The 144,179-nt window shown below is 45.1% G+C and overlaps 2 protein-coding genes and 1 pseudogene across 2 annotated transcripts; 2 read left to right on the top strand and 1 right to left on the bottom strand.

The window, feature by feature from the left end:
* The first annotated feature begins 3,592 nt into the window (after nucleotides 1-3,592).
* LOC115459512 (E3 ubiquitin-protein ligase TRIM39-like) lies at nucleotides 3,593-48,168 on the top strand. Its single transcript, XM_030189329.1, has 8 exons — nucleotides 3,593-4,006; nucleotides 4,915-5,010; nucleotides 8,785-9,015; nucleotides 12,994-13,016; nucleotides 18,547-18,656; nucleotides 41,133-41,138; nucleotides 41,948-41,977; nucleotides 47,335-48,168. Exons 1-8 carry the CDS (start codon nucleotides 3,593-3,595, stop codon nucleotides 47,859-47,861), a joined length of 1,437 nt encoding a protein of 478 aa, XP_030045189.1. The 3' UTR covers nucleotides 47,862-48,168.
* Nucleotides 48,169-79,038: 30,870 nt separating this feature from the next.
* On the bottom strand, nucleotides 79,039-99,420 carry LOC115459507 (E3 ubiquitin-protein ligase TRIM39-like). The gene is made up of 9 exons (XM_030189310.1): nucleotides 98,998-99,420; nucleotides 97,447-97,542; nucleotides 93,953-94,183; nucleotides 91,598-91,665; nucleotides 89,692-89,801; nucleotides 88,342-88,347; nucleotides 85,319-85,324; nucleotides 84,509-84,538; nucleotides 79,039-79,568 (listed from the first exon to the last, which is right to left on the bottom strand). The coding sequence occupies exons 1-9, from the start codon at nucleotides 99,409-99,411 to the stop codon at nucleotides 79,042-79,044; spliced, it is 1,488 nt and encodes a 495-aa protein (XP_030045170.1). The 5' UTR covers nucleotides 99,412-99,420; the 3' UTR covers nucleotides 79,039-79,041.
* Nucleotides 99,421-106,941: 7,521 nt separating this feature from the next.
* On the top strand, nucleotides 106,942-142,033 carry LOC115459510 (annotated as a pseudogene).
* The last annotated feature ends 2,146 nt before the right edge of the window (nucleotides 142,034-144,179 follow it).

The raw sequence follows: 144,179 nt of genomic DNA, 5'->3' as shown, positions 1-144,179 counted from the left end.
TAGATTATAGCCTGGTATGCTTGCATCCCATTCGTGGGAACTGTTGAGCCACGTCTCTGTGGTTGCAACAACATCTAAGTCTGCTTCCACCATCAGGGCTTGAAGGTCATGAACTTTATTGCTTAGACTACGAGCATTTGTGGCCATTGCTTTCCACCTATATTTCTTGGTATGTGTTTTAACATTAGTGATTTGGGGGTGTCTTTTCACTTTGGGTACCTTCATGTCTTTTTGTTCCAACTCTATTGCTTTTTCCTCTGCCTCAGTTCTATTTTCAGGAGCATTACAGTGCTGTAATTGAGCAAAAGAATTCTTTAGTGGCAACACTTGTGCGGGCGGATGCTTCTGTGTCACATGACGAAGTCTGCCTGAGCCTACTGTGAACCATCTGTTCTTATGTGGCTTTATTCTTTGAGGCAGTGGTGAGAAGTTATGATTCTGCACAGTCCTATAAGTTGCTTTAATTGCTTCTAATTCTTGCATTACTTTACAGAGCTCTTGTTTTAAAGTAGATAGCTGAAGACAGATAGGACAAGCTTTAAGTCTCCAGATGATTGGCCTTGAAACTAAAGCACCACAATTATTGCAGAGAATAAAATTCATCCTGATTGGTTGAAATGGGTATGAACAGGTGTACTATGTTGGGTTAACAGTCTGCAAGATTGCCTTTGTATGATTGAGTAAGGTAATGAGGTTTGGTTTGTCTATAAATGAGTGGAATACCCTGGGGTGGTTGGGATGTGGGGAGGGTGGGTGGGTGGGATTATAAGTCCCAGTGTGTCAGCTAACTGCTGTTATCAAGGCAATTCTCTAGATGGGGACCAGAATTGGTACAGTCTAATCAATTGATTTAACTTTCAAAATTGCCCTAGAATATAAAACTTTCCTTCTTGTGATATAAATCTACAGTGGTGGAAATAAGTATTTGATCCCTTGCTGATTTTGTAAGTGTGCCCACTGACAAAGACATGAGCAGCCCATAATTGAAGGGTAGGTTATTGGTAACAGTGAGAGATAGCACATCACAAATTAAATCCGGAAAATCACATTGTGGAAAGTATATGAATTTATTTGCATTCTGCAGAGGGAAATAAGTATTTGATCCCCCACCAACCAGTAAGAGATCTGGCCCCTACAGACCAGGTAGATGCTCCAAATCAACTCGTTACCTGCATGACAGACAGCTGTCGGCAATGGTCACCTGTATGAAAGACACCTGTCCACAGACTCAGTGAATCAGTCAGACTCTAACCTCTACAAAATGGCCAAGAGCAAGGAGCTGTCTAAGGATGTCAGGGACAAGATCATACACCTGCACAAGGCTGGAATGGGCTACAAAACCATCAGTAAGACGCTGGGCGAGAAGGAGACAACTGTTGGTGCCATAGTAAGAAAATGGAAGAAGTACAAAATGACTGTCAATCGACAAAGATCTGGGGCTCCACGCAAAATCTCACCTCGTGGGGTATCCTTGATCATGAGGAAGGTTAGAAATCAGCCTACAACTACAAGGGGGGAACTTGTCAATGATCTCAAGGCAGCTGGGACCACTGTCACCACGAAAACCATTGGTAACACATTACGACATAACGGATTGCAATCCTGCAGTGCCCGCAAGGTCCCCCTGCTCCGGAAGGCACATGTGACGGCCCGTCTGAAGTTTGCCAGTGAACACCTGGATGATGCCGAGAGTGATTGGGAGAAGGTGCTGTGGTCAGATGAGACAAAAATTGAGCTCTTTGGCATGAACTCAACTCGCCGTGTTTGGAGGAAGAGAAATGCTGCCTATGACCCAAAGAACACCGTCCCCACTGTCAAGCATGGAGGTGGAAATGTTATGTTTTGGGGGTGTTTCTCTGCTAAGGGCACAGGACTACTTCACCGCATCAATGGGAGAATGGATGGGGCCATGTACCGTACAATTCTGAGTGACAACCTCCTTCCCTCCGCCAGGGCCTTAAAAATGGGTCGTGGCTGGGTCTTCCAGCACGACAATGACCCAAAACATATAGCCAAGGCAACAAAGGAGTGGCTCAGGAAGAAGCACATTAGGGTCATGGAGTGGCCTAGCCAGTCACCAGACCTTAATCCCATTGAAAACTTATGGAGGGAGCAGAAGCTGCGAGTTGCCAAGCGACAGCCCAGAACTCTTAATGATTTAGAGATGATCTGCAAAGAGGAGTGGACCAAAATTCCTCCTGACATGTGTGCAAACCTCTTCATCAACTACAGAAGACGTCTGACCGCTGTGCTTGCCAACAAGGGTTTTGCCACCAAGTATTAGGTCTTGTTTGCCAGAGGGATTAAATACTTATTTCCCTCTGCAGAATGCAAATAAATTCATATACTTTCCACAATGTGATTTTCCGGATTTAATTTGTGATGTGCTATCTCTCACTGTTACCAATAACCTACCCTTCAATTATGGGCTGCTCATGTCTTTGTCAGTGGGCACACTTACAAAATCAGCAAGGGATCAAATACTTATTTCCACCACTGTAAATATTCCCAATAATTATAATCGCAGTTTCAGCAATGTAAAATGCAACTTCAGAGCCTCAATTGAGTGCTATGCAGGTTTTCATCCCTGGCACTGCCATGTTCAAGCTGGCTCCCTCCCTCCATTCCACCCACATTCAGGCTGGCTGTTTGTTTGTTTGTTTGGTCGCTTTGCTCCCTCCCTCCCTTCTTCAGACCTTCAGGCTGCGTGCCTGCCTGCTTGCTTCCCTCCCTCTCACCTTTAGGTTTTGTCCGTTGTGTGCAGCATCAGCATCAGCGGCCGGAGAGCGAAGGAAGGGTGGCGAGGGGGTTGATGTTGCTGGGGGGGGGGGGGGGTGGCGCGTGTGCACAGCATTTTGGAGCCTGGAAGGGGCATCGCTTCCTTTGTGTCTGTGTGGCTGGAGGGACGGCGTGGGGCAGGCATTGCAGAGCACAGGACGTATTTTTTTCATGACCTGCCCTTGACGTCATGACGTGTACACGCGAGGGCGGGGCTGCAGTGTGATGCGATTCGTTGATTGTCATAGCTCCGCCCTCTACGTCACAACATCGTGATGCGAGGGCGGGGCAGACAGTCCTGGGAGAAAAATCCAAATTTCGATCTACACCACCATGCAAGACCGGAAGTTGCAGCTTCATTTAGAACGTTGAGGTTGCGAATTATGTCCTGAAGGGGCGTGGCTGTGGAGGGGGGTCTCTGACTGAGAGTGAGTGAGTGGTGCATGAGGTGAGTGGTGCTGACAGCCTAGCCTACCAACATTGCAGGGCTTCAGTGTGTCCCTGCCACAGAGTGAGCTTCAGAATGTTCAAGGTGAGAATTATATATATATACATATATATATATATATACTAATGAATATGCTCATATGCTCCGCGCCATCCTTTGCCCCCCCCCCCCCCCAAATGAAACAGTCAAACTACGCCCATGGAACTAGGAGACAAGAAGGAGGGCAGACAGCCTTGACATCTTCAAATTACATAAAGTCCCTGACAAAGGTCCTACCTCAGAGAGACACTCCCTTATTTTCAAAGCAAATACAAGTTACAAAGTGAAACAGGAACTGAATTCTTGCTCTCATTTCCTGTAAGAATCATGGCTGCTGCAACGCCTGCTGAGAGTCTGCGAGATGAAGTTATTTGTTCTATCTGTCTGGATTATTTTACTGATCCGGTGATGACAGACTGTGGACACAACTTCTGTCGCTCCTGTATCACTCAGATCTGGGAGGGGAGAGACACAGACTTCCCCTGTCCCCAGTGCAGGGCAATGTCTCCGCAGAGAAACCTCAGATCTAACAGGCAGCTGGCAAATGTGACAGAAATAGCAAAAAAGCTCAGTCAGACTTCCATGAGACCCAAATACGAGAATCTGTGTGAGAAACATGAAGAGAAACTGAAGCTGTTTTGTGAAGAGGATCTGAGAGCAATCTGTCATATTTGTAGAGAGTCCAGAGATCACAAATCTCACACCGTGATCCCAATAGAGAAGGCTGCGCAGGAATACAAGGTGTGTGTATTTAATAAAATTACTGAAAATAGGAGTTTAATTAACAGAGTTTGAAACATGAGCAGGAAGATCAATCATCAAACTTGAACCCTGGCTGCTGTCTATTCAGGCATCTTCCATATACATTCAGGGGTCAATATTCAGCCTGTGAGTTGTGGCTCCCTGAAGGAATACAGGTATTGCCAACACTCCATGCTATACCCGAGTACAGAAACACGTAATGTTAGGGCACCTTGTTCAGTTTACCTGGTTAGGGGGGAAAGGGAATGGGACGATATACTGCCTTTCTGTGCCTTTTACAACTCCAGTTTCACCCTGACTCTGCCCCTGAATCACCCCTCCACTGCCAATTAAGGGCTGCTGAATATTGGCTCATGGCCAGTTCAGCACAATTTAACCAGGCAGGAACCTACCCTGCCTGGTTATATCACTTTGAATTTGACCCCTCAGAATTCAATTATCTTAAAGAAAGTGGAAGGAAGATCTCATATTTACTGTTGAGTCTGAAATTGTGGTTATAAAAATAATCACATACATAGTAACATAGTAGATGACGGCAGAAAATGACCTGCACGGTCCATCCAGTCTGCCCAACAAGACAAACTCATATGTGCTACTTTTTGTGTATACCCTACTTTGATTTGTACCTGTGCTCTTCAGGGCACAGACCGTATAAGCCTGCCCAGCACTAGCCCCGCCTCCCAACCACCAGCCCTTTGATTTGTATATGTCATTTTCAGGGCTTAGACCTATAAGTATGCCCAGCACTAACCCCGCCTCCCAACCACCAGCCCTGCCTCTGCCATCCAATCTCCAGCACTAACCCCGCCTCCCAACCACCAGCCCCGCCTCTGCCATCCAATCTCCGCTAACACTAATGCTAATCAAGGATGTTTTAATATTCACAGGAAAAGCTTAAAATGCACCTGAAGCCTCTGAAAAAGAATCTGGAAGATCTGGAGAAGTTTAAATCTACTGAAGGGAAGAAAGCTGAAGAGCTGAAGGTGGGTGTCTGTGTCTCCTTCTGAGCCAGTTTCTGCAGGGTTTTTGTTCCTCTCACTACATTAATCCCCTGAATCACCTGAATAAGAGAATAATAGACTTCAATCTGCCTCATTACTTACAGTGTGGAAACTATTTTGGTTCCTTATTGGGTGAAAACAGGCAGATTCTGAATGTGTAACTGGAACAAAGGAAAATTGCAGCATTGTATTTATGGAAGAGAGGTAGTGTGGTGTGGGCTGCAAAATGGGAAAGGAGCACTGGGCTCAAGCTTAATCCAGTCCAGCAGTGTAGAGTGGGGGTCTCTGGGGCTGTTGTGGTGCCAGGAAGGATGGCTGCAGGGCTTTGTTTCATTGGGGCCTGTTAGGTGGCAGGAATTGGAGCAATAGCATGGCTTTCGGTTTCTGCACGTGCCTGAAAGGGTCTCTGGTGTGGGGAAGCAGAGCGAGAAGTAGGCAGGAGCCTGCAAGAGAGAAAGTAGTACGCTCTAGGCCCACTGGGGAAAATATTGTCCCGATTCAGGGCCCTCCCTGCTGGGCTCCAAAGTGTGGCAGCGAAGAAATGCAAAGTGATTCACTTAGGGAGTAGAAATCCACCGGAGACGTATGTGTTAGGTGGTGAGAGTCTGATATGTACAGACATGGAGAAGGATCTTGGGGTGATAGTATCTGAGGATCTAAAGGTGACGAAACAATGTGACAAGGTGGTGGCCGTAGCCAGAAGGTTGCTAGGCTGTATAGAGAGAGGTATGACCAGCAGAAGAAAAGAGGTTTTAATACCCCTGTATAAGATGTTGGTGAGGCCCCACCTGGAGTATTGTGTTCAGTTTTGGAGGCCGTATCTTGCTAAGGATGTAAAAAGAATTGAAGCGGTGCAGAGAAAAGCTACGAGAATGGTATGGGATTTGCGTTACAAGACGTATGAGGAGAGACTTTTTGACCTGAACATGTATACCCTGGAGGAAAGGAGAAACAGGGGTGAGATGATACAGACGTTCAAATATTTGAAAGGTATTAATCCACAAACGAACCTTTTCCAGAGATGGGAAGGTGGTAGAACGAGAGGACATGAAATGAGATTGAAGGGGGCAGACTCAAAAAAGATGTCAGGAAGTATTTTTTCACGGAGAGGGTGGTGGATGCTTGGAATGCCCTCCCGCAGGAGGTGGTGGAGATGAAAACGGTAATGGAATTCAAACATGCGTGGGATATGCATAAAGGAATCCTGTGCAGTAGGAATGGATCCTCAGCAGCTTAGCCGAAATTGGGTGGTGGAGCAGGTGGGGGAAGAGAGGTTGGTGGTTGGGAGGCGAGGATAGTGGAGGGCTGACTTATACGGTCTGTACCAGAGCCGGTGATGGGAGGCGGGACTGGTGGTTGGGAGGCGGGAAATACTGCTGGGCAGACTTGTACGGTCTGTGCCCTGAAAAAGGCAGGTACAAATCAAGGTAAGGTATACACATATGAGTTTATCTTGTTGGGCAGACTGGATGGACCATGCAGGTCTTTTTCTGCCGTCATCTACTATGTTATTATGTTACTATGTTACTTTCTAGCGCCCGTTTCATTAGTTTCAGAAACGGGCCTTTCTTACTAGTATATATATATACTCAAGAAAAATGTCGGGAAGTATTTTTTCATAAAGAGAGTGGTGGATACTTGGAATGCCCTCCCGCGGGAGGTGGTGGAGAAGGCTCTTGTCTAAATGATTTCTCCTCTCTTCCCTGTCCTCCCCTCCATGTCCAGTCATTCTCCTCTGCCCTGCCCTCCCCTCCAATCCATGTCCAGCGATTCTTCTCTGCCCTGCCTTCCCCTCCCATCCATGTCCTGCGATTCTGCCCTCCCCTTCATGTCCAGCAATTCTCCCATCTCATCCAATCCATGCCCAGTGATTCTCCTGTGCTCTGCCCTCCCATCCGTGTTCTGCAAATCTCCCCTTCCCTCCCATCCCATCCATGTCCAGCAATTCTCCCCTCCTCTCCCCTGCCCCCTTCTCCTTCCTGCTGCCCTGCCTTTAAGCCGTTCATATTACCTCAGGTCGCAGCGGCGGCAGGCTTGGCTCGCGTCTCCTCCAGCCTTCCCTTGTCTTCCCTCTCAGTGTCCCGCCCTCCTATGACATCATTTCATCTTTCTACGAGGGCGGGACACTGAGAGGAAAGGGAACACTGGAGGAGAGCTGACGTTAGCTCATTTGCATGCTGTTACGAACCCAGCCAGCCAGCCATCCAGGGAAGCAGAGTGACCAATTATTACATAGATGTGCTTTTGAATCTTTTGGCCCACAGTAGAGTTTTGCCAGGTGTGAAGTTTTCTGACTGTGATATAAAGTACACAGACTTGTTCCTCACCTGTCCCTGCTGTTTTCGGGTCATAGACCATAGAAGGCTGCCTGGCACTGTCCTCACTTCCCAACTGCTAGAGTTGCCATCAAAGCCAACTCCAGCCCATCTAGATCTGTCTTTCCATATTTGGGATACAGACCATAGAAGTCTGCCTAGCACTGGCCTTCCTTCCCTACTACTGGACTTGCTGTCTAAGCACTGCTAAGTTTTGTTTTCATGTCATCCTCCTTCCATGTAGTGATTTCTTCTGTTTATCCCATGTAGTTTTGAATTTCATCACCGTGTCTGTTTCCACCACCTCTCCCAGAAGGTTGCTCCAGGCATCCCCCACCCTCTTTGTGAAAAAGTACTTCTTAACGTTACTCCTAAGTCAATCACCTTGTAACCTCAATTCATGTCGTCTAGGTCTAACACTTCCTTGTCTCTGGAAAAGATTTGTTTGCATATTAATACCTGTCAAGTATTTAAATGGCTGTATTATATCTCCTCTATCTCTCCTTTCCTCTAAGGTAAACTTATTCAGTTCATCAGAACTAGAGTAAATTAATTGAGGTTACAGGGTGTTCGACTTAGGAGTAACATCAGCAAGGGAGGATGTGGAGAAAAAAATGGTAAAAAAGAAACTAAAAAGAGGTGAGTGAGGGTCTCAACCATATCAAATCAATTATAAACACTCAAAATGTAAATAGTCTTTCAGCACTGAGTCACTACTGTAAGCCACATTGTGTATGCGCTTGTGGGAAAATGTGGGATAGAAATGTGCCAAAATAAATAAATAATGAAGTATTTTTCAGTGTCTGTTTCAAGACTCTTCCCTGATGGAGTCTATCAAAACACTGGCCACTCTCTGAAGTTTGTTTGATGCATCTGAATATAGATATAGATAAAAATTCCTTGTTTGGTGTATGGCAAGTATTCTGAGGCTTATTACTTCCTTTTTATCTTGGCGCTATTACATTTTGAGAGGGTATAATTGATAGGCTGCTTGTGGTAAGGGGTAAGAAAGGAGGGAGACCCCGCTTCTGCTCACTTAGAAACAATATGGGGACAACAGTGGTACTGGGATGGGTACAGTTCACATTAGGACAGGGGGAGTTGCTGGGCAGGGGATGGAGGAGATTGTGAAAGGGGGATAAGCTTCTGAGTATGGTGAGAGAGGAAGGCTGGGAAAAGAGTGGGTGGTGAGAGGAGGAAGGCTGTGCTGGAGTCACCACTGGAGGAAGTGCTGTACCAGAGCCACCACTGAGAGGAGGGTAATGGAGCCACTGGATGGGAGAAGGTACATGTCTCAATTAATCTAGGGTGCTCATTACACTTTTACTGGCCCTGCTGACAACAAAAGAGATTTCTTGTTCATTGAACGACTGAATCCAGAGTTCTGGGCAACAAAATCACTCTAGTGTTACTGAGAATTATCTCTGTGTGTTTAATCCAGAGTGAGACAAAAAGGAAAAGACAGATAGTTGAGTCCGAGTTTGAAGAGTTGCACCAGTTTCTGAATAAGGAGAAGCAGATCCTTCTCTCGAGACTGGAGGAGGAAGAGAAGAAGATTCTCCAGATAATCACGGAAAATGTGACCCAGCTAGAAAAGCAAAGTTCCTCCCTCTTGCAGCTGATCACCGAGATAGAGGAGAAGAGTCAGCAGCCGGCCAACGAGTTACTGAAGGTGAGATTTGCAAATATATTTCTAAGGAAGGTACAGATCTGCCAGGAGGAATCATGGAATTTAAGTTGCAGATCAAAATATCTTAAAATAAAAAGGGCTGATTTTTCAAAGCCCTTATTCAGCCAACAGCTTCACTTACCACATCAGAGCTTCTAAAATAATTTCATGGGGCTTAAATGGCCAAATCCTCCTGCTCTGAAGAAGGTGTAAATTGCTGTATGTGCTCTACACATGTTTACACAAAAGTCATATGTTTTTAATGATCTATATTTGGCTCAGTGAGTGAAAAGGTACCAAACGTGGGGTTACAAATGTCCTGGGTAGTTCTGGGTTTGGGGCCTTCGGACCCTCACTGTCCTGGTGCTCGGTTCCTCCACCTGAGAAGATAAGAGTTAGCAGGTGGGATGATCCTCTTCACTCCCAGCAAACCCCAAAAAACAAGTCTACTGTAAAATGTGGAGAACAAGACTGGCTGCGAAATTGGAAATCTTAATAGATGCGTTGTACTCCTTCAAGTTCAACAAGCACTCGGGAGTCAGCAGTTCTTGCAAACTCAACTGTTTATTCTTCAGCTCTGCAAAACAGGAACTTCCAACTGTGTGATCTTTTCAACTTTGAATGGAAGTCTTCTAAAGCCACAATCCTTCTGGTATTCCCCAGGGGAGCTCCTGCACTCTCTTCTCCTGGATTTATTTACAGATGCTCTTCAGCAGGACTATATACACTGTCCATGCTTATGCCTGAGAATAAGAGTCTCAAAGACTGTTCTCCTCTCAGTTGTATAGGTCCAGACCCTATGTGGCCTGACCTAGGGTTACCATATGGCTCCAGAAAAAGGAGGACAGATTGAGCCAGCCGGGTTTTACTTCCATTGCTTTGAAAGCAATGGAAGTAAAACCCGGCTGGCTCAATCCGTCCTCCTTTTTCTGGAGCCATATGGTAACCCTAGCCTGACCTCCCTGCAGGGTGACCATTTGCACTGGCAGCACCCTGATCCTGGGATGGGCAATCTCTGGCTCTCATCCCATGCTCCTGGTCTGGGTCTCTCCACTGCCCACAACTCTCCTTTACAGCTAGTGGTCTAATTCTCTTAATTGAGATTCCTCTTTACTCTTCCAGGTCAGTGGTAGGGGACCATCAGGCAACCAAAGACCCCCCCTAAAGATAAAGACTATCTCCTTCTAATCTCCCCCCCCCCCCCCCCCCCCCCCCCCCGCCATCATTCTTCAGTACAAGAGCATTCTCTCTGCATTTTATTTCAAAACTATTTTCCTTGGGCCGGGCTTCCTTCCACCCAGAGACCTCCCAGTCTCTCCCTCCAGTGACTCTCTACAGGGACTTACTCTCCTAGTAATCCCAAACTAATGGGATTACACTCTCTCCCCAGCCACCAATCCCTTGCCTTCAAATGGTTTCTTTAAGTTTTGTTCTCCCTTTACCTGGAACAACACAAACTCTACATAACATCATTTCATCATCGTCAATCCTCGTAATGAACATCATCTTCGTACAACCCTTTATACACATCAGCCTCTGTCATATGACTTCACACGGGGTTCGTAATCACTCCTCTGTTTTATACCATATAGAGGCAGAGGTAGAGAGAGAGGTAGAGGTAGCTTCAACTATTATAAACAAAGACAGGAAAACAAGAATCAGTATTAACTACAATCTACAATATCTCTAACAGGTCATTAACTAATATAGAAAAGCAAGTTTTAAATAAGGGTCTTTCTTTTATTCCCACACCTCGATACAATGCATTTCAAACAAGAGTTATTCAAATTTATTAGGAAACTAAAGATAATAGATTTTTTTCGCAGGCATGAATAACAATACAATAGATTCATCTATTGTCAAGAAAGACAGTAGATGGATGCCACCAGAGAATCCACATTTTTTAATCAAAGCATTCGAGAGCATGGTACTTAATGATATTACAATTTTAGAAAAACAAGATAATAGAAAGGTTTTTTATAATCTATCAAAAGATGAAAAAGAATGCAGTCAAGGATTTACACAACGATCGGGCATTTGTCTTACATACGGTATCTTCAGTAAAGTGGTTTGGATATTATATTGATCTGCTAGTTTGTTTTCCACATGGAATTTCAATCCATAGTGATTCCAAGAATTGTTTCCTGCAGAATTTTCAATCTATTTGATTCAAGGTTCTCCTTAACATACAATGCTACCCCTCCACCAATTCGATCCACCCTATCATCGCAATATAATTTGTACCCCAGTATGACAGTGTCCCACTGGTTATCCTCCTTTCACCAGGTCTCAGAAATGCCTATTATATCTAATTTTTCATTTGGTGCAATATATTCTAACTCTCCCACCTTATTGCTTAGGCTTCTGGCATTCGCATTTAGACATTTCAAACTATGTTTGTTGTTCCTATTTACATCATGCTCAGTACTTGACAGAATTAATTTGCAATCTTTTGTCTGCTTTTAATTTTAGGGCACCTGATCTACTACAGTCTCTTTTGCAACCTCACTATCAGGATACCCTGTCTTAACTGTTTTGGTGATATCTTTGAAAGATACCTTATCCCGAACCATGTGCTTTTGAACGACTGTCGGCCTTCCCCCAGTCTGTAATTTAAAAGCTGCTCTATCTCCTTTTTAAATGCTGATGCCAGCAGCCTGGTTCCACCCTTGTTAAGGTGGAGCCCATCCTTTCGGAATAGGCTCCCCCTTCCCCAGAATGTTGCCCAAATCTAAAACCCTCCTCCCTGGATCATCATCTCATCCACGCATTGAGACTCCGGAGCTCTGCTTGTCTCTTGGGCCCTGCGCGTGGAACAGGTAGCACTTCAGAAAATGCTACCCTAGAGGTTCTGGATTTGAGCTTTCTACCTAAGAGACTAAATTTGGCTTCCAGAACTTCTCTCCCACATTTTCCTATGTCATTGGTACCCACATGTACCAAGACAGCTGGCTCCTCCGCAGCACTATCTAAAATCCTATCTAGGTGACGCATGAGGGTCTGTAGTGTGTGGGAGGGGGCAGCAATTGCAGCGGTGGGGGTGGGACTGTGATGTGCATGAGGGAGGTGGTGGGAGCAGTGGCTGGGGTTGCCCTGATGATCCTTACTGCCCAGGGGTCCCGACCACTGTCAGTCTGCCCTTCTATTAATTCCAAACTAACAGGGGATTTCATAAATAACAGACAGATGCTCTTTAAACCTTAAAACCCTGATGACATAAATAACAGAAATAAAGTCTATACATGTTTGGAGGATTAAATTGGGCAACTTTCATTTTTGAATGTTTTGTATACTGTATTGTCAGTAGAGAGGGACTATGCAACTTTTTCACAGCATTGATGTTTTTCATGTTCTACAGCCTAAAAACTGTGAGGTATGTGATTTCTGGGGTTAATTACTTTTTTTTTTTTTAATTGAAAAACATTTCTCATTTTTTAAAGATGTAGTTAGACCATTCCTGAGGCTGAAAGTTTGCAGGATTCTACAGTTGATATCCCTCTGCTAGAAATAAGTCACTTACCCCACTTTTGATACCTTTTTACCCAGTGGGTCACATGCAGTCATCACAACTCCACCTCTGCCCAAACCAATCCCTTAAGAATGTCTACATGGAGATCACAGATCAGAGCCACTAAGGAGGTTTCAGTACTGAGCCCCATCCGAAAGTCTGATTGATTGGCATGAAGGACCTGTGTGTTATCTAAATACTTGAAAAGTTGCCCAAGTATCAATTTCTCTACAACTTAGGAGATAAATGTTAGGTTTAAAACAGGCTGATTTACTGGACAACATGATTTTTGTTTCCATAATGAGTTTGGATGTTTCTTATAGATTTTTGGATGCTGATCATAGAAATGGCATCAAAATTTTGTAGCTGTTATGTGATTGAGCAGAGCTTTGAGTAGAGTATCCTAATGTATAATGTGTTCTCATAAACTGTGAAATCTAACTAGAAATATTCTTTGTCTCGTTTCCCTTTAGGATGTGAAGGACGCCCTGAGCAGGTACAAGTTAGTTTTTCTGCCCTTTTCTATGTGCCTGGATGGATTTTGAGTGAGGAAGAAGGGGAATTAATCGACTGGTGAGATTGAGAATGGGAGAGAGGGAGGTGGGATTGAGTGAGGAGACGGTGAGTTAAAGTGTGGAGGGAGGAAGCACTGAGAAATGAAGGGGAAGAGATGGAGGAGAATTACAGACCTACCCTCCCTTCCCCCTGACTCTCCCTTTTTCATCTCTGTACTGACAGAACGTCTCTCCCACCAACCTCCCTGATATCTTCTCTCTTCCTGTCCTCACTTATTTGGCTCTCCCAGAATCCTCTCTTCATTCCCCACCAAACTCCACCCTGTGAATCTTCTTTCCACCTCTACCCTGCTAGTGGTGCTGCCCCTCAACCCTAGTGCAGAAGGAGATGCTGGTGAAAGTCTCTGCTCTGACGCTGTCCGTAACACCTATTGTAGATTAAGAACTGGTTAAAAGATAGAAAACAAACAGAGTAGGGTTGAATGATCAATATTCTCAATTGAGAAGGGTTATTAATGGGGTTCCTCAGGATCTGTGCTGGGACCTCTACTTTTTAACTTAGTCACAACTGATTTAGAAATGGGACTAATGAGTGGGGTGATTAAATTTACTGAGGACATAAAGTTATTCAAAGTTCTTAAAACACAAGAGGATTGTGAAAAATTGCAAGAGGACCTTACATGACTGGGAGACAGAATCCAACTGGCAGATGACATTTAGATCTAGATTCTATAAATCTAAAACATCTAAGTGAAAAACGCACAAAATCAAGCCAATCGGATGAATTTGGGCCAGTATTCTTAGTAGACTGGCCATACAAACATCCCATCAGAGCAGAGGGGCACCCTAGGAGGTCCCAGGTAGACATCTTACCGCTGCCCCATTACCTCGTATAGTGAGTCTTACAAAACCCACCAAAAAACTACTGTACACTACTACAGTAGCCCTTATGGCTGCAGGTCTCACCTATATGTAGGTACAGTAGGCTTTTGGTAAGTTTTGGAGGGCTGACACTTTCCACCACAAGTGTAACAGATAGAGTGAGATATGGGCCTGGTCCATATCTCTGACCACTAGGCTACTCCAGGGACCTGCTTGCTGCTCTAGTAGGACTGTTCATAACATCTGAGACTTTGGGAGGTAGGAGGGTGTCAATGACCACTAGGGGAATACGGGGAAACATCTAATATAGAAACATAGTAACATAGTAGATGACGGCAGAAAAAGACCTGCACGGTCCATCCAGTCTGCCCAACAAGATAAACTAATATGTGCTACTTTTTGTGTATACCCTACCTTGATTTGTACCTGTCCTCTTCAGGGCACAGACCGTATAACTCTGCCCAGCACTATCCCCGCCTCCCAACCACCAGACCCACCTCCCGCCACCGGCTCTGGCACAGACTGTATAAGTCTGCCCAGCATTTTCCCCGCCTCCCAACCACCTAAGTGGCTTCCCTTCTTACACTTACTCTGGTTCCCGTTGTATTGCTTCCAGCACCAGAGACTTCAGGCTGAAACACACACATACACAAAAAAACCCATTTATATTACTGGTCCAATGAAACCATAGACGTACAGCCCATGCCTGACTTTCCACCCCTAGCCCTGAATTCCCAAGTCCTCACGGAGGGACGGCTTACTCCCTGAAAAGAGAAATTATTCCAGGAGCAGGACCTGGAAATCCTTTCCCTTCTCCCTCCAGCCCTCCATTCTTCACCTCCTCAGGGCTAGGTACAGGAAGAGTGGCAAAGAGGAGAAGTCCTCACTCACTTCTCTCGGAGCGCAGCATTCACTTGCTTCCAGTGCTTGGTCAGACGTCTCCTCACCAGCACTGCAGCAAACTGCCAGATCTAAAAACGAAGAGAAAAGAGACAAGGTAGGTGAGAGGAAAGCAGGAATGCAGGCCATGCTCTGAAGGAATAACCATTGAATCCATAGACCCTCTCCTCCTCACACACAGGACCCTCCATTATAGTAGAATAGGAGTGAGGGAGCAAAAAGGTTAACTGGCCCGCAAAGACTGTGTAGTTATTCCTAGCCACACTGCTAAGACCGTATCCCAGTAGGATCACTTGTAAAGTATCTTGCCTTATTCAGGACAGTTTTGGTGGCCTCCCCCTCTGTATACCACCATTTTCAGCAGATGAGCTTACATGACCCCTTATTCAGTTAATATGCAGCATCCCTCCCTTTCCATGTCTACCAATAAAGCTTTGTGAAAAAACTTGGCTTGGAGAAGAGACGGCTGAGGGGAGACACAATAGAGGTATATAAAATAATAAGTGGAGTAGAACAGGTGGATGTGAAGAGTCTGTTCACACTTTCCAAAAATACTAGGACTAGGGGGCATGCGGTGAAACTACAGTGTAGTAAATTTAAAACAAATCGGAGAAAATCTTTCTTCACCCAATGCGTAATTAAACTCTGGAATTCGTTGCCGGAGAACATAGTGAAGGCGGTTAGCTTAGCAGAGTTTAAAAAGGGGTTGGACAGTTTCCTAAAGGACAAGTCCATAGACCGCTACTAAATGGACTTGGGAAAAATCCACAATTCCAGGAATAACATGTATAGAATGTTTGTACGTTTGGGAAGCTTGCCAGGTGACCTTGGCCTGGATTGGCCGCTGTCGTGGACAGGATGCTGGGCTCGATGGACCCTTGGTCTTTTCCCAGTGTGGCATTACTTATGTACTTATGTCCTCTACTTGGCTCACTTTTATTACATAGAGCAGTGATTTAACCTATTGTGATGTCATAGTGGCTCATTCCACCAATAAGAGCCAACCTCATTAGTGATGTCACAATGGCTTGATTGTATAGAATGTCTGTACGTTTGGGAAGCTCGCCAGGTGCCCTTGGCCTGGATTGACCGCTGTCGTGGACAGGATGCTGGGCTCGATGGGCCTTAGGTCTTTTCCCAGTGTGGCATTACTTATGTACTTATAACCCAAAACAGATCGGCCGTTCAATGCAGAGCTGAAACCCAGAGCTCCGAGTCAGCATCAAACCCATTCATAAAGATACTGGGATTCTCCCCTCCTCAAGCACTGAATCGCATTATCAAATGCATTCATACTCATGGCCCCCATTCCCCCCAAAGTCACTAAGGAGGGAATCCTACAACTGGCTGCCTCTAGTTAATTGCCCCGAAACCTTTCTAAAAATGGCCGCTGGGCACCCAGGTGCTGATACAGAAATATTAGCATGGTTTGATATCAATGCATCTAACATTTACCTGCCGTAAGTGTGGGTATTTAAATGCGGTAAGTTAGGTGAAAGAACACACGGAGGATCAAAGATCTGAAATACCATTTGATATCTTGGATTTGAACCTAACACAAACATTAGAAGATGACAATTTAGGCTTAATACCAATGACTTTAATAGTCTCCTTTGTATTACAAACCGGATATAGACTGGATCCTCAAACAGTTTTTCCTCCATAGAGAACAGCTTTTCATGTACTATAAAATAAGAATGTTTCCGGATGTTTCTAAACCAACCCCAAAACGGCAAAAAAAAAAATTCTTAAATTACGCCCAAAGATACAACAATTGGGTGCACTTTTCTGGTTAAATTTCCCATGTAAATGTGTAGTAAAACTAAATTCTGTAAAATACGTATTTTTTGATCCTAAACAATTTAATAATTTTTTGGACTCTAAAATAGCCTTGTTACCTTCAGTACAGTCAAGTCCAATTATTACATCTACTCCGTGAAAAAGTTAGAACTCCCTGCAACACCCCCCCCCCTCCCCGTCTTCAGTTTCCTAAAGGAAATAATGATGTTTTATTCTTTGTAATTCTGCAGATATTGTGATAGGCCTCCCACATTGTGGACTATAGATGAATAATATAATCGAAGCTTAAATAAATTTTCATTTTATATTGTAAAACTTATTACTATAATTCAGATGCTTTTCTTTTATGATATGTTATCTGTCAATACAAGATGGAAAGTGTATAGAATTACATTACTAATTCTTTTTCTTTATAATCATCTTTGCTAAATCAAGATCTACTCTTGAAATTATTGTAAAAATAAAATTTACAAAAAAATGCAGTAAGTTACAGGTGTGAGTCCTGCCCATTTGCACGCTCACTTGTTTTTTTGTTTAATGTTTTTATTAAGGTTTTCAATAATATAACAAACAAAGTGAGAAAAAACAAACAAACAACAACTTATACAAAACAATGCTTTACAGAAAGCTGAGTTCAAACAACAGGCAATACAATTAAGACAGTTGATGTCAAAAAGAGGTCAAGAGATTTCCATTTCTGAGAACCATAATGAGACCCAGGGATAGCAGGCATTGAAAACTGCTCATATAAAACCCAATTCCACCAAAGTATGACATTGACCTGTGAGTTATCCTTCCAATGCGATATTATTAATTTCAACGCAATAGAGACCAAGAAGTCAAAAAGCAGTTTATCTCTCTCTGCAAATAGAAATGGGCTACAAGTTGACTTCCAGATGATACTTTGGCAGAAAAGGGTCCTGAAACCCAAAAATCCTTTGCAATTTATCCCAAACATCCGCCCAGAACAAACAATACCAAATTGGGACACTCAAGCACGCTCACTTGTAAATACATGCTACGTCAATTACAAAGGTATTTGCAGAAGAGCACTTTGCCACTTTCGTGGGTAAGGGTACCCTTGTGTGCCGAGTATGTGTATTTGCGTACATGCAACTGCCTAGCCTAGGGGGTACTCAAACCTGTCCTGAGGATCCACAGGCCAGTCGGGTTTTCAGGATATCCTTAATGACTATGCACGAGAGTGAACGGCATACCTGTCGCCTCCATTACATGCAAATCTCTCTTGTACATATTCATTAGGGGGTATCCTGAAAGCCCAACTGGTCTGTGGAACCCTTTTCAGTACCCTTGGCTTAAGACTAAATTGTAGCCCTGGACATTTTTGTTTTGTTTCATTATGGCAGAAAAGCATTCGAGTGTTAGGAATGCCCAAATCCTGCCCCTAACACACCCCCTTGTGATTTGAATGTAATGCCGATGAACTGCCTAGCAAAATCTTTAAAAATGGGTTTCAAAAATAGAGATTTGGGCCACTTTTTGAATGTTTTTCTGTTTCAAAAATGAGTCCCATAATCACAGAAAACTGAGTATTCATAGTATATTACATTCCTTCCACTGTTTGGCGGAGCAGGTGGGGGAAAGAGGGGGTGGTGGTTGGGAAGCGAGGATAGGGGAGGGCAGACTTATACGGTCTGTAACAGAGCCGGTGATGGGAGGCGGGACTGGTGGTTGGGAGGCGGGAAATACTGCTGGGCAGACTTATATGGTCTGTGCCCTGAAAAGGACAGGTACAAATTCAATTCAAGGTAAGGTATACACATATGAGTTTGTCTTGGGCAGACTGGATGGACCATGCAGGTCTTTTTCTGCCGTCATCTACTATGTTACTATGTTACTATGTTCATATCTTTATCCCCTGGGTGTGAACATCTCCCAGAATAATCCCAGTGACTCTCTAACCCATAGGTGTCAGAAAATGAAATTTCCAGTACCAGAGGCTGTTTCTACTGATCTGAAACTGGGTTTTCAATTGAGTTACCCTCAGCAGCTGAAAAAATGGATTACAAAATTTGGAGGTGAGGAATTGATCGCTTTTAAATTTGGTTTGTCATAAGAACGTAAAAGTAGCCCAGTTTCCTGTTTTCCAAACAGTGGCCAAGCTAGGTCACAAGTACCTGGGAGAAACCCAAATTGTGGCAACACTCCATACTACAAATCCCAGGGCAAGCAGCTGCTTCCCATGTCTGCCACAATAGCTGACTATGGACTTTTCTTCCAGGAATTTGTCCAAACCGTTTTTAAACCCAGATACGCTAACTGCTGTTACCACCTCCTAAGGCAATGAGTTCTAAAGCTTAAGTATTCGTTGAGTGAAAAATTATTTCCTCTTATTTGTTTTAAAAGTATTTCCATGTAACTTCCTCGAGTGTCCCTTAGTCTTTGCACTTTTGGAACAAGTAAAAAATAAATTTACTTCTACTTGTTCTACATCACTCAATCATATCTCCCCTCATCCATCTCTTTTCCAAACTGAAAAGCCCTATCTTCTTTAGCCTTTCCTCATATGAGAGGAGTTCCATTCCCTTTATCATTTTAGTTGCTCTGAACCTTTTCTAATTCCGCTACATCTTTTTTGAGATACGGCGACCAGAACTGAACGCAATACTCAAAAGTGCGGACGCACCATGGAGTAATACAAAGGCATTATAGTATTTTCGGTCTTATTCACATCCCTTTCCTAATGATTCCTAGCATCCTGTTTGCTTTTTGGGCTGCCGCTGATTTCAGTGTATTATTGTCGCGTTCTCGAGGGCCTTGGCATGCTGTCAGGTCCTCGAGGCAGAACCAGGATACGTGAGCCCTTGGACCACTGCCGAGGAGCGGCAGAGGCAGGCAAGACCACCCTGGGACTGGATACATGGAAGAGCAGGACGGGAACTCTGGACTGGAGTAGAATTATGAACGCCCACCTTCTATAACTACCCTAATCACTCTCTTCCTTCTTCTCTCTTCCCTTCTTTTGATCGCTACACATGACTAACTGTATCTGATATCCTGAAATGACAATGTTAACAAATCTATGTAAGCCACATTGAGCCTGCAAATAGGTGGGGGAATGTGGGATACAAATGCAATAAATAAATAAATAAAAATAACTGAGGCAGGCAACTAGAACAGGCAGATCAGGAACAGCTTCACCTGCGCTTGGCCACCGTTCCTCCGGAGTTGAGCTCCGGAGTGCGGGCGGCCAGCAGGACTTGCAGGATAAGGCAGGAACTGAAGATCCAGAGGACCCACCCTGGGTCTGGGAAACACGAGGAAGGCTGGCCACGGAACTAGACTAGGACTGAAAGCTGCACGCAGCCACTAAGCCAGAAACACAAGACAGACTAAGGAGACAAGACATACACCAGGGCTAGGCAGGGACAGGATTCAGGATATACACTCAGGATATACACACTAGCTAGGCAGAGACAGGATTCAGGATATACACTCAGGATTTCACTAGCTAGACAGAGGCAGGAAACAAGGTATACACATAAGCTGGGCAGAAGTACACAGAGAGAATCAGAGTTCAGACTATAGTCAGAAACAGGCAGCAGGCAGAGAATATCCGGGTTCAGGCAATAGTCAGAGAGAGGCAGCAAACAGAGAATATCCGGGTTCAGGCAATAGTCAGAGAGAGGCAGCAAACAGAGAATATCCGGGTTCAGGCAATAGTCAGAGACAGGCAGCAGGCAGAGAATATCCGGGTTCAGGCAATAGTCAGAAACAGGCAGCAGGCAGAGAATATCCGGGTTCAGGCAATAGTCAGAGACAGGCAGCAAACAGAGAATATCCGGGTTCAGGCAATAGTCAGAGACAGGCAGCAGGCAGAGAATATCCGGGTTCAGGCAATAGTCTGAGAGAGGCAGCAGGCAGAGAATATCTGGGTTCAGGCAATAGTCAGAGACAGGCAGCAGGCAGAGAGTAAGCCAGGGATAGCAGAGTCAGGCTGACGCTACAGACTCCCACCACAAACAGAGGGAGAATGGCTGAAGGCTTCAGACTCCAAACACAGAGCAAGGGTGTAGAAGGACAAGCAGTCCACAGACACAGAGTAGCAGGGCAGAGACCCCCCATAGAAGGACTAGCAGACCACAGACACAAAGAGAAGCTGGGCCAGAACCCAGAGAAAGGCTAAGCAGTAGTGCAGCAGAACACTATCTAACCTGACCTGGCCTAAAGGCATAACACCATGCAAAGGCCCCGCATGCCAGCACAGCACTTCCTTATGAAGGCTCTCACTGATGATGTCACCTGCGTAGGACAGGAGCAGGGAACACACTCTCACCAGAGAGAGGCTTGACACACATAGGAAGTGAACACACAGGAAAGACAAGCAGGAGCCATCTTGGAAGCTGGCACAGAGCAAGTGGGAGCCATCTTGGAAGCTGGCTCTTCAGAGAAGCATAGCCCACACAGGTGAGGTCCAGTGAAGCAATCAGCACTCAAAGAAACTAACACAGAGACAGACAGAAGCCAACACAGACGCTGACCCCCAGAAACAAGGTAAGTCTGAGGGTGGTCACGGCCACAGACGTGACAATTATCTACAACGACACCCAGATCTTTTTCTTGAGCGCTGACCGCCAAGGTGGACCATAGTATCAAATGCTCTGGATGATTCCAGTAAAAATGTGCAGAAATAAAAGTATAAATATGAGAAACAGACACCGCAGTAAAATACAGTGTTACACTGTTCAGCCCATATATAGCAAAACAGCGAAGATGACTCAAGAATAAGTGGACGTTGCTCCAGATGATAAAACAGTTTATTAAAAGATGAACCAGACTCGACACAGCTGTGTTTCAGCCGACTATTAAAATAAACATAAAAATAAAAAGAATAATACAAGTATTCAAACCAGCTTAAAACAATTTAAGAATAGTACACAAATAATAGATAAAGGATAAAAGATAAAAACATACTTTGACATATTTTTTGAACTGGACAGTGATAATGTCTTACAAACAAAAACACCTAAAAAATACATAAGGCACTTATCCTATATAATAATTTCTACCTCCAACGTTCTATGACTGGCTGTCTGTCTGGGTTCGTAACATCTGCTGACGTCAGCCAGCCTCCAGCGTTCCATTTCCCCTCACTGTCCCGCCCTCGCGTCAAGACGTAATGACATGAGAGGGCGGAACAGTGAGAGGTAAGGGAATGCTGGAGCCGAGCTGACGTCAGGAGGGATGTTACAAATGGAATGGAAGCCAGCCAGCCAGCCAGAGAACGTTCAGGTACAAATCGAGGGGAGGAGAGAATCACGGGAGATCGAGGGGAGGGGAAGGGGAGGGCAGGGCAGAGGAGAATTGATGGACATGGATGGGATGGGAGGAGAGTAGAGGAGAGAATTGCGGGACACGGATGGGAGGGCAGGGAAAAGGAGAATCGCTGGACATGGAGGGGAGGGGAGAGAAGAGAAGAATCGCTGGACATGGAGGGGAGGGCAGGGGAGAGAGAAAAAAAAAAGCTTACGTGAGAGCCTTCCTAGGGCCTGTTTCATTGTTGAGAAACGGGCTTGGTTCCATTAGTACAGAAATAAAAAGAGCATCTGAATACCTCTTGTATCAAATAAGATCATTCACTTGAAATATCTAATGAGAAGGTATGACAAAAGTCTGATTTGTGAGAGAGTAATTGTCCTAATATATATGGGGTAATTTTCGTAAAGAGGCTCTGAAGTGTCTCATGAACGTAATGACATTTTGTGTACAGGCAAGAGATGAAAGGAAAACAGTATATACTGCATCAATAAAATATAAACCTAAATGAAAATTGGAGTACAAAAACTATTTAAAAAAATTTTTAAATGTGGATTTCGGAACAACCTACTGAAAAAGGTGTGAAGGGACATAAACGAATGTGGGCGCCCATCTCTAAGGGCGTCCATCTGCGAGGACGGCGCCGCAAAGGGGCGGGGCAACCCGTATTATCGAACCGAGATAGGCCGCCATCTTTCGTTTCGATAATACAGTTGGGGACGCCCAAATCTCAACATTTAGGTCAACCTAAATGTTGAGGGCGCCAACCTTAGAGATGGGCGCTCTCGGGTTTCGCCGATAAAGGAAACCGAGAGCGCCCATCTCAGATCTGACCAAATCCAAGGCATTTGGTCTTGGGAGAGGCCAGCATTCATAGTGCACTGGTCCCCCTCACATGCCAGGACACCAACCGGGCACTCTAGGGGCACTACAGTGGACTTCACAAATTGCTCCCAAGTCCATAGCTTCCTTACCTTGGCTGCTGAGCCCCCCAAACCCACTGCCCACAACTGTACACCACTATCATAGCCCTTATAGGTAAAGGGGGGCACCTACATGTGGGTACAATGGGTTTCGGGTGGGTTTTGGAGGGCTCACATTTACCACCACAAGTGTAACAGGTAGGGGGAGGGATGGACCTGGGTCCGCCTGCCTGAAGTCCACTGCACCCACTAAAACTGCTCCAGGGACCTGCCTACTGCTGCGATGGACCGGAGTATGACATTTGAGGCTGGCATAGAGGCTGGCACAAAAAGATTTTAAAGTTGTTTTTTTTAGGGTGGGAGGGGATTAGTGACCACTGGGGGAGTCAGGGGAGGTGATTCCCGATTCCCTCCGGTGGCCATCTGGTCAGATCGGGCACCTTTTTGAGGCTTGGTCGTGAAAAAAAAGGACCAAGTAAAGTGGACCAAATGCTCGTCAGGGCTGTCCTTCTTTTTTCCATTGTTGGCCGAGGCCACCCATCTGTTAAGCACACCTCAGTCCCGCCCTTGGTATGCCTCCAACATGTGCCCGGGAACTTTGGTCGGCCCCATGACAGAAAGCAGTTGAGGGCGGCCAAAAGCGGTTTTCGATTATGCCATTTTGGGTGGCCCTGAGAGAAGAGCGACCATCTCTCGATTTGTGTCGAAAGATGGGCGCCCTTCTCTTTCGAAAATAAGCAAGATAGTGTAAATTTCTAGGAATAACAATGCTTAGTCTGCTTATATAATGTATTATAAATAATTATAAAAAAAATTATAAAGAATATATAAATATACAGTATTATTAAAAAGGCAAAAGGTCTAACTCCGCATTGAGCCCATAATGGGAGACCATATTCAATTTAGTTTAAATCTTTTTTATTGACTGAAAGATCAATGCAAACCAACAAAACTTCAACATGAACATTGTACAAGTACTAGATAACATCTAGCATTCCAGTCAATACAGTTTTTCTTTTATCCCCAGCTCCCCCCCCTCCCTAATCCCTCTACTTTATAGTTCAACATTTTATAGGTGACCATACATTATACTCCATTTTTTTTCCTTTTTTTCCAACACCTCCCATTACCTAGTCAACATTTTTCAATAGCATTCACTTCCACTTATCTAATGCTCCCCAAAAGAACACAAAAAAAAAAAAAAAATCCTTTTTCCTTTTCCCTTCCTCCTTCTCTGCCCTCCTTTTCCCCCGTTCTCCCCTTTCCCTTCTCTTTCTTATTCCTTCATTACAGTTTATTCAGCAGGAAACTGCGGGCTCTAGAGGATAATGATTGTATATACATTTCCCAGATTCCCAAGAACCCCTTTCTTCTCTTTGGGGAGGACCCCACCACCCTTCTTTCCTGCAAGAGCAGGTCATATAGTCTATTTCTCCAATGCCAATAATCTGGAGGTTCTTCTGTCATCCAACCATTCAGAATAAGCTTCTTGCCCAGTATGCTGGCTTTGCGGATGAACTGCCGAGCCCCTTTTTGCGGAACTGCTAATGTTTCATATTGATCTAGCAAGACCCCCAAGGGGGAAAACTGAATTTTATGCTGCAACACCTGTTCCAAGTATTGAGCTATTTGCCTCCAAAAATTTTGTATTTTATGACAGTCCCATAAGTAATGAAACAGCGTGCCCTCTCCCTGCCGACACTTGGAGCACAATGGATCCGGGATCCCTCCCATATGGAACACCTGAGATTTGGTCATGTATGCTCTGTGCAAGATTCTATATTGACATTCTCTCAGATTTGCATTTCCTGACATGGAGGGTATTCGTGACACCAGCTTCCGAAAGTTAATTTGCAGATTAGGCTGTTTCAGATCTCGCGCCCACTTCTGCTGTATTTTATCCGTCTCCTTACCTCCTCCCAGCTCCCATAAGACTTTCTGCAGCCCTGAGACCGATAACCTCTCTCCAGGTACGGAACCATAAAATTCTCTAACTCTTCGTCCATGCCTTCCTCCCAACTGTGCTGAGTCCAAGGAGCGAACGTAGTGAGCAAGCTGACCATATGCAAATGTGTGGCTGTAATCTATACCTACTCCCAAGGCTCCCAATCCCAATAAATATCCCCGAGAATCGAGGACATGCTCTAACCTTGTAATGCCTAATTCTGCCCATCTAAGAAACACTTTATTTTCTGAGCCCGGTTTAAATTGGGGATTACCCTGTAATGGTAAAAGATCTGACGTCTCTGCCCCTAACCCCCAGCTTTTATTTAATTCCTTCCAAATCTCTCTAATGGGTCTTAGCAACACGCTATTGCTCACCTGACTAGGTAGAGCAGTCCCTGGGCATTGCAGCAAATAATATAGATGATATGGCTTAAAGTATTCCTGTTCCAGTCTCCTAGGCGTAAAATCCTGCCTATCTAATAGCCAATCTCCCAAATGTCTCAACAAACAAGCTTGGTTATAGCGCCGGAGGTCCGGAAGACCCAACCCCCCTTCCCTCCACGAGCCCATTAATGTTTTCAAGGGAAGCTTAGGTTTGGAATCCCTCCATACGAATTTCCTTACGTACTTATGGATCCGATTCAAGTCCTTATTCTTTAACTTCAAAGGTAGTACCTGAAAAGAATAGAGCCACCTGGGGAACTCAACCATTCTAAACAGGTGAATCCTCCCATGTAAAGTGATTGGTAAAGCTTTCCACCTCCCTAGTTGCTCTTTCATAGCGTCTACTAGCCTAGTTATGTTGGTCTGATATAAAGCTGTGGTATGCATGGTAATCCGTACTCCTAGGTATCGGAGAGACTCCACTGCCCATTTCAATGGAAATGTGCCTCTCCATATCCCTCTCACACTTTCATTAGTTGCCAACGCCATTGATTTCGAGTAATTGATCTTAAATCCTGAAAAATCACCATACTCCTGGAAGAGCTCCAACAAAGCCTCCAAAGAGCGCTTGGGCTGGGTAAGGTGCACTAAGATATCATCTGCGAAGGCAGAGACTTTAAACTCTTGCGGACCCCACTTTACCCCCGTTACCTCTGGATGGTCTCTCATTTCTCTAATCAGAGGATCTAGAACCAACACAAAGAGCAGAGGCGACAAAGGACACCCCTGTCTGGTTCCTCTCCTAATTGGGAACAAGTCCGACCTCTCTCCATTTATCCACATATAGGCCTGTGGGTTAGAATATAGTGCCCCCACCGCTTTCCCAAATGCCCCCTCTATCCCCATTTTCTTCAAGACCTCAAACATAAAGTTCCATATCACTCGGTCGAAGGCCTTCTCTGCGTCAAAACTGACCAGCACAGAAGGCCTTTTCTGCACCTCCACTGTCTCCAGGGAAGCTAGTAGTGCTCTTATATTACTTGCCACTGACCTGCCTGTTACAAAACCTACCTGAGGGGAGGCTACCAAGTCTGGAAGCACCTTAGCTAACCTATTAGCCAATATCTTCGCATAGATTTTTATATCACAGTTCAACAAAGATATTGGCCTATATGACCCCACTTCCCCTTCGTCTCTTCCGGGTTTTAATAATACTATTACTTTCGCCTCATTTAGCCTATCCGACAAGGTTCCTGATGTTATCATTTCGTTAAAGAGGTTAATCAATGGATTTGTCACTTGTTCCTGTACCAGTTTATAAAAGGCCATACTAAACCCGTCTGGTCCCGGCGCTTTGTGTATTTTACTTTGCTGCAATGCCAACATCAACTCCCCCTCCACTATGGGGTTATTCAATGTTTCCAATTGCTTCTCTGAAACCCTAGGTAGCTCTTGGTTAGCCAAGTATACCTCGCTATCTGGGATTATATCTAACGGTTTTTCATATAATGTTTTATAATAGTCCCGAAATCTACCTATAATCCCTTCAGTCTCCCGGATTGTCTGTCCTCTTCCATCTTTAATTTGTAGGATCCTAGTAGGCCCCTTCTGCCCCTTTACTAACCTACTCAATAAAGTGCCCGCCTTATTCCCATATTGGAAGAGCTGGTGCTGATAGTACAATTGTGATTTCCTAGCCCTCTGGTGTAGTAATTCGTTTAACTCCCTTTGAGATGCTAGTAGTGCTCTTTTCTGTTCTTCCTTTATATTCTCACCGAATCGCACCCTCCTGGCTCTAATCTCGTTTTCCAGGCGGAGGATTTCTTTGTCCCTCATTTTCTTAGCTCGGGCCCTATATGCTATTATCTCCCCCCGCATTACTACTTTTGCTGTTTCCCAATATAAACTTGTTTGCTGTTGATGACTCCTATTATGCTCCTCAAACTCCTTCCACTTTCCCCTTATATATTCTTTAAAATGCGGATCCCGGTATAATTCAAAGGGAAATTTCCAATTACTCCCTCCTCTCCAATTCCTAGATACCTGCAGCTGTATATATATGAGTGAGTGGTCTGATATTTCACATGGTCCTATTTCTGCTGCTGGTGTTTGTGTAAATAGGCCCCTAGAAATTAAGAAGTAATCAATACGAGATTGTGTCAAGTGCGCCCTGGATACATGCGTATAATCTCTGTGTGTTGGGTGGAGTACTCTCCATATGTCAATTAAATCCAGAGTCGAGCACAGAAAGGGCAGGCCTCTATCACTGTTGCTTGATGGAGCAGTCCCGGGACTACACCTATCCATCTGAGTGTTATATACCAAATTAAAGTCTCCTCCAAGTATAATATTGCTCTCCTGAAAGGGGCTCAGCAGCTCTATTAGTGTTTTATAAAATTTATAATCAAAGATATTTGGTGCGTATACATTACAGAAAGTGTACTTGTTACTTCCGCATTCCACTTCCGCCAGCACATATCTACCCTCCTCACTTCTTTTGACTGACTTTATTTGCATCTGCAACTCTTTTCTGAACAGCATTAGTACTCCCCCTTTTTTCCCCTTCGCCGGGGACCCCACCACCTCTCCCACCCAACCTTTCTGGAATTTACTATGTTCCACTGCTGTTAAGTGTGTTTCTTGGAGAAAGACTACGTCCGCCTTATGCCGTTGCATAGCCTGCAGGACTTTGGTTCGTTTAATGGGTGATGAAATCCCCCCCACGTTCCAAGAAACTAATTTGATCGTTCCCATACCGCATTCTTATCGACATTTCTTCGTTCCATATCTCTTGTAAGTGACAATACACCCCCCAGCCCTTGGGTGCCTCCCCCTTCGCCACATCCACCCACTTCCTGCCTCCACCCTCTCAATGTTACCTGTACTGGAAAAAAGATTAAAACAAAAAGAAATTTTATAACCAAAGAATATAAACCCCTTGCTGCCCCCCTCCCCCCTCCCTCCCTTCCCTGTCCCCTTTCCTTCATGCTGCTCCCGAAGGAACAGACTACCGTTCTCGCAAGAGAACAGGTCACGCCCCTATCCCCCCTCATCCCCCACCACCGTCTTCTGTGTTGTGCTGCTGTTCCCCATTACTACAATATTTTATATCTCATTTACTTGTAACAGGTATAACCAACATTTACTTATTACAGATATAATCATCTTGGTACCCGGATTCAGACTTTTAACTCTTTTTTACACTTTACCTAACTTATGACCCTGAGCGCGCAGCATATTATTCTCTAATGTCCCTGCTTGGCTCAGAGTTTTATCTACTATCTTGATGCAAGTCCAAATTCCCTTTGACTCTGGGTATTCCACTGTGTCTCCCATTGCCTTCTTCTTCTATTTTTTTTTTTTTTTTTTTAGCTTTTCTTGGCTAAACTGTTCTCTTCATGGACTTGCAACAGATGTAACCATCATTTACTTATAACATATATAATCAACCTGATTAACAACTTCAAACTTTTAAATGTTCTTTATACTTTACCCAGTTTATAATCCTGAGTACTCAGCATATTATTCTCTAATGTCCCTGCTTGGCTCAGAGTTTTTATCATCTATCTTTGATGTGAGTCCAAGTTCCCTTTGACTTTGGGTATTCCACTGTGTCTCCCACTGTCTTCTTCTTCTATTTTGTTGACCTGTCTTGGCAACTATTCTCTTCATGGACTCCTCTGACCTCTTGCTTGTGTCTGCTCATTCTCTGCTCCCCCGCTTTCCAACATTTGATTAACAAACTGTGAAGCTTCCACATATGAGCTGAAAACATGCCATCTGCCCTCATGCTGTATTCTTAATTTTGCTGGAAACATCAGAGCAAATCTAGCTTTTTTTTCATAGAGGCGTTTGCAAACTTCAGTAAACTGTCGACGCTGGGCTGCAACTGCGGTTGAAAAATCCTGAAAACAGAGCACGCTACTGTTTTCATATAAAATCTTTCCTTTTGATCTCCATTCCCTCAATATTTCTTGTTTGTGCGCATAGTTTAGTATTTTGCAGATTACCACTCTCGGCCGCTCCGCGTTCTGTCCTGCTCTCCCCAGTCTGTGTGCTCTTTCTATTTTCAACACCTTCTCCAGCTGTTGCATATTTAGCACTTTGGGCAGCCATGATTCCAGAAATCCCGCCAAATCCACCTCTCTTATCGACTCTGGCAATCCGATCAGTCTAAGGTTATTTCGCCGCGATCTGTTTTCCAGATCCTCGACTTTTGCTTCCAACTTATCCAGCTTATCTTTCAGTTCTTTTTGCTGGTTTTCGTTTTGCTGACACTGATCCTCTATATCTGACACCCTCTGTTGGAATCCCGTCAAATCGGTGCGCAGGCTTTCCAGTTTATCGTCCATCTGCCCAATTTGATCTGATATTTTCTGAAGCTTTCTGTCTACCGATACCTCCAGCAATGCTGAGACCTCAGCTGCTATCTCTGCTGCCCAGGCTGAGCTTACGGACTCGCCAGTCGCGCTGGCCTCGGCCATTTTGTTTTCTCCCACGCGGCTTCGGGCTCCCTCTTTCCGAGCTGATTTCGCGGCCATTCCGACCGTCTTACCGCTTGGCTTTACTGCAGCTTATTGCGTAAGTATTCCGGTTTCTACTCTTGCTTTTTTGTGGGTTTTATAGCGATTTTGACGGTGCTAGGGGAAGTTGTTACCCGAGGGGACCCGGAGCTCTAACGAGCGGCGTCCTCCCCGTCGCCTAGCATCACGTGACCCATCGACCATATTCAATTTAAAGATAAAGTGTTGTTCTTCCCTAAGCAACATATTCTCCTTATCTCCTCCACTGCACCTGGCTTTGACAGCACATGCCAAAAAGACACTACCACAGGTAACTTTTTCCCGTGCCTGAGACCAACAGCTATTTAAAAATAAATATTCTTTATTGTGAATTCTACAACACCCAGTGTTTCACATCTGCAATACCACAAATTAGCAATATCGATCCATTATGAATATTAAAGGTGAATTTTAAAACAAGATGAATTAAAATAAGCTAAATTGAAAATCATATTGTTATGGTGAATGTTGAAAATCAGTGATAAAGAGTAACTAGAGCACCAGAGTGAATAAAGTGTAAAGAAAGTGATCAAAATTAACTGAAGCGCCAGAGTAATTCATGTGTGGAAAATGAAAAGAAGCCGTCACAAACCTTTAAAAAGAGTAAAAAGAAATCTTGGTGCTATAAACCAAATTAATAATCTAACATAAGACCACACTGGCTTATAAATAATGCAAATTATGAACGAGAGTTGAAAAAAAAAACTCAGAAGGACAACCAACATAAGCATCAATATGAAACAGCTGGACCAAACTTGGTAGAACCGTGATAAAACAACCTCATGCCAGCAAATAATTTAATGAAATAGCTACCGAGTATGCCGAAGAGATTGTACCCCTTCGGGGATGTAGCTCCGTCGCAGCTAAAGACGCGCGTGGGCCTCAAGGAGTTGTGTGAGGGCGTCTTCGGGGAGATGTACAAGCGCAAGCTCTTCGAGAAAGCCAAGAGGCTGCTGTTCATTATTATTATTATTATTAGCATTTGTATAGCGCTACCAGACGCACGCAGCGCTGAACACCTAATACAAAGAGACAGTCCCTGCTCAAAAGAGCTTACAATCTAAATAATACAGACAGACAAGACAGTTACGGGTGAGGGAAGTAATGGGTGAGAAGGGAGGAAGGGACAAGGGGAGGGCAATTGAGTAGTGGCTAGGAGCTAAAAAGCAGCAGTGAAAAGGTGGGTTTTCAGCATAGATTTGAAAACAGGTAGAGATGGATTGCATATGGAGCGGGCATGAGAACGCCAGGCGCTGTGGTGGTGGCGGCTGGTGGCAGCAGCGGACATGGACTCTTGCACGGACAGACTCGCATCGGCCGCGACGGAAGGTTACTGAGGGGCCCGCCCGCTCCCGATGACTCTATTTTACCAGTTGGTGTTTCCAAAGCTTGCAGTTCCTGTATACGATCAGTTGGTGAAAAAGAAGCATGCAATCAGTGGGAAAGATTTGTATGTCAGAACTACAGAAAACTTTGCAGCTGTTCTGTTGATGTGAGTGGTCTTGGTGAGAGTATATTGTGCTACAACTGTTCTATGTATGAAATATGAAAGGATCATCTGGAACCACAACCTGCACTGGACTATGCTAATTCAATGTCCGAGCAGTTCTTTTTAAGTACCATGTTATTTTTATTTTATTTTTGTTACATTTGTACCCCGCACTTTCCCACTCATGGCAGGCTCAATGCGGCTTACATGGGGCAATGGAGGGTTAAGTGACTTGCCCAGAGTCACAAGGAGCTGCCTGTGCCTGAAGTGGGAATTTGAGTCAGTTCCTCAGTTCCCTAGGACCAAAGTCCACCACCCTAACCACTAGGCCACTCCTCCACTGTTGCTACTATTTGAGATTCTACATGGAATGTTGCTATTCCACTAGAAGTCGGCCCTTGCAGATCACCAATGTGGCCGCGCAGGCTTCTGCTTCTGTGAGTCTGACGTCCTGCACGTGGAATAGCAACATTCCATGTAGAATCTCCAATAGTAGCAACATTCCATGTAGAATCTCAAATAGTAGCAACAGTGGAGGAGTGGCCTAGTGGTTAGGGTGGTGGACTTTGGTCCTGAGGAACTGAGTTTGATTTACACTTCAGGCACAGGCAGCTCCTTGTGACTCTGGGCAAGTCACTTAACCCTCCATTGCCCCATGTAAGCCGCATTGAGCCTGCCATGAGTGGGAAAGCGCGGGGTACAAATGTAACAAAAATAAAATAGATACTATTGGAGATTCTACATGGAATGTTGCTACTATTGGAGATTCTACATGGAATGTTGCTATTCCACTAGCAACATTCCATGTAGAAGGCTGCGCAGGCTTCTTTCTGTGAGTCTGATGTCCTGCACGTATGTGCAGGATGTCAGACTCACAGAAGCAGAAGCCTGCGCGGCCATGAGGAACTGAGTTCAATTCCCACTTCAGGCACAGGCAGCTCCTTGTGACTCTGGGCAAGTCACTTAACCCTCCATTGCCCCATGTAAGCCGCATTGAGCCTGCCATGAGTGGGAAAGCGCGGGGTGCAAATGTAACAAAAATAAAATAGATACTATTGGAGATTCTACATGGAATGTTGCTATTCCACTAGAAGTCGGCCCTTGCAGATCACCAATGTGGCCGCGCAGGCTTCTGCTTCTGTGAGTCTGACGTCCTGCACGTGGAATAGCAACATTCCATGTAGAATCTCCAATAGTAGCAACATTCCATGTAGAATCTCAAATAGTAGCAACAGTGGAGGAGTGGCCTAGTGGTTAGGGTGGTGGACTTTGGTCCTGAGGAACTGAGTTTGATTTACACTTCAGGCACAGGCAGCTCCTTGTGACTCTGGGCAAGTCACTTAACCCTCCATTGCCCCATGTAAGCCGCATTGAGCCTGCCATGAGTGGGAAAGCGCGGGGTACAAATGTAACAAAAATAAAATAGATACTATTGGAGATTCTACATGGAATGTTGCTACTATTGGAGATTCTACATGGAATGTTGCTATTCCACTAGAAGTCGGCCCTTGCAGATCACCAATGTGGCCGCGCAGGCTTCTGCTTCTGTGAGTCTGACGTCCTGCACGTGGAATAGCAACATTCCATGTAGAATCTCCAATAGTAGCAACATTCCATGTAGAATCTCAAATAGTAGCAACAGTGGAGGAGTGGCCTAGTGGTTAGGGTGGTGGACTTTGGTCCTGAGGAACTGAGTTTGATTTACACTTCAGGCACAGGCAGCTCCTTGTGACTCTGGGCAAGTCACTTAACCCTCCATTGCCCCATGTAAGCCGCATTGAGCCTGCCATGAGTGGGAAAGCGCGGGGTACAAATGTAACAAAAATAAAATAGATACTATTGGAGATTCTACATGGAATGTTGCTACTATTGGAGATTCTACATGGAATGTTGCTATTCCACTAGCAACATTCCATGTAGAATCTCCAATAGTATCTATTTTATTTTTGTTACATTTGCACCCCGCGCTTTCCCACTCATGGCAGGCTCAATGCGGCTTACATGGGGCAATGGAGGGTTAAGTGACTTGCCCAGAGTCACAAGGAGCTGCCTGTGCCTGAAGTGTAAATCAAACTCAGTTCCTCAGGACCAAAGTCCACCACCCTAACCACTAGGCCACTCCTCCATGTTAAGGCAGTGAAAACTTTGTATATATTAACTTTTTTTATGTTTAGACTTTTTAAACTGTATTGTGAAAGGTTAAAAAAATAAAACTTTTTTTTTTTTTTTTTACAAAAATTTGAACTCTTATTTTTTGATTTCAAGTCTCATGTTGGAAACTTCTTATTGATTGGACAGGAGTATGCCATACAGCCCTTAAGGCAAGAACTGTTTGACACTATTTTTATAGTGCTGCTGGATGTAAGCAGTGGTGTGTATTAATGTATGTGCTCTGCCCCAACAAGTTCAAATTTCAATCAGTTACATGGGGTAGTGAGATTTGCCCAAGGATACAAGGAGTATTGGTGGCAGAAGTGGGAACTGAATGCTGGAGTTCTCTGGTTCTCAGCCCACTAATTACCTGTTATTGTCTCTTGCCTATTGCTGTTTAATTGTTATTTCCTATCTTATTATCAATTTGTATAACTGTTTTTTTTTTTTTCTTGCACTGTAGCCTTACTACAGATTTATGTAAGCCACTTTGAGCCTGCAATCAGTGGGAAAATTTGGGATATAAATGTAAAACTAAATAAATAAAAATAAACAACCAAATCAAACACCACTTGCAAATGGTAAGAATGGTAAAAATTTATAGTACAACCAAAATCAAGGTACGAACTAGAAGATGTCATAAACAACACCTACTCTCCCACCAATAATTAAATGCAAAGAAACATTTATGGAGAACTGTACATGTAATCTATTAAAGGATGTATAGTTTAAGCTAGCTTCAAATGGAAAAAAGACATCAAATGGCGATACAACATGCCTGTTGGATGAAACACTTACACTAGCTCTGTTTGTCTGTGAATTTATACATAAAACAGATTGTGAAAGAGACAAACAGCGGAACCATAATATAAAAAAATGTGAAACACTAAGGCGGATGGACAAAAAAAGCGTCAAATATGTAAAATGAAATGTTGCTAACAAACCATCAAACCAAACAAATAATGGGGTCCTTTTACAAAGGCACTAAAATAATGGCCTGCGGTAGTGTAGACGCGTGTTTTGGGCGCATGCAGAATCATTTTCAGCACATCTATAAAAATGCCTTTTAAAACTTTTTACCGAAAATAGATGTGCAAAATGAAAATTGTCACGCCAGCCATTGACCTAGTGGTAAAGTCTCATGCGATAACTGGGCGATAACTCCATTTTGGCTTGCGTTGGGTGCGCACAGACGCTTACGCAGTTTAGTGAAAGGGCCCAATAGTGCATAGCAGGGTATAACTGAAATCACAAGATTTGCCACATCTATACGAAAATGGTGCTTCAAATAAGACAAATAGTACATCAGATGGAATTAGAAATTACAAATAAAGCATAAATCTAAGCCACTATGCCCAGAATCATACTGATGCACTAAAGTAACATATAACCAAAATCAAAGACTAAGGGTTGTCATGAAATGCTTAGCCACCCGCCTGGGGTTACCCTGCAGCCATTTAGAGGGTCTATTCCCACCACAGCTCAGGTCCGCCTGTACCTGCCGCTTGTGCTCTACACTAGCACCCTCCTCCCACCGACTGGGTCACAACCGCCTCTGGGTGAGTCTCCCACTCTCAAAGTATCCCTAGTGATTTCTAGGTTACTTGGGGCCACACTCCCAGTGGTCCCACAGTTCTCAGAAAGCACTCACAGACCCAACACACAAACCACTAGGATTTTTTTTTTTTATTAGTCTAGACAAACAGGACGAACAAACAATTATGTTTATTCTCTTTAAAATATTGAACAGTGGAACAAAATAGTGCAAATAGCAAACAATAACAGGTAACTGAAATATGGATCAATTATAACACTAACTAAACATTTGTATAGTGCCTAGGACATATAATTCACTGAACCTCAGCAAAGGGACCTGTCTCTCTTTTCTCCTGGGCTAAGACTGAAGCAACAGCCAGCAACAACTTCTGGGTAATTTCAAACTCGAGGCCAATCAGAGCCCAGTCAACAAATGTTAAAAGTATACTGCTGCTTGCTTCCTGCTTGTGTTAAAGAAAAAGAACATTCATTTCCCTATAACAGCTCTACAGCAAAGAAACACCACCTGCTGGCAAAATGGGAGAAATACACTCCAGGACATAATTAAAAAAGGAAAATAGCTAATACTTTTTTCAGGCTTAAAACAGACTTCTTCACAAGGGTATAGTAGGGATCACCATGGTAAACCCCAAATATCAGCATTACCAGCAACTCGTGCTCCCCTGACATACTCTCCTGCCAACACCTGAATTAGAAAAATCAACTGTAAGGCACTGCTGCTGTAAAAAGATGAACAGCATGGATAATGCATAACACTGATGTCACTTCATAGTGCTAATAAGCTAACAAATAGGAAAAATATGCTCAGTGTATATAACAACTTCAATAAAACAACAAGCTGGTGTCTTGCCCACCAATTTGTTCACTGAGTACAAACGATGAATAAGTATAAACTGTGTATAAATAAATACATAGTAACATAGTAGATGACGGCAGAAAAAGACCTGCACGGTCCATCCAGTCTGCCCAACAAGACAAACATATGTGTATACCTTACCTTGATTTGTACCTGCCTTATTCAGGGCACAGACCGTACAAGTCTGCCCAGCAGTAGTTCCCGCCTCCCAACCACTAGTCCCGCCTCCCATCACCGGCTCTGGCACAGACCGTATAAGTCTGCCCTCCACTATCCTCGCCTCCCAACCACCAACCTCTCTTCCCCCACCTGCTCCACCACCCAGTTTTGGCTAAGCTCCTGAGGATCCATTCCTTCTGCACAGGATTCCTTTATGCATATCCCACGCATGTTTGAATTCCGTTACCGTTTTCATCTCCACCACCTCCCGCGGGAGGGCATTCCAAGCATCCACCACTCTCTCTGTGAAAAAATACTTCCTGACATCTTTTTTGAGTCTGCCCCCCTTCAATCTCATTTCATGTCCTCTCGTTCTACCACCTTCCCATCTCCGGAAAAGATTTGTTTGCGGATTAATACCTTTCAAATATTTGAATGTCTGTATCATATCACCCCTGTTCCTCCTTTCCTCCAGGGTATACATGTTCAGGTCAGCAAGTCTCTCCTCATACGTCTTGGAACGCAAATCCCGTACCATTCTCGTAGCTTTTCTTTGCACCGCTTCCATTTTTTTAACATCCTTCGCAAGGTACGGCCTCCAAAACTGAACACAATACTCCAGGTGGGGCCTGACCAACGACTTGTACAGGGGCATCAACACTTCCTTTCTTCTGCTGATCACACCTCTCTCTATACAGCCTAGCAACCTTCTCGTTACAGCCACCGCCTTGTCACACTGTTTCGTCGCCTTCAGATCCTCGGATACTATCACCCCAAGATCCCTCTCCCCCTCAGTACCTATCAGACTCTCACTGCCTAACACATAAGTCTGTCTTGGGTTTCTACTCCCTAAGTGCATCGCTTTGCATTTCTTCGCATTGAATTTTAATTGCCAAACCTTAGACCATTCTTCTAGCTTCCTCAGATCCTTTTTCATGTTTTCCACTCCCTCCCGGGTGTCCACTCTGTTACAGATCTTAGTATCATCCGCAAATAGGCAAACTTTACCTTCTAACCCTACGGCAATGTCACTCACAAATATATTGAACAGAATCGGCCCCAGCACCGATCCCTGAGGCACTCCACTACTCACCCTTCCCTCCTCCGAGCGAACTCCATTCACCACCACCCTCTGTCGTCTGTCCGTCAACCAGTTCCTAATCCAGTTCACCACTTCGGGACCTATCTTCAGCCCATCAAGTTTATTTAAGAGCCTCCTGTGGGGAACCGTGTCAAAAGCTTTGCTAAAATCTAAGTAGATTACATCTATAGCACGTCCATGATTCAATTCTCCGGTCACCCAGTCAAAGAATTCAATTAGATTCGTTTGGCACGATTTACCTTTGGTAAAACCATGTTGTCTCGGATCGTGCAACTTATTGGCTTCTAGGAAATTCACTATATTCTATAGCAAATGCACCACCTGAGCAACATCATTAGTAATATGAACAAAGCCAACAGCTTATAAAAGCTAAACAGACTATTATGTGAACTACATAAAAAGAGGAATGAAAAACAAAATGAAAAATAAATGGGATGTAAAACAATGCAAAAAGAGGAATTAGAAAATAAATGGAATTTTAAACAATCAAAAATTACACCAAGTGCTGAAGTAAAAGTCCCAATTTTACCAGCTATTTGCACACTCACAAAGGAGAATATACTCTTGCTCCAACACTAAAACTTCAAAGGAACATGTGTGAACACTGCTATTTAGAAAAACAATGGACAAATGGGAAAAGAGCAGCACCTGTCACATAATAAATAATGCATAAGGCTGATGTCACATAATGGCGCAAATTGGGCAACTAATTAAAAAAATAGTCAGTGCTTTTTTTTGTACCGGCCCCTTTTTTCCTAGGGCCAGCTCACCTGCCCACCCTTAGCTCCCCAGCCCTGCTTTCCTTTCCTGCCACCCGCGACCTTTTAAATCCTTTTTTTTTTTTAACCTGAAGTCACAGCGCCAGCGTTGGTGAAAGGACCAGGCTCACATCCTCCTGCCTTCCCATCATTCCCTCTCAGTGTCCCGCCCTCGTGGAAACAGGAAACTACATCAGAGGAAGGCGGGACACTGAGAGGGAACGATGGGAAGGCAGGAGGAGGCGAGCCTGGTCCTTTCACTAACGCCGGCGCTGCGGCTTCAGGTAAAAAAAAAAAAGATTTAAACGTGTTGTGGGGTGGGCAGAATGGAAAGCAGGGCTGTCGGGGAGCTAAGGGCAGGCAGGTGGGGCTGGGCTGCTGGAACTTGAGGGGGGGCTTAAAAGGGGGTAGGTGGAGGCTGGGGTGAGTTACTGGACATGGAGGGGTGGATAGGGGCAAAGGAGAATAGCTGGACATGGAAGGCAGGGGAGAGAGGAGAATCGCTGAACATGGTTGGGCGGGGAGGATAGGGGCAAAGGAGAGTCGCTGGACATAGATGGTAGGGGAGGGCAGAGGAGAATATGGACATGGATGGGAAGGGAGGGAAGGGCAGGAGAAATGCTGGACATGGATGGAGAAGACAGGAAAACGCCTATATTGCGACCCAAATCGGGAGATAGACGTTTATCTCACAAAAACGAATAAATCGGTATAAGCCAAAGCCGATTTTGGACGTTTTCAACTGCACTCCGTCGCGGATGCGGACAAAGTTGATGGGGGCGTGTCAGAGGTGTGGCGAAGGCGGACCTGGGGCGTGGTTATCTGCCGAACAAAGATGGGAGCATTTCAGCAATAATGGAAAAAAAGTATGCGTTTGTAGCTAGAATTTAGGGCACTTTTCCTGGACCCTGTTTTTTTCCACGAATAAGGCCCCAAAAAGTGCCCTAAATGACCAGATTACCCCCAGAGGGAATCGGGGATGACCTCCCTTGACTCCCCCAGTGGTCACTAACCCCCTCCCACCACAAAAAATGATATTTCACAACTTTTTATTTTCACCCTCAAATGTCATACCCACCTCCCTGGCAGCAGTATGCAGGTCCCTGGAGCAGTTGTTAGGGGGTGCAGTGGACTTCAGGCAGGTGGACCCAGGCCCATCCCCCCCCCTACCTGTTACAATTGTGCTGCTTAATGCTTAGTCGTCCAACCCCCCCCCAAACCCACTGTACCCACATGTAGGTGCCCCCCTTCACCCCTTAGGGCTATAGTAATGGTGTAGACTTGTGGGCAGTGGGTTTTGAGGGGGATTTGGGGGGCTCAACACACAAGGGAAGGGTGCTAAGCACCTGGGAGCTCTTTTACCTTTTTTTTTTTTTTTTGTAAAAGTGCCCCCTAGGGTGCCCGGTTGGTGTCCTGGCATGTGAGGGGGACCAGTGCACTACAAATCCTGGCCCTCCCACGAACAAATGCCTTGGATTTATTCGTTTTTGAGCTGGGCGCTTTCATTTTCCATTATCGCTGAAAAACAAAAACGCCCAGCTCACACATTGTCGAATAAAACATGGACATCTATTTTTTTTGCGAAAATACGGTTCGGTCCGCCCCTTCACGGACCCGTTCTCGGAGATAAACGCCCATGGAGATAGATGTTTTCATAAGTACATAAGTACATAAGTAGTGCCATACTGGGAAAGACCAAAGGTCCATCTAGCCCAGCATCCTGTCACCGACAGTGGCCAATCCAGGTCAAGGGCACCTGGCACACTCCCTAAACGTAAAAACATTCCAGACAAGTTATACCTAAAAATGCGGAATTTTTCCAAGTCCATTTAATAGCGGTCTATGGACTTGTCCTTTAGGAATCTATCTAACCCCTTTTTAAACTCCGTCAAGCTAACCGCCCGTACCACGTTCTCCGGCAACGAATTCCAGAGTCTAATTACACGTTGGGTGAAGAAAAATTTTCTCCGATTCGTTTTAAATTTACCACACTGTAGCTTCAACTCATGCCCTCTAGTCCTAGTATTTTTGGATAGCGTGAACAGTCGCTTCACATCCACCCGATCCATTCCACTCATTATTTTATACACTTCTATCATATCTCCCCTCAGCCGTCTCTTCTCCAAGCTGAAAAGCCCTTGCCTTCTCAGCCTCTCTTCATAGGAAAGTCGTCCCATCCCCACTATCATTTTCGTCGCCCTTCGCTGTACCTTTTCCAATTCTACTATATCTTTTTTGAGATACGGAGACCAGTACTGAACACAATACTCCAGGTGCGGTCGCACCATGGAGCGATACAACGGCATTATAACATCCGCACACCTGGACTCCATACCCTTCCTAATAACACCCAACATTCTATTCGCTTTCCTAGCCGCAGCAGCACACTGAGCAGAAGGTTTCAGCGTATCATCGACGACGACACCCAGATCCCTTTCTTGATCCGTAACTCCTAACGTTCGATTATGCCCCTCCACACCTCCTCCATTCAAGTCTGCAGAGGGCCCAGCTTTTATCTATGGATGTAGAGCAAGAAATGAAGAAGAAAGGCGGGAAGTAAAGAAATAAATGGAAAGGAAGCCCTGGAAACGGAGTTAAGAGGACAGATAGCAGCAGAATCGGATACTGGGCCAGCATGATCAGAAAAACAAAGTCACCAGACAACAAAGGTAGAAAAAAATCATTTTATTTTCATTTTAGTGTTTGGAAGATGTCCAATTTGAGAATTTACATCTGCTGTCTTATTTTGCACTGGGTATACTGGAGCTGTAACAGCTTATAGAAATTATTTATAATGACAAAAAATCACAAGTTATTTTTTTCTCCTATATTGGTATAGTGTTTTCAATGATACTGCTTCTATGCGCCACAGCTGGTATAAGGGGTGTGGCTACTGAGGGTGTGGCTACTATAGGGGCGGAGCCATAGATGGTGACCCCCACCCATAATGTGTACCGGTTCCTTTTTTCTTATAAAAAAAGCACTGAAAATAGCACATAGCTCATATAAAAAACACTAAAAACTAGCATATTATCCAGTTAATATCACACTAATTATGCAGTCTTCTTCTCATTATTATGGTTGCTTAAAGGGGGGAGTGAAAAAGGGAATGGTTTGGGATGGGAATATGGTTGTTGTTTATATGACTGGATTTATATGTTTTTGTGGATTTTGCATTAAAATTAATAAAAAATGATTTAAGCATAAAACATGCAGACTGCCATGGGCTGAATATGGGCTGGATAATCTCACGTTCTTACTTTATAACAGTTGTACCATCAGTTCTGCCCAAAGCAACAATGACCTTGCGTTCCCTATTGTCACTCCTATTTGAGTATAAGCTGAAGAAGGAATGGGTGATAAGGCAAAGCTTATTTTATTTTGCTGCATTGCACCCTGGAAGTCATGTGTTTGCTTTGTCATAAGCTTATTCCTGGGATAAGCGGCAGAAAATCTGTTTTACTCTTTTGGGATCTTGCCAGGTACTTGTGATCTGGATTCACCACTGTTGGAAACAGGATACTGGGCTTGATGGACCTTCAGTCTTTCCCTGGATGGCAAAGCTTATGTATGAATGTACTTATGAGATCATTGAAGGACATTTTGATATTTCAAAATCTCTAACATTTCTCTCTCTGTTTATTGTTTTTTGGGGGTTTTTTTACAAAATAAAATCACATCCTGCAGTATTTGGTAAGTTTTATTCATTTAGAAACATATGTTTTAGGGGTGGGCAATTAACACATTTTCTCCTTCCTCTGAGCTGTCTCAAACTCCTTCTCTCCCCCTGCATAGTGCAGAAAGTTGGGGAAGGTCTCTAGAGAGTTGAAACCGCTAGACTTCCCCAACTTCCTGCATTGCGTGACTCGTATCTGCTGAGCGCGATCACTGTGCAGGGGAGACAAGGAGTTTGAGGCAACTTTGAACCTGAGCCCTGCTGTCCAAGTAAATGCGGGTTGTGGTGAAAGCTGTTTGAAACCTTATTCTTTAATGCCCAAAATGCATGCTGTGATTAAGAGCACTTAATTGTATGATTATAATTTTTAATCACGTGATTAATCACAATTAAAATTTTTAATCACTGTCCACCCCAAATATGTTTTTTATTTTAGACTTATTTCTCGTCTCTGAGATCTGATCAGTGTTCATCTTTATTTTAATGCAGATTGGTGGGTGGAATTTGGCAGATATACAGGTAACTGAATCTGATATATAACTAATTAAACCAAACCATCAAATCCACTAATGTGTCCTTTGACTCTGATCTCGCTATACAGACACCTACAGCCAGTGTTAGGGATCCTTTTCACCCCGTGATGGAGAAGACAATGTGTGTTTCCCCTGAGCAGGGTCATGGAGTGATCCCTCTGGTTCAGACCTGGCAAGTTTTCCACATTCATTGGGAGACTCCCGTTTTCTCAGGTCATCTCCGAAACTTGCACAAGGGAGTGAATGACTCCCACTCAGCAGTCTGTGACAGTCCCAGAAATTTGCACCAAATGATACAGTACAGTTTGCTTCTGGAAACAGTAACCAACAGGCTCATTTTCGAAAGAGATGCACGTCCAAAAAGTGACATCAATCGGCACTTGAACGTCCTTCTCACAGCCCGTAATGGCTATGGTAGTGGTGTACAGTTGGGAGTAGTGGGTTTTGGGGGGCTCAACACACAAGGTAAGGGAGCTGTTTACCTGGGAGCATTTTATGAAGTCCACTGCAGTGTCCCCTAGGGTGCCCAATTGCTGTCCTGGCATGTCAGGGGGACCAGTGTACTACAAATGCTGGCTTCTCCCATGTCCAAATGACTTGACTTTGGACGTTTTAGACTTGGATTTCTTTGCGTTCGAAAATCGCCGAAAATCAAAGACGTCCAAATCGAAGGACGTCCATGGTATTTCAAAACCAAAGATGGACGTCCATCTTTTTTAGAAAAAGACCTTTTCCCTGCATCTGAATTTGGACATTTTACAAAAACATCCAAATTCCAACATGGACGTTTCTTTCGAAAATGCCCCTCCAAGTGTTCTAGAGCGGCCAAGAGGGTAGGCGCATTAGTGTTTTTAACACATGTTAACTATGTACGTGTGTTAACCGTGTACGCACCTACAATATCCCTATAGGCGCCTACACGGTTAGTGCACATGCTAATTGTGGGCGTGTTAAAAATGCTAATGTACCTTAGTAAACAGGGCCCTTAATCTGATGACCAAATTAAGACAAGAACTGTTTCCATCTGAATGATACAGTATAATTTGCTTCTGGAAGCGGCCACCAAGCATCCAGGGGGTGAGTTACAAGCTACAGGTACCAATTGTAAGAGAAAGAAACATGTGATGTGTCTTAGTGACAAAATAGGTGTCTTAGATAAGCTTCATTCCGGCATGTCTGTTTCTCTCATTGGCCATGAGTTAAAGTTTAATAAATCAACAATCATCCATCCTGCAAAAAAAGGAAGAGATTCGGTGGTCTGTTCGTGAAGCAGAACCAGAAAGTTCCAAAACTACATCTGTGCTTCATGATGAGTCAGTAGAAAAGACGGAAAGGCAATTAAATTTGTAGATAATAGAGTCGGTGGTTGGGAGGCGGGGCTGGTGGTTGGGAGGCGAGGATAGTACTGGGCAGACTTATACGGTCTGTGCCAGAGCTGGTGGTTGGGAGGCGGGGCTGGTGGTTGGGAGGTGGGGATAGTGCTGGGCAGACTTATACGGTCTGTGCCCTGAAGAGCACAGGTACAAATCAAAGTAGGGTATACACAAAAAATAGCACATATGAGTTATCTTGTTCGGCAGACTGGATGGACCGTGCAGGTCTTTTTCTGCCGTCATCTACTATGTTACTATGTTACTATGTAAATGGTGGATTAAAACCTAAATCACTGTGGACAACATTGCTGTGAGAATGAAAGCCAAACAGATTTATAAACACGTCACACAGGGTCAGGAAAACTACCTTTTCTCGTAGTTCTGGCTGAAAAATATAAGTCTTTGTGGCAAGGCAGGTTCAGCTGACAATGAAGTTGCAGAAGAATTTGAAACATCCCTGCTAAGTGTGATAGAAACAAGGGGTTATGTGCCAGAGCAGGTCTTCAATATTGATCAGACTGAATTGTTTTACAAACAGGCTGGCAAATGGACATAAATAACGAAAATGGTAGCCAAAGCCCCTGGTTTTAAGGCATTTAAAGATAATGTTACCCTGTTGTTGTGCACCAATGCCAAGGTTAATTTCAAATTCAAGCCTCTTATGGTGTATAGAGCCCCAAATCCTCATGCACAAAGGAAAGAACCTGAATTACATGCCAGTCCATGGAGATGGAACCGCAAAGCTTGGATGACATACAGATTATTCTGGGATTGGTTCAACAACTGTTTTGTTCCAGAAGTTGAACGGTATCTCCACCGTAAGAACCTTGCCTTTAAGGTCCTGCTGATTTTGGATAATGCGCCAGTTCACTGTCGTGCAGACCTGGAAAATGCACAGCCCAACGTTGAGGTTCTGTTCATTCCCCCAAACACATCCATCACCCAACCCCTCAATCAGGGAATAATAAAGGCTTTCAAGGGCCACTACATGTGGGAACTTTACAGCAAGGCCTGTGAAGCTCTAGATGCTGACCAGAAAGCCATCATGCTGGACTACTGGAAGACATTAACAATACGCAATGCAATCGACTACTTTGCAATAGCCTGGGATGGCGTCACACAGCCTTCTATAAATAATTGTTGGAAAAAAACTTGGCCGGACTGCTTAATGAACTATGAGGGATTTGAAGGTGTAGCAGAACACATGAGTAGAAATATGGAAAACATCATGCAATTTACATGAAATGTCCCTGGAGAAGGGCTTGAGGACATGACACAAGAAGATGTTGAAATTTTGGCAGAGACTGCACTAGAGCCCAGCAATGAAGACCTGGACCAGATGGGGCAAGAAAGCCTCAGGGGCAGTGATAAGGAAGAAGAGATGGCTGAGTCTCCAAAAATTGTGCCTCTCATGTCTGCAAGAATAGCAGAGTGGGCGTCGACACTGGAAAAAGTGTTCAGTGACATGGAGGAATCTGATCCTATGCTGGAGCGCAGCTCTGCGTTTGCCCCTTACAGTGAAACACTTAAGGACTTGAGAAGGAAAGCCAAGCAGACAAGGCTGACACAGTTTTTTCAGTCAATGAGGCACAAGATCCAGGCACCTGAGCTAGATCAAGCAGAAGTTGTCACCCCCCCAGATTTGCCATCTTCATCATCTACTATCATTCTAAAAGGCTGTCACTCTCCAGAGGTCGACACACCTCTTCTCAGAAAACTTATCTACCCCAACTTGACATTTCGTCCTTTAGATTGTAAGCTCTTCCGAGCAGGGACCGTCCTTATTGTTAATTTGTACAGCGCTGCGTAACCCTAGTAGCGCTCTAGAAATGTTAAGTAGTAGTAGTAGTAGTAGTAGTAGTATTTGACATCCTCATCGTCTCCATCTGTGCAGGAGGAGCAAATCTCTCTGTCCCAGATCTGCAGCTTCAAACACTTTTCATAATGTTGGTGATTTAATGTTGACAAAACCAGTCCAGTACAGCACTTTATTATTTATTTTATTTATTTATTGCATTTGTATCCCACCTTTTCCCACCTATTTGCAGGCTCAAAGTGGCTTACAGAGTGTGGTTATGACATAATCATTTCGTGATAACAGGTACAATTCTTATAGTTTGAATGTTGGTAAGAGAAGATAGGCCTAGTCATTTCATGATAACAAGTACAGTTGTTACTGTTTAAAGATTAGGTAAGGGAGGATAGACGGAAAGTGTTAGGTAAGTTAGAGGTGAGCTGTGGTAACTGTGTGGATTGTTGAAGTAGTTTTGTAGGCTATGTATTTTCCTTGTAGGCCTTTTGGAAGAGATGAGTCTTCAGAGATTTGCGGAAGTTAATTATTTCGTCAATAGCTTTCAGGTCTGTAGGTAGAGCATTCCACAGCTGCGTGCTCAAGTAGGAGAAGGTGGTGGCGTGTGTCAGCTTGTATTTTAGTCCTTTACAGCTGGGGAAGTGCAGATTGAGATATTTGCGGGATGATCTTACAGCGTTTCTGGGAGGCAGGTCCACAAGGTTTAGCATGTAGATTGGGGCGTCTGTGTGTATAATTTTGTGTACTATCGTGTAGATCTTGAACTGTTCCATAAAGTTGTTCTTTTCAAGCAATGTCTTCATATAGTACAGAACCATTTCTGTAGCCCTCTGGTTATGCAGCAGTGTTAATCAAGCACTTTTTTTCTTAAAGTGTTACCAACTGCAAGGACTGTAAAATATGGTGACATTTAAGAGAGTTACTACAGGACTGTAACTCATTCAGCAACTAAACATATATTTTTTGCAACACACTATGGGGCACATTTTCAAAAGAGAAACGCGTCCAAAACGTTTTTTTCACAAAAACATCCAAATTGGTATTTTCAAAACCAATTTTTAGATGTTTTTGTATGAAGTCCATCAGAAGTGCATTCAGATCACAAGGGGGCATGTTAGGGGCATATTAAGAGCGGGATTTGGGCGTTCCTAAAACATGGACAATTTTCTGCTATAATGGAACAAAACAAAAATGTCCAAGGCTATAATTTTGACGTTTTCATCTAGACCTGTTTATTACTACTACTACTGCTTGACATTTCTAAAGCGCTACTAGGGTTACGCAGCGCTGTACAATTTAACATAGAAGGACAGTCCCTGCTCAAAGGAGCTTACAATCTAAAGGACAAATGTACAGTACAACATTGAAGAGGTGGGCTTTGAGCAAGGATTTGAAGATGGGTAGGGAGGGGGCTTGGCGTAAGGGCTCAGGAAGTTTATTCCAAGCATAGGGTAATGAATAAGCTTTTAAAAAGTGCCCTAAATGACCAGATGACCTCTGCAGGAATAAAGGGATGAAACCTCCTTTCCCTCCAGTGATCACTGACCCCCTTCCATCCCCCAAAGATGTAAATGAAGCAGTGTATACCAACCTCTATGACAGCTTTACATGTTATGGCCAGTCCTGTTACAACAGAGCAGCAAGATATTTTTTCCTGGTTTGAAAATGGCTCAACCTTTCATAACAAAAGACTGCACATTACCACACGTACATGAATAATTCTGCATTTCACAACATCAACGCATCCAATGTTCCCTGTCCATAAAGAGTCGTTTTTATTAATAAATGGTTGATTAAAAGTGTTCATCTCTCCAGTCTTTTGTATCCGTGGTCAACCTCCCACTCTTTCTATAACCACTAATTTTCAACAGTGTTAGGGTGTCCCAAAAAACAGCCCCTACAAATGACACACTAATTACAATTTATAACAATAGCCAATAGCAGAGCTCCTATCATAGAAAAAGTGATTGACTGAAGGTCCAGCAAATGAGGGTTAGAGGTATGTGCAGGAGCAGCCAATGAAGGTTAGAGCTGGGTGTGTAAGGAGCCAATGAGGGTTAGAGCTGGGTGTGTGAGGAGCCAATGAGGGTTAGCGGTGGGTGTGTGATAAGCTAATGAGAAGTGTTTGCTCATGTTTATTAATGTGTCTCCTCCCTGCAGTAAATGTGACTCTGGATCCTGAAACTGCTGGTCCTAATCTTGTCCTGTCTGAAGATGGGAAAAGTGTCAGATGGGGAAACACAGGACAGAATGTGCCGGACACTCCTCAGAGATTTGATGATGATACCTGTGTGCTGGGGAGTGAGGGCTTCACCTCAGGGAGACATTACTGGGAGGTGGAGGTGGAGGTGGAGACCTTCTGTGCATTAGGAGTGTGTAAAGACTCTGTGAGGAGGAAGGGGTGGATCACACTGTCACCTGGGGAAGGATTTTGGACAGTGAGGCTGTGGAATAAACAGAGATGGTTGGCCCTCACCTCCCCTAATACCCAGCTCCCCCTAAGTGAGATCCCCCGGGCAGTGGGGATTCTGCTGGACTATGAGGCAGGAAAGGTCTCGTTTTATGATCCAGATAATAAATCTCATCTCTTCACCTTCACTGACTCCTTCACAGGTAAACTCCGACCTTTCTTCTGGACTTATTCTGAAATTCCTCTGAGAATCCGCCAGGTACCAGCCTGGAATTAAACAGCAGGACTCAGGATTAACATTCCCAGACTCTCTCTCTCTGCTTGACAATTTGTAGTTATGTTACCAAAGCCTTATATACAGTCATCAGAAAATACAAATAAATCTGGGAAGCTCTGCTGCTCTTCCTTATGATTTCATAAAATCCAGCTTCTTTCCTGATATATTTCCTTAATCTCACGTCTGTGGCAGGATTGTGAGAGGTGGAAGATTTTACAGATTTGTGTTAAACATGTTCAAAGAAATCATTGTTACAGAAATATTAAACTTTCAGGATTTCTTTCTTTACTGTACAGATCAGAGCCTGTGAATATGAGGTGAGGTTTCAGTTTAACAGTAAGAGTGACAGAGATGGGTTTAGAGCCTATAAATGTAAAGAGGGGTTTCAATGACATAGTGAAAGCAACAGATGGTATAAGATATTGTGAATAAATAGTGAATAACAGAAAAATCTACTGATCTATCAATAACCATGAGGTATATTAAGTGAGACAGTAAGCTCAGCAGGGCAGGGACTCATTGTACTTCTATGTAATTTGTGTTAAATCTCAGTGTCCTTTATGATCCTTCATAAATACTACAATGACAATAAAAATATTAGAAATAATTGGGGGGAGGAGCTGCCTAATGGTTGGTGCAGCAGGTTGCGGGCCTGGGGAACCAGGTTTGATTCCAGTGGGTTGAGATCCTAAGGAGCCAGGTTCAATTCCCTCTGCAGCTCCCTGTTACCCTGGTAAGTCACCTAGCCGTAAATGCTGAGAAGTGTGTCAGCATTTATCTTATGCTAAATCTGTTAGCTGCCTTAGTAAAAGGGGCCCTTAATGTGGTGAAGTTAACCATGTGCCGATCTGAATATCAGTCAGCACCCAATTAACTTCTGGATATTCAATGCCGGGGTCAGGACAACCCAAAGCTTAGAGCGGCTCAGATACCGTTTACCACCACCAGCTGAATATCGGGTAGATAAATTTTAAGCTCTTTTAGTCAGGGATTCATTGTACTCTTGGAGGACACTTCCATGGGGCCTGCAAGCCTATATTTCAAAAGAAAACTTCTGATAAACTTTCCATGTTCGCAAGTGGCCAGGAAGTCCGGGGAAGGGGAGCAGATGTCCTGGGCAGTGACCCCTAATGACAACCCTGAGCACCAGCAAACTTTACAGGTACAAATTGTCCATCACATTATATTCAGGTACTTTCTCTGTCCCTACAAGGCTCACAATCTAAGCTTTTTTTGTAGCTGGGGCAATGGAGGGTAAAATTTATTACTTAGTAGCTTCATTGCCTGCCCCCTAGACGTTGTATATTTGGAAAAAGTAAACAAGCAATTCACATCTACCCGTTCCACTCCACTCAGTAACCCAGCAGTAACGATTAGCACGAGGCAAGCGCCCAGCGCTGGAAATGGCACGTGGTGGGGGCAGGCAGTACCCCTGAACTCTTGTGGAAGCCCTGGACTGGCGGCCAGCAAAGCGGTGGTAAAAGGGCCCTTTAGTGCTTAATGTGCCTTAGTAAAAGGGTCCATCAGAGCAACAACCAACAGGTCAGGGTAAGAAAACCCCCACGTGAAATAGACGGTATATCCGTCGAAACACGGCCCTGTGTCCGGTCTTGTACACATTGGTGCTGAATAAAGTTTCTTCATTTCAACATCGGCTAAAGAGATTTCTTGGTTCTCCTCCACTCTTTCGCACCTGATTAGTAAACGGGTCCCTCATTTATTTCAGGGGGGGTGTATGTATGTGAGAGTGACCGTGTGAGAGAGAGAGAGAGAGTGAATGTGCAAGTGTGTGTGTGTGACAGAGAGTGAGTCTGGGTGCGAGTGTGTCTGTGAGAGAGAGAGAGAGTGTGAGAATGAGAGTGTGTGCAAGTGTGTATGTGAGACACAGTGAGTGTGAGAGAGAGTGTGTTTCACACAGATACAGTGTGTGTGAGAGAGAAAGCTTGGGACAGGTACGTAGGATTTCTAGGAGAGAGGAAGGGATAGTAGACATCTGGCTTCATTTTTCTATATTTCCCTGAAATATCTAGTGTACCTGAATGTAACTCATCTAAAACTACTACTGATAAAGGTGTGAACTAACCTTCCAATCTCAGAAACGCTAAAAATCCTAGGAGTCACTATCGACCGCCACCTAACACTCGAAATTCATGCAAACAACGTAACTAAAAAGATGTTCTACTGCATGTGGAAATTGAAAAGGATAAGACCATTCTTCCCAAGATCCGTCTTTCGCAGCCTAGTGCAATCCCTCGTCCTCAGCCATCTGGACTACTGCAACTCACTATACGCAGGTTGCAAAGCAGGGGCGTATCTGCGTGGGGCCTCAGGGGCCTGGGCCCCCGCAGATTTTGCCCTGGACCCCCCTACCGCCATCAACCCTCCCCCGCTGCCGTTACTTACTTTTGCTGGCGGGGGACCCCAACCCCCGCCAGCCGAGGTCTGCTTCCACCTGCCGCTGCCGTAAAAACTTCTTCTTCAGCCGGCGGGGGACCCCAAACCCCCGCCAGCCGCCCCGCGGTGTTTAAAATTCATCTTCGGCCTCCGTGGCCGTGCTGCTGTTATAGGCGCTGTTGAAATCCACTTCGGAGTCTGACGTCGTTGTACGTTGTACGTGCTGCGACGTCAGACTCCGAAGTGGATTTCAACAGCGCCTATCACAGCAGCACGGCCACGGAGGCCGAAGATGAATTTTAAACACCGCGGGGCGGCTGGCGGGGGTTTGGGGTCCCCCGCCGGCTGAAGAAGAAGTTTTTACGGCAGGTGGAAGCAGACCTCGGCTGGCGGGGGTTGGGGTCCCCCGCCAGCAAAAGTAAGCAACGGCAGTGGGGGAGGGTTGGCGGCGGGAGGGGGGTGGAGAGAGTCATTGGTGGCGGTGGGGGCTCGGCGGTGGGGACTCGGCGGCGGGGGGGGGGCTAAAATGTGCCCCCTCCCTCTGGCTCTGGCCCCCCCTACCGCCGGAGTCCAGATACGCCCCTGTAGCAAAGAGCAAATATTGAGGAAACTTCAAACGGCCCAGAATACAGCAGCCAGACTCATCTTCAGAAAACCAAAATATGAAAGTGCAAAGCCATTAAGAGAGAAACTACACTGGCTACCACTCAAGGAACGCGTCACTTTCAAAGTATGCACATTAGTCCACAAAATCATTCACGGCGAAGCCCCAGCCTACATGTCTGAGTTAATAGACTTACCACCCAGGAATGCCAAAAGATCATCTCGAACTTTCCTCGACCTTCACTTCCCCAAATGCAAGGGCCTGAAATACAAGACGCTACACGCGTCAACCTTCTCTCACATAAGCATGCAGTTTTGGAATACACTGCCGCACAACTTAAGAACGATCCACAAACAAGCTTCCTTCCGCAAATTATTGAAGACCCATCTTTTTGAAAGAATATATGGAAAGAGCCAAAACACATAAAGTCCATACTCACTGTTCACTAATGCATCATACATCCAATTCTACAATCTTATCCCCGTAATCTCACATCACTCATACCTCCACTCAGATAAATATGTATACCATAAGTCTTCATGCCTTAATATTGCCCTTTAAGCCTCCCATTGTCCCCTTCCAATGTTTCAATGTCTGTGTTCCATTGTTATATTCCTTAACGTTACTTGACTGTCTCGCTTAAATCTACACAATGTAATCCATAACCAAGTTGTAACAAATTATATTTCCATCGTTTATATCGTATTGTACGCCACACTGAACCCGCAAAAAGGTGGGAAAATGTGGGATACAAATGCAATAAATAAATAAAAATTAAAGCCAAATAAACTTCCTCTGTATCTTAGAATTCCTCATACCAAAACTTTACATCTAGTCAAAAGACTCACCTTTTCCAAGGCGTGATTGGAACATTAGACCCCTTATCCCAACAGCAGGCTGGAAAGGGCCAAAAGTATCAGAGGAAGCACAAGACCTGTTATTTTACTCTATATTATTTATTTATTGCATTTATATCCCACATTTTCCCACCTATTTGCAGACTCAATGTGGCTTACAATAATACATCCTGACAATCGCCAATCAAGAGTAGATAGAACAATTGGTTACATAAAGAACAAGTGTAACATAACAGATATAATCAATTCAATAAATCAGAAAACAGACAGATTATCCAAGTATTGTTATGTATTCTCATATTTGTTCTTATTTTGTGATTTTTTTTAAATTTAAATTTATAATTTAATGTTATTTGTATTAACATAAAGCACTGAGATGGAAATCAAATAAAAATAAAGCTGCCCCCCCTTGAAATAAATGAGGGGCTATTTTACTAAGGCACACTAAGCCCTAATGTGGGTTTAGTTTCTGAGGAAACATCAGAAGAAGTATTACAGCATTTGATGGAAACTTCCCCATTTGCCCTTTTACAAAGCAGAGGAAATAATATCACTTTACCAAATGGCCATTTCTTTAAAAAAAAAAAAAAACAACAACTTTTACCAGGTGACAGGGTCTCGGAGCGCAGCAAATCCATGTGCCGATACCATCACTTGGCGAAAGAGGCCCTAACTATGTGGAAATGGTGGAGATGAAATAGTATCTGAAATCAAGAAAGCTTGGGACAGGTACATAGGATCTCTATGCATTATCTATGTTTTAAAAGTAGGTTTTTGCAGGAGGAGTGGCCTAGTGGTTAGAGCACCAGTCTTGCAATCCAGAGGTGGCTGGTTCAAATCCCACTGCTGCTCCTTGTGATCTTGGGCAAGTCACTTAAGCCTCCATTGCCTCAGGTACAAACTTAGAGCTCTCCTGGGACAGAGAAATATCCAGAGTACCTGAATGTAACTCACCTTGAGCTACTACTGAAAAAGGTGTGAGCAAAATCTAAATAAATAAAGATTCTAGAATTTTAAAGAATAACAAGATTCCATTCAGAATTTCTAAGTGTAGCAATATTCCATGTAGAACCCCAAAGAGTAAGAAGATTCTTTGAGGTGGAGGAGTGGCCTAGTGGTTAGAGCACTGGTCTTGCAATCCAGAAATGGCCAGTTCAAACCCCACTGCTGCTCCTTGTGATCTTGGGCAAGTCACTTAACCCTCCATTGCCTCAGGTACAAAATTAGATTGTGAGCCCACCAGGGACAGGGAAATACCCAGTGAACATAACTCACCTTGAGCTACTACTGAAAAAGGTGTGAGCAAAATCAAAATGAATAAATGGAGGACAGTGGGCATGGAAGAGTTAACCAGCCAGCACATTCAGATTAGCATGTGCCAAGTGCTCCATGTTAATCTTTTGGCAAGTTCTGCTCCCCCTGCAAAATGAAAAAGAAAGAAGCCCTGTGTTTTGAGACCTGGTAAAAATGGACTTAGCATGTGGAAGAGTCGTGTGTCAGGGTACCCTAAGCAGGAACAAAATGGTGCCTATGCGGATCAGCCCTTCAGCTTATCACCGACGCCTATTTTACAAAAGTTCTCCTCCCCCTGACATCAAAACCTGACTATGCTTCTGATGCTAAGCCCATTTCTTTAGCATGTCAAGTCTTCACACCCTTGTGCATTTTTCACTGATGTCTGAAAAATATACCGTATTTTTCGGACTATAAGACGCACCGGACCATAAGACGCACCTAGGTTTTAGAGGAGGGAAATAGGAAAAAAAAAATTTTCCTCTTTCCCTCCTCTAAAACCTAGGTGCTCCGGTGCGTCTTGTCCGGGTTTTGGACCTCCGTCCCGTACTTACAGGATTCCGTGTTCCCTGGTGGTCTAGTGACGTCGGGGCAGGAAAGAGCCCCCTCTTTCCTGCCCATCGCGCTGCTCTCCGTGCTTCTCAATGCTTGCATTGAGAAGCACGGAGAGCAGCGCGATGGGCAGGAAAGAGGGGGCTCTTTCCTGCCCCGACGTCACTAGACCACCAGGGAACACGGAATCCTGTAAGTACGGAACGGAGGTAAAAAAAACGCTACCTTCGGACTATAAGACGCACCCCCCATTTTCCTCCCAAATTTTGGGGGAAAAAAGTGCGTCTTATAGTCCGAAAAATACGGTAATTCAAAATGTAGTAAAGTAGGAGTTTTTTGATAGGATAAGTCCATGTACCCTTTCACTTCATATTTGGTGGAAGCACCTTTGGCAGCAACAAGGGTCATGAGTCTTTTAGAATAATTATTGTAACGCCTCCTAGTGGCTCAATGTGATATCACACTTAGTGAGTTTAGATGTTATATCATGCGAAACCAAGGGGTATGTTTACTAAGCCGTGCTAGTGGCTGTCCGTGCGCTAAATAATTACACAGCTGTGCCTTTTAAAATTAATTCCAATAAACACTGGATGCATTATGGGACTTAGTGTCAACCCTGGGACAAACTTTTATAAAACAGATTAATAGATTCAAAATTCTGCAGGAAACAAAACACATCTTGGAATCCCTATGGATTGAAATTCCATGTGTAAAGGGGAAAAGGATAATGATAGGAGTGTACTACCGTCCGCCTGGCCAGGATGAACAGATGGATGTAGAAATGTTAAAGGAAATTAGGACGCTAACAAACTGGGCAACACAATAATAATGGGAGATTTCAATTACCCCGATATTGACTGGGTAAATGTAACATCAAGGCATGCTAGGGAGGTAAAATTCCTTGACGAAATCAAGGACTGCTTTATGGAGCAGCTGGTACAGGAGCCGACGAGAGAAGGAAAAATTCTAGACCTAGTCCTTAGTGGAGCACATGATCTGGTGCGGGAGGTAATGGTGCTGGGGCCGCTTGATACCAGTGATCATAATATGATCAGATTTGATATCGGCTTTGGAGTAAGTACACACAATATGTTAGCATTTAACTTTCAAAAAGGAGACTATGATAAAATGAGAAGAACAGTGAAAAAATAACTTAGAGGAGCAACTGCAAAGGTCAAAAATTTACATCAGGTTTGTATGCCGTACAAAAATACCATATTTGAAGCCCAGGCCAAATATATTCTATATACTCTATATCTATATCCTCTAGTTCTACCACCTTCCCGGAGACGGGAAGGTGGTAGAACTAGAGGACATGAATTGAGGTTGCAGGGGGGCAGACTCAGGAGTAATGTCAGGGAGTATTTTTTCACGGAGAGGGTGGTGGATACGTGGAATGCCCTCCCGTGGGAGGTGGTGGAGAAAACGGCAATGGAATTCAAACATGCATGGGATAAACACAAAGGAATCTACTACTACTACTACTTAGCATTTCTATAGCGCTGCCAGGGAATCCTGTTTAGAAGGAATGGATCTATGGAATCTTAGCGGACATTGGGTGGTGACGCCGGTATTTGGAGAATAAAACCGGTGCAGGGCAGACTTCTATGGTCTGTGCCCTGAGAAAGGCAGGGACAAATCAAACTCGGATATACATATAAAGTATTACATACCATGTAAAATGAGTTTATCTTGTTGGGCAGACTGGATGGACCGTTCAGGTCTTTATCTGCTGTCATTTACAATGTTACTATGTATGTTACTTTGAAAAAAAGATTGCGTTGGAGACAAAAACAGATTGTAAAAAGTTTGTTAGGTATATTAAAAGCAAGATGCCTGCAAAAGAATCAGTTGGACCATTAGATGATGAAGGGGTAAAAGGGGCCCTCAGAGAAGACGAGGCCATAGTAGAGAGATTAAATGAATTCTTTGCTTCGGTCTTCACCGAGAAAGATGTGGGAGAGATACCGGTGTCAGAAATAGTATTCAATGCTGACAAGTCAGAGAAACTGAATCAAATCTCTGTAAACCTGGAAGATGTAAGGGGGCAATTTGACAAATTGAAGAGTAGCAAATCACCTGGACCAGATGGTATACATCCCAGAGTATTGATAGAATTGAAAAATGAACTTGCAGAACTATTGTAAGTAATGTGTAATTTATCTTTAAAATCAAGCTTGGTACTGGAAGATTGGAGGGTGGCCAATGTAACGTTGATTTTTAAAAAGGGTTTCAGAGGTGATCTGGGAAATTACAGACCTGTGAGCCTGACGTCAGTGCTGGGAAAAATGGTAGAGACTGTTATAAAGAACAAAATTACTGAGCATATACATAAGCATGGATTAATGAGACAAAGCCAACATGGATTTAGTGAAGGGAAAATCTTGCCTCACCAGTCTACTACATTTCTTTGAAGGGGTGGACAAACATGTGGATAAAGGTGAGCCGGTCAATATTGTGTATCTGGATTTTCAAAAGACATTTGACAAAGTAACCTCATGAAAGACTCCAGAGAAAATTAGAAAGTCATGGGATAGGAGGTAGTGTTCTATTGTGGATTAAAATCTGGTCAGTATTATCAATGGAGAAGGGTAGATAGTGGGGTTCCGCAGGGGTCTGTGCTGGGACCGCTGCTTTTTAACGTATTTAGAAATGATCTAGATATGGGAATAAATAGTGAGGTAGCATGCGCACATCCCCAAATTACCTCGGAATGCCTCAGCGCACCCTGCGGGAAGCAATTTTTTTTATGGGGTAAGCATGCATTAGTGTTTCCCACAGCTTTAATAAAAGGCTCCCAAGTGTCCTTCCACCAGATTGTGAGAATTTCAGTTAGGGAATATACAAGAAAAATATTAATCAGTTATGTGGAAGAGCATTTTCGATATGACATCTAAATCCAATTTTGGACGTTTTGCTGAAAACGTGCCAAAATCGGACTTCCGGTGGGGCTGTCGGCCAAGATGTCTGATACAACAGCCCCGATTGTGGACCCCTAATTTTGGCGATGAAGATACTCTGCCACAGCCCTGAATCTGTTTTCATGGTTAGATTTCGCTTGCGGCATCAGGAGCACTCTTATTTACAGCTCAGGAGTGTCGGTGGAAGCGGTTGGTTATACTCCTCCCCCCTTCAGGATTGAAGCGGAAGCCTGGGCTGGGAGCACAGCAGCAGTGAGTACCGGGGTGAGATGGTCAGCCTAAGGAATACCACAGAGGGGCAGCGGAGGCAGAGAAGCATTGGCTATCAACGGCTTGAGCCACAGTGGAAGCTGGAGTGGCAGCGTCTGTGCAGCGGCTCGAGAAGCAGCTGAAGCAGTTCAGGAGCTGGTGGTGGGCCAGGAACTGTACTTACTGTGGCCGGTGAGAGAGAACGATAGGCGGGCATGCCCTACACAGACTCTTGCCTTGAGCTACTCCTTCCCAGGGGACAGAGTATACTTCCCGGAACACAGTTGTAACAAATTCTTGATAAATTGGATGGCATGGAACACCGATTTGGATTTGCTACTTTCACCAAAGATCTTCGAGAGGTACAACAGAGAGTAGGAGAGGTGGAAACTTCGACTCAAGAATCTTCATTGGAAATCAAGAGCCTTCAAGATAAGGTTGCTTCCTTGGAAGAGTAGGTTGATGACTTGGAAAACCTCTCTTGAAGGAACAATCTGTGACTGGTTGGATTGCCGGAATCGGTACACGATGCAGAACTACGCGGTTTTCTGGAAGCCTGGTTCCCTAAATTCTTGCAACATCAAAGTACAGCTGGTCCTTTGCACATAGAACATGCACATCAATTGGGTCCCAAAATATCACCTATGGAACGTCCCAGGATAGTCACTTTCAGACTACTTCATTATCATCACAAGATGGAGATCCTGTCTGCTCTCCAAAGTGGAAAAACCCTAGAATATGAAAGCCATAAGATCTTGTGTTTTCAAGACTATTCTACCAAAGTCTCTTTTCAAAATAAACAGTTTTCTCTGCTTTGTGGCCATTTACACGTTGCAAGTGCGTTTTAGCCTTTTATATCTGGCTAAACTGTGGATCCACCACAATGGAACTTTCCAATATTATGATACAGTTGAGGCTGGAACGCGATAGGCCGAGCACGTCCAAATGACTCATGAGATTGCCTTGGCTATGACTATGAGGACCAGGAGACTGTATTCTGTGTTTCTATGTTGCTTCTGTGGGGGTTTTTTTTTTTTGTTTTGTTTCATAGGCTGTCTCTGCTGTCAGTGCTGTTCTATTTGGCTGGGGAGAGGGAGAGACAGGGTGCCAATAGCCTTTTTCTCTCACAATTCACAGAATGTGGTCTGCAGTCGGGGGTACGGAAGTCACGCGCCTTATGGTGTCCCTTAGGAGAGGGGAGGGACAAGGGGAGAGGAGGGACGACAGACTGTGATGGATGGGGATTTTTTTGTGAGGCTTGGGAGGTGGGAAATAGGCAGGGAATCCTGAACTGTTCAACGGGAGTATTTGCAACAGAAGATAGTATGGTTGGAGTGGTAGGGTTACTGGCTAGGATGCCCTTATCACTATATTAGAGTGACTATTGTGAAGAGTACAGGAGAAAGGGCAAGGAAACATGTGGGGGAGAAGAAAAGGAGGCCAATTTCTACCCTAAAACCCCCACATTCATACAGAAATAGAAGGCCCTGGCACAAAAGTCTTGATCCTCTCAGAGAAAGCAGTTTTTCTCCTTCCCCGGAAAGGCCAAAAGACTACAATTCCCAGCAGTCCTGGGATAGGTCATCTGATAGGGCCAAGGGGCGTTCCCCACACTACAATCCCCAGGATCCTAAGGGAGAAGAGGGGGAGGGGCTGGGGAAGCCTAATTATGAGTATATGAGACAGCTGGAGGAGGGCCTGGGAGAGGAGCCTATGGACTGGCAGACTGAACAGGGAAGAGAAGGCGGCAGAGAAGGAGGAACCTATGGTCATCTCGGTCCTAGCCAGGGTGAAAGGTGAACAGTTGAAAGGGCTTCTTGTAGTCTGGTTTTCTACCTTGGATGCAGGGTGGGAGGAGGTTTCTACAAAAGCAGACTTGCAGCAGATAATTAGTTCAGTCCAGTGCCGTAGTGAGGGCGGCTGACACCCGGGGCGGTTCGCCGCTGCGCACCCCCCCAGGTGCAGCATGGCACCCCCCCTTGGCGCATGCATGCATGCACCCCCCCCCGGAGCGTGCACCCCCCCAGCGCATTCTTACCAAAGGGGACGGGTGGGAGGGCCGCTCCGCCCCGAGTGCACGTCGCTGGGAGCTGCGTCGGCTCCGCTGGTTCCCTGCTCTCTGTGCCCTGGAACAGGAAGTAACCAGTTCCGGGGCAGAGAGAGCAGTGAACCAGCAGAGCTGACACTCCCCCCAGCGGCGTGCACCCGGGGCGGACCGCCCCACCGCCCCCCCTTCCTATGCCACTGGTTCAGCCCTGACCCATGTGGGAGGTTGCCAGGTGTTAATGCTGGTAAGGAATGGGAGGGGGTTCCTTCAGCCTTTGGGAAGATATTGGAAGAAGGGTGAAGGAAAGGGTTTGACGTCAAAGACATTATGAACTGCTCTGTATATTTCTGAACTGTGTTTGAAAAGGGAAGTAGGAGAATTGTGCTGCGTTTATTTGTGAACAAGAGTGTACCTTGATCACAGCGAGAAGTAGAAGGCCTGTCAGAGGGCCTGCAAGTGTACTCTCCACTTTGGTGGGGAGGGAGGGACAGTTGACCAGCTCTGGGTTATTACAATTCCGAGTTTTACTGTGGACCATGTGAGAGTAGGAGGTGGCCTCAAGCTGTGGGAAGGGCGCTATAATCCCTACGTGTTGCCTGGACTGCTAGATAACTGATGGAGAAAAGCCCTGGAAAGGACACTGTATGGGGATGGGGATCCATGGCTGCTCTAGGCAAACGCCTAGGGTGGAAGTGACTGGGGTCTGGACTTAAATGTGGAGCTTTGTTTGAAAGAACAGAAAGAGAGAGAGAAAGTGCACTTTGCCGGAGAAAGGAGGAGAAGCCAGAAGCAACTAACCCTTTTCCTCCCTATGAGAGGGCAGAAGCGGCTTACACTATCCACTTTTTGTATCATTGCACAATGCTATCACGTAATGCCCTTCAAAATAGTGACCTGGAATGTGGGAGGTATTGCTTCCCCAGTTAATCGTCAGCAAATACTTCAAGCGCTAAATCAACAGAAGGTGTCCATTGCCTTCCTTCAAGAAACGCCTCTAGATGCCAGGGAACATCAAAAGCTTTGTCGCTGGTGGGTTGGTTCTTATTTTGAATCTCCGGCACAGGCCAAAAAGGTAGGTGTTATTATATTAGTTTGGAAAGGGATTCAGCTTGCCGCTCACAAAATTATTCACAATGATGCTGGGCGATTTTTGTTAGTTCATGTAACTGTTGAACACCAACCACTGCTCCCTCAGTACTGATCAGTTTTGATGTTGAAAAGGCATTTGACAGGGTGGTGTGGGCATTTGTAGGGGCTTTGTTAGAATGCATGACTGAATTTGGGGATTTTTCAGGCTTTAAGTTAAATCTCGATAAATCAGAGGTGTTGCAGAGGGTAGGGGATCAGGGAGGGCCTTGGTTGGCAGGGACATTATCCGATGAATCTTTTCGCTATTTGGGGGTGTTGTTGGCTATGGAGACTTTGCGACTCTATCGTTTGAATGTCGATAGGACACTAAGCTTCATTTCGAGAAATGGAGTCATTTACCTTTATCTTTAATGGACAGGATAAATCTTTTTAAAATTATTTTTTTTCCTCGCTGGCTCTATGTTTTGCAAGTTTTACCATTGCACCTTCTGTGAAAAGATCTCCAGCAGTTAAATAAGAGGTGTAGAACATTGTGGGAAGAAATAAAAAATGCATCTACAATATCTTTATGATTCCTGGCCGCAAGGAGGTTTAGGTTTCCCTTGCTTTAGGAGCTATATTCAGGCTTGTCTTCTGCGCCACCTTAGGGATTGGTTGTTTGGTACTGAACAGTTTACTCCTAAGCGATGGGAAAGGGAATGTCTTTTGTCTTCTAAGTGTATTGCTAAGTCACTAAGAGGCATTTGGCAGGCTCTTTTGAATTGTTGGAATCAGATCCCAAATGTTAGTGATTTAATGCTGATTTTCCACCAGGGCTGGAGTATGGACAGTTTAAGAGGTGGTCAGACATGGGCATTGTTTTGATCAAGCATTTTCTCATGATGAAAGGGGTTTGTTTATTCTTTTCAGGATTTACAGCAGAGGCTTTCCCTAACTCACACAGATTATTTTGCTTATCGCCAACTGCACCACTATTACACTAGCTTAGATCACGGAGGCTGGGTCAGAAAATTTGAGACTTTTTGCAAGGAGATGTTTTTGGCCAGGTTTCTGTATCAGGTTTACATAGAGCTTTGATTTCTCCTCTCCCTCTCCAGGGGTGTGGTCCTCTTAAGGAGGCTTGGAGTAGGGACCTTGGGTATGAGCTGAAGGGGGTGGATTTTCTAAAATTGATTAAAGCTATTCCAAAGCAGGTTGGAAATGCTGAACTTCAGGAGAGTCAATACCGAATACTCCGCAGTGCATAAGTATCATAATATCAGGCTGCTAGAGCAGGTTGGGTGCCTGCTGGTCAATGCCCCAAATGTCAGTGGGGGGGGGGGGGGGGGAGAGGACAATACCTTTTCATGCCTTTTAGCAATGTAGCGGCATTCAAGCATTTTGGAGGTCACTTCATTGATACTTAGGGGTTCTTTTTGGTCATCGTGTAGTCTTCTCCTGGAAGGGTCTTGGTGAATAAATGGGAGGCATATGGGATCTCTGCCAAATATTTGCACTTATTACTGCGTAAAACTTATGCATTGGGAGAGAAGTGCATATTTAAGTATTGGATTCAGGAGGAGCCTCCCTCTTCCTGGTACTGGAAGAATAGCTTGCATGCCTTTATGTTATGGAAGGCAAGGACGGTTAGGAATTCCCCAAAGGGAAGAAGGGCTTTCATGTCTACCTGGAATTGTTACTGTACTTGCAAACTATCTCCCATAAAGCAAGAAGTGCTGTATTGAACAGGTTTCAGAGCGTTGCCTAAGTTGATACTGTCATATTAGGGGATGTTTTGGGGATTCTCTGCTTGGGTAGGGGAGGGTGGATTGGGAATACTGGATATTATCCTTTCAAAGATGGCCGAGGATCATAAGAGTCCAGACGCCAGGTCATCTCAGTGTATGTTCAAGATATGGATTAAAGTAGGGTTGGGGGAGGGGGTGATCTTATATACAACCGTCAAATTTGAAAGGAAACTAGGATAGTGAGGAGGGAGAGTGCGGGAGTCTTTTCACAAAACAAAAATGGGATCATGTGTTGTCCAGTGTTTTGCTGTATGATGTTTTTGCTTATTATTATGTTTCTGTTTGATTACTGTTATGTAATCACTTGCTGTTTTTATCTAGACATGTTCTTCCATTGTTTGATGTTGAATTTGTTTGATCCTGAATAAAAACTGTTAAATTTTCCAAGATTTCTCTCTTTCAGGATACTGCCATCAAGATCGATACTTCATCCAGATGCAGTAGGTATATGAAACATTGTTTTTTAATCTAGGACTTTCCTGTGCTTTGAGGCTAAATCTTTCACAATATTATTTAGGGCTTTTTAAATATGTATGTATAGATAGATAGATATATTTGTAGCTCCTGCACTAATTTTTCCATTAATGAGTGGGAGTTGGAAAAAGAAATAATGCAGGATTGCTTAACACCTCCTATTTAACCATTTAACTAGTTGAAGTGAACACGCCCATCCTCCACCCATGGCCCATCCCTCTAAAAAGTATTATGAAGACAGTTAATGTTTTAACGTGTTTTGTGATAAACCTTCTCACACTCACTAAGAAGCGCATTAGGGCTTAACACCCTTTTGTAAAAGGGTCCCCTAAGGTTTAGTGTGGGGCAATGAGGATTGTGACTTAAGTTGCATCAGAGGAGATGCGACGTGGCACAGGGAAGGCCTTCCGCTGGCAGGCAAAGGCAGTGTGTATCACTGCCACCCACAAAAGCAAGCAGTTGGGTGGGAGTGAGAAATGCTGGGCATCGGGAAGGGGGAGGAAAGAGAGAGAAACAGATGACAGACCATAGGGATGGGGAGGAGCCGGGAGCCAATACACGTGATTAGGGCACTTAGGTGTGTGAGCAGGAGAAGGGGGCTGAAAATGCCCGTGTCACATGTCTAATGCGTGTGACATGGCATAATTCCATGATTGTTCTGGGGGGACAGGGGTAAGAAGTTTAAAGCTAATTGATGAGGGCACAAGGCTGAAGGTTTGACTCAGGCACCTAATACTCTTTCATTGGCCCTGGTAAGATCAGGTCAGCAGCAGCAGAGTTAGGCTGCATCATGTGACAGTACAGGTTTGGCTGTAGTTGCAGTGAATTCTACTGGATCAATAGTGAGGCAGATTCAAATGCCGGGGGGGGGGGGGGGGGGGGAGGGAAGTGCTATCACTGGAACCACTTTAGTAGTGGAATCTTTTTGAATTTGTTTCCTTTTCCCCAACATTGCAATTCTAGTGAAAGGTGGAGGCTGGTAGCTTTTTTTTTTTCGTCTGAGGCAGGTACCCTGTGGGTAAGGTAGAGCTGCAGGGCTTCATAGGTGCCAACTGTAGGTGCAGTGGATTCTCGAGCATCTCCAGGATTGAGCAAATCCTTCACTCTGTCTAGTAAAGGGGAATTTCAATCATTTTGTTTCTGTGCATGTGGAGAAGAGACTGGTATGAGTAGGGTGGGAGAGGTCACAGGTTCTGTGGATTATGTGGAGGCACAAGGGAAAACGGCGACAGGTCGGCATTTACAGATTACAATGTTGGCTCAGTGACAGTCTGTTCTATCCTCTGACAGCCTTGCACTAGTTTATAGTATGACCCTAAAATGTGTTTAATGCTTTTACCGTTATTTTATTTATTTATTTAATTTATTTGTTACATTTGTATTCTGCGCTTTCCCACTCATCAGCAGGTTCAATGCGGCTTACATAGTAATAGAGAGTGTTACATGGTATTGCGGAGAGATAGCGTGCTTTAGTAAACATAATACTGGTGGAGAAAGGTAGATAGGAGAGAAGAACAAGGGAAGGGGGGAGGAGAAGCAAGAGGAGGGGACAGATTAAGGGATAAGCATGGGGAAAAGTGATGGAAGACATAGTCCAAGTCGTTGTCCTTGTTGTACGATTAGGTGTTGGGTAGATGGGTTCTTGAGGTTAGGTCGGATCATTGGGGTAGGCCTGTTTGAATAGATGGGTTTTCAATTATTTCTGGAAAGGTAAATGTTCATTAATCGATCGAATATACCTAAGTAGGGCATTCCAGAGTTGGCTACCTATGAAGGAGAAGTTGGATGTATAAAAGGATTTGTACTTGAGTCCTTTGCAATCGGGATAATGTAGGTTGAGGTAAGGTCAATCAGATTGACCATGTAGCTTGGGGCTTCTCCATGGAGAATCTTGTGAATCAGTGTGTGGATTTTGAAATTTATTTATTCTTTGATTGGGAGCCAGTGTAGTTTTTCCCGAAGAGGTGTCTGGCTGCTGTGTTTTGGGCAGTCTGGAGTTTCTTCAAAGATATGGGCCTTATAGCCTATAAAAATACTATTGCAGTAGTCAGCGTGGGTAAGCACAGTGGATTGAACCAAGTTGTGAAAGGTTTTCATGGGGAGATACGGTTTCACGCATTTCAGTATCCACATCATGTTGAACACTTTTTTCATAGTGGATTTTGCGTGACTTTCTAGTGAGAGATGGTTGTCTAATGTCACTCCGAGGATTTTCAGGTTGTCAGATATGGGGATTGTGACGTCGGGGGTATTAAGAGTAGTTGGAAGGAATGTACAGTGTTGGGAGGAGAGGATGAGGCATTGTGTTTTCTCTTTGTTCAGCTTCATCATGAAAGCGTTAGCCCAAGAGCTCATGATGTTCATACCAGTGATTATTTTATCAGAGATTTCTGTTAGATTGGTTTTGAAGGGGATGAATATGGTAACGTCATCAGCATAAATGAAAGGGTTGAGACCATGTTTGAATAGGGATCTGGCTAGGGGGATCATCATAAGATTGAAGAGGATCGGGGATAGAGGAGATCCTTGTGGTACACCACAGTCTGATGACCAAGGAGATGAAATTGTTGATGTTGATTTAACTTGGTAGGATCTTGAGGTAACAATGCTTTTTATCCATTTGATGATATTTCCGCCGATCCTGAGTTTATCCAATAGTTTAGTTAAAATATTATGGTTTAGCATGTCAAACACACTAGATAAATCAAATTGTAGAAGGAGGATGTTGTTTCCAAATGATATTTCTTGCTTGAATTTGGATATTAAAGTGAGTAGTACAGTTTCTGTACTGTGGGAAGCATGGAAACCCGATTGCGACTCATGTAAAATGGAGAATTTTTGTATATAGTCATTGATTTGAGAGGTCACCATACTTTCCATTAGTTTCACTAGTAGCAGGATGGAGGCAACAGGGCGGTAGTTGGTGATATCGCTTGCAGGTTTCTTGGGGTTTTTGGGTATTGGTGTACATAGTATGTTACCATGTTCAGTAGGGAAGGAACCTTGTTGAAGCAAGAATTTTAGATCTGTGATAAAGCATTCTGGGGCATCTTTCATTAGGTAGTTGGGACAGGGGTCAAGGTGGCAGTGGGATCTGGAGAGTTTGGAGACCGCCAGGGAAACCTTTTTGGTGGTAAGGAGGGTGAAACTTGTCCATGAACGGTCATCCAGAGATTCATCTGTGTTGGGGTCCAGTTCGTCGAGGAAGGTGTCGATGTTGGAACAGTCCTGGGGAATTGTGTTCCGAAGATAATCTTATCATTCAAGTGTTTGGCAAGCTGATCAGCAGATGGATAATTTGAGGTGGCTGAATTGGTGTTAGTGAGATTCTTTATAAGTTGATATTGTTATGTCTGTGCCGTTGGTTGTGATTGTTTGTGATTAATAGGATCGTTTAGCTTGTTTGATTGCATTTTTGTAATTCCTTTGAGATTGTTTCCATGCACTGAAGGTGAGATTATTTTTTAATTACATGTCTTTTCTAGTTTCCTGGTTTGTAATTTTAGGTTTTTTAGTAGTTCGCTGAACCATGGTGACGGGTTGCGCTTATGTATAGTTTTGGTGTGTAGTGGGGCAATTTCATCTAGGGTAAGTTTGCATCTATTATCCCATTCAGTGAGGAACTGAATTGAGTTTGGTTGTGTTGACCAATTGTTGTCGTACATTTGTTGCCAGAAGCTTTCCTTGCCAATTATTCCTAGTGTTGATTGTTATAGGGTCTTGTGGTTTGGGTAGGCCATTTTTACGCCAGTATAAGGATAGGGTTGATTTGTGATGATCAGACCAGGGAATAGCAGACCAGTTGATATCAGATATGAGAATGTTTTGGTCCACAGAGAATTTGTGAGAGATGATGTCAAGCGAGTGACCTTTGACATGAGTTGGTTGCATTGGAGGGAGGTTGAGGTCACAAATGTGAAGGAAATCTTTGCAATCATGAGTGTAGGTAGAGTTAGGATCTTCTAAATGAAGGTTTGTCGCCTATTAATAGCATGTTCGAATTATTGATGCACGTGTTTGATATAAAGTCCGTGAAGGTAGATTGGTTGTTATTCCAATTAATGGGAGGTCTGTAAAATAGGATACAGGTTAGGTGGTCACATAAGGTGGGGCTATAGAGTTTGAGTGAAGCGATTTCAAGTCGGGGTGTGATGGTATCAGAAATGGGTTCGGAGGAGAAATATGATCTGTAGATGAGCGCTATGCCTCCACCTTTTTTCTTTTCTAGTCTAGTGTAGGATTTTATAACCAGGGGGGCATAGGTCAAGTATGATGGGATCTTTTGAGTCACGGATCCAGGTTTCTGTGATGAATAGTAGGCCAAGATTATCTGATTTGATCCAATCAGTGAGGGTTTCAGTTTTATTAACTGCTGACCTGGCATTGATGTATCCTACTCGGACGGGTAGGTATGGATCAACAGTCAGAGTTGATGGTTGGATATTTATCAGTTGCCTTGTTTTTGGTGTTTTGGGTTTGGTTGAGAATGGTCCTTTTTTTTGTGATGGATGGCTGAGTGATGGCGTTTTCCTTTTGTTAAGGTTGTTGTCGGTTTGTAGAGATGTAGTTGACTTGGACGTTCTTTTGTGGTAGTGAAGGATAGGTATAATGCTGATTTCCGTTAGGCGGGTGGTGAATGTTTCTTGAATGATAGAGAGAGAGTAGATGATGATGAGTATTTTTAAGATGATCATTTTGGTGAGTTGATTCTGGTTGAAAGAGGAGAAGGTGAGCATTCAGGTGTTGGTCCTAGGCCTTCAGGTGGTGGTGTTGGTCCTAGGACTGAAGGCCTAGGACCTGGTATAGGTCGCGAATGGGGTTATAGGTGTCCTGTGCACCAGCGTGTTGCAATTCGGGTCACGGAGGTGGCTCCAACTACGGAGTCGTAGCGATCGTTGCACTTCGCCAATTGATCTCTCGTAGTAGGTCCAATGGGAGGTGAATTTACTGGGGTTCTATAGGGAAGGCTGTTACTAGTTTCATCTGACTCCTATCATTCACCTTTTGTTTTCTACTCAATACTCACTAACTATGGACCAGCCATGTCACTAACTATGACAGAATATCACAAGGCAGAATGTTATGGTCTCTTAAGTCTGGTGGAGATGTGCACTTCTCGCACCAGACCCCAAAAGACCACCAAGAGCCGATATGTTCTATTTAACCTTTTGTCATATTTATACCAAATTTCAGGCATTGTTGTCAATAGAAATCAAACAAAATAAAACATGGAAAAGAAAATAAGATGATACCTTTTTTATTGGACATAACTTAATACATTTCTTGATTAGCTTTCGAAGGTTGCCCTTCTTCGTCAGATCGGAAATAAGCAAATGTGCTAGCTGACAGTGTATATAAGTGAAAACATTCAAGCATTACTATGACAGTCTGACAGGGTGGGAGGATGGGGGTGGGTAGGAGGTATGCATGGGGACATCAAAGCATATCATTGATATTCTAACAGGGTGGGTGTGGATAGGTGAGGGGTGGGGTGATCAACAGAGAAATACAGCTTTATGGTTTATAATGGGCTAGGCATTGTTGGAAATTCCCTATAAGTAAGAAATAAAGAGAATGAGAGACAGGTTCAGTTATAAGATTTATTACTTACCAAAGCCAGGTTACATATGAAGCGTTGATTATAAGAATATAAGCAGATATTCTTATGGGGAGATCTTTCACAGGGTGATGCAGGTCTACCTCTAGTCGTTGACTCTCCCCCTACATGTCAGGTGTCAGCCATATTTATATTCTCCTCATTACATTAGGTTCTATGAAGTTCTAAAAAACTACTTTTGCACAGATGGCCGGATGGCAGTTTTTTCTTAACACTAACCGCAAATTTTGATATTTTTACCCTTGGAAAAATCCCCCACCTTTTTCCGGCAGTTGGGCAACTGTCTTTGACCACAAATGTTCTTTCTCACTTCTGCTTTTTTCATGCACCTGCTACAAGGTCCCTACCTGCTATCTCTGTGGTCAGAGTCTAATTTCATCATTCCCAACTGTCAATTAATGTCACAGTTAGAAAATGCTCTTTTGATTTCAATTAATTCTTCCTTGGCCTATCTTTCTTTCCCAGTAGCCTTTGAGGCTGGGCCAGGCTCTTCCAGCAGGTCCCAAGCTGGGTAGTAGGCCTCAGGCTTGTACTATATTTATACAGCTGGCAGCAAACAAGGTCCTAGATGTCTCCTGCGGGTAAAGTCCTGGAGGAGTCGAGGAACGTGATGAGGCCCCTGGGGTTCGGGCTCTAGATAGTCGGTGGCGGCAGCCAGCAGCTCCTGGCGCACCTGGCGTGGGAGATGCAGGAGCGCAGGGGGTTCGTCTTCCTGTGGGCTTCGCATGCCTGCATGCAGTGGGTTCAGGTGTTTGATCAGCCCGGGCAGCTGGTGTTACTCACCTTCACACTGCTGCCGGTACCGCTTAGAACTGCCTGCCCTAATCCGGGAGGTAAGTCCGACCTCCACCCCCGGATGTTCATCTTGGTTCTGGGTGCAGCACGGCTCCACTTGGTTCGTCTCCTGCTCCAGCACCAGCGGCCGTCTCCCTGCGTCCTCCACGTGCACCGTGGAAGTACCGACTTGTCTGCTTCCGTCTCCCTTTTGCCGTTGTCCAGCGCTCGACCACTCGTTGGTCAGCTATTTCTGTCTGCCAGAGCCCGCAGACACTGCACCTCTTGAGCCCTCCACGAGTGTTTCCGCTAACCACCCCTCCTGACCATGCTCTCACTCGCCACCCGGACCACCACACCACCTCCAGGGATGGTGGTCGGACTTACCCACCGGATTCACCCGCCGCCAGCAGTCTGATGTGGCTTTCTTGGGGAACCTACGTGGGCCGTGCAGGTAAGCCGGGGTTGTGGGAGAGTTCTCGCGCCCAGATTGGGGTCTTCAGTGGGGGGGTTTCAGGGCTCAGGTTGCAGCAGTCAGGGGTCCGCAGCCAGTCCGAGGGGGGAAGGAGAGGTGAGACATGTGTGCTCTCCACGGTCGGCGCCACTGCCGCAGTTACGATCCACTGCCGCTGTTTCAGTCCACCGCCAGAAGTGTCAGCACCTCCCGCCAGTCAGACCCATCCAAGCGAACGACCCGGTCCTCCCTGAGGTAACTTTTCAGTTCAGAAAGTAACATAGTAACATAGTAGATGACGGCAGAAAAAGACCTGCACGGTCCATCCAGTCTGCCCAACAAGATAACTCATATTTGCTGCTTTTTGTGTATACCCTACTTTGATTTGTACCTGTGCTATCAGGGCACAGACCGTATAAGTCTGCCCAGCACTATCCCCGCCTCCCAACCACCAGCCCCGCCTCCCAACCACCGGCTCTGGCACAGACCGCACAAGTCTGCCCAGCACCATCCCCGCCTCCCAACCACCAGTCCCGCTTCCCACCACCGGCTCTAGCACAGACCGTACAAGTCTGTCCAGCACTATCCCTGCTTCCCAACCACCAGCCCCGCCTCCCGATCTTGACTAAGCTCCTGAGGATCCATTCCTTCTGCACAGGATTCCTTTATGCTTATCCCACGCATGTTTGAATTCCGTTACCGTTTTCATTTCCACCACCTCCCACGGGAGGGCATTCCAAGCATCCACTACTCTCTCCATGAAAAAATACTTCCTGACATTTTTCTTGAGTCTGCCCCCCTTCAATCTCATTTCATGTCCTCTCGTTTTACTGCCTTCCCATCTCTGGAAAAGGTTCGTTTGCGGATTAATACCTTTCAAATATTAGAACATCTGTATCATATCACCCCTGTTTCTCCTTTCCTCCAGAGTATACATGTTTAGTTCAGCAAGTCTCTCCTCATACGTCTTGTAATGCAAATCCCATACCATTCTCGTAGCTTTTCTTTGCACCGCTTCAATTCTTTTTACATCCTTAAGATACGGCCTCCAAAACTGAACACAATACTCCAGGTGGGGCCTCACCAACGACTTATACAGGGGCATCAACACCCCCTTTCTTCTGCTGGTCACACCTCTCTCTATACAGCCTAACAACCTTCTAGCTACGGCCACCGCCTTGTCACACTGTTTCGTCGCCTTCCAATCCTCAGATACTATCACCCTAAGATCCCTCTCTCCGTCTGTACCTATCAGACTCTCCCCGCCTAACACATACGTCTCCCGTGGATTTCTATTCCCTAAGTGCATCACTTTGCATTTCTTCGCATTGAATTTTAATTGCCAAACCTTGGACCATTCTTCTAGCTTCCTCGGATCCCTTTTCATGCTTTCCACTCCCTCCAGGGTGTCCACTCTGTTACAGATCTTAGTATCATCCACAAATAGGCAAACTTTACCTTCTAACTCTTCGGCAATGTCACTCACAAATATATTGAAAGTGGGGGTCTATGGACCGGGGCTCCCGGAGCTCACCAGGTAGTGGCCATCTTGACGTTTAATGTGATCAAGTGCTGGCTGCCCTCTGGGGCCACCCCTGCTACCTGATGGCATACCCTGTCCCAATTGGTCTCTTTACCTCCTCCTCCCTGGGCTGTGTGAGCCCCTTCTTGGCCTCTCTTTTTCCATGAGGCATTCTCCATCTTGTTTCAGACAGCACTTGTCCTGCTACACTCCTTGGAACAAACTTGGTTTTTTTACCTTAAATATATCTTCCTAATGAGATATTGCACTTTCCAGCCACCCAACTCTGGGCTACTTCTACCTGTTTAACTATTTTCTCACCTCTTCCATAAAGCTGCCTTTCTTCAGATTTCTACATCCAACCTCTGATACAGATCTCAGAATTACGGAGTCTCTTGCCTTGGGGGCAACACTTCTGAACATCTGACTGTGAATAAATTATCTACATTTATTCAATAAAGGAAAATTCAGAAAATAAAGAGGCTACAGGTGTGCCAAGGTTATTTTTCAGGATATTGAGACTCTACAGATATTAAGTCTTAAGAGGCTTGACACAGTCCTCAGTAGGGTATGGTGTCTGTAGTCCCTGTTTTCAAAAGATTTTACCAGGATAAAATCAGAGGGTAAAAATTGACCTTCTTGTGAGTAAAGGTTCCCACGTTCTAAAAGGTACAATACCGGTAATTTTAACTGGCATCACCATTGTCATGGGCAGAGGACGAGTGAAATGCACTGGAACATGTGTTTTGTGATGGACACTTTGTACCTGTAAAGTTTGCTGGTGCTCAGGGTTGTCGCTAGGGGTCACTGCCCAGGACACCAGTGTGTATCTTCTTGTGATCCTGGGTTCATTGCCTCAGATGGTAACAACCCCTCCAGGGACAGGAAAATACCTAAATGCAACTCACCTTGAGCTAAATGCAAAATCCCATCCCTTCCTCAATGAGTCTTATCAGGGCTGCTCCCCTCTCCTGGACTTCCTGAGCACTGGGAGGCCTGTTGATGAACATGGGAAGTCTATCGGAAGTTTTCTTTTGAACGTTAGCTTGCAGGCCCCATAGAAGTTCCCTGACTAAAAGTGCTTAAAATCTCTGCCCGATATTCAGCTGGTGGTGCTAAACGGTATCTGAGCCACTGTAAGTTTTGGGCTGACCTGACCTCGCCTTGGCATTGAATATCCGGGTTACAATGTCCAACCGCATTAAGGGCCCCTTTTACTAAGGCACTGACACCCAAAGAAATATAACGGGCTTCTTAGCATTTAGTGCATACTAATTTTTAGCATGTGCTAAGTCCACTGTCTCTATTTGGCTCACAATCTAAGTTATATAGAGGGGCATAATCGAACGAAAACGTCTATCTCCATGGGCGTTTATCTCCGAGAACGGGTCCGTGAAGGGGCGGACCGAACCGTATTTTTGAAAAAAATAGACATCCATGTTTTATTCGACAATTTGTGAGCTGGGCGTTTTTGCTTTTCAGCGATAATGGAAAATGAAAGCGCCCAGCTCAAAAACGAATAAATCCAAGGCATTTGTTCGTGGGAGGGGCCAGGATTCGTAGTGTACTGGTCCCCCTCACATGCCAGGACACCAACCGGGCACCCTAGGGGGCACTTTTACAAAAACAAAAAAAAAAAGGTAAAAGAGCTCCCAGGGGATTTGTGTGTTGAGCCCCCCAAATCCCCCTCAAAACCCACTGCCCACAAGTCTACACCATTACTATAGCCCTAAGGGGTGAAGGGGGGCACCTACATGTGGGTACAGTGGGTTTGGGGGGGTTGGACGACTAAGCATTAAGCAGCAAAATTGTAACAGGTAGGGGGAGGATGGGCCTGGGTCCACCTGCCTGAAGTCCACTGCACCCCCTAACAACTGCTCCAGGGACCTGCATACTGCTGCCAGGGAGGTGGGTATGACATTTGAGGGTGAAAATAAAAAGTTGTGAAACATCATTTTTTGTGGTGGGAGGGGGTTAGTGACCACTAGGGGAGTCAGGGGAGGCCATCCCCGATTCCCTCTGAGGGTAATCTGGTCATTTAGGGCACTTTTTGGGGCCTTATTCATGAAAAAACAGGGTCCAGGAAAAGTGCCCTAAATTCTAGCTACAAATGCATACTTTTTTTCCATTATCGGCGAAAGGTGCCCATCTCTGTTCGGGTGATAACCATGCCCCAGTCCCGCCTTCACCACGCCTCCGACATGCCCCCGTCAACTTTGTACGCTTCCGCGATGGAGTGTAGTTGAAAACGTCCAAGTTCGGCTTTCGATTATACTGCGTTATTCGTTTTTGTGAGATAAACGTCCATCTCCCGATTTAGGTCGGAACTTGGGCGTTTTTCTCGTTCGATTATAAGCAGGATATTGTACCTGGGGCAATGGAGGGCTAAATGACTTACCAGGGCAACATGGAGCTGCAGAGGGAATTGAACCTGGCTCCCCAGGTCTGCAACCTGCTACAATAACCATTAGGCTGCTCCTCCCCCCATTTATTTCTAATATTTGTATTGTCATTGTAGTATTTATGACAGATCATAAAAGACAGTGAGATTGAACACAAATTACATCGAAGTACAATGAGTCCCTGCCCTACTGTCGCGTGCACGAGGACCTTGGCACACTGTCAGGCTTCTTCCCCGGGAGCACTGGTTTCGTGAGTCCTTGGGCCACTACCGTGGAGCGGCAGTGGCAGGCAAGATCACCTCCAAGGTATTGAACCTGGCTCCCCAGGTCTGCAACCTGCTACAATAACCATTAGGCTGCTCCTCCCCCCATTTATTTCTAATATTTGTATTGTCATTGTAGTATTTATGACAGATCATAAAAGACAGTGAGATTGAACACAAATTACATCGAAGTACAATGAGTCCCTGCCCTACTGTCGCGTGCACGAGGACCTTGGCACACTGTCAGGCTTCTTCCCCGGGAGCACTGGTTTCGTGAGTCCTTGGGCCACTACCGTGGAGCGGCAGTGGCAGGCAAGATCACCTCCAAGGTAGAGAAGAGACAAGACTGGACCGGAACTCCGGACTGGAGTTCTACACCGGAACACTCGGAACTGGAACGCACCGGACGGGTGCGCACTGGAGTGGGGCCCGCTGGACTGGACACACTGGAGTGGCCCCACTAGACAGGAACATACAGGAGTGAAACCCGCTGGACTGGAACGCACTGCAGCGGAACCCGCGGAACTGGAACACCCTGGACCTAGGCTTCACCTACACTTGACTGCCTTCCCCCTCGGGTTGAGCCCTCAGGTTCTGGCAGCCGGTAGGACTTACAGGAACAGCAGGAGTAATGGTCCAGGGATGCCCCCTGGCACCTAGGCGAGGGCAAGGCAGAGAAAGTCTGGGTTCCGGCAGCAGGCAGATTCAAAGCAATGGTCAGGACAAGGAACAAGACTACAGCTGGAGCCTCAGTATCAAGGAGAACTGGCAACAGATAGAACAAGGGCAGAAGCTCCAGAAGCAAAAGACACACACACGGAAAACCAGCAGGCTAAACACAAGAAGACTAGTCAACTGTACAAGCTAGTAGGAAAGCTAAGCCCAAGCAACCCAGTCATACACACGAAACATACATAAAGCAAAACACAGGAAAGCTGTACACAGGCTGACAATGCAAAGCTGTGCCCAAGCTACCAAGTCATACACTAGGAACAAACACAGAGCAAACTCAGAGAACTAGGAAAGCTGTACACAAGCTAACAAACAGACGGTGCCTAAGCTGGCTAGTCTAACACTAGGAACAAACACAGAGAACTAGCACTAACTAATCATGCACTGGAAACAAACACAGAGAACCTAACTAATCAAGCACTGGAAACAAACACAGAGAACTAGCAGAGCTAGGCACAGGCTACAAGCCAGACGGTGCCTAAGCTAACTAGTCAAACAAAGAAACTCACACAGAGCAAACACTGAAACTGTGTACAGAGCACTCTATACACCAGGACCTTTAGAAGAGCAATAAACACAGAAGGGCTGGAAACCCACAAGCGATAAACACAGAAGGGCTGAAAACCCACAGAAGGGTAGGAGACCCACAGAGCAAATAACACAGAAGGGTAGGAAGCCCACAGAACAATAAACACAGAAGGGCTGAAAACCCACAGAGCAAAAGACAAGGAAAGCAAACGGTGCTAACAGCACACTAACCTCGGGACCTAAAGCACTGCGGAGGGAATGGCAATGCAAAAGCCAGGACTGTAGTCTTCAGATGACTAATAAAGCCCAACACCAGAGCCACAGGTGCAGCAATCACCTTGCAACCAAACAGAGGCTTGACACTCAGAGCAGGCATCCCATAGAAAGTAACAGCGGGAGCCATCTTGGATACTGGCAGAGACGAAGAGGCGGCAGCCATCTTGGAAGAGGCATAGCCCACACAGGTGAGATTCAGTAGGGCAATCAGCACACAGAGCCAGAGAGAAACTAAGACAGAGACAGACACAGGAGACAAGCAGAAGCCAGCACAGCCACTGACTCCCAGAAACAGGGTAAGTATGAGGGTGGTCACGGCCACAGACGTGACAGTACCCCCTCCTCAAGACCCCCCTCTCGGTCTCCCTGAGGAGGTCAGGTGTCCAGGGGTAACTGTGGTGAAACCTTCTGATCGGTGTCAACCCCCAGACATGGATCACTGGACTGGAAGTCACAAAGAAGTTCAAAACTGGCAGACAGGAGCGGAACTTGTCAACAGGAGGCTCCTTCCGATCACCGCTGGGCCAACTCAGGAACTTGGATGCATCAAGAGGAACCACATTCAAAAGGCACCCTTCTCCGAGGGAACCCAGACTGAACTCAGGAAGCAAACCGGGACTGGGACCCGGACTAGAGTCAAAAAGCAAACCGGCCCTGGGACCCAGGCGGGCGTCAGAAGCTTGACTGGAACTGGAACTCAGAGCAGGCTCAGCATCTTGGCTGGAAGTGAAACTTGGAACGGACTCAGCATCTTGGCTGGAACTGGAGCTTGGAGCAGGGTCAGCATCTTGGCCGGAACTGGAACTTGGAGCAGGGTCAGCATCTTGGCTAGAACTGGAACTTGGAAAAGATTCAGCTGCAGGGCTGGACACACCCCTCTGGCCGGACTGGGACGTCTCTCTAGCATTAGCTTCAGGCGGCGTCCGCCGAGCAGGGTTCAAGAGGAGACGGCCCTGGTATCCCCAGAGCATGCTAGCAGGCTGAAATGCAGAAAATGGGTTTCTCCGGGCCCCAAGCCGTTGAACACATCTTCTCTCAGCTATTGCTTCGGAGGTCTTCTCCCAGGCTGAATCAAAACAAGGTCTATCACAGTCCTCTTGGAACGTCATCTCATCTTCAAGAGCAGACTCAATATCTTGGCTGACCTCTGCACTCGATGCAGATTCAGCATCTTGACTGGAACTGGAGCTAGGAGCAGGGTCAGCATCTGGGCTCGAACTGGAACTTGGAACAGAAGTTGAACCGGGACTGGGACCCGGACTGGAATCAGAGTCTTGACTGGAAGGGCCCCTCAAACTGGACTCAGGAGCTTGGCTGGGAGCGCCCCGCGAACTGGACTTTAACTGAGGCTCGGTCTGAAGCACCCCTCGAACTGGCCTTAGGAGCTTGATAGGAGGTGCCCTCTGGGCTGGAAGCGGAGGTGCCACCTGAACCACCCTGTGGACTGGCATCGGAGGCTTGGTTAGAAGCCCCCCTCGAACTGGACTCAGTGGCTTAACAGGACGGGTCACTTGAACAAGAACCGGAGACTTGACCCGAAGCGCCACTTGCACAGGAATCTGAGGCTCCATCGAAGGCTTCCCTCGGACTGGACCCGGAGACTTCAAAGGGCGTGCCACTTGAACGAGGACAGGAGGCTCGACCTGGAGCGCCACTCGACCAGGAATCCGAGGCTCCATCGAAAGCCTCCCTCGGACTGGACTCGGAGCCTTAAGTGGCATCGTTACTTGGACTTGAATTGGAGGTTCAGTATGAAGCATCCCCTGGACTGGACTCAGTGACTTAGGAGGCAGCGCTACTTGAACTGGGGTCAGGGGCTTGGTAGGAAGTACCCCTTGGACCGGCTTAGGAGCTTGGCTGGACTTGACATCCCGAACAGGAGCTGAACTGCGAGGGGCACCCCGATTGTTCTGTACCACCCGCTGGGAAGCCCCGAGCATGGGCCTTCCACAGCGTATTCGTTCAGCCTCCGCTTCTGGAGTATCCCGCAGGGCTGGCTCCTCGAGGAGTCTGTAGCGGTATTCATAAAGCTGAGTCAACGGATCAATATCCGAAACTGGGCTATGGCGGACCCTACACCTCTGGAGACGCTTTCGCTCAGCTGCCGCTTCCAAAGTATCTCTCAGGGTTGGATCAGACAAAAGTTTCTTCCGGTAGTCGCGGAGGGTCAAAAAACGATTCACAGAAAAAATTGGGTTGATATAGGGATCGGACCACAAATTAAGGACTACCTCCGGATGGTTCGTGAGGAACTCGGACATGGACGGTAGTCCCCGCTGGGCGGATGATCTTGCCGGACTCATGGCTTTTGCATTCTGTCGCGTGCACGAGGACCTTGGCACACTGTCAGGCTTCTTCCCCGGGAGCACTGGTTTCGTGAGTCCTTGGGCCACTACCGTGGAGCGGCAGTGGCAGGCAAGATCACCTCCAAGGTAGAGAAGAGACAAGACTGGACCGGAACTCCGGACTGGAGTTCTACACCGGAACACTCGGAACTGGAACGCACCGGACGGGTGCGCACTGGAGTGGGGCCCGCTGGACTGGACACACTGGAGTGGCCCCACTAGACAGGAACATACAGGAGTGAAACCCGCTGGACTGGAACGCACTGCAGCGGAACCCGCGGAACTGGAACACCCTGGACCTAGGCTTCACCTACACTTGACTGCCTTCCCCCTCGGGTTGAGCCCTCAGGTTCTGGCAGCCGGTAGGACTTACAGGAACAGCAGGAGTAATGGTCCAGGGATGCCCCCTGGCACCTAGGCGAGGGCAAGGCAGAGAAAGTCTGGGTTCCGGCAGCAGGCAGATTCAAAGCAATGGTCAGGACAAGGAACAAGACTACAGCTGGAGCCTCAGTATCAAGGAGAACTGGCAACAGATAGAACAAGGGCAGAAGCTCCAGAAGCAAAAGACACACACACGGAAAACCAGCAGGCTAAACACAAGAAGACTAGTCAACTGTACAAGCTAGTAGGAAAGCTAAGCCCAAGCAACCCAGTCATACACACGAAACATACATAAAGCAAAACACAGGAAAGCTGTACACAGGCTGACAATGCAAAGCTGTGCCCAAGCTACCAAGTCATACACTAGGAACAAACACAGAGCAAACTCAGAGAACTAGGAAAGCTGTACACAAGCTAACAAACAGACGGTGCCTAAGCTGGCTAGTCTAACACTAGGAACAAACACAGAGAACTAGCACTAACTAATCATGCACTGGAAACAAACACAGAGAACCTAACTAATCAAGCACTGGAAACAAACACAGAGAACTAGCAGAGCTAGGCACAGGCTACAAGCCAGACGGTGCCTAAGCTAACTAGTCAAACAAAGAAACTCACACAGAGCAAACACTGAAACTGTGTACAGAGCACTCTATACACCAGGACCTTTAGAAGAGCAATAAACACAGAAGGGCTGGAAACCCACAAGCGATAAACACAGAAGGGCTGAAAACCCACAGAAGGGTAGGAGACCCACAGAGCAAATAACACAGAAGGGTAGGAAGCCCACAGAACAATAAACACAGAAGGGCTGAAAACCCACAGAGCAAAAGACAAGGAAAGCAAACGGTGCTAACAGCACACTAACCTCGGGACCTAAAGCACTGCGGAGGGAATGGCAATGCAAAAGCCAGGACTGTAGTCTTCAGATGACTAATAAAGCCCAACACCAGAGCCACAGGTGCAGCAATCACCTTGCAACCAAACAGAGGCTTGACACTCAGAGCAGGCATCCCATAGAAAGTAACAGCGGGAGCCATCTTGGATACTGGCAGAGACGAAGAGGCGGCAGCCATCTTGGAAGAGGCATAGCCCACACAGGTGAGATTCAGTAGGGCAATCAGCACACAGAGCCAGAGAGAAACTAAGACAGAGACAGACACAGGAGACAAGCAGAAGCCAGCACAGCCACTGACTCCCAGAAACAGGGTAAGTATGAGGGTGGTCACGGCCACAGACGTGACACCTACTGAGCTTACTGTCTCACTTAATATACCATCTGTTGCTTTCAATATGTCAATGAAACCCCTCCTCACACTCACAGGCTCTGGTCCCATCTCTGTCCCTCATGTTTGAAACTGTGAAAGTGTTTTGGCTTCTATGTTAATCCACTGGGATAGACAGAAATAAACCTCATTTCTATAAAGGAAAGAAAGAAATCCTAAAAGTTTTATATTTCTGTAACAATGTTTTAACACAAATCTGTAAAATCTTCCACATTACACAATCCTGCTACAGACTTCAGAATAAAGGAAATATTCAGGAAAGAAGCTGGATTTTATGAAATCATAAGGAAGAGCAGCAGAGAGTCTGGGAATGTTAATTCTGAGTCCTGCTGTTTAATTCCAGGCTGGTACCTGGCGGATTCTCACAGGAAATTCAGAATGAGTCATGAAGAAAGGTTGGAGTTTCCCTGTGAAGGAGTCAGTGAAGGTGAAGAGATGAGATTTATTCTCTGCATCATAAAACGAGACCTTTCCTGCCTCATAGTCCAGCAGAATCCCCACTGTCCAGAGGATCTCACTCAGGGGGAGATAGGTCTCACAGGAGGTGAGGGCCCAGCATCTCTGTTCATACCACAGCTTCACTGTCCAGAATCCATTCTCAGGCGAGGGATCGATCACCCCTTTCCTCATCACAGAGTCTTTACACACTCCCAATGTCCAGTAACTCACATCCCCCACCTCCACCTCCCAGTAATGTCTCCCTGAGGTGAAGCCCTCACTCCCCAGCACACAGGGATCATAATCAAATCTCTGAGGAGTGTCCGGCACATTCTGTCCTGTGTTTCCACTTCTGACACTTTTCCCATCTTCAGACAGGACGAGATCAGGACCAGCAGTTTCAGGATCCAGAGTCACATTTACTGCGGAGAAAAGACACATTAATAAACATGAGCAAACACTTCTCATTAGCTTATCACACACCCACCGCTAACCCTCATTGGCTCCTCACACACTCACCCCTAACCCTCATTGACTCCTCACACACCCAGCTCTGCCTCTAACCTTCATTGGCTGCTCCTGCACCTACCTCTAACTCTCATTTGCTGGTTCTTCAGTCAATCACTTTTTCTATGACAGGAGCTCTGCTATTGGCTATTATTTTATTTATTTTTATTTTATTTATTGCATTTGTATCCCACTTTTTTCCCACCTATTTGTGGTTATTGGGTAAGGGAGGATAGACGGGAAGTGTTAGGTAAGTTGAAGGTGAGCTGTAGTGATTGTGTGATTTGTTGAGGTAGTTTGTAGGCTATGTATTTTCCTTGTAGGCCTTTTGGAATAGATGAGTTTTCAGAGATTTGCGAAAGTTATTTAAATCATCAATAGCTTTCAGGTCTGCAGGTAGAGCATTCCACAGCTGCGCCGCTCATAGATTGGACTAATCTTATTGGATATCAGTTTTTCAGTGTTCCCTACTGGAATGAATCTATTCATACCAAGGAGGCTGGATAAAACGCTGAAGCCAATTAGGTTAATCTCTGTTTCCCCTCTCAAACTCAGCCATCATCCCTATACTCTCAAAACTAAGCAAACAAACTATGAGCTGCTGCACCCTCATTTTCGGTCTTTATTGTTGGTGGCATTTTTATTTAATCTCACTTATATTTTCAAATATTCTGGCTTGTGCAGCATACGGATGTGCACAGAGGAAGTATAATTATGGAATAACCTTTTATAGGTAGGGTAATAATTTGTTATAAATTGTAATCACTGTGTCATTTGGAGGGGCTGGTTCTAGGGACACCCTAGCAAGGCTGAAAATTATTGGTTAGCGTGAACAAATGATTTAACTGACTAAGATCCATTTTTGCCTGGTTAAATTGCTTTGAATATCAACCCCTGAGCAGTCTGACATTAAAAAATATATATCTGAGTAATAACTATTACTACTTCTGCTTGAGTATTGTGTTCAATTCTGGTCGCCGCATCTCAAGAAAGATATAGTAGAATTGGAAAAGGTGCAGCGAAGGGCGACTAAAATGATAGCGGGGATGGGACGACTTCCCTATGAAGAAAGATTAAGGAGGCTAGGGCTATTCAGCTTGGAGAAGAGACGGCTGAGGGGAGACATGATAGAGGTATATAAAATAATGAGTGGAGTGGAACAGGTGGATGTGAAGCGTCTGTTCACGCTTTCCAAAAATACTAGGACTAGGGGGCATGCGATTAAACTACAGTGTAGTAAATTTAAAACAAATCAGAGAAAATTTTTCTTCACCCAACGTGCCGGAAAATGTGGTGAAGGCGGTTAGCTTAGCAGAGTTTAAAAAGGGGTTGGACAGTTTCCTAAAGGACAAGTCCATAAACCGCTACTAAACGGACTTGGAAAAATCCAAAATCCCAGGAATAACATGTTTGTATGTTTGGGAAGCTTGCCAGGTGCCCTTGGCCTGGATTGGCCGCTGTCGTGGACAAGATGCTGGGCTCGATGGGCCTTTGGTCTTTTCCCAGTATGGCATTACTTATGTACTTATGTACTACTATTTAACATTTCTAAAGTGCTACCAGGGTTGCGCAGCGCCGTACAATTAACAAAGAAGGACAGTCCCTGCTCAAAGGAGCTTACAATCTAAAGGACAAAAAGTGCAGACAATCAAGATTGAGGCAGTCTAGATTTCCTGGATAGAGGTACAATGGTTAGTTGCCGAAAGCGACATTGAAGAGGTGGGCTTTGAGCAAGGATTTGAGGATGGGCAGGGAGGGGGCTTGGCGTATGGGCTCAGGGAGTTTATTCCAAGCATAGGGTGAGGCGAGGCAGAAAGGGCGGAGTCTGGAGTTGGCGGTGGTGGAGAAGGATACTGAGAGGAGGGATTTGTCCTGTGAGCGGAGGTTACGGGTAGGAGCGTAAGGGGAGATGAGGGTAGAGAGGTAGTGAGGGGCTGCAGATTGAGTGCATTTGTAGGTTAGTAGGAGAAGCTTGAACTGTATGCGGTACCTGATCAGAAGCCAGTGAAGTGACTTGAGGAGAGGGGTGATATGAGCATATCGGTCTAGGCGGAAGATAAGACGCGCAGCAGAGTTCTGAACGGATTAAAGTGGGGATAGATGGTTAATTGGGAGGCCAGTGAGGAGTAGGTTGCAGTAGTCAAGGCAGGAGGTAATGAGAGAGTGGATGAGAGTTCGGGTGGTGTGGTCAGAGAGGAAAGGGCGAATTTTGCTAATGTTATAGAGAAAGAAGCAACAGGTCTTGGCTGTCTGCTGGATATGGGCAGAGAAGGAGGAGTCGAAGATGACTCCGAGGTTGCGGGCAGATGAGACGGGGAGGATGAGGGTGTTATCGACTGAAATAGAGACTGGAGGGAGAGGAGAAGTGGGTTTGGGTGGAAAGACAATGAGCTCGGTCTTGGCCATGTTCAGTTTCAGGTGGCGGTTGGACATCCAGGCAGCAATGTCGGATAAGCAGGCCGATACTTTGGCTTGGGTTTCTGCAGTGACGTCTGGTGTGGAGAGATAAAGCTGGGTGTCATCAGCATAAAGATGATATTGGAAACCATGAGATGAGATCAGCGAGCCCAGGGAAGAGGTGTAGATTGAAAAAAGAAGGGGTCCAAGGACAGATCCCTGAGGAACTCCAACAGAGAGCGGGATGGGGGTGGAGGAAGATCCATGAGAATGTACTCTGAAGGTACTGTGGGAGAGATAAGAGGAGAACTAGGAGAGGACAGAGCCTTGGAACCCAAATGAGGATAGTGTAGCAAGAAGTAAATTATGATTGACAGTGTCAAAGGCGGCGGATAGGTCAGTGACCTTTGGATTTGGCAAGGAACAGGTCATTACAGACTTTAGTGAGTGCCGTTTCTGTCGAGTGTAGAGGGCGAAAACCGGATTGAAGCGGATCGAGGATGGCATGAGAGGAGAGAAAATCAAGGCAGCGGCTGTGAACGGTGCGTTCAAGTATCTTGGAGAGGAAGGGTAGGAGGGAGATGGGGCGGTAATTGGAAGGGCAGGTAGGGTCTAGTGGTGGTTTTTTGAGGAGTGGTGTGACTACAGCATGCTTGAAGGAGTCAGGGACAGTTGCAGTGGAGAGAGAGAGGTTGAGGATATGACAGATGGGGGGGGGGGGTGACAGTAGGAGAGATGGTGTTTAGTAAGTTAGTAGGGATGGGATCAGAGGAACAGGTGGTGCATTTCGAGGAGGAAAGAAGGTGGGCGGTTTCCTCCTTGGTGATATCAGGAAAAGAGGAGAAGGAGGCCTGGGTTGGTTGGTTGAGGGAGTGGGTTAAAGGGTGAAGAGGAAGAGGTGGCTTGGTAGTAAATTCGAGGTTGATCTTCTGCACCTTGTCGCGGAAGTAGTCAACCAGTGATTGAGGAGAGAGTGGGGGTGGGGGGTGGGAGCGGACGGCACTTTGAGGAGGGAGTTAAGGGTGGCAAAGAGACGATGAGGGTTGGAGCCGAGAAAATTAGTCAATTGGATGTAATAGTCCTGTTTGGCAAGGAATAGAGAGTACTGGAAGGAGGATAGCATGAATTTGTAATGAATGAAGTCGCTATGGGTGTGAGATTTCCTCCAGAGGCGTTCAGCAGATCGGGCGCAGGAGCGAAGGTATCGGATGCAAGGGGTCAGCCAGGGCTGGGGATTAGTACGCCTTGTGCGATGGGAGATGGATGGTGCAAGGGTGTCCAGAGCAGAGGAGAGAGTGGCATTGTAAGTAGAGACAGCCTTGTCGACTGACTCGGAGGACATGATGGATGGGAGAAGATTAGAGATAGTAGAGGATAAGGTGGGAGGGTCGACAGCCTGGAGATTCCTGAAAGCAGTGGTTAGTGTTGGGCGGGACTGAGGGGGAGGGTGATGAAGTGTGAAGGTGATCAGGTGATGATCTGAGAGAGGAAGAGCAGAGGCGCAGAAATTGGAGGGTGAGCAGGTAGAGGAGAGGACGAGGTCAAGACAATGGCCAGTTTGGTGAATAGGGGTGGTGGAGCTCAGCACAACAACAGGATGGCATGATCTTTAAATGCCTTAAAACCAGGGGCTTTGGCTGCCATTTTCGTTAGATATGTTCATTTGCCAGCCTGTTAGTAAAACAATCCAGTCTCATGAACATTGAAGACCTCCTCTGGCACATAACCCTTTTAAACGCGCAAGCCAGCTAGAACTTGCAGAAAAGGGTTTGATGTTTTCCTGACCCTGGGTGACGTTTGACTTTCATGCTCATAGCAGTGCTGTCCACAGTGCCTTTTTTAAAAATCCACCATTTGCATTATCCACAAATTTAACCACTTTTCCATCTTTTCTGCTGACTCATCACAAAGCACAGATGTTGTTTCAGAACTTTCTGGTTCTGCTTCTCGAACAGACCACTCAATCTCTTCCTTGTTTTGCTGGATTGATCAGTTGACTCATTAAACTTTAACTCGCGGCCAACGGTACAAAACAGACATGCCGGAATGAAGCTTATTCAAGACACCTATTTTGTCATTAAGACACATCACATGTTTCTTTCTCTTACGATTGGTACAGGTAGCTTGTAACTCACCCCCTGGATGCTTGGTGGCCATTTCCAGAAGCAAATTATACTGTATCATTCAGATGGAAACGTTTCTTGTCTTAATCCGGTCATCAGATTAAATATGTTTATTCCACTTTGACCAGATTAAGGGCCCTGTTTACTAAGGTGCGTTAGCATTTTTAACGAGCCCACAATTAGCGTGTAAGCGCATATAGGGATATTGTAGGCACTTATAGGGTTAATGCATGTACATAGTTAACACACATTAAAGACGCTAACGAGCCTAACCTCTTGGACGCTCTAGGAAACTTGGTGGTTTGGTATAATTATTGTATATCAGATTCAGTTACCTGTATATTTGCCAAATTCCATCCACCAATCTGCATTAAAATAAAGATGAACAATGATCAGATCTCAGACAAGAGAAATAAGTACAATGATATAAAAGATTATATTAGGGGTGGACAATGATAAAAGTTTTAATTGTGATTAATCGTGTGATGAAAATTTTAATTATGCAATTAAGCGCACTTAATCACAGCATTTTGGGCATTAAAGAAAAACATTTCAAACAGCCTTCACCCAGTTTCTCTCATGCCCCAATGCCCAGCCTTCACCCAGTTTCTCTTCCCCCCCCCCCCCCCCCCCCCCGCATTTTCTTGTACAGCAGGGCTCAGGCTCAGCGTTGCCTCAAACGCCTTGTCTCGCCCTGTACGGTGATTGGGCTCTGCAGATACTTGAGTCACGCAGTGCAGGAAGTTGGGGAAGTCTTGTGGTTTGAAGTCTCACAAGACCTTCCCCCACTTCTTCCACGAGGCAGCTGAAGTACCTGCAGAGTCTGTCCGTGCAGGGGGAGAGAAGGAGTTTGAGGCATTAAGGTACCCTTTTACCAAGCTGCAGCAAAAGGGGGCCTGTGCTGGCGTCGCTGCATGTTTTTCACACACGCGGCAAGGCCCCCTTTTACCACAGCGGCCATTTGGGAAGGAGGCAGTAAGGGCTCCCGCACTAACCCGGCAGTAACCGGGCAGCGTACGACATGTTTGTTGTAGCGCCGGATATGATGGCTTACCGCCGCTTAGTAAAAGGGGCCCTAATAGTGTTATTAACACATTAATTGCTCACCCCTAAAATACATATGTTACTAACTGAACAAAACTTACCAAATCCTGCAGGATGTGATTTTATTTTGTAAAAAAAGAGAGAGAGAGAAATGTTAGAGATTTTGAATTGTAAAAACGTCCTTCAATGATCTCATAAGTACATTCATACATAAGAATTGCCATCCAGGGAAAGACTGAAGGTCCATCAAGCCCAGTATCCTGTTTCCAGTAGTGGTGAATCCAGGTCACAAGTACCTGGCAAAATCTCAAAAGAGTAAAACAGATTTTCTGATGCTTATTCCAGGAATAAGCTTATGACATAGCAAACACATGACTTCCAGGGTGCAATGCAGCAAAATAAAACAAGCTTTGCCTTATCACCCATTCCTTCTTCAGGTTATACTCAAATAGGAGTCACAATAGACAACGCAAGGTCATTGTTGCTTTGGACAGAACTGATGGTACAGCTGTTATAAAGTAAGAACATGACATTATCCAGACCATATTCAGCCCACGGCAGTCAGTATTTTTTATGTTTAAATCATTTTTTATTAATTTTAGTGCAAAATCCACAAAAACATATGTATCCAGTCATATAAACAACAACAACCATATTCCTACCCCAAACCATTCCCTCCCCCTCCCCCTTTAAGCAACCATAATAATGAGAAAAAGACTGCATAATTAGTGTGATATTGACTGAAAAATATGCTAGCTTTTTGTTTTTTTATATGCGATATGTGCTATTTTTTTCATTATGTGACACCAGCCTTCTGCATTATTTATTACGTGACGGGTGCTGCTCTTTTCCCATTTCTCCATTTTTTTCGAAATAGCAGCCTTCCCAGATGTTCCTTTGCAGTTTAAGTGCTGGAGGGAGAGTTTTCTTTTGTGAGTGTTTCAGTAGCTGGTAAAAGTGGGACTTTTACTTCAGCGCTTGGTGTAATTTTTGCTTGTTTTATATTCCATTTATTTTTTTAATTCCTCTTTTTGCATTGTATTTTTCGTTTTGTTTTTCATTCCTTTTTTATGTAGTTTACAAGATAATCTGTTTCGTTTTTATAAGCCGTTGGCTGTGTTCATATTACTAATGATATGTTGCTCAGGTGGTGTATTTTATTTATTTATACACACTGTTTATACTTATTCATCGTTTGTACTCGGTGCCGAAATTGGTGGGACAAGACACCTGCTTGTTGTTTTAAGTTGTTATATACAATGAGCATATTTTTTTCTATTTGTTAGCTTATTAGCAGTATGAAGTGACATCAGTCTTATGCATTATTCATGCTGTTTGTCTTTTTATAGCAGCAGTGCCTTACAGCTGATTTTTCTAATCCAAGTGTCGGTGGGAAAGTACGTCAACAGTGCGCAACATGCTGGTAATGCTGATATTTGGTTTTTAACATGATGATCCCTACTATATCCTTGTGAAGAAGTGTGTTTTAAGCCTGTAAAACGTTAGATATTTTCCTGTTTTAATTATGTCCTGAAGTGTATTTCTCCTATTTGGCCAGCAGGTGGTATTTCTTTAACTCAAGCAGGAAGCAAGCAGCAGTAAAACTTGTTGACTGGGCTCTGATTGGCCTGGAGTTTGAAATTGCTCAGCAGTTGTTGCTGACTGTTGCTTTAGTCTTAGCCCGGGAGAAAAGAGAGACAGATCTCTTTGCTGAGGCTTGGTTAATTATATGTCCTGATCTTCCCAGGTACTGTTTAGGCAGTATACAGATGTTTAGTTAGTGTTATAATTGATCAATATTTCAGTTACATGTTATTGTTTGCTATTTGTACTATTTTGTCCACTGTTCAATATTTTAAAGAGAATAATCATAATAGTTTGTTTGCCCTGTTTATCTGGACTGATAAAGAATCCTGGTGGTTTGTGTGATGGGTCTATGAGTGCTTTCTTGGAACTGTGGGACCACTGGGAGTGTGGCCTCAGTAACCTAAAAATCACTGGGGATAACTTGAGAGTGGGAGACCCACCCAGAGGCAGTTGTGACCCAGTGGCTAGGAGGACGGTGCTAGTGTAGAGCACATAAGTGTAGCCATACTGGGTCAGCCCAAGGGTCCATCTAGCCCAGTACCCTGTTTTCCGAACAGTGGTCAAGCCAGGTAAGAAGTACCTGGCAGAAACCCAAATCATGGTAACACTCCATACCACAAATCCCAGGGCAAGCAGTTGCTTCCCATGTCTGCCTCAAAGAGTTCCATAGTTTAACTATTCGTTGAGTGAAAAAATATTTCCTCCTATTTGTTTTAAAAGTATTTCCATGTAATTTCCTCGAGTGTCCCTTAGTCTTTGCACTTTTGGAATGAGTAAAAAATCAATTTACTTCTACTTCTTCTACACTACTCAGGATTTTGTAGACCTCAATCGTGTCTCTCCTCATCCATCTCTTTTCCAAGCTGAAGAGCCCTAACCTCTTTAGCCTTTCCTCATACGAGAGGAGTTCCATCCCCTTTATCATTTTGGTCGCTCTTCTTTGAACCTTTTTTAATTCCGCTATATCTTTTTTGATATACGGCGACCAGAACTGAACGCAATACTCAAGGTGCGGCTTCACCATGGAGCGATACAAAAGCGTTATAGTGTTTTCAGTCTTATTCACCATCCCTTTCCTAATGATTCCTTGCATCCTGTTTGATTTTTGGCTGCCGCCGCCACACACTGAGCAGAAGATTTCAGCGTATTATCTGTGACACCCAGATCTTTTTCTTAAGCGCTGACCCCCAAGGTGGACCCTAGCATCAGGTAACTATGATTCAGATTATTCTTCCCAATGTGCATCACCTTGCATTTGTCCATATTAAATTTCATCTGCCATTTGGACGCCCAGTCTTCCAATTTCCAAAGGTCTTCCTGCAATATTTCACAGTCCACACTTATTTTAACAACCTTGAATAGTTGTGTATCATTTGTAAATTTGATCACCTCACTCATCGTTCCGATTTCCATATCATTTATAAATATGTTAAATAGTACCGGTCCCAGTACAGATCCCTGCGGCACTCCACTGTTCACCCTCCTCCATTGAGAGAAATGACCATTTATGCCTACCCCGTGTTTTCTGTCCAATAACCAATTTCTAATCTACACTGGTTAAAAGAACTGTTTAAAAGATAGAAAACAGAGTAGGATTAAATGGTCAATATTCTCAATGGAGAAGGGTAAATAATGGGGTTCCTCGGTTTCTGTGCTGGGACCTCCACTTTTTAACTTAGTCACAAATGATTTAGAAATAGGACTAATGAGTGGGGTGATTAAATTTGCTGAGGACATAATGTTATTCAAAGTTCTTAAAACACAAGAGGATTGTGAAAAATTGCAAGAGGACCTTACATGACTGGGAGACAGAATCCAACTGGCAGATGACATTTAGATCTATAAATAATAGCGCTGAAATTTGTACAGCCTATCTCGACATTATCGACGCAGTGCTAGGATGGTCTGGAGATTGAGCATGGGTAGAGTCGGAAGTTACCTCATTAGTGGCAAAATTTAGTCCAGTAACTGGGTAACTATCTAGATAAAATTAGGACAACAAAAAGGATGTGGTAACTTTGGGTTACTATTTGGTACCCATCAGAATATTGCTAGTCAATGTATATCCACATACTCAGTACCGGTATAAGATACAGCCCAGCACAGGAAATCTAGATATAAAAAACCTGCAGTGGCCAGTGTTTAAAAGAGGCTGAACATCACAACTTCAATATTATTCCTTCAATGGCTGGATCTAATATAGGGAATGCTTTCCCAGGAGAAGCCCAATTATAGGCTGATCACTTAAACTTTAGAAAACAGTTAAAATCCTTTTTATATACTCTCAGGCATTTCGTAATTGATCATCACTAAAGTATAAATACTGTTATGTTTATCAGGTATTCAGAGTGTATGTTAATGATACAGAATTAATATGTCTGCTAGTAATTGATATGAATGTGATGGTCATGATTAAATGTTTTATTGCCTTTATATAGGTTGAATTATACCATGCCTAGAACTGCAGATTATAAATTATGTTAAACAAATAAATACAAAAATATTTAGTTCCTGAGTTTCTCAAGTTGGTTTCCTTTAAGGGGTTTTTTCTTTTCTTGAAGTATTAAACGAAGGTCCCTGTTAGGTGAATATTGGGATTTGTTCCTTAGAAAGCAGTTGAGGTGGGTTGAACAGTGTAACAATGTAACTTACTGCAGAGTGAACAATGTAACTGTATAAATTACTGTGGGGTGAACAGTGCAACACTGTATTTTCCTGGGGGCTGAACAATGTAACACTGTGTCCTACTGTGGTGTCTGTTTCTCAGATTTATACTTTTATACAAATGAAACAAACAAAAAAAAAATATTTCTGCACATTTTTACTGGAATCATCCAGAGCATTTGTAAAGAAGACAAACCAAATTAAAAAGGGATCAATTCCTCACCTCCAAATTTTGTAATCCATTTCTTCAGCTGCTGAGGGAAGCTCAATTGGAAACCCATTTTCAGATCAGTAGAAACAGCCTCTGGTTCTGGAAACTTCATTTTCTCACACCTATGGGTTAGAGAGTCACTGGGATTACTCAGGGGATAGAGATGTGACAGTGGAAGGAATGAAATATCCCATGAACACTCTGTGATTATGGGACTCATTTTTGAAACCACTCCTGATTCCCTCCAGTGGTCATCTGGGTATTTAGGGCACCTTTTTGTGCCTTATTCGTTATAAAAACAGGTCTAGCTCAAAACATCTAAGTTTTAGACCTGGATGTTTTTCTTTTGTTCCATTATGGCTGAAAAACATCTAAGTCTTAAGAACGCATAAGTCCCCGTCTGAACACACCCCTGACACACCCCTTGAGATTTGGACACACTTCTGACGGACTTCATAGAAAAATGTCTAAAAATAGGTTTTGAAAGTACTGATTTTGGTGTTTTTGTGAGAAAAAGATCCAAATGCTACTTTATGCCACTTTTTAGATCTTTTTCTGTTTTGAAAATGAGCCCAATAGAGGAATTAGAAAAGGTTCAAAGAAGAGCAACCAAAATGATAAAAGGGATGGAACTCCTCTCATATGAGGAAAGGCTAAAGAGGTTAGGGCTCTTCAGCTTGGAAAAGAGACAGCTGAGGGGAGATATGATTGAGTCTACAAAATCCTGAGTGGTGTAGAACGAGAAGTAAATCCATTTTTACTCGTTCCAAAAGTACAAAGACTAAGGGACACTCAAGGAAGTTACATGGAAATACTTTAAAAACAAATAGGAAGAAATATTATTTTACTCAACAAATAGTTATGCTCTGGAACTCTTTGCTAGAGGATCTGGTAATAGTGGTTAGCGTATCTGGGTTGGACAAATTCCTGGAGGAAAAGTCCATAGACTGCTATTGAGACAGACATGGGAAGCAACTGCTTTCCCTGGGATTTGTAGCATGGAGTGTTGCCACAATTTGGTTTTCTGCCAGGTACTTGTGATCTGGATTGGCCACTGTTGAAAGCAGGATACTGGGCTAGATGGACCATTGGTCTGACCCACTATGGTTATTCTTATGTTCTTATGTTCTAATATCCACAATACGACACTGTATCCCATCCTATGACGTTTTATTTTCCTCAGGAGAAATTCATGGGGAACTTTATCAAATGTCTTCTGAAAATCCAGATATACAGTATCAACTGGGTCACCATTATCCACATGTTTAGTCACCCTTCAAAGAAATATAAACACATTTTTATAGAATTACTTTGTTATGGACAACGTCAGAACAGAGACCATCACCCGCAACGCCTTCTGCAATACGGTTAAGGGGCAGCACCACTGGCAAGGTAGAGGTGGAAAGGAGTTTGAAAGGGTGAAGTTTGGTGGGGAATGAAGAGAGGATTCATGGAGGGCCAAATAGGTGACGACAGGAAGAGAGGAGATATCAGGGAGGTTGGTGGGAGAGGAAATAGGAGAGTCAGGGGGAAGGGAAGGTTGGTCTGTAATTCTCCTCCCCATCCTCTATCTTTTCCCTTCCATTTCTCAGTGCTTCCTCTAAACTTTAGTTCTCCCTTTCCTCACTTAATCCCACCTCCCTTTCTCCCATTCTCAATTCCATGTCTACTACTAATCATTTCTATAGCACTACTAGACGTACGCAGCACTGTACACATTATATACAGGTACTTTCTCTGTCCCTAGGGGGCTCACAATCAGAGTTTTTTTTGTTCCGGGGGCAATGGAGGGTTAAGTGATTTGCCCAAGGTCAACAAGAGCTGCATTGGGGCTCGAACCCAGGTTGCCAAGATCAAAGCCCACCAGTTAAACTACTCCTCTCCCTTTCACCAATCAATTAATTCCCTTCTTTCTCACTCAAATCCATCCAGCCGCATAGAAAATGACAGAAAACTAACTTGTAGGTCGCCGGCATCCTTCACATCCTAAAGGGAAATGAAACAGAGAATATTTCTAGTTAGATTTCACAGTTTATGAGAACACAGTATACATAGATACTCTACTCACAGCTGTGCTCAATCAATTCAACAGGGATATAGCATTGGAAACAACATCCTTTTTCTACAATTCGACTTATCTAGTGCATTTGACATGGTAAGTCATAATACTCTAACCAAAACTACTAGACAAAATTGGGATCGGCGGAAATATCAATTTAAATGGATAACAGGCTTCATCACCACAGATCCTACCCAGTTAAATCAATGTCATACATTTCATCTCCCTGGTCATCAGACCTGCGATGTACCACAAGGATCTACTCTATCCCCAATCCTCTTCAATCTTATGATGATCCCCTCTAGCCAAATCCCTATTCAAACATGGTCTCAACCCTTTCTTCTATGCTGATAACGTCAACATCTTCATCCCCTTCAAAACAGACCTAACAGAAATCTCTGATAAAATAGCTACCGGCATGAACATCATAACCTCTTGGGCCAATGCTTTTATGATGAAACTGAACAAAGAGAAAACACAATGCCTAATCCTCTCATCCCAACACCCTGCACCCCTCCCAACTACTCTTAATACCCCTGACATCACAATCTCCATATCCAACAACCTGAAAATTCTTGGGGTGACCTTAGACAAACATCTAACACTAGAAAATCACGCAAAATCCACTACGAAGCAAATGTTCAACATGATGTGGACACTGAAACGCAAGAAACCATATCTTCCCCTGAAAACATTCCGTAACCTGGTACAATCCATAGTACATACCCACATTGACTACTGCAATAGTATTTAGTAATAGTAATAGTAATAGGCTGTAAGGCCCAAATCCTGAAAAAACTCCAGACTGCCCAAAACACGGCAGCTAGACTCATTTTTGGCAAAACACGATTTGATAGTGCAACTCCCCTTCATGTAAAGCTTCATTGGGCTCCCAATCAGAGAATGAATCCAACTTCTCCTTCTTAGGCAGCCAGCTCTAGAGTGCCCTACTCAGATCTATTCGAGCAATCAATGACTATCTACCCTTCCGGAAATCGCTGAAAACCCAACTATTTAAGCAAGCTTACCCAAATGAGCCGATCTAACCTACATCTACCCAAAACCTGATAGTGTGACAAAAATAATGACTTAGACCACAACCCCGACAATGACACTGTCTTCGACCACGACTTCCACCCATTCTCCCTATGCTTTTCCCCCTACTTATCCCCTTTCCCTCATTTCATTTCTCCTATCCACATTCTCCTTTATTATTCTGCTGCTTGTACTCTCTCCACAATACTTTGTAACCCTATTGCTATGTAAGCTGCATTGAACCTGCTATGAGTGGGAAAGCGCGGGGTACAAATGTAACAAATAAATAAATCACAAAACAGCTACAAACTTTTGATGCCATTTCTATGATCAGCATCCAAAAATCTATAAGAAACACCCAAACTCATTATGGAAACAAGTGTATCAGCCTGTTTCAAACCTGCCATTTATCTCCTAAGTTGTAATTGATACTTGGGCAACTTTCAAGTATTTAGATAAAACACACGTCCTTTCATGATAATCAGACTTTTGGATGGGGCACAGTACTGAAACCTCCTTAGTGGCTCTGATCCGTGATCTGCATGTAGAGGCTCTCAAGGGCCTGGTTTGGGCAGAGGTGGAGTTGTGATGTCTGGGTGAAAAGGTATCAAAAGTGGGGTAAGTGACTTATTTCTAGCAGAGGGATATCAACTGTATAATCCTGCAAAATTTCAGCCTCAGGAATGGACTAACTACATCTTTAAAAAATAAGAAATGTTTATCAATTAAGTGAATAACCCTGGAAATCACATACCCACAGTTTTTAGGCTGTAGAACATGAAAAACATCAACATTGTGAAAAAATTGCATAGCCCCTCTCTATTGACCCTACAGTACACAAAACTTTCAAAAATGGAAGTTGCCCAATTTACCCTTCCAAACTTTTATAGCCTTTATCTCATTTGGTACCTTTTCACTCAACGACTCAAATATAGATCATTAAAAACACATGACTTGTGTGTACATGGGTAGAGCACATACAGCAATTACACCTTCTTCAGAGCAGGAGGATTTGGCCATTTAAGCCCCATGAAATTATTTTAAAAGCTCTGATTTGGTAAGTGCAGCTGCTGGCTGAAAAATCGGCCCTTATATAAGATATTTCGATCTGCTACTTGAATTCCCTGATTCCTCCTGGCAGATCTGTAACCTCCTTAGAAATAGATTTGCTAATCTCACCTTCAGTAACTCGGTGGCCGGCTGCTGACTCTTCTCCTGTGTCTCGGAGATCAGCTGCATAAGGGAGGAACTTTGCTCTTCTAGCTGGGTCACATTTTCAGTGATTCTCTGGAGAATCTTCTTCTCTTCCTCCTCCAATTTCGAAAGAAGGATCTGCTTCTCCTTATTCAGAAACTGGTGCAACTCTTCAAACTCGGACTCAACTATCTGCCTTTTCCTCTCTGTCTCTCTCTGGATTAAACAAGGAGAGATAATTCACAGTAACACTAGAGTGATTTTGTTGCAGTGGCGCCATTACCCTCGTCTCAGTGGTGGCTCTGGTACAGCACTTCCGCCTTTAACAGTGGTGACCAGCACAGCCTTCCTCCTCTCACCACCCACTCTTTTCCCAGCCTTCCTCTCTCACCATACTCAGAAGCTTATCCCCCTTTCACAATCTCCTCCATCCCCTGCCCAGCAACTCCCTCTGCCTCTCTCCCCATGTGAACTGTACCCATCCCGGTATCACTGTTGTCCCCATATCATTTCTAAGTGAGCAGAAGAGGGGTCTCCCTTCTTTCCTATTCTCACCCCTTACTACAAGCAGCCTCCATTTCACTCTTCCCCATCATCTACTCCCTGCATCTCCCATTCTCTCCCTTCCTCAGTATTCATTAGCATCTCGTTCTCCTCTTTCTCCTAGTATCTATCTCCTGCTTCCTTCTCTTTCTTACCCCATAATCTGGCCCTGCCGCTTTGAACATTTTGTTGAATGGTGGTTCTCCACTGATCTACCTTCTCTTCAATGACAGCACTGTGAGCACTTTCAAAATAAGTGGTTACGGTTGGGGGAAGGGAGTGGAGGGAGGGAGAGGGGGAAGGGATGTTGATGGAAGGGAAGGAAGGGGGCATGGATTCTTTAAGGCTTAGGTGTAGGCATGTGTTTTGGTTTCCGCCGTGTGCCTGAAAATTATTTTCCGGCGCACATAACAGACAAGTGTAAAAAATGAAATTACCACCCAGGCCACAAAGTAGCCGGGCAGTAACTCCGAATTGATGTTCGTTGGGTACACGTTAGGCACCAACGCAGCTTAGTAAAAGGACTTCTTAGTTTTCTGGTTACTACTGTTAAATTTGACTCTATTCTCAATTTGCTTTTTTTTTTTTTTGTTACATTTGTACCCTGTGCTTTCCCACTCATGGCAGGCTCAATGCAGCTTACATGGGGCAATGGAGGGTTAAGTGACTTGCCCAGAGTCACAAGGAGCTGCCTGTGCCTGAAGTGGGAATTGAACTCAGTTCCTCAGGACCAAAGTCCACCACCCTAACCACTAGGCCACTCCTCCACTGTTGCTACTATTTGAGATTCTACATGGAATGTTGCTATTCCACTAGCAACATTCCATGTAGAAGTCGGCCCTTGCAGATCACCAATGTGGCCGCGCAAGCTTTTGCTTCTGTGACTCACAGACACAGAAGCCTGCGCAGCCTTCTACATGGAATGTTGCTAGTGGAATAGCAACATTCCATGTAGAATCTCCAATAGTAGCAACATTCCATGTAGAATCTCCAATAGTATCTATTTTATTTTTGTTACATTTGTACCCTGCGCTTTCCCACTCATGGCAGGCTCAATGCGGCTTTCATGGGGCAATGGAGGGTTAAGTGACTTGCCCAGAGTCACAAGGAGCTGCACATCCTGATGTTATCTCACAATGCCTGTGATTTGGATGTAGTTGCAGTGCTGCCACTAAAGAGAAGGTGGAGTGGTACGAAGCCGTGGTTACGGGACCCTCATTTCACCCACTGGCTGTGCAGAACCTCTTGATGACAGAGCTTGAAAATCTCCAGCCTGAAGTTCTACCTTTCTAATCTCATTTTCCTGAGGACCACTGAGTTCACCTAACACCAGCTCTGCTGAGCTTTGTGACACCAGAGGATCCAGAATCCGTAACTCTATCCTGGAGCTCTCAAAAACCCATCAAAAGTTACAGGTTACAAATGATTAAATTAGATGAAAATTAGTTTCCACATCACAGGAGTTATTTAAGATTGAAATCTGTATCCTGGAACTCAGTTAAAATGCATCAGGACAGACCCATCCCTGAATGAGCAGAAACTTACATATAACACATCTGTGAGTGTCACCAGATCACCTCAGCCATGATGTGATGAAAGCACTGAGAGGCAATTCTATAATCTGGCGCCAAGAGAGAGGTACCACGATGATTTCGTGCTCTAAAAAGCCCCGTTTCTGATGCAAATTAAACGGGGGCTAGCAATGTTTTCTTCTGTGTGCATGTGGGAGTGTGTGTGTCCCTGCCCTCTGGCCTCTCTCCCCTCCCCCCTCTGAGTCCTTCACTGTTACAGAGCCAGCGATTTGATTTCGTGCTCTAAAAAACCCCGTTTCTGATGCAAATGAAACGGGGGCTAGCAATGTTTTCTTCTGTGTGCATGTGGGAGTGTGTGTGTCCCTGCCCTCTGGCCTCTCTCCCCTCCCCCCTCTGAGTCCTTCACTGTTAAAGAGCCAGCGATTTGATTTCGTGCTCTAAAAAGCCCCGTTTCTGATGCAAATGAAACGGGGGCTAGCAATGTTTTCTTCTGTGTGCATGTGGGAGTGTGTGTGTCCCTGCCCTCTGGCCTCTCTCCCCTCCCCCCTCTGAGTCCTTCACTGTTAAAGAGCCAGCGATTTGATTTTGTGCTCTAAAAAGCCCCGTTTCTGATGCAAATGAAACGGGGGCTAGCAATGTTTTCTTCTGTGTGCATGTGGGAGTGTGTGTGTCCCTGCCCTCTGGCCTCTCTCCCCTCCCCCCTCTGAGTCCTTCACTGTTAAAGAGCCAGCGATTTGATTTCGTGCTCTAAAAAGCCCCGTTTCTGATGCAAATGAAACGGGGGCTAGCAATGTTTTCTTCTGTGTGCATGTGGGAGTGTGTGTGTCCCTGCCCTCTGGCCTCTCTCCCCTCCCCCCTCTGAGTCCTTCACTGTTAAAGAGCCAGCGATTTGATTTCGTGCTCTAAAAAGCCCCGTTTCTGATGCAAATGAAACGGGGGCTAGCAATGTTTTCTTCTGTGTGCATGTGGGAGTGTGTGTGTCCCTGCCCTCTGGCCTCTCTCCCCTCCCCCCTCTGAGTCCTTCACTGTTAAAGAGCCAGCGATTTGATTTCGTGCTCTAAAAAGCCCCGTTTCTGATGCAAATGAAACGGGGGCTAGCAATGTTTTCTTCTGTGTGCACGTGGGAGTGTGTGTGTCCCTGCCCTCTGTCCTCTCTCCCCTCCCCCCTCTGAGTCCTTCACTGTTACAGAGCCAGCGATTTGATTTCGTGCTCTGCTGTTTTCCTTCACTGACTGTGTTACAGAGAGGGCGGGGCAGACACTCATAGGGAAACCGGATATCTCGCCCCCTTCACACTTCCGGCTGGAGGCTTCATAGAACGTTGGTGTTGCCTTTTATATAGAGAGATTTCAGGACAAGCCGAAGCCTGCAGAAACTGGCTCAGAAGGAGACACAGACACCCACCCTCAGCACTTCAGTTTTCTTCCTTTCAGCACATTTAAACTTCAGAAGATCTTTCAGATTCTTTCTCAGAGGCTTCAGGTGCATTTTAAGTTTTGCCTGTGAAAATTAAACATCATTCATTAGCGTATGAATGTTTTTTTAACCACAATTTCAGACTCGGCAGTAAATGTGAGATGTTCCTTCCACTTTAGATCATTTCTTTCAGGTAACTGAATTCTGAGGGGTCAATATTCCACGTGATGTAACCAGACAGGGTAGGCATCTGCCTAGTTAAATCGCGGTGAACTGGCCATGAGCCAATATTCAGTAGCCTTTAACCACTGAATATTGGCAAAAGTTCTGTCCAGGCAGTGGAGGGCTGAAACGGGGGCAGAGTCAGGGTGGAACTGAGAGATATGCAGGCACCAGTGATATTCAGTTCCAGTGCCCCATATTTTATTACATTTGCACCCCGTGCTTTCCCACTCATAGCAGGTTCAATGCGGCTTACATATTATATACAGGTACTTATTTGTACCTGGGGCAATGGAGGGTTAAGTGACTTGCCCAGAGCTGCCTGTGCCTGCAGTGGGAATCAAACCCAGTTCTCCAGGACCAAAGTCCACCACTCTAACCACTAGGCCACTCCTCCACTCGCATATCTAACCAGGTAAACTGAACCATGAACAAGGTGTCCTAACCAGGAATTTAGACTATCTCAAGGGTGGATAGGTGAGAGCATAATTAGGCAGGACTAGGAGGGAAACGAGATTAAGAAAAGAGTTCTTTGTATTCAGAAAGGCCAAACTGAAGAAATGTGTTTTTAGAAGACTTGTAAAAGTTAGGTAACCATCTGTAAACTTGATTGATTTAGGAAGAGAATTTTGGTGCTTTGATAGGAGAAATTAGCAGAGTGAATTGTTTTATATATCACATTCCTACAGATAGGGAAATGTAAGACAAGATGAAACAGCATTACGAGGGGGTAATTCAATAAGATTATTAATTATTATTATCATCTGTTTAGGTTCTTGGGTACAGCATGGAGTTTTGGCAATACCTGTATTCCTTCTGGGAGCCACAACTCACAGGCTGAATATTGACCCCTGAATGTATATGGAAGATGCCTGAATAGACAGCAGCCAGGGTTCAAGTTTTGATGATTGATCTTACTACTCATATTCTTCAAAATGCTGCTAATTCAACTCTGTTTAGTTTTATGGGAATGAAAAGGTAAATTTTCAGTAATATCATTAAATACACACAGCTTCCTCTCTCAGCTTCCTCTATAGAGTTCATGGTATGAGATTTGTGACCCCAGGACACACACAGTGATACTAAAGATACTGACACACACCTTGGATTCCTGCACAGCCTCCACTACGGAGGAAAGGGAAATGTTGCTTGATAAACCACTTCTTTGTGGTTTTTGCAACTACATTCAAAGCAGGGTCACAGAGCTGCATTGGGAATTGAACCCAGTCCACCAAGATCAAAATCAGCTGCAATAACCACTAAGCTTCTCCTCCACTATGGGAATCACAGTCTGATAATAAAGCTACTGATACAGACCTTGTATTCCTGCACAGCCTCTTTTATGGGGATCACGGTGTGAGATTTGTGATCTCTGGACTCTCTACAAATAAGGCAGATAATTTTCTGATCCTCTTCACAAAACAGCTTCAGTCTCTCTTCATGTTCCTCACACAGATTCTCCTCTTTGGGTCTCACTGAACACTGACTGAGCTTTTTCACCATTTCTGTCACATTTGCCAGCTGCCTGTTAGATCTGAGGTTGCTCTGCTGAGTGGTTTCCCTACACTGGGGACAGGGGAAGTCTGTGTCTCTTCCTTCCCAGCTCTGAGTGATACAGGAGCGACAGAAGTTGTGTCCACAGTCCGTAGTCACTGGGTCTGTAAAATAATCCAGACACATAGAACAAGAAGCTTCATCTCGCAGACTCTCAGCAAGGTTTGCTGCAGCCATGCTTCTTACAGGAAATGAGACTAAGAATTCAAATTTCTGTTTCAAGGGAGTGTCTGTGTGGAACAGGATCTTTGTCAGGGACTTTGTGTAATTTGATTCGACACCAGGGCTGTCTGCCCTCCTTCCTGTCTCCTAGTTCCTCCCTTTTATCCACAGCTACAGAGACCCAGGGGTCTGGGAGCTGCAGGGAGAACAGCAGTGACCTCTTCCCATGAAGTTTCCTGTGTGTAACCTGGAGCCTGGGCAGTGGCATACCTTGGGTAGTTGACACCCGGGGCTGGTCATTTTTTAACACCCCACTCCAAAATCCAATACTAGGCCTACCGAGAATACAAAACACTCAGGACCTATAGAGCAATTCTACCATACCATAAGCAGTCATTTCTACAAGTCACATAAGGAAAAAGAAAGCATCTTAAACACTACAGTGAGCACTAGAACATCAATTCACCTATTGTAAAACGAAACCAAACAGAATAGTACAGATCGTAGATCCTGCACAGTCAATGCCAACTGAAAGCCATGTCTTTTTCACAAACACAGGTACACTCTAATCCACTATAGAATAAGTAATCATAAACTTTCTATTTAGACAAAAATTAAACTGAACCCCCAATGCCAGACTGCATACAATGCAACACCACAGAAACAGAAAATGTCCCCTAGTACTGTGCAAAATATAAAGACAGCAGATGTAAATTTGAAAAAAAAAACCTAACAAGTACCAATCACCACTTTACAAATTAACAAATAGAAATAAAACAAATATAGAAAGTAAAATAATACCATTTTATTGGACTAATACATTTAGCTTTCAGAGGCCAAAACCTCCGTCCTCGGGTCAGTACAGTATAGTGCTGTTACAGTATCCTATTCTGACCTGAGGAAGGGGGTTTTGTTCTCCGAAAGTTAGTCAAAATGTATTAAAATTAGTCCAATAAAAAGATTACCTTGTTTACATGTTCTATTATAAACATTTATTAACACAGCTACAATACTACTTTATCCTAAAGCAAAAAAACCTCCGTCCTCAGGCAGCACAAGGGGGGGGGGGTGATCCGCCGCTCCCAGGCACCCCCCGCACCCAAAATCCCCCCCCATAGGCACCTCTTATAACAGTCCTTCTTTCCCGCCCAGGGCAGCCCTCCTCCTCCTCTCCGCACCCCCCCCCCCCCCGTGTCATAACCCTTTTACTTCCCGTGGTGGCAGCTGTTCTGTTCCCTGACAGCCTTGCACTAGTTCATAACGTGATCCTAAAATGTGAGTAATGTCTTTACTGTTATTCTCATTTCTAAGAACTTTCGCTGCTGCAGTCTCTCATTGTAAAGATATATGAGCAAGGCACTGTGGTTAATGTAGTTCATAGGCAGTGCAGCCACACTTGCTTGGTTGTGCAAGAGTTGTTACCACTGGTTGTAAGGCTGCCTGGACCTCCCCTCTCTCTCTCTGCCATACTTGGCTCCTCTGTCTCCCTGCTACCATTTCCTGTTCAGCCTTACTATCTCTGTCCTAAGAGGTCAGCCAGGTATGACCTTTCCTTCATATCTCTAGGACCACCCCTTGCCACCCGATGGCAGGCTCTGTTCCCACTGGCCTCTATCTGCCCCCCCCCCCGAGCCTGTAAAAAGCCCCATCACCTCTTTGTCCTTTCAGCCATGAGGTATGCTAACACCATCCAGCCAGGGGCATGGAGATGACCCCATCTCGCTCCAGACAGCTCTGTCCGGCTGAAAATCCCTGTAACGAACCTGGATTTTTTACCCTGTAAATATCTCCTTCCAAATGAGATATCGCACATTGCAGTCACCCAGCTTTGGACTATTTCTGCCTGTTCAACTATCTTCCCCTCCCCCTGCAATACAACTACCTCTCTTCAGATCTCCACCTCCCACAGCTGAACATCTATCTGTGAGTAAATTATCTGTGATTTATTCAATAAAAGAGACTTTATAAAATAATAGAGACTTCAGGTGATTGCTGCGCCAGGGCTATGCTCCATGATATTGGGGCTTCTAGTTACCAAGCCCCGAGAGTCATGACAGCAGCGACGTCAGTTACTTTACGAAGAAGACACCAAAAGCTCCCCTCCGGCTCCAGCTTCTCCCTTCACTAGTTCGCTCTGCACACAGTGAGTGCCCCGCCTTCGCGATGATGCATTTCCTGTTTCCACGAAGGCGGGAAACTCACTGTGTGCAGAGCGAACTAGCGAAGGGAGAAGCTGGAGCCGGAGGGGAGCTTTTGGTGTCTTCTTTGTAAAGTAACTGACGTCGCTGCCACCATGGGAAGTAAAAGGGTTATGACACGGGGGGGGGGGGTGCAGAGAGGAGGAGGAGGGCTGCCCTGGGCGGGAAGGAAGGACTCAGAGGGACAGGGACCATTAAAGAGAGCAGAGCTGCATTTTGTGGCGGCAGCTGTCAGGTGATAGGAAGGAAGGAACGGAGAGGGCAGGGGAGAGAGGAGAATGTTGGACATGGATGGAGGGTGAAGGGGCAGGAAGGAACAGAGAGGAGGACTGTGGGAAGCTGAGGGAGGGCAGGGAGAATCGCTGGACATGGATGGGAGGGGAGGGCAGGGGAGAGAACAGATTGCTGGACATGGTGAGAAGGGGAGGGCATGGGGGAGAGAAGAGAATTGCTGGACGTGGGTGGATGGATGGAGGGGAGGGCAGGAAGGAACGGAGAGGAGGGCTGCCGGGGAGCTGAGGAAGGGCAGGGAGAATCGCTGGACATGGATGGGAGGGGAGGGCAGGGGGAGAGAAGAGATCGCTGGAGGGAAGGGCAGGGGAGAGAGGAGAATTGCTGGACGTGGATGGATGGAGGGAATGGGACTTGATAAACCACTTTTCTATGGTTTTTGCAACTAGATAGGCTCACTTCCACTTCTGTGTATTAAACTTCCTTAAATTGTGAAGCACTGCGTATGACTGGTAGCGCTATAGAAATGTAGTAGTAGTAGCATCTCATAAGTTTGCTTACTGTGATTTGAGTGTATGGCAATGACGGCCACGCGGGGGAGTGGAAACAGAGATTAACCAAATTGGCTTCCTTGCTTACAGTGGACTAGATAGACTCACTTCCATCTTGTCTATTAAACCTCCTTGCAGCAGCTCATAGGTTCGCTTGCTGTGATTTGAGTGTATGGCAATGACGGCCGCGTGGGGGAGTGGAAACAGAGATTAACCAAATTGGCTTCCTTGCTTACAGTGGACTAGATAGATTCACTTCCACTCTTGTCTATTAAACCTCCTTGCAGCAGCTCATAGGTTCGCTTGCTGTGATTTGAGTGTATGGCAATGACGGCCGCGTGGGGGAGTGGAAACAGAGATTAACCAAATTGGCTTCCTTGCTTACAGTGGACTAGATAGATTCACTTCCACTCTTGTCTATTAAACCTCCTTGCAGCAGCTCATAGGTTCGCTTGCTGGGATTTGAGTGTATGGCAATGACGGCCGCGTGGGGGAGTGGAAACAGAGATTAACCAAATTGGCTTCCTTGCTTACAGTGGACTAGATAGATTCACTTCCACTCTTGTCTATTAAACCTCCTTGCAGCAGCTCATAGGTTCGCTTGCTGTGATTTGAGTGTATGGCAATGACGGCCGCGTGGGGGAGTGGAAACAGAGATTAACCAAATTGGCTTCCTTGCTTACAGTGGACTAGATAGGTTCACTTCCACTCTTGTCTATTAAACCTCCTTGCAGCAGCTCATAGGTTCGCTTGCTGGGATTTGAGTGTATGGCAATGACGGCCGCGTGGGGGAGTGGAAACAGAGATTAACCAAATTGGCTTCCTTGCTTACAGTGGACTAGATAGGTTCACTTCCACTCTTGTCTATTAAACCTCCTTGCAGCAGCTCATAGGTTCGCTTGCTGGGATTTGAGTGTATGGCAATGATGGCCGCGTGGGGGAGTGGAAACAGAGATTAACCAAATTGGCTTCCTTGCTTTGGACTAGATAAGTTCACTTCCACTCTTGTCTATTAAACCTCCTTGCAGCAGCTCATAGGTTCGCTTGCTGGGATTTGAGTGTATGGCAATGACGGCCGCGTGGGGGAGTGGAAACAGAGATTAACCAAATTGGCTTCCTTGCTTACAGTGGACTAGATAGGTTCACTTCCACTCTTGTCTATTAAACCTCCTTGCAGCAGCTCATAGGTTCGCTTGCTGGGATTTGAGTGTATGGCAATGACGGCTATGTGAGGGAGTGGAAACAGAGATTAACCAAATTGGCTTCCTTGCTTACAGTGGACTAGATAGGTTCACTTCCACTCTTGTCTATTAAACCTCCTTGCAGCAGCTCATAGGTTCGCTTGCTGTGATTTGAGTGTATGGCAATGACGGCCGCGTGGGGGAGTGGAAACAGAGATTAACCAAATTGGCTTCCTTGCTTACAGTGGACTAGATAGGTTCACTTCCACTCTTGTCTATTAAACCTCCTTGCAGCAGCTCATAGGTTCGCTTGCTGGGATTTGAGTGTATGGCAATGACGGCCGCGTGGGGGAGTGGAAACAGAGATTAACCAAATTGGCTTCCTTGCTTACAGTGGACTAGATAGGTTCACTTCCACTCTTGTCTATTAAACCTCCTTGCAGCAGCTCATAGGTTCGCTTGCTGGGATTTGAGTGTATGGCAATGACGGCCGCGTGGGGGAGTGGAAACAGAGATTAACCAAATTGGCTTCCTTGCTTACAGTGGACTAGATAGGTTCACTTCCACTCTTGTCTATTAAACCTCCTTGCTGCAGCTCATAGGTTCGCTTGCTGGGATTTGAGTGTATGGCAATGACGGCCACATGGGGGAGTGGAAACAGAGATTAACCAAAATGGCTTCCTTGCTTACAGTGGACTAGATAGGTTCACTTCCACTCTTGTCTATTAAACCTCCTGGCAGCAGCTCATAGGTTCGCTTGCTGGGATTTGAGTGTATGGCAATGACGGCCGCGTGGGGGAGTGGAAACAGAGATTAACCAAAATGGCTTCCTTGCTTACAGTGGACTAGATAGGTTCACTTCCACTCTTGTCTATTAAACCTCCTTGCAGCAGCTCATAGGTTCGCTTGCTGGGATTTGAGTGTATGGCAATGACGGCCGCGTGGGGGAGTGGAAACAGAGATTAACCAAAATGGCTTCCTTGCTTACAGTGGACTAGATAGGTTCACTTCCACTCTTGTCTATTAAACCTCCTTGCAGCAGCTCATAGGTTCGCTTGCTGGGATTTGAGTGTATGGCAATGACGGCCGCGTGGGGGAGTGGAAACAGAGATTAACCAAAATGGCTTCCTTGCTTACAGTGGACTAGATAGGTTCACTTCCACTCTTGTCTAGCAGCAGCTCATAGGTTCGCTTGCTGGGATTTGAGTGTATGGCAATGACGGCCGCGTGGGGGAGTGGAAACAGAGATTAACCAAATTGGCTTCCTTGCTTACAGTGGACTAGATAGGTTCACTTCTACTCTTGTCTATTAAACCTCCTTGCTGCAGCTCATAGGTTCGCTTGCTGTTTTTCGAGTGTATGGCAATGACGGCCGCGTGGGGGAGTGGAAACAGAGATTAACCAAATTGGCTTCCTTGCTTACAGTGGACTAGATAGGTTCACTTCCACTCTTGTCTATTAAACCTCCTTGCAGCAGCTCATAGGTTCGCTTGCTGGGATTTGAGTGTATGGCAATGACGGCCGCGTGGGGGAGTGGAAACAGAGATTAACCAAAATGGCTTCCTTGCTTACAGTGGACTAGATAGGTTCACTTCCACTCTTGTCTATTAAACCTCCTTGCAGCAGCTCATAGGTTCGCTTGCTGGATTTGAGTGTATGGCAATGACGGCCGCGTGGGGGAGTGGAAACAGAGATTAACCAAAATGGCTTCCTTGCTTACAGTGGACTAGATAGGTTCACTTCCACTCTTGTCTAGCAGCAGCTCATAGGTTCGCTTGCTGGGATTTGAGTGTATGGCAATGACGGCCGCGTGGGGGAGTGGAAACAGAGATTAACCAAATTGGCTTCCTTGCTTACAGTGGACTAGATAGGTTCACTTCTACTCTTGTCTATTAAACCTCCTTGCTGCAGCTCATAGGTTCGCTTGCTGTTTTTCGAGTGTATGGCAATGACGGCCGCGTGGGGGAGTGGAAACAGAGATTAACCAAATTGGCTTCCTTGCTTACAGTGGACTAGATAGGTTCACTTCCACTCTTGTCTATTAAACCTCCTTGCAGCAGCTCATAGGTTCGCTTGCTGGGATTTGAGTGTATGGCAATGACGGCCGCGTGGGGGAGTGGAAACAGAGATTAACCAAATTGGCTTCCTTGCTTACAGTGGACTAGATAGGTTCACTTCCACTCTTGTCTATTAAACCTCCTTGCTGCAGCTCATAGGTTCGCTTGCTGGGATTTGAGTGTATGGCAATGACGGCCACATGGGGGAGTGGAAACAGAGATTAACCAAAATGGCTTCCTTGCTTACAGTGGACTAGATAGGTTCACTTCCACTCTTGTCTATTAAACCTCCTTGCAGCAGCTCATAGGTTCGCTTGCTGGGATTTGAGTGTATGGCAATGACGGCCGCGTGGGGGAGTGGAAACAGAGATTAACCAAAATGGCTTCCTTGCTTACAGTGGACTAGATAGGTTCACTTCCACTCTTGTCTATTAAACCTCCTTGCAGCAGCTCATAGGTTCGCTTGCTGGGATTTGAGTGTATGGCAATGACGGCCGCGTGGGGGAGTGGAAACAGAGATTAACCAAAATGGCTTCCTTGCTTACAGTGGACTAGATAGGTTCACTTCCACTCTTGTCTAGCAGCAGCTCATAGGTTCGCTTGCTGGGATTTGAGTGTATGGCAATGACGGCCACATGGGGGAGTGGAAACAGAGATAAGTAAATTTATTTATTTATTTGTTTAATTGCACTTGTATCCCACATTTTCCCACCTATTTTGGAAACAGAGATTAGACTCACTTCCACTCCAGTCTATTGCACCTCTTTGTTTAACCTTCAAAAAGATTTGTGCAGCGCTGGGTTATGGCTGGTGATCGCTGCATACATACTGTAAGCAGTTTTCACAGTTTAACAACGTCCTTCATTGTTAAACTGTACAGCGCTGCGTAACCCTAGTAGCGCTCTAGAAATGTTAAGTAGTAGTAGCGGTCCTTCTGTCATTAAACCTTATTTTAAGCTTGAGAAGAACGCCAGAGCCGCTAAGTTATGGCCCCTGTGACATAATCATAAGGAAATAGGAGGATCCCGGACAATAATCCTCAGTGTTAAGTACATCAGCTGTCTTCTTCTATAAAACATTTATTTTGGAGGATAATATGTCAAATGTCCACATGTAAAGGACTGGGCAAAGAAAAAAATGAATCCCGCTGTATCCCTTTGTTACCTTTAGCCTCATGAGTCCCAGACCCCCCTGGGTCTCTGTAACTGGGGAAAAAAAGGGAGGAACTAGGAGACAGGAAGGAGGGCAGACAGCCCTGGTGTCTTCAAATTACACAGTCTTTGACAAACATCCTATTTTAAGATGTGAAACAGAAACTGAATTACTGCTCATAATCATTTCCTGTAAGAAGCATGGCTGCTGCAAACCCTGCTGAGAGTCTGCGAGATGAAGCTTCTTGTTCTATCTGTCTGGATTATTTCACAGATCCAGTGACCATAGACTGTGGACACAACTTCTGCCGCTCCTGTATCACTCAGAGCTGGGAGGGGAGGGACACAGACTTCCCCTGTCCCCAGTGCAGGGAAACGTCTCAGCAGAGGAACCTCAGATCTAACAGGCAGCTGGCAAATATGACAGAAATGGTGAAAAAGCTCAGTCAGTGTTCAGTGGGACCCAAAGAGGCAAATCTGTGTGAGAAGCATGAAGAGAAACTGAAGCTGTTTTGTGAAGAGGATCAGAAAATTATCTGCCTTATTTGTAGAGAGTCCAGAGATCACAGATCTCACACCGTGAGCCCCATAGAGGAGGCTGTGCAGGAATACAAGGTGAGTGTCAGTAGCTTTAGTATAACAGTGTGTCCTGGGGTCACTGATATCGCACTATGATTCCTATAGTGGAGGAGTTGCCTAGTGGTTAGTGCAGCAGACTTTGGTTCTGGTGAACTGGGTTCAATTCCCACTGCAGCTCCTTGCAACTCTGGGCAAGTCACTTAACCCTCTATTGCCCCAGGTACAAATAAGTATCTGTATATACTATGTAAACTGCTTTGAATGTAGTTGCAAAAACCATAGAAAAGTGCTTTATCAAGTCCCATTTTCTTTTGGAGGCTGTGCAGGAATACAAGGTGTGTGTCAGTTTCTTTATTATCACAAAGTAGAGGAGTGTGGTAGCCGTGTTAGTCCACTCTTAAGGTTATCAATAGAAATCAAACAAAATAAAAAATGGAAAAGAAAATAAGATGATACCTTTTTTATTGGACATAACTTAATACATTTCTTGATTAGCTTTCGAAGGTTGCCCTTCTTCCAGATCGGGTTCTACATGGAATGTTGCTACTCTTTCAGATTCTGCGTGGAATCTTGTCACTCTTTAGCATTCCGGAATCTTGCTGTTCTTTGGGGTTCTGCGTGGAACGTTGCTACTCTTTGAGATTCTGCCTGGAATCTTGTTACTCTTTAGGGTTCCAGAATCTTGCTATTCTTTGGGGTTCTACATGTAGAGAGGTGTGGTAGCCGTGTTAGTCCACTCTTAAGGTTATCAGTAGAAATCAAACAAAATAAAACATGGAAAAGAAAATAAGATGATACCTTTTTTATTGGACATAACTTAATACATTTCTTGATTAGCTTTCGAAGGTTGCCCTTCTTCCTCAGATCGGAAATAAGCAAATGTGCTAGCTGACAGTGTATATAAGTGAAAACATTCAAGCATTACTATGACAGTCTGACAGGGTGGGAGGAGGGGGGTGGGTAGGAAGTACATCAAAGCATTATCACAGTATGTCCTGGGGTCACAGTCACAGATATTTTATTTATTTATTTATTTAATGAATTTGTATCCCAAATTTTCCCACCTATTTGCAGGCAGAATGTGGCTTACAGAGCCCTGTTATGGCATTGGGTCTGCTTTCAGTGATAAGTTAAAGAGCAGGACAGTAGCTCTGAGTCAGGGTCTTTCTTTGATCTATCTCCCAGGCCAGCAGTAAATGCTTCACACCTTCTTAGCCCAGAGAATCCCGCTTCTAGGGTTTGTCTGGGGGGGGGGGGGAGGGGGGGACTGCAAGGCGCTTTCAGGTAATTGTTGGGGGGGGGAGGGGGGTTGTCACATGTGTGGCTGACTGTCTTTGCTTGCTGGCCAGTTGGCGCAGAGGGAGAGGTTGGGAGACAATGCTAGGGTATTTAGCTTAATTGCTCTTTGGAATGTGTTAGGCAGGGATTCTGGTGCTTGAATATTGGTTTTAGACTTCACTGGAGTTTTCACAGAGTCATGTGCAATCAGGTCAGCAGTATTGCTTCTCTAGCTAAATGCTCACTTGTGTGCAGACCACTCAATGTCAGACTGATTCACTCAAAGCCATAAGATCAATTTATCTTTTCAGTTTGGCCAATCCACACAAGTCCTCTCTCCTCACAAACCCAACATCCCCGGCCTAATCATATGCAGTGCAGAAGGCTCCTTCAGGCACCCTGAAAGGGTCCTCTGCCCCACAGTAATCATTCAGGGCAAGATGCACTAAACTAAACTTTAACGAACAGTTTTCCTACCCTGGCATGCATTAAAGCCCAATTTCCGACGACGACGACGACGGTAGCAGCAAACGAAAACGGAATGCAGATGAGCAAATTGTGTAGAAACCCTATTGAAATGAGATACACTAAAGTTTTCCGCTTGCCCTAACGATGGAAAACTACGGGAAAGCTAACGATCGGGAGGGAGCAAAGGCGCTCGTCAGGAGCGTCCTTTATGGATGGCCTTGCCCCCCTCTTAGGTCGCCACTGCTCCCCGCTTCCTCCTGCATTAATAAAAAATCCTGCACTAATAAAAAATCCAACTTTAAGCTGCCCCGGCCCCCTTCTCTTCCTCTCTTCCTCCCCAGCTCCGCCTCCTACCATGCTCCTGCTCCCCTTGCCGCCGCTGCCGCTTCGGTAATGGAATTCAATCATGCGTGGGATAAACACAAAGGAATCCTGTTTAGAAGGAATGGTTTCCTGGAATCTTAGCGGAGTTTGGGTGGCGACGCCGGTAATTGGGAAACAAAACGGGAGCTGGGCAGACTTCTACGGTCTAGGCCCTGATGGTGACTGAATAGATAGGGATGAGCTGGAGTGTAAATTTTAAGGGGCTTTGAGGTTAGCTTCAGAACTTAGTACAAGACAAATGCTGGGTAGACTTTTACGGTCTGTGCCCTGAGAAAGGCAAGGAGAAATCAAACTCAGTATCACATACCATGTAAAATGAGTTTATCTTGTTGGGCAGACTGGATTATTATTATTATTTGTTGCATTTGTATCCCACATTTTCCCACCTTTTTGCAGGCTCAGTGTGGCTTACAATGTTCCGTTATGGCATTCACCATTCCAGAGTAAAAAGTTATAGTTGGAGTTACATGGAGAATAGGATAATAGGCATAGAAGGAAACCAGTTAGAATATAAAATAGAGTGGTGATGTGTTGCAGTTTTTTTTTTTTTTTTGTTACATTTGTACCCTGCGCTTTCCCACTCATGGCAGGCTCAATGCGGCTTACATGGGGCAATGGAGGGTTAAGTGACTTGCCCAGAGTCAGAAGGAGCTGCCTGTGCCTGAAGTGGGAATCCAACTCAGTTCCTCAGGACCAAAGTCCACCACCCTAACCACTAGGCCACTCCTCCACTGTTGCTACTATTTGAGATTCTACGTGGAATGTTGCTATTCCACTAGTCGGCCCTTGCAGATCACCAATGTGGCCGCGCAGGCTTCTGCTTCTGTGAGTACGTGCAGGACGTCAGACTCACAGAAACAGAAGCCTGCGCAGCCTTCTACATGGAATATTGCTAGTGGAATAGCAACATTCCATGTAGAATCTCAAACAGTAGCAACATTCCATGTAGAATCTCCAATAGTATCTATTTTATTTTTGTTACATTTGTACCCTGCGCTTTCCCACTCATGGCAGGCTCAATGCGGCTTACATGGGGCAATGGAGGGTTAAGTGACTTGCCCAGAGTCACAAGGAGCTGCCTGTGCCAGGAATCGAACTCAGTTCCCCAGGACCAAAGTCCACCACCCTAACCACTAGGACACTCCTCCACTCCAGTTACAATTATTGATCGATGTTGGACAGTACAGGTCTTTATCTGCCGTCATTTACTATGTTACCACTTCTTCTGTGCTCCAGCCCCTCATCCTCTCTTCCCACCCTCCCATGGGTGTAGGGAATGGAAGATGCAACAAGTCCTGGTGGAAGTAAATGCTTCTATGACTGCAGAAGTTTGGCAGCATCAGCAGTGGCCGAAGAAGGTGGATGACGGAATTTGGCAGAAAATCAACACTAGCATTGACTGGTTGGCAACTGTACTGATATTATGTTTTCTCTGATAGAGGGTTAACACTCTCGCTACATTTTCAACACATCACTTGCTTTTTTGACAGTGTTTGGTATTATAATCCCTCCGAAGGGACTTTAATGCTTTACTCACCTCCTCCCTAGGTTTACCTGAGTCAACTGGTGCCTCTGCTCGCACTGAAAGGGGTAGGGATTAAATGGGTCTCAGCTCCTTGTGACTCTCGGCAAGTCACTTAACCTACAAATAAGTACCTGAGTGAATATACTATGTGAACTGCTTTGAATGTAGTTGCAAAAACCATAGAAAAGTGGTCTATCAAGTCCCATTTCCCTTTCCTCCATAGTGGAGGCTGTGCAGGAATCCAAGGAGTGTGTCAGTATCTTTAGTATCACAGTGTGTCCTGGGAAGCTGAGAGATGAAGGTGTGTGTTTTTTATGGAGTTGAATTAGCAGCATTTTGAAGCATATGAGTAGTAAGATCAATCATCAAAACTTGAACCCTGGCTGCTGTCTATTCAGGCATCTTCCATATACATTCAGGGGTCAATATTCAGCCTGTGAGTTGTGGCTCCCCGAAGGAATACAGGTATTGCCAATACTCCATGCTGTACCCAAGAACCTAAACAGATGATAATAATGAATAATCTTATTGAATTACCCCCTCGTAATGCTGTTTCATCTTGTCTTACATTTCCCTATCTGTAGGAATGTGATATATAAAACAATTCACTCTGCTAATTTCTCCTATCAAGGCACCAAAATTCTCTTCCTAAATCAATCAAGTTTACAGCTGATTACCTAACTTTTACAAGTCTTCTAAAAACACATTTCTTCAGTTTGGCCTTTCTGAATACAAAGAACTCTTTTCTTAATCTCGTTTCCCACCTAGTCCTGCCTAATTATGCTCTCACCTATCCACTCCTGAGATAGTCTAAAGCCCTGGTTAGGACACCTTGTTCATGGTTCAGTTTACCTGGTTAGATATGGGGCACTGGAACTGAATATTACTGGTGCCTGCATATCGCTCAGTTCCACCCTGACTCTGCCTCCGTTTCACCCCTCCACTGCTTGGACAGAACTTTTGCCAATATTCAGTGGCACTGTTGGGTTAAGTGCTGTTTAATATTGGCTCATGGCCAGTTTAGCACGATTTAACCAGGCAGAAGCCTATCCTGCCTGGTTATATCACTTTGAATATTGACCCATCAGAATTCAGTTATCTTAAAGACGGGGGCAGGCCCAGGAGGAGACAGACGCGCGACCGAAGCTGGGCGAAGACAGGCATCAGTTTTTGTACTTGCCCGTGCAGCGCCTTCGGACAGAGGAGAGAGGGGCTGCACGGGCCCGGTAAGAGGGAAGGGGCCCAGTGGATGGGGGGGAATGGCGGCGACGACGACCCCAAGAGGGGGCGGGGCACAGGGCGGAGGATGTCAGGAGGCGGAGCTGAGGGGAGACAGAGTAGTGAGGAAGGGAGGGGGGCTGGGGCTGCTAAAGGTATGTTTTGCTTTTTAATTTATAATGCAGAGGGAAGCGGGGGGGGGGGGGGGGATGGCGACCTCGGGGGGGGGGGCAAGGACGGCCATACAGGACACTCCTGACGAGCGCCTTTGCCCCCTCCCGACCCTTTTTATTTTTGTTTTGATTTGGGAGCCACGTGCTTGTGTTTTGACTGTTTGTGGCATGCGCAGAGCAGCTAACAACGCTTGGCTGCTCTGCACATGCTTTAGGGGCCGATTACCGACGTGGATTACGATTCTTTGATACATTGTACTTTTCAATACTGATCCGAGCATGTGTGACTTGTTTTTTGGGTGCATTCTTTGTTTTTTAAAAATCGTTAGGGACTTTAACGATTTAGATTTTTTAACATTTGCTTGATGCATCTGCCTCTCAATCCCTGATTAGGACACCTTGGTCATGGTTCAGTTTATGTGGTTAGATATGGGGCACTGGAACTGAATATCACTGGTGCCCGCTTATCTCTCAGCTCCACCCTGACTCTGCCCCCGTTTCACCCTTCCTCTGCCTGGACAGAACTTTTGCCAATATTCAGTGGCACTGTTGGGTTAAGTGCTGTTTAATATTGGCTCATGGCCAGTTCAGTATGATTTAACCAGGCAGGAGCCTATCCTGGTTATATCACTTTGAATATTGATCCATCAGAATTCTGTTATTTCAAAGAAACGATCTAAATTGGAAGGAACATCTCACATTTACAGTCAAATCTGAAATTGTGGCTATAAAAATAATCACATGCTAATCAATGATGTTTAATGTTCACAGGAAAAACTTAAAATGCACCTGGAGCCTCTGAGAAAGAATCTGGAAGATCTTCTGAAGTTTAAATCTACTGAAGAGAAGAAAGCTGAAGAGCTGAAGGTGGGTGTCTGTGTCTCCTTCTGAGCCAGTTTCTGCAGGGTTTTTGTTCCTCTCACTATATCAATCCCCTGAATCACCTGAATAAGAGAATAATATCATCATTATTATTATTATTAGCATTTGTATAGCGCTACCAGACGCACGCAGCGCTGAACACCTGACACAAAGAGACAGTCCCTGCCCAAAAGAGCTTACAATCTAAATAATACAGACAGACAAGACAGTTACGGGTGAGGGAAGTGATGGGTGAAAAGGAAGGAAGGGACAAGGGGAGGGCAATTGAATAATAATAAATAATAATAAATTGAATAATGGAATTCAATCTGCATGGAAACTATTTCTTGGTTCCTTATTGGCTGAGAACAGGCGGATTCTGAATCTGTAAGTGGAACAAAGGAAAAGGTTAACATTGTATTTCTTGCAGAGAGTTAGTGTGGTGTGGGCTGCAAAATGGGAAAGGAGCACCGGGCTCAGGCTTGAGGCAGTCCAGCAGTTAGGGTGGGGGTCTCTGGGGCTGTTGTGGTGCCAGGAAGGATGGCTGCAGGGCTGAGTGCACCAGGGCCTGTTAGGGGGCAGGAATTGGAGAAGTAGCACGTGCCTGAAAGGGTCTCTGGTGTGGGGAAGCAGAGTAAGAAGTAAGTTCTAGGCCCACTGGGGAAAACATTGGCTCGATCTGGGGGCCGTGCTGGGCTCAAAAGTGTGGCAGCTGACTGGCCATGTTGGAGTGAGTCTGGGAAACCAACTTGAGCACCAGTGGGCCCAAATTCCCTAATTGCAAGGGCGTGAAATACAAGACGCTACACGCGTCAACCTTTTCTCACATGAGCACACAGCTTTGGAATACACTGCCGCGCAACCTAAGAACGATTCACAAACAAGCTTCCTTCCGCAAATCATTGAAGACCCACCTGTTTGAAACAATCTACGGAAAGAGCCAAAACACATAGAGTCCACACTCACTATTCATCAATGCATCACACAACCACTTCTGACCCTCACCCCCCTTAATTCCACATCACCCATACATGTACTCACAGAAATATGTACACCATATGTCTTTGTGTCTTAATTCTGCCCTTTAAGCTTCCCATTGTGTCCTTCCAATGTTTCAATGTCTATGTCCCATTGTTACATTCTTAACGATACTTCGATTGTCTCGCATAACCTGTACAATGTAACCCATAACCAAGTTGTAACAAATGTATTTCCATTATCCATATCTTATTGTAAGCCACACTGAACCCGCAAAGAGGTGGGAAAATGTGGGATACAAATGCAATAAATAAATAAATAAAACAGGAGCTCTGACAAACCCAGAAATGTGTGCATGGGTGCATGATGTTCAGGATCACAGGTCCACGCAGGGCCCATAAAGAAAGTGGAGCTTGGTGTGGAACAGAACCAGGACTCAGTGGGGAGGTCAGAAGTGGGAGTCAGGGCCGCCGAGAGACTGGGCCGGGCCCGGGACAAGCTCCCCCCCCCCCTCCCCCGAAGTCATTGCCACTCCTCCTCAACCCGACCCCCTACACGGAAGTTACGTCAGACGAGGGCGGGACACAGGGAGGGAAGGAGGCCCGAAGGGAGATGATCTGCTGCCTGCAGCGCTTTCACACGGAGGTGAGAGGCACTGTGATTTCAATGCAGGGGGCCCGGCCCGGTGGCGGACGGTCGACGACAGAGGGCGGGTGGGACCAGTGGCGTACGTAGCGTATTTGACACCCGGGGCCTATCATTTTTTAACACCCCCCCTCCTCTATATGAAAGAATTATTTTTAATAATAATCCACGAGTCACACAACAAGGGTGTACCTAGGAAAAGGCAGCATCTTAAACATTGCAGTGAGCGTTAGAACATCAATACACCCATCGTAAAACTAAACAAGACATTAGGGAAAATGATCCTGCCAACACAAAACCATTTCTTTCACATAAAACACAGATACATCCTCACCAAGGATAGAATAAGTAACCACAAACTAAAAACATAAATATGTAGACAAAAATTAAACTGAACCCCCAACAAGTCAGATTCTGCATACAATGCAACGCCACAGAAACAGTGATGCAGTACTGTGCAATAGAAAGACAAATACCAATCACCACTTTACAAATTAACAAACAGAAATAAAACAAAAAAATGAAAAATAAGATGATACCATTTTATTGGACTAATACATTTTTCAATTAGCTTTCAGTGGCCAAAACCTCCTTCCTCAGGTCAGTATGTTACGGTATCCTGTTCTGACCTGATGGGGGTTTTGGTCTCTGAAAGTTAGTCAAAAATGTATTAAAATTAGTCTAATAGATCACCTTATTTTCATTTTGTATTTATCACAACAACTGCAATACTACTTTATCATAAAGGGAAAAAAATTATTTATTTATTTGTTACATTTGTATCCACATTTTCCCACCTCTTTGCAGGCTCAATGTGGCTTACAATACATCATGAATAGTGGAAATAAGACGAGATTAGACATTTGGTATTACAGAAGGATTCTGGGTTACATGATAACGATAAAGCATAGTAGCGATATAACAAGATAAACATTATAAGATAGTTCTGGATACATGTGGGGAATTTCACATGTCTTGATCTTTGTGATATGTCTTGTTGAAGAGATGGGTCTTCAGTAGTTTGCGGAAGCTGGTTAGTTCGTAGATCGTTTTTCGGTTGCGCGGCAGCACGTTCCAGAATTGCGTGCTCATATAGGAAAAGGTTGATGCGTGCGTTAGTTTGTATTTTAAACCTTTGCAGTTGGGGAAATGAAGATGAAGGAATGTGCGAGATGATTTTTTTAGCATTTCTGGGTGGTAAGTCTATCAGGTCTGGCATGTAGACTGGGGCATTGCCATGGATGATTTTGTGAACTAGGGTGCACACCTTGAACGCGATGCGTTCTTTGAGTGGGAGCCAGTGTAGATTCTCTTGTAGGGGTTTAGCACTTTCATATTTTGGTTTTCCGAATACGAGTCTAGCTGCAGTGTTCTGGGCTGTCTGGAGTTTTTTTGAGTATTTGCTCTTTACAGCCGGCGTAAAGTGCATTACAGTAGTCTAGATGACTGAGTACCAATGATTGTACCAGATAGGGAAGATAATAATAATAAATCTTTTTTCTACCTTTGTCGTCTCTGGTTTCTGCTTTCCTCATCTTCTCTTCACTCTCTCACTTCCATCCAGCATCTGCTCCCTCTCTCTCCCCACTCCCTTCCATCCAGCATTTGCCCACTTTCTCTGCCCCTTCCATCCACGTCTGCCCTTTCTCTGCCCCTTCCATCCACTGTTGCACTCTCTTCCATTGTGCGTCTGCCCTCCTCTCCCCCTTTCCATTGGTGTCTGCCCGCTTTCTCTGCCCCTTCCATCCAGCATGTGCCCCCTCTGTCCTTTTTACATGATGCATTCCAACATCTCCCCCTCTCTCCATCTTTATCTCTCCTCTCCCCATCCATCTTCTGCTTTCCAGTATCTCCTATATATTTTACTTTTCTCCATCCCCTGTGGCCTGGTATTACTTTCCCTCCTTCCCCCTTCCTCTGAGGTCTAGCATCACTCTCTGCCTCTCCACCCCCTCTTCCCCTTCAGTCTAGCATTGCTTTTCCTCCTCTGTCCACCCTCCTTTTCCCTTGCCTTGAGGTCTGGGCCGGCTTTGCTCTCCCTCCTCTCCCCACCCCTTCTTCCCCTTCGGAATGGCATCGCCATGGGATCTTCCTCCTCTCTCCACCCCATTTTCCATTTCCCTGCGGTCTGGCTGACATCGCTTTTCCACCTCAGCTCTCTTCACCCCCTACCCCGCTCTGCAGGCCTCCAAGCTTTCCAGACCCACTGGCAGGCAGCATCAGCGATGTAAGAGCTGCCTTTAGCGTGCCCCAGAAGCTTCTCTGTACAGCTTCCCGCATAGGTGGGACGTTGTACAGAGGGGACTTCTGGGGCTGGCCAAAGGCAGCGCTCATATCGCTGACGCACGCTGCCGGAGGTTTGGAAGTTTAAAGGCCTGGAGAGTGGGGTGGGGGTGGAGAGAGAAAGGAGAGCGATACATCGCATTAATTGGAGGGGGCGCTGGGACGGAACCCTATTGCAGCAGCAGCAGCAGCACCACAACCGCCCCGCCCTTGGTACACCACTGGGTGGGACTGCGGCGCCGGGCCCCCTTGGTGGCCCAGGCCTGGGGAATTTTGTCCCCCCCTGCCCCCTCCTCTTGGCGGCCCTGGTGAGAGTGGAGGAAGAGGAGAGCAACAGCGGAGGTCTTTTCATGATTCTGAGTTGGTCAGTGAAGGAAGGTTGTGAGAGCGGAGTGCGGAGAGGAACTGCGATTTTAATTAAGCTCTCGAGTGAATCTAATTAATAACAGGTATGAGAAAAACAAATAATTTGAAACAATTGGAGAGAGGAAGGGTTGTATTTATTATCTAGCTTGTTCTAAGACGTTGTGCTCTGATGAGAGAGAGAGAGAGTGAACGTCGAAGGAAAGTGGGCCTAAAATTGTGCTAATTTGATTTCCGAGAGACATGAAAGTCAGAAAAAGTATTTAAAGGGAAATAATACGGGGGAAACGTATGAGAATGCTAAACAATGTAGATTCAAGTATCAGTGAATTTAATATTTACACAGTAAATATTCCGTCTATTCTGCTCAACGAGACAGCCAGAGACTCGCAACAATGTTGCAAACTGACAACATTTAAACCTTGGAGCAGGGACCCGTTCTACCAGGCATGTCCCCACTTCCCCCCTGTACTCTTTCACTCAATAACTCTTTTGCACACAATTGTGGGATAACCATAGGCCGCAGCTTGATTTATTAACATTTAAACTTCTAATTAACATCCGTATAGGATAACCCCCACCCCTGAGCTACAGTTGTCATAACACAAACAGTTGCCCCCTCCGCCGCTCGCCATGATAGCAAAGCAGCAACTTTCACTTCCGGCTGTCACCGCAACTCTTCACCTTTCCGACTCTGCCTTCACAGCAAGAGCCCTGGCCTGTGTGGACCTCCACACATTCTTCCGGGTCACCCAACCCATCTTAATGAGCTGGCTCAGCCCCCCCCATGAGCCATTGCTCCTGTAGCTCGGGTTTTTTGCCACGGGGGGGAGGGGCCCGTGCACCTGCAAAGGCCCCCTCCCACCCCCCCACCCCCAAAAGAAAGCTGCGGCCTACTGAGACCCTGCAATGCAATGCTGCTCCAAGAATGCCTGTACATCATTTTAGAATAGATCTAGACCCCCATCAGCCAGGTGTACTCTATCCCATGCAAAAGCCCCTCACACTGAGTCCACCCAGTTGTGTTGAATTTGGAAACCTCCCATCGTTCTTACCCATACTCAGACCTGTTGATTGACCTTGCTCAACCCCTCTGCCACTTGCGCACGGGTAGGCGTGCAGGTCTGGGGATAATATCCAACCACCAATTTTGTACCAGGAAACCAGGCCATTACCAATTGCGAGTCCCCCTTTATAGTGTCAATGAGTCTCTTACCCGTCCAACCGTCCACATCGTTCCCCCCCCAACGAACAAGTAACCTCTGAGGGTGTCACGGTCTGTCGTGCAGCCGATACAGAAGGGGCAAGAGTTGACTCCTTTGCATGCCCCTCTCCCTAGCCAGGCTAAACGGGGCCCGCGCCGTGACAATCCCAGGATGTCTCGCCACTCTGCTACCAGCCCCATGGATGCAGGAGTGTCCGACAATCCAGGCTGCGTAGATCGGACCAGCAGCATCTAAAAGGGGGGGCAACCACAAGCGAGAAGAGCGAGTACCCACACAGACAGCCCCTTCAAGAGACCAAACCGCTGGAATGCCAGGCAAAAGGCAACAGCATAGAATTAACCAGGATAGAGCACCCCACCCTTCAGTACTGGCCCTGTACTAGGCTCCCTCAGGAGGTCCTAATATACCCGCGGTACGCCCCGGAAGACCACCTGAGTGCCATCCGCATGTACTAATAAGGAATGAGGGCCATACGGGCGGACCACCAGGTAGGCCTCCAACCAGACATGGGGCAGGAGATCATGCCCGGGACTCTCCTACCAACTATTGCGCCCCTCGCACCCCTCTGATCGTTTTTTTTGTGCGCAACAGCTTAATGCGCAATCCTCCATTCTGGCTACCAACATTCTCCCGTAACAACCCAGATGACACTGCAATCGACCTGCGGCTCTCTACAAGCTCGCCTACCCGAAAGGTCCCATAAGATGCCAACGCGAAGGCCATGTGGAAGAGGCGCATCTCGCATGTTGAATAAGTCGCACACTCAACAGCCTGCAAAAGGCACACCTAAGGTCATGAGTAATCGGCAGACGTATCTCCTGCCCGAATGAAGATGAGCGGCTCCGACTCTTCAAGGCCCTGCTCACCCGAAAACTACAGCTCGGCAGACCTCACCCAAACGCTTCGCTGAAAAGGAGAACCCAGCCAGATGATGCGCGACTGCACTTCGAGAAATACCTTGTGCCTTGGCATGAACATTGTAGGCTGATAACAGCTCGTCTGATGCCCCACCCGCTGTCCAGCCTTCATCCCGAAAATAACTAGTCACTCTGTCATATCCACGGTTATACGCCGACCGTGTGGCAGGTGCAATCGAGGCTCTCAGCAGCTCCCACACCTCCGGTCTCCTAGCCGCCAAACCTGCCCAGGCATTGGCTGCCCTGCCACATCTGCCTCCTGTGCCAAAGCCAGGAAAGCCTAAAATTGAAAACGAGAAAGTGCATCGTCCCTACGATTGGCCATTCCCTGCATGTGCCTAGCCCGGCTGTGTACATTTAATCGCACACAGCGTAGAACCAATTCCCTGATCAAGAAGTTCACCAGCAAGCATGCGCAACCTGCCTATTCACCACCTCTACCACCCCCTGATTGTCTGATTGACACACCACACCAGGATACTTTTACTTTGCAACTTCCCTGGCCGCAACTCACAGGCCACTACAAACGGACACAGCTCCAAGAAGGTAATGTTCTTTGTAACACCCGCCACTATTCAGCTGTCCGGCCACGGTGCAGCGCACCACCCGCCCGCACAGTACACCCCGAACCCAATCCTCCTGCTGCATCCGTAAACATGTCGAGACCCGCATTAGACACCACCTCGCTCCGCAACGCTAATGTACAGTACCTGTACACACAGACAAAACTCCAACCTCATCGCAAATCGCGACGCACTGCAATGGACCAGCGCCCATGATGATGAGGCTCCGTGACCCCTGATGTCGCGAATGCCAGTCGCCAAGACACGGCCCGACCTATCGGGATGACCCAACATGCAAAATTAAGGCTCCACACCCAGGACTGAATGGTACGCAATGTGGCCTTAGGGGCCTGTAACCCTGCCTGAATCTGCTCCTCCAACTGAGGGCAGGTCTATGAGTGAGAGTGAGTGGTGCATGATGAGTGAGTGTTGCTGACAGCCTAGCCTTCAGTGTTTCCCTCCCACAGGCTGAGCTTCAGAATGTTCCAGGTGAGAATTATTATTATAGATTACTAGTAAGAAAGGCCCGTTTCTGAGGCCAATGAAACGGGCGCTAGCAAGGCCCTTTCCTTCCCATCCCCCTCCCCTTTTTCCTGGACTTACCCTCCGTGGTTCAGGGTCGTGTGCCCGCCCCCCCCCCCCCCCCCGCAGTGCCACTTAGAGAGTGGCTGGCTGGCTCCCTCGCTGCCTCCGACCTTCAGGCTGCCTGCCTCACGTAGTGTTGTAGATTGATGTGTGCCCCGCCCTCACGTCAAACGTGATGACGTCAAGGGCGGAGCGATGCGATTGGTTAAGTGTCATTGCTCCGCCCTCGACGTCATCACGTTTGACGCGAGGGCGGGGCAAACAGGCATGGGGAAAAATTCCGATCTCTGCCACCTCAAAAACCGGAAGTTGCAGCTTCATTAGAATGTTGAGGTAGCGAATTATGTGCAGAGGGGGCGTGGCTGCGGGCGGGTCTATCAGTGAGAGTGAGTGGTGCATGAGTGACAGTGAGTGGTGACAGCCTAAGTGCAGGGCTTCAGTGTTTCCCTGCCACAGAGTGAGCTTTGAGGTGAGAATTATTTATATAGATTATTATCATTTGTATAGTGCTACCAGACGCACGCAGCATTGAACACTGTGGGGGGGGGGGGGGGGGGGAGTTGATGTGCTTTTGAATTTTGTGACCCACAGTAGAATTTTGCCAGGTGTGAAGTTTTCTCACAATGTTATAAAGTACACATACTTGTTCCCGATCTGTCCCTGTTGTTTTCGGGTCATGGACCATAGAAGGCTGCCTGGCACCGTCCTCACTTCCCAGCTGCTGGAGTTGCTGTCAAAGCCCACTCCAGGCATCCCCCACACCCTCTTTGTGAAAAAGTACTTCTTAACGTTACTCTTAAGTTAACCACCTTGTAACCTCAGTTCAGGTCGTCTAAGTCTACCACTTCCCTGTCTTTGGAAAGATTTGCTTGCTTATTCATACCTGTCAAGTATTTAAATGTCTGTATTATATCTCCTCTATCCCTCCTTTCCTCTTAGGTAAACTTATTCAGTTCATCAGAACTAGAGTACATGAACTGAGGTTACAGGGTGGTCAACTTAAGAGTAACATCAGAAAGTACTTTTTCACAGGGAAGGTAGTGGAGAAAAAAATGGTAATAAACAAACTAAAAAGAGGTAACTTGGAGGGGCAAAATCGAATGGGGCGCCCCTGAGGCGGGGAAACCTGTATTATCGAAACAAGATGCGTGTCCACCTTTCGTTTCGATAATACGGTCGGGGATGCCCAAATCTCAACATTTAGGTCAACCTTAGATATGGTCAACCTTAGAGATGGTCGTCCCCAATTTTCGGCGATAATGGAAACCGAGGACTCCCATCTCAGAAACGACCAAATCCAAACCATTTGGTCGTAGGAGAAGCCAGCATTCTTAGTGCACTGGTCCCCCTGACATGCCAGGACACCAACCGGGCGCTCTAGGAGGAACTGCAATGGACTTCAGAAAAAGCTCCCAGGTGCATAGCTCCCTTACCTTGTGTGCTGAGCCCCCCAACCCCCCCCCCCAAAAAAAAAACCCACTCCCCACAACTATACACCACTACCATAGCCCTAAGGGGTAAAGGGGGCACCTAGATGTGGGTACAGTAGGTTTGTGGTGGGTTTAGAAGGGCTGACATTTACCACCACAAGTGTAACAGGTGGTGGGGGGGGGGATTGACCTGGGTCCGCCTGCCTGAAATGCACTGCAGTACCCACTAAAACTGCGCCAGGGACCTGCATACTGCTGTCATGGAGCTGGGTATGATATTTGAGGCTGGCATAGAGGCTGGAAAAAAGTTTAAAAACATTTTTTTTCAGGGTGGGAGGGGGTTAGTGACCACTGGGGGAGTAAGGGGAGGTCATCCCCGATTCCCTCCAGTGGTCATCTGGTCATTTAAGGCACATTTTTGTGGCTTGGTCGTAAAAAAAAAAGGACCAAGTCCAAGTGTTCGTCAGGGACGCCCTTCTTTTTTCCATTATTGGCCGAGGACGCCCATGTGTTAAGCACGCCCCAGTCCCGCCTTCGCTACGCATCTGACATGCCCCCATGAACTTTGGTCATCCCTGTGACAGAAAGCAGTTGAGGGTGCCCAAAATCAGCTTTCGATTATGCCAATTTGGGCGACCCTGTGAGAAGGATGTCCATCTTGCAATTTGTGTCGAAAGATGGACGTCCTTCTCTTCGAAAATAAGCCTGCTAGAGTCTCAAGAATATCAACTCAAATAAACACTCAAAATGTAAATAGTCTTCCAACCTGATACAATCATGGTACTGAGCCATGCAGACTACTGCAACGGAATTTACGCAGGATGCAAAGAACAAATCCTAAAGAAACTCCAGACTGCTCAAAACACGGCAGCGAGACTTATCTTCGGGAAAACGCGATACGACAGTGGCAAAACCCCTTCGCGAAAAACTACACTGGCTCCCATCAAAGAACGTATCACCTTCAAACTCTGCACTATGGTCCACAAAATTATCCACGGCACAGCCCCGGGATACATGGCTGACCTGATTGACCTGCCAACTAGAAATACATCTGAATCAACACGATCACACCTAAATCTCCACCACCCTAGCTTCAAAGGACTCAAATACAAATCTACCTATGCGTCCAGCTTTTCTTATATAAGCACCCAACTGTGGAATGCACTACCAAAAGCCTTGAAAGAGACAAATGACCTCCTAAACTTCAGGAAAAAACTGAAAACAAACCTCTTCAAAAAGACATACCCCAATGATCTATGAACTGACAAATTTCCGCAAGCTATTGAAAACCTATCTCTTCGACAAGATATACAACAAAGATCAACACATGTAACTGTATAATCTTTGACTTATCCAGAAAAGTTTTATACTATCTTTTGCTTTAATACTTTAATCACTTAACCCAAAACTCTCTGTAATAACAAATGTATGTTCCCTTCTACTTCCCATATCCACGATGAATTGTAAGCCACATTGAGCCCGCAAAAAAGTTGGGATAATGTGGGATACAAATGCAATAAATAAATAAATAAAATCCAACATAAATGCCAGCTCACTGCAACACAACACAACTAATAACAGTATGGACACAACTCAACTCTTCAGTCGCACTATTCCCTAATGTGGCTGTACCACATGAACTTTACCATTACATCACTTTGTATTTGTTTACACCGGAGTTTGCAATCGCACCTCCGGAACTATGTAAGCCACATTGAGCCTACAAATATGTGAAAAAATGTGGAATATAAATGTACCAAAATAAACACTGGGAGCCCTGTTTACTAAGCAGTGTTATAGGCGCGTTAATATTTTTAATGCAAGTTAACCATGTACGTGCATTAACCATGTATGTGCATTAACCATGTACGTGCTGCAATATCCCTATAGGCGCCTACATGGTTAGCGCATGCTTTAAGTGTAGGCGCGCTAAAAAACACAAACGCACTTTAGTAAACAGGACCCTGAGGTACAAATAAGTACCTGTATATAATATGTAACCCCCATTGAGCCTGCTATGAGTGGGAAAGTGCAGGTTACAAATGTAACAACACATGGAATGTTGCTACTATTGGAGATTCTAGATGGAATGTTGCTACTATTGGAGATTCTGTTGCTACTATTTGACATTCTACATGGAATGTTAATGTTGCTATTCCACTAGCAACATTCCATGTAGAAGCTGCCCTTGCAGATCAGCAACGTGGCTGCGCAGGCTTCTGTTTCTGTGAGTCTGACGTCCTGCACATACGTGCAGGATGTCAGACTCACAGAAACAGAAGCCTGCGTGGCCACATTGAGTGGCCTAGTGGTTAGAGTGGTGGACCTTGGTCTTGGGGAACTGAGTTCAATTCCCACTGCAGGCACAGGCAGCTCCTTGTGACTCTGACCAAGTCACTTAACCCTCCATTTCCCCAGGTACAAATAAGTACCTGTATATAATATGTAAGCCGCATTGAGCCTGCCATGAGTGGGAAAGCGCGGGGTACAAATGTAATAAAAAATAATGAAGTATGTTTCACTGGAAATACATTCAGATCTCTGTGAAGGCATGAAAAGCCGGAAAATGCCTGTTAGTCAGCAATTTACCAGCTGAGATATCAAAGAAAAAATAAGGCAGGACAAGAAGGAATTTAATCATCACATCTTCTGAGACAAGAATTAAAAAAAAAAAAAAAAGACTGAACAGAGAGATTAAAAAGGTTGAGTGATAACTTGAAAATATTAAGATTCATTTCTTCGGTGGGAAAGTTAGGAATTATTGATTATATTTTTAAATAAAAGGAGTTAGATAACAGATTATTGAAGAAAAAAGATGCACAATAGAGCATACAAATAATAGAAAGATAGGATTTTTTATTTGTTATAGATAGGCTAGTAGGGGGAGAATAACAGAAGAAAACCCTTTCATACTTACCTGACGAGTAGGAGGGGTATCTTTCAACACTGGCCCATGCAAAAAGGATTTTCCTAGAAGACACTGAAAGATAAAAAGAGATAAATGATTGAGAAAAATACACAGACACTAGAGTGTGACATAAAGAAAATTTACTTAAATCTGAGAACCTAACATACATTAATACTTAATTGAGAAACACCCTGAGTGTAATGAGACCTGTTGGAGGAAGAAAATGTAAAGAAAAAGAAAAAACTTATAAGTATCTTGTTTTATACCAGACTGATTTCAAAACATTTAAGTGAAAGTTCAAGCAAAGAATACTGAAAAAAACTAAGACACCCATAGGAATATGATAAAATTAGAGGGATTTGGCTGATAACATCTTATTAGTTTTCTGCTCTTATTCTATAAGGCTTAGGCTTGTCCTGAAATCATTAAATAAATGACATTAAGTGCACCCCGTAGTTGTACCTCTCTCTTGGTGCCAGTTTATAGAACTGCCCCTTGGTGCTTTCATCACATCATAGCTGAGGTAATCCGCTCGGTGAACTATGACATTATAGTAAGGACTGATCTGGTGACATTCACTGACTTTTACATGTACATTTCTGCTCATTCAGGGATGGGTCTGTCTGATGCCTTTTTAACTGAGTTCCAGGATACAGATTTCAATCTGAAATAACTCCTGTGATGTGGAAGCTCATTTTCATCTAATTTAACCATTTATAACCTGTAACTGTGATTGGTTTTGAGAGCTCCAGGATATAGTTGCGGATTCTGGATCCTCTGTGTCACAAAGCTCAGCAGAGCTGGTGTTAGGTGAACCTCAGTGGTCCTCAGGAAAACGAGATTTTCAAGCTCTTTCAGCTGGAGGTTCTGCACAGCCAGTGGGTGAAGTGAGGGTACCCTAACCCTAGCTTCCTACCATTCCACCTTCTTTTTAGAGACAGCACTGTAACTACATTTAAATCACAGGATCTGCTGGTCTGTGACCACTTACTTTGTTGTTGTTGTTTTGGGGTTTTTTTGCTTGTTTGTTTTCTTGAATTTTTCAAAGCTTTATTGAAAATATAGCCAAATTTAACAGCAATAGCCAGAAAACTAATTCTTAAAGAATCAACACCCCTTCATCCCCTCCCTCCTCCCCCTATCCACAACCGTGGAGAACCACTACTCAACAAAATGTACAAAAGCTTGGGCTAGATACCAGAAGAAGAGAGAGGAGAACGAGATGCTAATGAATACTGAGGAATGGGGAGATGCAGGGGGTAGATGCTGGGAAGAATGAAGTGGAGGCTGCTTGTGGTAAGGGGTAAGAGCAGGAGAGGAGGGAGACCCCTCTTCTGCTCACTTAGAGACAATATGGGGACAACAGTGGTACAGGACCCAACTTTACAAAATTATTGGGGGTGCTAAACCCAGTGGAAATAACCCCTCCCTGGACACATACAAGGAATTTTCTCAAAATTGGGGGTGCTCAAGCACCCACAGCACCAACAAGAGTTGGCTCCTATGGTACCGGAATGGGTACAGTGCAGAGAGGCAGAGGGAGTTGCTGAGCAGGGGATGGAAGAAATTGTGAAAGGGGGATAAGCTTCTGAGTATGGTGAGAGAGGAAGGCTGGGAAAAGAGTAGGTGGTGAGAGGAGGAAGGCTGTGCTGGAGTCACCACTGTTAAAGGAGGAAGTGCTGTACCAGAGCCACCACTGAGAGGTGGGTAATGGAGCCACTTCAAGTCTGGAATATGGGTTTGGGTGGGAGAAGGTACGTCTCGATTAATCTAGGGTGCTCAGTACACTTGTACTTGTCCTGCTGACAACAACAGAGATTTCTTGTTCATGGAAAGACCTCAATCCAGAATCACTGTACTGTTACTGAGAATTATCTTTCCATGTTTAATCCAGAGTGAGACACAGATCAAACGACAGAAAGTGGAGTCTGAGTTTGAAGAGTTACACCAGTTTCTGAATAAGGAGAAGCAGATCCTCTCTCGAGACTGGAGGAGGAAGAGAAGAAGATTCTCCAGAGAATCATGGAAAATGAGACCCAGCTAGAAGAGCAAAGTTCCTCCCTCATGCAGCTGATCACCGAGATAGAGGAGAAGAGTCAGCAGCCGGCCATCGAGTTACTGAAGGTGAGATTAGCAAATCTATTTTCTAAGGAGGTTACAGATCTTCCAGGAGGAATCAGGGAATTCAAGTAGCAGATCGAAATATCTTACATAATGGCTGATTTTTCAGCCAGCAGCTGCACTTACCAAATCAGAGGGGTAAATTGGGCAACTTTCATTTCCGAACGTTTTGTATACTGTAGGGTCAGTAGAGGAGGGACTATACAATTTTTTCACAACGTTGATGTTTTTTCATGTTCTACAGCCTAAAAACTGTGGGTAAACATTTCATATTTTTTAAAGATGTAGTTAGTCCATACCTGAGGCTGAAATTTGCAGATTATACAGTTGATATCCCTCTGCTAGAAATAAGTCACTTACCCCACTTTTGATACCTTTTCACCCAGATATCACAACTCCACCTCTGCCCAAACCAGGCCCTTGAGAGCCTCTACATGCAGATCACGGATCAGAGCCACTAAGGAGGTTTCAGTACTGTGCCTCCACCCAAAAGCCTGATTGATTGGCATGAAGGACGTGTGTTTTATGTAAATACTTGAAAAGTTGCCCAAGTATCAATTTCTCTACAACTTAGGAGATAAATGTTAGGTTGAAACAGGCTGATACACTTGTTTCCATAATGAGTTGGGTGTTTCTTATAGATTTTGAATGCTGATCATAGAAATGGCATCAAAATTTTGTAGCTGTTTTGTGATTGAGCAGAGCTTTGAGTAGAGTATCCTAATGTATAATGTGTTTGGTAAACTGTGACATCTAACTAGAAATTCTCCTGTTTCATTTCCCTTTAGGACGTGAAGGATGCCCTGAGCAGGTACAAGTTAGTTTTCTGTCATTTCTATGCGGCTGGATGGATTTTGAGTGAGAAAGAAGGGAATTAATTGATTGGTGACAGGGAGAGGAGTAGCCTAATGGTTAGTGCAGTGGCTTTGATCCTGGCAACCTGGGTTCAAGTCCCACAGGCAGCTCTTTGTGACCTTGGGCAAATCACTTAACCCTCCGTTGCCCCAGGGACAAAAAACTGATTGTGAGCCCCCTAGGGACAGAGAAAGTACCTGTATATAATGTGTACAGTGCTGCATATGTCTAGTAGTGCTATAGAAATGATTAGTAGTGCATGTGTGGAATTAAGAATGGGAGAGAAGGAGGTGGGATTGAGTGCAGAAGGAGTTGCTGGCGATGGTCTCTGCTCTGACGCTGTCCCTAACAAAGTAATTCTATAAAAATGTATTGATATTTCTTAGAAGGGTGAATAAACATGTGGATAATGGTGAGCCAGTTGATACTGTTTATCTGGATTTTCAGAAGACATTTGATAAAGTTCCCCATGAATTTCTCCTGAGGAAACTCAAAAGTCATAGGATGGGATACAGTGTCGTATTGTGGATTATAAGAACATAAGAGAAGCCATACTGGGTCAGACCAATGGTCCATCTAGCCCAGTATCCTATTTTCCAAACAGTGGCCAAGTCAGGTCACAGGTTCCTGGCAGAAACCCAAATCCTGGCAACACTCTATGCTACAAATCCCAGGGCAAGTAGTTGCTTCCCTTGTCTCTCTCAATAGCAGTCTATGGACTTTTCCTCCAGGAATTTGTCCAAACCTTTTTTAAACACAGATACGCTAACCACTGTTATGACATCCTCTGGCAAAGAGTTTCAGAGCCTAACTATTTGTTGAGTAAAATAATATTCTTGCTATTTGTTTTAAAAGTATTTCCATGTAACTTCCTCGAGTGTCCCTTAGTCTTTGTAATTTGGAATGAGTAAAAAATCGATTTACTTCTACTCATTCTACACCACCTGAATCATATCTCCCTTATCCGTCTCTTTTCCAAGCTGAAGAGCCCTAACCTCTTTAGCCTTTCCTCATACGAGAGGAGTTCCATCCCCTTTATCATTTTGGTTGCTCTTCTTTGAACCTTTTCTAATTCCGCTATTGGGCTCATTTTCAAAACAGAAAAACATCTAAAAAGTGGCATAAAGCAGCATTTGGATCTTTTTCTCAAAAAACACCAAAATCAGTATTTTCAAAACCTATTTTTAGACGTTTTTCTATGAAGTCCGTCAGAAGTGCGTCCAAATCTCAAGGGGTGTGTCAGGGGCGTGTTCAGGCTGGGACTTATGCGTTCTTAAGACTTAGATGTTTTCAGCCATAATGGAACAAAAGAAAAACATCCAGGTCTAAGACGTTTTGAGCTAGACCTGTTTTTATAACGAATAAGGCACAAAAAGGTGCCCTAAATACCCTGATGACCACTGGAGGAAATCAGGGATGACCTTCCCTAATTCCCCCAGTGGTCACTAACCCCCTCCCACCCCCACCCCCAGTCTCATTATGTCAGTCTCTGTGCCAGCCTCAGATGTTATACTCAGGTCCATTAGAACAGCATGCAGGTCCCTGGAGTAGTCTAGTGGTGGGTGCAGTGCACTGCCGACAGGTGGACCCAGGCTCCTACCTCCCCCTACCTGTTACACTTCAGGATGAAACTGTAAGCCCTCCAAAACTCACCAGAAACCCACTGTACCCACATATAGGTGCCCCCTTCACCCGTAAAAGATGTGGTAGCGGTGTACAGTTGAGGGTGGTGGGTTTTGGGGGGGCTCAGCAGACAAGGTAAGGGACCAATGGAAAGATGTGTACCTGACAGCCAGTGGCATACCGAGGGCAGGGCGGTGGGGGTGGTCTGCCCCAAGTGCACGCTGCTGGAGGGGTGCAGAGAGCAGCCACACGCATGTCGTCTCCGCTGGTTCCCTGATCCCTCTGTCCCGGAACAGGTTACTTATCTACAATGACACTCAGATCTTTTTCTTGAGCGCTGACTCCCAAGATGGACCCTAGCATCAAGTAACTATGATTCGAACTATTCTTTCCAATGTGCATCACTTAGCATTCGTCCACATTAGATTTCATCTGCCATTTGGACGCCCAGTCTTCCAATTTCCTCAGATCTTCCAATTTTCTCAGATTTACTTCTACTCGTTCTACACCACTCAGGATTTTGTAGACCTCAATCGTATCCCCCCTCATCCGTCTCTTTTCCAAGCTGAAGAGCCATAACCTCTTTAGCCTTTCCTCATACGAGAGGAGTTCCATCCCCTTTATCATTTTGGTTGCTCTTCTTTGAACCTTTTCTAATTCCGCTATTGGGCTCATTTTCAAAACAGAAAAACATCTAAAAAGTGGCATAAAGTAGCATTTGGATCTTTTTCTCACAAAAACACCAAAATCAGTACTTTCTATGAAGTCCGTCAGAAGTGCGTCCAAATCTCAAGGGGCGTGTCAGGGGCTTGTTCGGGCTGGGACTTGTGCGTTCCTAAGACTTAGATGTTTTTCAGCCATAACGGAACAAAACAAAATCTTCCTGGACTAAAATTTAGACGTTTTTGAGCTAGACCTGTTTTCATAACGAATAAGGCTCAAAAAGGTGCCCTAAATACCCAGATGACCACTGGAGGGAATCAGGGATGACCTCCCCTTATTCCCCTAGTGCTCACTAACCCCCTCCCAGCCCCCAAAATGTGATGAAAAACATGACTTGCCAGCCTCTAGTCCAGCCTCAGATGTTATACTCAGGTCCATTAGAACAGCATGCAGGTCCCTGGAGTTGTCTAGTGGTGGGTGCAGTGCACTGCCGACAGGTGGACCCAGGCTCCTACCTCCCCCTACCTGTTACACTTCAGGATGAAACTGTAAGCCCTCCAAAACTCACCAGAAACCCACTGTACCCACATATAGGTGCCCCCTTCACCCGTAAAAGATGTGGTAGTGGTGTACAGTTGGGGGTGGTGGGTTTTGGGGGGCTCAGCAGACAAGGTAAAGAAGCATTTTATGAAGTCCACTGCAGTGCCCCCTAGTAAGCCCTATTGTTTTCCTGGGATGTCAGGGGGACCAGTCTACTAAAAATATCGGCTCCTCCTACATCCCAATGGCTTGATTTTGTGTGTTTTTTTTCTTGGGTGTTTTTGTTTTCTGAAAATGGACCAAAAAACAAAACGTTCAAATCACAAAGCCTTGTTCAAAACGGTATTTAAAAAAAAAAAGATAGACATTTTTCTTTTTTGAAAATGGCCTTTTTGCCTATTCAGACTTTGACATCATTTAGAAAATGCCCTTCTATACCTTTTTTGAGATACAGTGGAGGAGTGGCCTAGTGGTTAGGGTGGTGGACTTTGGTCCTGGGGAACTGAGTTCGATTCCCACTTCAAGCACAGGCAGCTCCTTGTGACTCTGGGCAAGTCACTTAACCCTCCATTGCCCCATGTAAGCCGCATTGAGCCTGAAAGTGCAGGGTACAAATGTAACAAAAATAAAATAGATACTATTGGAGATTCTACATGGAATGTTGCTACTATTGGAGATTCTACATGGAATGTTGCTATTCCACTAGCAACATTCCATGTAGAAGGCTGCGCAGGCTTCTGTTTCTGTGAGTCTGACGTCCTGCACGTATGTGCAGGACATCAGACTCACAGAAGCAGAAGCCTGCGCGGCCACATTGGTGATCTGCAAGGGCCGACTTCTACATGGAATGTTGCTAGTGGAATAGCAACATTCCATGTAGAATCTCCAATAGTAGCAACAGTGGAGGAGTGGCCTAGTGGTTAGGGTGGTGGACTTTGGTCCTGAGGAACTGAGTTCGATTCCCACTTCAGGCACAGGCAGCTCCTTCTGACTCTGGGTAAGTCATTTAACCCTCCATTGCCCCATGTAAGCCGCATTGAGCCTGCCATGAGTGGGAAAGCGCAGGGTACCAATGTAATAAAATAAATAAATAAATACAGTGACCAGAACTGAATGAAATTCTCACCATGGAGTGATAGAAAAGCATTATAGTATTTTCCTTCTTATTCACCATCCCTTTCCTAATAATTCTTAGCATCCTGTTTGCTTTTTTTGGCTGCCACCGCACACTGAGCAGAAGATTTCAGCGTATTATCTACAATGACACCCAGAACTTTTTCTGGAGCGCTGACTCCCAAGGTGGATCCTAGCCTCAGGTGACTATAATTCGGATTATTCTTTCTAATGTGCAAAGCTTTGCATTCATTCAAATTAAATTTTATCTGCTATTTGGACGCCCAGTCTACCAATTTCCTAAGATCTTTCTAAAATATTTCACAGTCCACACGTGTTTTAACAACCTTGAATAGTTTTGTATCATCTGCAAATTTGATCACCTCACTTGTCATTCCGATTTCCATATCATTTATAAATATGTTAAATAGTACCGTTCCCAGTACAGATCCCTGCGGCACTCCACTGTTCACCCTCCTCCATTGAGAGAAATGACCATTTATCCCTACCCTCTGTTTTCTGACCAATAACCAATTCCTAATCTATACTGGTTAAAGAAAAAAAAACAGAGTAGGGTTAAATGGTCAATATTCTCAATGGAGTAAATAATGGGGTTCCTCAGGGTCTGTGCTGTGACCTCTACTTTTTAACTTAATCACAAATGATTTAGAAATGGGAATAATGAGTGGGGTGATTAAATTTGCTGAGGACAAAGTTATTCAAAGTTCTTAAAATACAAGAGGATTTACAGAATTTCATATTGACCAATTGGATGATTTCGCATATTACCAGCTGAGACATTACGTGGCCTCTCTGCCCAAACAATCTTTGACCGCGGAGATAGGGGATAACATAGTAACATAGTAGATGACGGCAGAAAAAGACCTGCACGGTCCATCCAGTCTGCCCAATAAGATAAATTCATATGTGCTACTTTTATTTGTACCTGTCCTCTTCAGGGCACAGACCATATAAGTCTGGCCAGCACTATCCCCGCCTCCCAACCACTAGCCCCGCCTCCCACCACCAGCTCTGGCACAGACCGTATAAGTCTGCCCAGCTCTATCCCCGCCTCCCACCACCAGCACTACACAGACCGTATAATTCTGCCCAGCACTATCCCCGCCTCCCAACCACCAGCCCCACCTCCCACCATCGGCTCTGCCACCCAATCTCAACTAAGCTCCTGAGGATCCATTCCTTCTGAACAGGATTCCTTTATGTTTATCCCACGCATGTTTGAATTCTGTTACCGTTTTCATCTCCACCACCTCCCGCGGGAGGGCATTCCAAGTATCCACCACGAAGCACACGAAGCACAGATGTAGTTTTGGAACTTTCTGGTTCTGCTTCTCAAACAGACCACTGAATCTCTTCCTTTTTTTGCTGGATGGATCAGCTGACTCATTAAATTTTAACGTGTGGCCAACGGCAGAAACAGACATGCCGGAATGGAGCATATCCAACACACCTATTTTGTCACTAAGACACATCACATGTTTCTTTCTCTTACAATCAACTTACTGAACTGGGTCTGGAGGCAACAAAGAGTACCGTTGAGATACTTTCACTCTTTTATAAGAGACTCGTTACAGAACTTTGACTTTTCCAAAATAATTGAACAATGGAATGCTGAACTGGGACTTAATCTCCAGGAGGAGCACTTACACAGACAGTTGGTATCGGTGACTAAGTTTACAGAGAACGTAGCCTGGCAGGAATTGCAGCTAAAATTTTTACTGAGGCTGTATATCTCACCGTATAGGGCCTGGAGAGCAACCATAGCAGACGTGGATTCCTGTCCAAAGTGTGGGGCTTCCGGAGCACACCTGGGGCACATGTTTTGGACGTGCCCCGGGGTGCAACAATTCTGGAGGAACGTGGGACTGCAGGTATCTAACTGTTGGTGCACAAGATGGAAGATAGCTCCAGGACAATTATTTGAGTCTTTTGCCAGTGCAGGGTGTATACCAGCGAAAATGAAAGCTTTTTTAAAGCGCACTGTGCTGATGGGTAAGAGAGCAATACTACAACTGTGGAGAAATGCAGAAAGCCCCTCCCTGGCACAGTGGCTTATAGCAATGATTCAAATGTGCTCATTGGAGAAACGGAAAATAAAAGACTTGGCGTCCAACAAAGGGGACATTTTTTGTGCCACTTGGGCACCCTTTTGGGACACGCTTACCCCTACTGCTCGAAGCCGTATCCTGAATTTATGAGGGGGGAGGGTAGGGGGGTGATAGGTTGAGTTGGGGGGGGTGGGTGGGCACGTTCTATGGGAAGGGGAGGGATAGGAGGGGAAATAAGTTTAAACCTTAACAGAGTTGTTGTTTGGGTTTGTAATACCATGGTTGGTAAACGCTGTACTTAAAATCTTGTAGCTCTGTTCTAATTCTGTTTTAATAAAAATGAACGGGAAAAAAAAATACAAGAGGATTGTGAAAAATTGCAAGAGGACCTTACATGACTGGGAGACAGAATCCACCAACTGGCAGATGACATTTAGATCTAGATTCTATAAATCTAAAACATCTAAGTGAAAAACGCACAAAATCAAGCCATTAGGACGTATGTGGGCCAGTATTCTTAGTAGACTGGCCACACAGACATCCCAGCAGAGCAGTGGGGCACCCTAGGGGGCGCTGCAGTGGCCTTCACCTAAAAGGTCCCAGGTACGCATCTCACCGCTGCCCCGTTATCTTGTATGGCTAGTCTTCCAAAACCCACCAAAATACTACTGTACACAACTACAATAGCCCTGGACCATAACATCTGAGGCTCTCATAGAAACTGGTATGTAATATTTCTTTCACATCTTTGGAGGGTGGGAGGGGGTCAGTGACCACTAGGGGAGTAAGGGGGGGGGGTCACGCCTTAATCCCTCTTGTAGTCGATTGGTCATTTAAGGCACCTTGTTGTGACTTAGTTGTGATAAAAACAAATCTAGATCAAAACATCTAAATTGTAGCCCTGGATATTTTTGTTTTGTTCCATTGTGGCAGAAAAACATCCGAGTATTAGGAATGCCTAAATCCCACCCCTAACACACTCCCTTGCGTAGCAAAATGTTTAAAAATTGGGTTTCAAAAATAGCGATTTCCAAATGCCATTTTGTGCCACTTTTTAAATGTTTTCCTATTTCAAAAATCAGTCCCATAATCACAGAAAACTGAGTGTTCGTGGTATATTTCATTCCTTCCACTCTCTATCCCCTGGGTGTGAACATCTCCCAGAATAATCCCAGTGACTCTCTAACCCATAGGTGTCAGGAAATGAAGTTTCTGGAACCTGAGGTTGTTTCTACTGATCTGAAAATGGGTTTCCAACTGAGCTACCCTCAACAGCTGAAGAAATGGATTGCAAAATTTGGAGGTGAGGAATTGGTCTATTTTTAATTTGTTTTTTCCTCTTTAAAAAATGCTGTAGATGATTCCAGTAAAAATGTGCAGAAATAACTGTTCACCCCACAGTAGGACACAGTACACCTTATTTTCGAACGAGAAGAGCGGCTATCTTCCGACACAAATCGGGAGATGGTCGCCCATCTCCTAAATCCGGCGAAATCGGTATAATCGAAAGCCGATTTTCTGCGCTGTGATTGGCTGAGAGAGACCTGAAGGGGCATAATCAAAAGGGAGGGGCATCCAAGTAAGTGGAGCTGTGGCCAAGTGGTTAGAGCACCAGTCTTGTAATCTAGAGGTGGCCAGCCATATAAAAAAAAAAACAACTAGCATATTATCCAGTCAATATCACACTAATTATGCATTTTGTTTCTCATTATTATGGTTGCTTAAGGGGGGGGGGGAGTGAAAAAGGGAATGGTTTGGGGTGGGAATATGAATGTTGTTTATGTGGAGGGGCGTAATTGAACAAAAACGTCTATCTCCATGGGCGTTTATCTCCGAGAACGGGTCCGTGAAGAGGCGGACCGAACCGTATTTTCGAAAAAAATGGACGTCCATGTTTTATTCGACAATTTGTGAGCTGGGCGTTTTTGTTTTTCAGTGATAATGGAAAATGAAAGCGCCCAGCTCAAAAACGAATAAATCCAAGGCATTTGTTAGTGGGAGGGGCCAGGATTCGTAGTGCACTGGTCCCCCTCACATGCCAGGACACCAACCGGGCACCCTAGGGGGCACTTTTACAAAAACAAAAAAAAAGGTAAAAGAACTCCCAGGTGCATAGCACCCTTCCGTTGGGTGTTGAGCCCCCCAAATCCCCCTCAAGACCCACCGCCCACAAGTCTACACCATTACTATAGCCCTAAGGGGTGAAGGGGGGCACCTACATGTGGGTACAGTGGGTTTGGGGGGGTTGGACGACTAAGCATTAAGCAGCACAATTGTAACAGGTGGGGGGGGGAATGGGCCTGGGTCCACCTGCCTGAAGTCCACTGCACCCCCTAATAACTGCTCCAGTGACCTGCATACTGCTGCCAGGGAGGTGGGTATGACATTTGAGGGTGAACATAAAAAGTTGTGAAACGGCATATTTTGTGGTGGGAGGGGGTTTGTGACCACTGGGGGAGTCAGGGGAGGTCATCCCCGATTCCCTCCAGTGGTCATCTGGTCATTTAGGGCACTTTTTGTGGCCTTATTCGTGGAAAAACAGGGCCCAGGAAAAGTGCCCTAAATTCTCGCTAAAAACGCTTATTTTTCTTCCATTATCGGCGAAAGGCGCCCATCTCTGATCGCCCGATAACCACGCCCCAGTTCCGCCTTCACCACGCCTTCGACACGCCCCCATCAACTTTGTCCGCATCTGCGATGGAGTGCAGTTGAAAACGTCCAAATTCGGATTTCGATTATACCGCTTTATTCGTTTTTGTGAGATAAACGTCTATCTCCCGATTTGGGTCGCAATATAGGCGTCTTTCTTTTTCAATTATAAGCTGGATAGTAACATAGTAGATGACGGCAGAAAAAGACCTGCATGGTCCATCTAGTCTGCCCCACAATTTAAACTCATATGTGCTACTTCATGTGAACTACCTGATCTTGATTTGTTTGCCATTTTCAGGGCACAGACCGTAGAAGTCTGGCCAGAACAAGACCCACCTCCCAACCACCAGCCCCGCCTCCCCCCACCGGCTCTGCCACCCAATCTCGGCTAAGCTTCTGAGGATCCATTCCTTCTGAACAGGATTCTTTTATGTTTATCCCACGCATTTTTGAATTCTGTTACCGTTTTCATCTCCACCACCTCCCGCAGGAGGGCATTCCAAGCATCCACCACTCTCTCCGTGAAAAAATGCTTCCTGACATTTTTCCTTATTCTGCCCCCCTTCGATCTCATTTCATGTCCTCTCGTTCTACCGCCTTCCCGTCTCCGGAAAAGGTTCGTTTGCAGATTAATACCTTTCAAATATTTGAACGTGTGTATATCCCCTCTTTCTCCTTTCCTCCAGAGTATACATGTTAAGTTCAGCAAGTCTCTCCTCATACGTCTTGTAACGCAAATCCCTTACCATTCTCGTAGCTTTTCTTTGCACCGCTTCAATTCTTTTACATCCTTAGCAAGATACGGCCTCCAAAACTGAACACAATACTCCAGGTGGGGCCTCACCAACGACTTGTACAGGGATACGCAGCAGAAATGTGTTATACTCTTATGTATGAATGTATTTATAAGATCATTGAAGGACATTTTGATAATTTAAAATCTCTAACATTTCTCTCTCTCTCTCTTGTTTTTTTACATATCACATCATGCAGTATTTGGTAAGTTTGTTCATTTAGAACATATGTATTTTAGAGGTGGGCAATTAATGTGTTAATAACACTATTTGGGCCCCTTTTACTAAGGGTGTATCAGGCGGTAATCAGGCAGTGTCGCATCTCAGTGGGTGGCGGTAAGGGCTGCTCCCCAGATGGCCGTGTGGCAAAAAACACACAGCGAAGGCAGCACAGGTCTCCTTGGGTTGCATCTTGGTAAAAGGCTCCCTTAAGCATTAATGTTTTAACACATACCATGTTTTTTAATTCTGCCTGTTTTTTTTTTTTTTACTCTGATCCACCCATCCCCCATGCTTACCTCTACAGCTGGGCTCAGGATTTTTTCTCCTCCTCGGAGCTGCCTCAAACCTTCTCTCCCCCTGCATGGACAGGCTCTACAGATACTTGAGCTGCATGGTGCAGGAAGGTGGGGAAGGTCTCTTGAGACTTGAAACCGCGAGACTTCCCCAAATTCCTACACTGCGTGACTCAAGTATCTGCAGAGCCCAATCACTGTGCAGAGCGAGACAAGGAGTTTGAGGCAACGCTGACCCTGAGCCCTGCTGTACAAATAAATGTAGGGGGTGGGGAACAGAAACTTGGTGAAGGCTGGGCATTGGGGCATGAGAGAAACTGGGGGAGAGGCTGGGGAAGGGGGCATGAGAGAAACTGAATGAAGGCTGTTTGAAACCTTATTCTTTAATGCCCAAAATGCATGCTGTGATTAAGCACGTTTAATTGCATGATTACAATTTTTATTCACACGATTAATGGCAATAAAAAATTGTAATCATTGTCTACCCCTAATATAATTTTTATATCATTGTACTTATTTCTCTTCTCTGAGATCTGATCATTGTTCATCTTTATTTTAATGCAGATTGGTGGATGGAATTTGGCAGATATACAGGTAACTGAATCTGATATACAATAATTATACCAAACCACCAAGTTTCCTAGAGCGGCCAAGAGGTTAGGCGCGTTTTTAATGTGTGTTAACTATGTATGTGCATTAACCCTATATGTGCCCACAATATCCCTATATGCGCTTACACACTAATTGTGGGCTCGTTAAAAATGCTAACGCACCTTAGTAAACTGTTTCCATCTGAATGATAGTCTGCTTCTGGAAATGGCCACTAAGCATCCAGGGGGTGAGTTACAATTTTCATGTACCGATCGTAAGAGAAAGAAACATGTGATGTGTCTTAGTGACAAAATAGGTGTGTTGGATATGCTCCATTCCGGCATGTCTGTTTCTGCCGTTGGCCACACATTAAAATTTAATGAGTCAGCTGATCCATCCAGCAAAAAAAGGAAGAGATTCAGTGGTCTGTTTGAGAAGCAGAACCAGAAAGTTCCAAAACTACATCTGTGCTTCGTGCGCTTCGTGGTGGATACTTGGAATGCCCTCCCGCGGGAGGTGGTGGAGATGAAAACGGTAACAGAATTCAAACATGCGTGGGCTAAACATAAAGGAATCCTGTTCAGAAGGAATGTATCCTTGGGAGCTTAACCGAGTTTGGGAGGCGGGGCTAGTGGTTGGGAGGCGGGGATGGTGCTGGGCAGACTACAGTCTGTGCCAGAGCTGGTGGTGGAGGGGGGCTAGTGGTTGGGAGGCGGATATAGTGCTGGGCAGACTTATACGGTCTGTGCCAGAGCTGGTGGTGGGAAGTGGGGCTGGTGGTTGGGAGGCGGGGATAGTGCTGGCCAGACTTATACGGTCTGTGCCCTGAAGAGGACAGGTACAAATAAAAAGTAGCACATATGAATTTATCTTATTGGGCAGACTGGATGGACCGTGCAGGTCTTTTTCTGCCGTCATCTACTATGTTACTATGTGTTGAGTCAGTAGGAAAGATGGAAAAGTGGTTACATTTGTGCATAATGCAAATGGTGGATTACAAAATAAAAGTGCACAGTGGACAGGATTGCTGTGAAGATCAAAGCCAAACAGATTTATAATACGACACCCAGAGTCATGAAAACGTGAAACCCTTTTCTGCAAGTTCTGGCTGCTTGTGCGTTTAAAAGAGGTATGCGCTTAAAAAAAGTAAGCCTTTGTGGCGAGGCAGGTTCAGCTGACAACGAAGCTGCAGAAGAATTTAAAACATCCCTGCTAAGTGTGATAGAAAAAAAGGGTTATGTGCCAGAGCAGGTCTTCAATATCGATGAGACTGGATTGTTTTACAAACAGGCTGGCAAATGGACAGATATAACGAAAATGGCAGCCAAAGCCCCTGGTTTTAAGGCATTTAAAAATCATGTTACCGTGTTGTTGTGCACCAATGCCAAAGGTGATTTCAAATGCAGGCCTCTGTACAGAGCCCAAAATCCTCGTGCACCTAAAGGAAAGAATCTGAATTATTTTTTTTAATTTTGTTACATTTGTACCCCGCGCTTTCCCACTCATGGCAGGCTCAATGCGGCTTACATATTGTATACAGGTACTTATTTGTACCTGTATACAATATGCCAGTCCATTGGAGATGGAACTACAAAGCTTGGATGATTTCCAACAACTGTTTCGTTCCAGAAGTTGAACGGTATCTCCACCGTAAGAACCTTTCCTTCAAGGTACTGCTGATTTTGGATAATGCACCAGTTCACTGTCGTGCAGACCTAGAAAATGCACAGCCCAATAATGTGGTTTTCTTCATTCCCCCGAACAGAACCATCATCCAGACCCTCGATCAGGCAATAATAAAGGCTTTCCAGTGCCACTACAAGTGGGAGCTTTACAGCAAGGCCTATGAAGCTGTAGATGCAGACAAGGAAGCCATCATGCTGGACTACTGGAAGACAGTGGCAATAATACTACGTTGGGATAGCCTGGGATTGCGTCACACAGCCTACTATAAACATTTGGAAAAAAAACTTGGTCAGACTGCATAATGGACTTTGAGGGATTTGAAGGTGTAGCAGAATACATGAGTATAAATGTGGTTCTACGCAGTGCGTCCACCCGTAGACGAGCCTCTGATTTCACTGTTCAAAACTCCCCTTTTTATTAGGTTTTTCAGAGCCATGCCCAGAGTCTCTTTCTCAGGGGAGCTGGGTCTCAGGGGAGGTGAGGGCCCAGCATGCCTGTTCAGAATTGTTATAAATTGTTTTGAGAGTACAGGGACGATGGCTGAGTTGGGGAGGGGAAACAGAGATTAACCTAATTGGCTTCAGCATTTTGATGTGATCCCATCTCCTGTTTTTATCCAACCTCGTTGGTATGAATAGACTCATTCCAGTAGGGAACACTGAAAATCTGATATCCAATGAGATAAGTCCAATCTGAGACAAGAAGGTGATAATAGCCAATAGCAGAGCATCTGTCATAGAGTGATTGACTGAAGAACCAGCAAATGAGGGTTAGCGGTAGGTGTAGGAGCAGCCAATGAGGGTTAGCGGTGGGTGTGTGAGGAGCCAATGAGGGTTAGCGGTGGGTGTGTGAGGAGCCAATGAAGGTTAGAGCCGGGTGTGCGAGGAGCCAATGAGGGGTAGCGGTGGGTGTGTGAGGAGCCAATGAGGGTTAGAGCTCTGTGTGTGAGGAGCCAATGGGTTAGTGGTGGGTGTGTGATAAGCTAATGAGAAGTGTTTGCTCATGTTTATTAATGTGTCTCTTCTCTGCAGTAAATGTGACTCTGGATCCTGAAACTGCTCATCCTAATCTCGTCTTGGCTGAAGATGGGAAAATTGTCAGATGGAGAAACACAGGACAGAATGTTCCGGACACTCCTCAGAGATTTGATACTTATTTCTGTGTGCTGGGGAGTGAGGGCTTCACCTTAGGGAGACATTACTGGGAGGTGGAGGTGGGGGATGTGAGGAACTGGATATTGGGAGTGTGTAAAGACTCTGTGAGGAGGAAGGGGGAGATCACAGTGGCACCTGAGGAAGGATTCTGGACACTGAGGCTGTGGTTTGGAGAGAGATGCTGTGCCCTCACCTCCCCTGTGACCCAGCTCCCCCTGAGTGAGTTCCCCCGGGCAGTGGGGATTCTGCTGGACTATGAGGCAGGAAAGGTCTCGTTTTATGATGCAGATAATAAATCTCATCTCTTCACCTTCACCGACACCTTCACAGGGAAACTCCGACCTTTCTTCTACCTCTATGTAGGAGATATGAGAATCCGCCAGGTTCCATCCTGGAATTAAACAGCAGGACTCAGGATTAACATTCCCAGACTCTCTCTCTCTGCTTGACAATTTGTAGTTATGTTACCAAAGCCTTATATACAGTCATCAGAATATACAAATAAATCTGGGAAGCTCTGCTGCTCTTCCTTATGATTTCATAAAATCCAGCTTCTTTCCTGATATATTTCCTTAATCTAAAGTCTCTGGTAGGATTGTGAGAGGTGGAAGATTTTACAGATTTGAGTTAAACATGTTCAAACCAATCACTGCTACAGAAATATAATAGTTTGAGAATTTCTTTCTTTACTGTACAGAGCCTTTAAATGTAAAGAGGGGTTTCAGTGACATAGTGAAAGCCACAGATGGAATAAGATATTGTGAATAACTAGTGAATAACATGAAAATCTACAGCTCTGTCCTCTGGGGAATCAATAATCATGAGGTACGTTGAGACTGTAAGCTCAATAGGGCAGGGACTCATTGTACTTCTATGTAATCTGTCTTTTATGATCTGTCATTAATACTACAACGGCAATACAAGTATTAGAAATAAATGGGAGGAGGAGAGGCCTAATGGTTAGTGCAGCAGGTTGCTGAGTCGGGGGACCCAGTTTGATTCCGAATGGACACTGCGACCCAGATATTCATGTCGGGTCAGTTCAGCCCAAAGCAGATAAATTTTAAGCTCTTTTAGTCAGGGATTCATTGTACTCTTGAAGGAGAGCAATTCACATCTACCCGTTCCACTCCACTTAAGCTAGTTGGATACTCGGAACGTAAACAAAAAAATGATTATAATTAAATAATTTCTCTAGGTTTTGAACAACGTTCCTGCACAGAATTTCTGTAACATGGTGGTTAATTTTACTTATTCTTTTCAGCTTTTGGATATGCTGAGAGAGTACTACAGAATGGCTTTAACTATGAAAGTAAGAGCAATATTTATTCATTTTGAGTAATAAAAAAATACAGCAAATAGTTGATACTTGGATTAATTCAAATCTGACTACAGCAGAAACATATCTTTTTCACTAGATCACCTGATACAATAGAGTGAAAATGTGTATGCAAGTTCAATTCACTAAACCGTAATGGAAGCTTTGAAATTCACTGACCACAGAAATCATAATTGGCATTAGCTGATGTTAGACACCTCTTGTGCACTTCAAACAGGGTCTTTCACTAAGGTGCATCCGATTTAGCACATGGTAATTGCTATCATACAACTGCAGTAACGGGTTTTGCATTATTTTTATAGTTTCTACATCCTAATCTGGGTGTTAAATGCATTTTGTGTTGGGGAGGGGTTCGGTGGAGAATGGACGTGGAAGACATTTTGCAGGTAACGTTCTGCACATAACATGTACTAACCAGCACTTCTGTTCTTAGTTCAGGACCGTTAAATAGGAGGTGTTAAGTGGTTCCACACTAACTGCAACCTTGGGACCATGTTCTAATTCCCATTTTAACCCAGGTCGTCTTCAAAAATATGCTGCCTTAGTTTAGCAGCTACCCTGGGTTAAATTTCTCCATTAAGCAAGAGTAACTGTAAAATCTAACACATTTCAGTTAAAGGACCCCAAAATCTGGCAATTTTGCAGTCTTGTCAGTTTTGATTTATCTCTAGAAAAGGGAACTAAAAAAAAAAAAAAAGTGGAAATACTTGGTTTTATGAGGATATTTAACCTCTAAATCCCGAGTTTTGCTGGTGTAATACTATGAGATATTCAGCAAGGTAAATCTGCCTGAATTGTCACTGCTGTTCCCTAAAAGTCCATTAGGTGTCAGTGTTCTAAGGAGAGATAAGCCAGCCAATAGGAGAGAGGTACCTGCCATTAAAGGCACTTGCTAGAGAAGCGAGGATTCAAGAAGGACGAGAGACAACAAACAGAACTAGAACAGTGGCTGCCTTGTTTTAGTGGACAAGAATAGGTAACCTGTCCACCCCTACTAAATCATAGTAACATAGTAGATGATGGCAGAAAAAGACCTGCGCGGTCCATCCAGTCTGCCCAACAAGATAAACTCACATGTGCTACTTTTTGTGTATACCTGACCTTGATTTGTACCTGTCCTTTTCAGGGCACAGACCGTATAAGTCTGCCCAGCACTATCCCCGCCTCCCAACCACCAGCCCCGCCTCCCACCACCGGCTCTGGCACAGACCGTATAAGTCTGCCCAGCACTATCCCCGCCTCCAAACCATCAGTCCCCTCCCACGATCGGCTCTGGCACAGACCATATAAGTCTGCCCAACACCATCTCCGTCTC

The sequence above is a fragment of the Microcaecilia unicolor genome, unplaced genomic scaffold, assembly GCF_901765095.1.
Source record: "Microcaecilia unicolor unplaced genomic scaffold, aMicUni1.1, whole genome shotgun sequence".
Lineage (NCBI taxonomy): Eukaryota > Metazoa > Chordata > Amphibia > Gymnophiona > Siphonopidae > Microcaecilia > Microcaecilia unicolor.
This window is presented reverse-complemented; position numbering and strand designations above follow the sequence as displayed.

Excerpts from the sequence above, each read along its gene's own strand:
- LOC115459512 (XM_030189329.1), top strand. The coding sequence starts at position 3,593 with ATGGCTGCTGCAACGCCTGCTGAGAGTCTGCGAGATGAAGTTATTTGT. Across the intron at positions 4,007-4,914 it reads AGGCTGCGCAGGAATACAAG|GAAAAGCTTAAAATGCACCT; the intron begins GTGTGTGTATTT and ends TAATATTCACAG. Across the intron at positions 13,017-18,546 it reads GTGAAGGACGCCCTGAGCAG|GTGTCAGAAAATGAAATTTC; the intron begins GTACAAGTTAGT and ends TCTAACCCATAG.
- LOC115459507 (XM_030189310.1), bottom strand. The coding sequence starts at position 99,411 with ATGGCTGCAGCAAACCTTGCTGAGAGTCTGCGAGATGAAGCTTCTTGT. Across the intron at positions 97,543-98,997 it reads AGGCTGTGCAGGAATACAAG|GCAAAACTTAAAATGCACCT; the intron begins GTCTGTATCAGT and ends TAATTTTCACAG. Across the intron at positions 89,802-91,597 it reads ATGCGGCTGGATGGATTTGA|GTGTGAGAAAATGAAGTTTC; the intron begins GTGAGAAAGAAG and ends TCTAACCCATAG.